This window comes from Mustela lutreola, chromosome X, assembly GCF_030435805.1.
Source record: "Mustela lutreola isolate mMusLut2 chromosome X, mMusLut2.pri, whole genome shotgun sequence".
NCBI classification, from domain to species: domain Eukaryota; kingdom Metazoa; phylum Chordata; class Mammalia; order Carnivora; family Mustelidae; genus Mustela; species Mustela lutreola.
The window spans coordinates 129,539,809-129,657,528 of NC_081308.1; the positions used below are offsets into that span (position 1 = coordinate 129,539,809).

At 41.2% G+C, this 117,720-nt stretch overlaps 1 protein-coding gene, 1 non-coding gene and 1 pseudogene across 2 annotated transcripts; 1 reads left to right on the forward strand and 2 right to left on the reverse strand.

The window, feature by feature from the left end:
* Positions 1 to 3,047: 3,047 nt before the first annotated feature.
* LOC131822371 (U6 spliceosomal RNA) lies at positions 3,048 to 3,148 on the reverse strand (annotated as a pseudogene).
* Positions 3,149 to 4,412: 1,264 nt separating this feature from the next.
* On the reverse strand, positions 4,413 to 4,519 carry LOC131822366 (U6 spliceosomal RNA). The gene has a single exon (XR_009350236.1). It is a non-coding gene; the product is annotated as a U6 spliceosomal RNA (small nuclear RNA).
* Positions 4,520 to 25,249: 20,730 nt separating this feature from the next.
* PASD1 (PAS domain containing repressor 1) lies at positions 25,250 to 86,815 on the forward strand. The gene is made up of 16 exons (XM_059156856.1): positions 25,250 to 25,272; positions 25,730 to 25,884; positions 30,099 to 30,184; positions 32,277 to 32,366; positions 39,828 to 39,936; positions 40,359 to 40,472; positions 42,853 to 42,983; positions 45,359 to 45,441; positions 72,885 to 72,963; positions 77,879 to 78,005; positions 79,452 to 79,459; positions 80,367 to 80,858; positions 83,594 to 83,839; positions 84,183 to 84,380; positions 84,730 to 85,025; positions 86,254 to 86,815. The coding sequence occupies exons 1-16, from the start codon at positions 25,250 to 25,252 to the stop codon at positions 86,504 to 86,506; spliced, it is 2,490 nt and encodes an 829-aa protein (XP_059012839.1). The 3' UTR covers positions 86,507 to 86,815.
* The last annotated feature ends 30,905 nt before the right edge of the window (positions 86,816 to 117,720 follow it).

The window sequence follows — 117,720 nt, forward strand, 5'->3', positions numbered from 1 at the left end:
TTCAAGGTTTTATCTTCTCTTTAAATAACTCCCTAGGGCACTCCGACGATTACATTTCAAATATTCTCTGTGTACGTGTCTTGTAGAATTGTGGACTCTCCCAAGATGGAGGAGATCTACAAGTCACCCGTCCAAATATCTCTTACGTCTGTGTGGACAAAGTGATCATTCATGTCAAGTAAAGATGGGTTTTTTGGCATTTTCTTTGACGTCTAAGCAAGCAAGAGAACATAAAATGGGTGAATTGTCTCTCCAAACTCTTCCATAATCCAGTTCCTTTAGTAAAAAACATCTCTGGCCTTATGACTTTCAACCACTCCAGCGCACATTGCCCACAGGCCCATTATGATTAATACTACCACATCTGCCTCTTACCTTACCCTTTATCCTTTCTTCTATCAGTCTGCCTCCTTTAGAGCATGTCTGAAATCCACCCTCTCTTGCAACTTTCCTCTCTTCTTTTTGTAACAACTACCTTCTAAACTCAAGCCTTTCCTCAGCCCATCTGCTTGAGTTCCCTGCATCATCTCTCTTAGAGCTGGTTTGATCTTAGTAGTCACTTTCTCAGAAATTTGTAGTAGTGTCCAGCTATCTTACAAATCAAATAAAAATGTTAATGTCTTCAGGTAGAAAACCCAGCCTGTCTGACCATGTTGATTTTCCTGTTTGATACTTGGGTTCTTCAACATTCTCACTACTTAATTTCTAGAGAATTCCTTTGACAATTATGTAGCTCTTCTTTGAAATAATTATTTCTTTGTAGTTCTTTTAGTTTTAATGGCTGATGGGAACAACAGCAGAAGAAGCAGTAAAACTAGCTGGCATAGTGCCTTCCCCATAGTAGATAACTATCTGGGACCCGAACAACTGAGCAAATAAATGGAAGCACTGGAAATCACTGTAGACACCCTGATCTGCCCAGAAACCAGAAATGTAGGACTCAGATTCCTGAAAACAGAATCCTTGCTTCCTTGGTAGCTTCCTATAGCAGTCAAGAAGTATGAGCCTTACTAAATATGGACAAGAGTGGCCTAAAATATTCCAATATAATCTTTAATACTTTCAGGTTCTTGACTCATCTTCAGTATTTCTGTGACTTTATGTATGTTAATCTTCCTGTTTACGAAGTTCTGCTATGAACAGTTACAGTATCATTTTCTTTGGTTTGTTTCACCAATTGGCTCTTAAAATTTTAAACTGAACTGAAGAGTGAGAAACCGTACCCATCAGATTCTTAATTAAATGATTCACTAAGACGTCTTTCAATGGTTCCCTTAAAATATACCTTTTTGTAAGGAAAGGGTTCCACATATGAAGTCATCTTCCCTACATATTTTTCTATATATCCTCAGTCATTCTTTCCTGAATTAGTGTCTCTGATGAGAAGAGCAAGCCCTTGTCACAGTCCTCACCCAACTAAATATTTTTTATTCCTCACAGTTTTATGGGTTAGGTTCAGACAATCATGAGTTGTTGAGAGAAACTAACACTGTTTCCCCACAGAGGGGAGAGACTGGCCACACATGACTTTGATACAGTACTAACAAGGGCAAGTGCCATCAGAGAGAGGATCAGAAAAGCACTTCTGGAGAAAGGGCTCTGGGGAATGTGTCTTCGAAGGATAGATGTGTTTTCAATCAGTGAAGACATGGGAAGGGCATTCCAGGCCAGGAGACTGTCATTGAGTAAAGGGCAATGGGAGGTAATGAAGAGTGTGTGTTTGGGTAATGGCAAGTACTTCCTGGCATTCAGAAGATGTGAGCAGTGGTGTGGCTTATGATCCATTCAGTGCATGCTTCTTGTGCTTCCATTCTTTGCCAGGTGCTACAGACAGGGAGGAATGAGATCGGATTCTGGCCTTATGCTCATAGTCCAGTGGACACAGGGGACCAGCAAGGGCTGGAATAGTGATCAGGCACTCTAGAAAGTGGCAAGTGCCCTGAGACAGTGGTAGATAGACAGTGAACTCCTTGGAACTCATGGAGGAAGAATATGAGGAGAGCATTCTATACAATTCTGAAAAAAACTTGAGAGAAATGATATCTTTTTGGATCCAAACTCATATATCCAATTTCTTCAAGCCTCATAAAAGCTGTAGGGGTATGTTTGCCAAACATCGGAAACAGATTTCTATTTTGGGACCATGCTCTTTGGTTGTGCAGAATTGGTACTACTCAGATGGTATAAGGATCATGTATCCCTTAGAGAAGGAGGGCATACTCCCTGTCTAACATGAAGCAAGCCCATAGCACCTGTTAGGAGAAATTCATGGACATCAGCACTTCTCTATCTAGGATTACACATAAACATTTTTCTTAATTGTACATAAAGGAGAGTTTGTATAGAGGCATATATTAATGTCATTTTTAGGGGTCGTATCACAGTCACTGGATAAGAGAGCATCAGAAAGCTCAGTCCCTTTGGTGAAACAGGATTGAAGGGGGCTGGAGTTAGGAGGAGACTAAGGAAATTTGTCTTCATGAAGAAGCTAAAAGGAGTTTAAGAACCTTCTTGAGTGAGGGGCAATCCTACTTTCTTCACCCCAAAGCATTACTGTGAGAATCACAGCATTGTATGGAAAAGTCAGTTTTAACCGAAAGTCTTGGTAGTTGAAAAGGATTCTCATCTTTATTTTAAGTGTGCATTTACATGATGATCGACTTCCTTTGTGTTGCTAGAGGGCTATTTTTTATCTAGAAACATTTCTTTCTTTGAAGGTCATCTGGATAGACTATGTACTGCCCAGAGACAACATTCATTAATTTCTTCATCTCTTATTCTTGGGTAACAAGACAGTTTTTATCTTTTAGACTTTTCTTTTATATTTTCCTAAACACGTATAATCTGATGCAAGTGAGAGTCTTATGTGCTTCGAAACTGATCAGCGAGTCATAAGTGTGGGGAAAAATCTAAGTAATGGGTTGCATTTTAAATAATAGTAAACACCAGAATTAATCAAAAATTAATACAATCAAGGCATACTCAGTCAGGCTTGAAGCACAGGTCAAGATGCAGCATCAAGTAATCACAGTCAGTTCTTTTTTTGTTTTTGTATGGAACACTTCACAGATCTGCATGTCATCCTTGTGCAGAGGCCATGCTAATCTCTGTAATTGTTCAAGGTTTAGCATATGTGGTGTGGAAGCAAGCCCTATAATCAATTCTTAACACCAGTGAATTGAATGCATGTGAAATTGTATAGCACAAATAAAAATATCTGTTTATAGATGTTCTTGATTTTCACCAGCTACAGATTTGAATTCAAATATTTTATTTTAAGAGATTATGGGGGGGCACCTGGGTGGCTCAGTGGGTTAAGCCTCTGTCTTCGGCTCAGGCTGTGATCTCAGCGTCCTGGGATCAAGCCCCACATTGGTCTCCTTGCTCAATAGGGAGCCTGCATGTCCCTCTCCCACTCCCCCTGCTTCTGCTCTCTCAAGCTCTCTTCGTGTCAAACATGAAGTTAGATCTTTAAAAAAAAGAAAAATATATATATTCTACTTGGTCATTCTAAATGTAGCATTCTACCCATATCCTGAGAGAATTGTAAAGTGAATTGAAGAAAAGAAAAGATGTTTTTGTTTTAATAAATTGTGGATTTTGGATTGAGGGGTATGTGTGTGTATGTGTGCCTGCATGCAAGGATGCTTATACACATGCACACAGGCCAACTCGGAGAATAAATGCAAACAGAACTGAACTTGAATGTTGATTATTTGCATTTAATTTTATATTTATATAGGTGTGTATATAATCATATTCTCTTATGAATGAAAACTCAACCTACATATTTCCCTTGAACTGTAATGTATAAAATAGAATGTAACATACATTTATTGCAATAAATGTTATTTGGTATTTAAGTTCTCTGGGAACTTTGATACTTCTGTACTAAAAAAGTGAACAGATATAAAAAATCTGTTTATAAATCTTAAGATGGAACCCTCATACATTCTCAACCATTACTTTCAGAAGGGACATTTTCCTAGGAATGCAGCTGGTCAGCTCCACAAATATATTTTCAAAGATTGCATGGAACTTATATGTCTCTCAGGCTAAATTGTTCATTTTCTAAAAATATCTCAATAGAAACACAAATTTGTCCCTGTGTAACCTTGACATTCCATACCAGGAGTATTTCTTTAATGTAGAAATTCCACTGTGATGGTTATACCTGGTGAATGGATTTTACCACGTTTCTGGCTTCAGAGTTATTTAGATGTTAAGTGTTAAGGGTATATTAATTTGGCTCATACTATGCAGGAAGGAGAACATTTTCTTACATAGATAATTCTGAGTGAGACATATTTGTGTCTCATGTGATCATTGTAATTGTTTTTCATTTAGAAGAAAGTCTTTTCTGTTTTCCTTTTTTAAAAATTCCAAGTTTATTGAAATATATTTAACGTATAAAAATTATGAAATGCTTCATGAAGTTGGTTGTCACCCATGCACAGGGATCATGCCAGTCCTTACTGTATCTTTCCAAGTTTACTGTATGTGCTACCCAAGCGAGCACTGCTTTCAGTTATTCTTTAAAAGAAAGGTTAGGTATGAGCCCTTTATCCCTAGAGTTGTGTCCCATGTATCTGGGCAGGCTTTGTTGGGGACTTTTTGTGGAGCATCCTGGACTGAAACTAATGAACCAGTTAAAAATGACCTCTGTACTTACCACATTCGTTTTCCCTTGGACCCTTCCTAATCTTTCAGGGAATCCTAGACTGGGGTTTGCATCCCAAAGTTCATGAAATATTTATTGTTAGGTTTACAAAGCTTCCTTTCTGTCATTCATAAGCTAAAATACTTCTTGTCATTGAATGTGCCTGTGGATGGAAGGTAAAACAAACCAAGGACTCAGTGAAGTCATCTTGAAGAGTCCCAGTGCTCCTAAACTTGTGAAAAGCCCTGAGATGTCTGTCCTGTAGTAAAAAAAAAAATCTACTTCACTATATTTAACTGAGCATTTTCCAAGTGTACCCAACCAAGGAACACTTCATTTTAATATTTGCTTCACATCTACTAATATCCCTTGGTGTTGTATTCTGTGGAAGCAATAACATTTGGGAAGGTCTGGGTTACTTGTATGAGGCCATTTTATGCATGTAAGCAATGACATATGAGCCTGGCATTCTCAGACTCCCCAGGAATAAGATTTACCAGCCATCTCTGAGCAAGAAGATTAGCAGTGGTTAATCACAACTTCAAACTTCCTAGGATAACTGGCCATGAATGTTTGCATTGATTTAGGTTCCAGCAGGTTTGAAGGTAGCAAAAACTCCTGTGGTATCTCCAGTAGGTTCAGAAACTGGCTTTCTAGGCTTAGCACTTTCTCTGCTGCAGAGACGATGGAAAACAATGGTCAGCCCCCAAAATGAAGAATGAGACTCATTGGCATAGTCCCCTCTGCTCTTAGATGCTATTGTACTGGGATGACATTCCACAGAGATCTCTCCTCCTCTCCTTATGTATTGAGTGGCTTTGAGAGGATGGACCTTGGTGACCATGTCCATGTCCTTGAAGGGGAAGTGTGGGGACCAGCATCACACCTGTGATGACAAAGGGTCTCTTCCCCTTGAAAGAAAGCTCAGAGAATGTGTTGCTTCAGAGACAAGTTAAATAAAAGAGCTTCAGAATACATTATTCGATTTTTTTTTTTCTTTCTGAAAAATCATCTGTTGAGCCATTAAGGTCACAGACCAAATTCAATTCCATGTTTCTGAGAACCCATCTTTTCCACTGTAGAAAACTGAGTTTGCATATGGTTTAACAAATTAACTTTTCTTTAAAGAAAGAGTAAAAAGTAATCTACCCATTCTGCAAAAAAAAAAAAAAAAAAAAAAAAATTGAAATCCTTGGTATCAAGTTTCAGTGGGTTTTCTTTTCAATGAATATGATTGGAATTCTATTTAATATGTGACTTTAGAAAGTCAGTTTATATAGCATATAAGGTAGAATCTAATGTGGAAAGATTAATAGCAAGTGTTTATTTTATGAGCCAGTAAAGACTCAATTAAAAATCTTGAAAGTTCAACATAAGTCTCTTACTTAGGTGTGGTGTATTTTGTCATTTTTATAAAATTTTTGAATTACTGGAGTAACTAGAGTAATTTTTAGTTTCTCTAAATTCCAATATAATGTGCAATGAAGGTTTTCCTCTGCATAAGTAACTCGAAGAGGTTATGCTGAGTGAAATAAGTCAAGTAGAGAGAGTCAATTATCATATGGTTTCACTTATTTGTGGAGCATAACAAATAGCATGCAGGACATGGGGAGTTAGATAGGAGAAGAAAAGTAGAAGAGTAAAGTGTTTCACAGATCTATAGAACCCAAGTCAAAGGTTGAGTTATTACTCAACTTTTGTGAGGAGCAAAGGAGTAACTCTGTAGGAAGCCTACAAACCTTAGATATTTTAGTGAAGGAGTTGTAGTGAAATAATTGAGAGGGACATGGGGATAATCTTGATTCAACTCTAATTTTTACATAATAATTTGTGAGTTCCAGTGTTTTAACCAATACCAAAGCATGGTTACTTCATTTACTAATTTATTTACTCATTCAGTAACAATTTTGGGGCAAAATGAGGATTGAAGTTCCAGGGGAGATGTTCAGGCAAGGAAGAACTTCTCAGCAGCTCAGTCTAAGAGCAAGAATGACTCTGGCAGTCTGACATGTCCACCCAGAAGTGCCTGCTTGTAGACTTGCCTGACTATATACTCCCGGGACCCAGAGACAGGCCCAGGGAGCCTGGGTACCGAGTCATGCAGCAAACACTGTTTCTTCCCATGTATCAGATTTCAGGCATCCAGGACCTCTAGACATGTGTCGCCATTTTCCTGGGGTCAGTGATTTCGTGCACAGGAAAAGAAGGAAAGGAAGGAAGGAAAGGAAGAGAAAGAGAAGAGCGAGCCTATCTTTTAGAATCTTGGAGGCTATACTTTGGTGCTTTGCATGATTTTTATTATTAGACAAAGTTAAACACATTGATTTCCCAGAATGGGTTGAAATTGAAGTTCTCTTGGAATATAATGGATCAAAATAATTTTTCATTGATAATGGTTTGTTCTTTCCTTCATAGCAATTTCAGGTTTACTTTCTCTGTACCTCTAAGGATGACAGCCCAAGATTTCTACTAGCTAGGGAGCTCTGGGCTTCACTGTGGCAGAGTTTAGAGAGTTACATTTAAGAAAAAGTATGATTATTTTAACCCAGAAGCTCCCCTGCAACCTTAACATCAGGTCCCAGCTTCTATAGCTCTGTTTCTATGTTCCCTCCATGCCTGCCATCTTGGTTCCTTCTTCTCAGCTTCCAAACACTTTATGTGAATTTAAATTTTGCCAGTTTCAACCTTATATTCTAGTTAGTTATCTGTTTGCAAGTCTGATCTCCCAAAGGGTAATCCATGTCAACTTTTGTCTCTTTATCCCCCGGAGTCTGCCAGAGAGTCATAACTCAGAAAATGTCTAATAAATAAATGGGATTTAAATCACATATAACTCTTCAGGAAAGGTGTATTGTCTGATGAAGGGAAGAATTTCTTTACTTCAACAGTGGAATGTCTACTTTTCACTTAGAGCTATCTGGGAAAAAGAACCAGAGTATTGGGATATAGGAGCTTCTCCTTATTGCTCTTTCCCTTTCGCATCTTCTCTGTACTCTTCCCTTAGAGATGAACTATCAGCTACACCTTTTGAGTTCCTCATTCTTCACATTTGGTAAATTCTTGAGTTGGTTCTTTTACAGATTAGACAGTATTAGAATATGGGGACTAACTGATGAAAAAGAGGAGAAGAGAAGAGTAGGATATGGGAAGAAAGTGTCCTTTGACTAAGCCTGGAAAGAGAGGCATTGCATAGCCAGCCCTATCCACTCAGTTTTGCGCAGTATCAGTGAGTAGCTGAAATAGGTAGGTCAGAGTTATGATGTGTGAAGGATAGAAGAGGAAAATTTTCTGTGTAAATATCTGAGTAATAAACTCCAGGGACAATAATCTTGACAACACATTCTTGGGTCTTGAGTGAGTCTAAGAGTGTTAGCCTTGGTTTGATTCCTTCATCTTCTTAAATAATCATAGCAGCAAACACACAAGGGGGCTTTGGTAAAGCTCTTAGGTGGGAGAGAGGTGTGACTGGGTTTTGGAACTCATAATCTCCAACCACTGGAGGGAGCCAAGGTGGGAAGGAGTAGATGGAATGCAGTTCAAGAATCTTACCCTTTACAAAGCCCAAGTGTTCTGGCACTTCAGCCTTCATTCTGTCTAGAGTCTTGAAGCACACCAGACTGTCACTCTTTGCTATAGACCAGAGATCTCAAATACTCAAATCTTGTGTCTCACAAATCACTGTCAAGGGACTGGGCTCTTACCAGGATAGAAACCAAACTTGCCTATGTTTTTTAGCAAAGGACATTGATGTGTTTAGACAGCTTGTCAGCATATTTATGATTTTTGGTGAGTTTCAAGGACATGATCAATTGCAGAAAGGTTATTGGACATAAGTGTGATTGCTACAGAACTTCAAAGTAATTGTCCATAGGCTGGGGAACCAAAATTGAGAGAAACATGAGAGGTTTGTGCTTGCTTCTAGTCTGCTGGAAGGTCATGGGTGGAGAATGGAGGCGGGGGAGGGTGGGAGGAGGGTAGGTGGGAGATGACACGTGGCGTTTGCAGATGGGCAAGGTCTTGAAAGAGGGCCAATGTCAAGTCATGGAGAAGTGGTACACTAGGGAGTGAATGCATTGCCACTGACTCTGAAGGCAGCCTTGGGAAAGTTAGCTAACCTCCCCGGACTCCATTTTCCTCATCTGTACAATGGGGATGGTAATAATAGAACCTTGGATTTAGTAAGTGTTTAATAAAGGTCTCTTAATGTTATTACTTTGTTAAACTTTTTTTTTAGACTTTATTTATTTATTTGATAGAGATCACAAGTAGGCAGAGAGGCAGGCAGAGAGAGAAGCAGGCTCTCACTGAGCAGAAAGCCAGACATGGGGGTCAATCCCAGGACCCTGAGATCATGACCTGAGCTGAAGGCAGAGACTAAACCCACTGAGCCACCTAGGCGGCCCTACTGTGTCAAACTTTTTTGAAAAATCTTCTATCTTCCTACTGCTATAAAGCTTAACCTGGTAAATGTGGTTGAATCTGGGCCCTGTCCCAAGGAAGTTTTATGGCTTAAATGTAAAAATAACATTATAATGAGGTTGTTCTCATATTCACAGAACTCTTAGAGCAAGGGGCCTTAACACAGATTCTGAGCAAACTGCACCCCAGTTTCCTTGAATTTTAAAGAAGAGATAGAAACATAGCCTTGGTGATTAAATTGAAAAGTTTGCAATATTTTCCAGTTCTGCGTGGGTTTTTCTGGAATTCGCAGACTGTTTTAACTTAGTGAAATCATATTTATTTATTTATTTATAATATTTTATTCATTTATGAGAGAGAGAGAACATGTGTGCCCTAGCATGGGGAGGGGCAGAGGGAGAAGGAGAAGCAGGCTCCCTGCTGAGCAAGGACACTGATGCTGGGCTCAATCCCAGGACCCTGGAATCATGATCTGAACCAAAGGTACACACTTAACCAACTGAGCCACCCAGGCACCCCAACGAAATCCTTTTTAATTGAGGGATTGTAACTATCGGTTTAAATGTCTCTTCCTGTATGGACTGGCATCTTCATGAGGGCACAGACTATGTGCTTTCATCTGTCCTAGTTCTAAAAGAATTCAGAGTAAGTCCAGGGAAAATCAAAAGAAAATCTAAAAAAGGTATGATAAAAACCTACTGGTGCTTCCCTATTAGTTCTCACTAGATTTTCTTAAATGTCAGTTAGGAGAATATTATACATTTCATAGATTAATAGAAAATCGAGGTTGTTTTAGAGTGACTTAGCAAGAAATATAGGGATTTTGAGCAATAGTTTTAAAACTTTCAGTTATAAGATGACTAAGTTTGGAGAGCTAACATGCAGTAATGTGACTGAAGTTAAGGATACTGCACTTTCTACTTGAAATTTGTTGAGAGTAGATGTTAAGTGTTCTCACCACAAAAAAAGATAATTATGTGAGGTGACGGGTGTGTTAATTATCTTGATCATGGTAATCATTTCACAGTGTAGATGTACATAAAATCATCACATTGTACACTTTAAATATATACAGTTTTATGTGTCAATTATACCTCAATAAAGTCAGAAAAAATAGAATTGCCCTGCAAACCCCACAGTCACTGTCTTTGCTAAGGAAAGACTAGCCCTCAAAATAGAGATTGAAGGAATCATTCAGGGAAAAATAGCACCAGACAGGACATCCTTAAGAAAACTGGTTTTGCTCTCATGAATCTTGCATCATTAAAGCTCCTTTTCTGCATCTCAGGGGTGGAGGCTTCTATAGGGATTGATTTCTGTGTTTAGTACTAGGACATGCTTTGGGATTAAGTGAAACCATGAAGTTCTACAGTTCTGACTGAAATCCTACAAATCTTTTCACCTGGATATTTATAGGGTTCATTTGTGAGATTTTATAGTCTAGCTGCCATGATTAGCAGACTTTGGATCAATTCTGCTTTTTTAGGATGTGAAGTTCTGCAGAGGGAACTTGTTCTTTCAGGGAAAATCAAACTAATGTTGAACTTCCCTTTGCCTGTTGTGAGTGGAGATAGCCCTGGACAGTTCAAGAGAGTACAAAACAGTACTTTAGCCATTAGGTATGAGAAACTTGGAAACCATTTATCTTGCTAAATGCTTCCATAGGCCATTACCATCCTCCAACTCTGAAATAGCTTAAGCCATGATAAGGTTGGTGAACAAAATTCACTTTGGACATTGAATAGGCTGGATTTCTCTGGAAGCATTTCTTCTCTAAAACCCCAAGACTCTTAAGGCCCACATCCCTTTGATCCTTGGTATTCTGAGTTCCCATTTCCTTTCTTCTATCATCTGGGTGTATAGGACTATATTCTGTCACTGTGAACTTGGCAAAGAGAAAGGAGAACTATGAAGGTGAAGTAGATGGCACCAGCTCTCTCACTAGAGGTAGCATGAATTCTCTATATCCTCTTTCATGCTTATGCACATTTTTGGATTAAACAGATACCAAGTAATTTGTACATAGGGAGAACAGTTTTAAATATGTTAGGGTATAGAAAGCAGAGTAAGACTCCTCTGCCCTGAGGATACTTACACTCTAATGTACACAGAGCACAGTTTATATAGGGGTCCTCAAAGAGAAGACTTGGGGGGAAATCTGGGAAGAATTCCTGGAAACAGTGATGGAAGACAGTGTAGTATAGTTTTTAACTCCCAATACCAGACTCCTAGGATTCAAATATCAGATGGAAAATGTACAAGCTGGGTGATCTTGGGCCATCCTTCTGTGCTCCAGTTTCCTGAGAAACTGAGATGAAAACATCAGAGCCTACCTCACACAGGTGATGTGAGAATTGAGTAAGTTACTTGTTGGAGAGATCAGGGCCTCTTTGTAAGTCTGGGATAGTGGGAGACCCAGGGGAAGACTTTGGGAGAAGATACAATATTAGGTTAGTGTACTGAATATATGAGGATAGACTGAAGTAGGGTAAGAGTGGAGATCAAGGAGGACAGGATGGTTCTAGGAATTGAGGTGAAGGGCCTGAGCCTGAGTTCTGGCATGGAGGACAGAGAGAGAAGCAGGCAAGCAAGAGCCACAGTGTAGAGGTGGGCTCCATGGATGCTGATCAGATGGGCTCAAACAAGGAGAGAGAAGGAAGAGAAGTATGGAAGGTAATTTTGCAACTTTGATTTGTAGGGATAGAGATTTGATGCTCACACTTGAGGAGTTTTGACATATAATTGGGTAAAGATGAAGAATTTGGACTTTCTAGTCCTTTTAGAGGATTGTTATACAATAAGGGGAAAATTTAATTCTGGAGAACTTTCTGTTGTTGCTGCCAAGGGAAGTAAATGTTGAGTTCTCTTGATAAATAAGGAAGGGAAAGGAACAAACATTAAATGCCACCCTGTCACTGATCAGCTGAATTCCTGCATAGCCTTGGGATTCTGGATGGGACAGGCTTGTGGAGGGGACACTCAGTTTGACCACAGATGAGGAAGCACATTACTCAGGGACTTCACGTACAACCCAGGCAAAGGTGGGAGAAAGGATGTAGGAGATTGCATCCAAGTGGGTAGTTAGAAAGCTCAAAAGTTATCCATTTATTCATATGCCATCATCCATATCAGGTGAGCTTCCAAAATGTCAGAGTAATAATCTCACTGTTTAATAACAGAGATAGTGGGTAGTGGAGCAAGACAGGGCAAGCTCATTTCCCCTGAGGTTTGAAAAGCAGCACAGAAGAGGTGATAAAGCCAATGTCTACAGACTGATTGGAATCCCAGTTCTGTCAGGTACTATCTATGAAAGCTCAGAAAATTACTTCAACTCTAACTGAAAATTTTTTTTCCAGTTTTGTTGGCTCATATGGAATTTAAGAAACAAAACAAAGAAAAATAACAAAAGCCAAACTCTTAAATACAGAGAACAAACTCGTGATTGCCAGAAGGGATTGGGGGATGGGTGAAATAGATAAAGGGAATCAAGAGCACAGTTGTCTTGATGAGCACTGAGATATGTATAAATTTGTTGAATCTTTATCTTGAACACCTGATGCTAATATAATACCATATATTAATCACACCTCAATAAAAAATGATGGAGAGAAGTTGGTCATTAGTTAAAATAAGTTTTATTGAGATGTAATTGACACATAACATTGTATAAGTTTAAGGTGTACAGCATCTTGATTTATGTATATATTGCAAAGTGATTATCACAATAAGTTAACATCCATCACATTATATGGTCACAAATCTTTTTCTTTGTAATGACAACTTTTAATATCTACTGTCATGGCAAGTTTTAAATATAAGGTACATTATTGTTAACTATAATCACCACACTGTACATTATACCTCCAGAACTTATTTATTTTGTAACTGGAAGTTTGCAACTTTTGATCACCTTCACCCATATCCTTCACCCCCATCCCCCACCCAGAGCAACCATCAACCTGCTGTTTCAATGAAATTTTTTTAACATTTACATATAAGTGAGATTATACAGTGTTTGTCTTTCACTTCTTATTATTTCTTTTAGCATAATGCCCTCAAGTTCCATCTATATTGTTACAAATGGCAGGATTTCCCTCCTTTTTATGACTGGGTAATAGTATTCCATGTGAGAAGTGGGAGTAATAGCACCTGCCACACAGTTGAGAGGTTAAAATGGTGGGTTTTGAAATACACAGAACCTAGCATGTATGTAGTAAGTTCCATAATTGTTAGTGATGATGGCCCTGTCTGTGCTGCCACTGTCCCATTGTAAGCCTTTCTGGGCTGAATTCCTTGGGTGTTCTAACCCTGTGCTTCCCAAAGCTTCAGGTAAGACCAACTCTGCTGAGAGGGGGGCCACACTAAATTTTTTTAATATATATTTTTAAAGATTTTATTCACTTATTTGACTCAGAGACAGAGAGAAGGAGGAAAGGAGAGAGTATAAGCAGGGGGAGTAGCAGAGGGGGGAAGGAGAAGCAGACTCCCCACTGAGCGGGGAGCCCTATGAGATGTGGGGGCCAATCCCAGGATCCTGGGTTCATGATCTGAGCAGAAGGCAGACACGCTTCACTGACTGAGTCCCCCAGGGAGCCCTGGGGGACTCATTTTAAATAGTAGCCTTCTTTCAGCCTCAACTTCCTTGTAATCATCTAACCCACCCCCAGGGTGATCTTGATAAAATACCAATATCCATTTTATCTTTACAGAATATCACTTCGAGTCATAGCACCTCCACGTGTTCTCATGTGACACTAGGGGGGGGGTAGATCAAATTTGATCTAACCCTCCTCCACCTGATATTCTTGATTTCAACCACATTGTGTTGCATGCAGAGCAGGCCTGGACCTTTATTTTTGGTTTTCTTTGGTTTCTTTTGGTTTCTTTTCTTTTGCCTTTTTATTGTGGTAGTAAAATACACATAACATAAAATTTACCAATTTAACCATGCTTTAAGCATATGACTGAGGGGCACTAAGTGCATTCACACTGCTGTGCGGCCATTGCCGCTCTCTGTCTCCACAACTTGTTCATCATCCTAAACTGAAACTCTGTACATGTAAACAGTATTTCTCTATTTTTCCTTCCCCCAGCCCCTGGGAATCACCGTCTTACTTTGTTTCTTCATACAGTTTGCTATCCGTCATTTCAGTGAATCTTCACAACATCCAATGAAGTGGTGCTATTATCATTCCCGTTTTTTAGGTGAGGAAACTAGGGCCCGGAAAGGTCACGTGACTTGCCCAGGTTCACATGCTAGGCAGTAGTAAAGACAATCTGATGTCGCCATACCATGCTGTTCCACGACAGTGCCTCTACTCAGGCTTTGTTTTCTGCCTGTGGTGTCCTCTCCTCCTCCATCTACTGGCTGAGGTCTTTTGGATCCATTGCATAATTACCTCAGACACCTTCTGTGAAGTTTCTAGTCCAGCAGTGATAATTCCGTTGACTTGAATCAGTGGACTTATGTAGATGTCAGTCTTTCCCATAAGCCTGTGTGCTGCCAGGGTGTAGTGGGCACAGGGATCAAATGAATGGCTGAAATTTCAGAATTGGCAGGACCATACAAAGGGTTTATAGATGATCCAGATTTTTAATTGGACTATGACTAAGATTAGGAATTTAAAGAATTGCTGCTTTCTTTCAGGGGCATGTTCAGTTTTTACTGCATCATATAGAAACTGGAAATGTCCTACCAGAATATTGAAGGATGTAAGAAACATTTTGCTTCTTAGTATATTGCCTCAGGCTAAGAGAACATACCATACAGAAGTCCCAAAACTGCAAAACCAGTAAGAGATGTATGTGTAGATGCGACTTTGTTTCTCTATCCTTTGGGTTTGCCTGCCTGTCTTCTTCCTGCCTTCTTTCCTTTTTTCCTTTCTTCCTTTTTCTTTCTCTCTCCCCTTTCCTTTCCTTTCCTTTCCTTTCCTTTCCTTTCCTTTCCTTTCCTTTCCTTTCCTTTCCTTTCCTTTCTTTTCACCTGTTTTTCTTTTAGGAACAGAACATAATTAGTAGGATAAGAGATGTTCAGCAACCTTTGGCTATTCATCAGCATTTTGCCAGGTAGGACACAGTGTTTTTTCTTTGACAGGTTCATCCACCAAACATTTATTCAGCATAGGTTTTCTGCCAAGAACAATTTGGGATGCTGGGAATATAGCAGTGGACAGAAATCACCTGACCCTGTCCTTAGAAGGAACTGTAGAAGGTGCAAAAAATGAACATCAGCATTGGTCTAGGAAAGAGTGGATATTTTACTTGTGGAGGTGTGTGTGCTCTTACATAGATAGGTTCATTTTCTTCAGTGCCTGGCTTCCCTATCACCTCACCTAGACCAAGGCCCATACCTGTGCAGTGAGAGCTAGCTACAAAAATCTCAGGTTCAAGAAAAGAAAAGCCATCCTTGGGACGCCTCGGTGGCTCAATTGATTGAGCAGCTGCCTTCGGCTCAGGTCATGATCCCAGCGTCCTGGGATCGAGTCCCACATCGGGCTCCTTGCTCAGCAAGGAAGCCTGCTTCTCGCTCTGCCTCTGCCTGCCATTCTGTCTGCCTGTGCTCGCTCTCTCCCCCTCTCTCTGATAAATAAATAAAACCTTAAAAAAAAAAAAAGCCATCCTTTGGGGATAATGTAAAGGTATCAGAAAGTCTGATCCTGTTTCTGGATCTCTTTTGGGTTATGACTTTGCCACTTGCCCTTTCCTGGTTTATGCTTCATGGTACTTGGCACACATGTTACCTAATTCAGTCTAGGTTAATTTTCATTCTTAATTTTAACCATTAGAAAAAGATGTTCCCTTAAGATGGGTGAGTAAATAGAGTCTTACGAGGTACAATTTTTGAAGAAAATTTTGATTGAAAATAAATTGGAAAATTCCCTGACTTGGTTGATATATTTATGCCATAAACATTTAACATCATTACTGTCTACATGAGAATTGTTAATATTTCATTTTCACTGTTTGAATATCTTTAATAAACCTTACAAGAGTAAGAGATGTTGATTTCATTCAAATTGATGAAGCATGCCATCATGCATTTCCCCTTATAAGCTTAAAAAAATCCCCAGAGTCATATTGAGATTGAAAGACCACTTTCCTTTATGTGAGCAATTGTTTATTTAAAAAAAAGTGTGTGCATGTACGTCTCTCTCTCCCTTTTTCTCTCTCTCTCTGTATAAAGGAAGACTTGGTCCTTGATAATGCACAGCCAGTTTTCTAACTACTAATGTATGGTATGATTATCTTCAACAATGGCATTTTAAATACTTTGAGGTTTTTATTTTAAAATAAACAAATATTGTAACCAGAGTAATAGCCAAAGATGGATTCACTGTTACATTCTGCTTTTCTTCAGATCCTATCTGGTTTTCTTTAGAATTCCATATAAACATTTTAAATGATATTTATATGAGCCAAACACTTTCTGGCCATTATTGGTCTGTGAAGGCTGCAAGGGTTTCCTTCTCTCTGTCAGTTGGGCCAGGCTGACTGACAGATTGGTTGGGGGTGGGGCAGTGGGAAAACTGATCTGGAGGAGCCCAGTAAGGGCTGCTGCTGAGCAAGGATTAAATCTGCTGACCAGCTCCTTGGGCCCCCCAGTCACTGTCTGGGATTAGGCAGCTCTACAGAGAGGGCAGTTGTTCCTTGGTTACTGAGCACTAACTAGTTAACTTCAGCCTCTTCGGATGTGGCAGGGTGAAATGTGCTATCTTTCTTGCTGTATTTTTCTTTTTATGAAACAGATATTTTTTATGATTGCATTTGGTTATTGCCAGAAACTACTGGTGATATTTTCAACTGAATCCTCCCCAGTTATGCTATAACCTCTGATTCATTTATTGCTCTATCCATGTCATTTTTAGCAGCCCTGTTCTTTGCTCTCTTCAGATTGACTTCACCCCCCTGACTGCTGTAATTTTTCTTGGTGAACCTCCCCGTCCTTGTTTCCAACTTCTTAGTCAATCTTTACATTAAGGTCCAACTTTCAAGTACTTTTTCTGGCCAATATCCTTGGTGGCCTCTTGTCTTCCTCGATGCTCAGGAAAACACCAAGCAAAGATCAATCTGAATATCTCCCTCATCCATTCCTACATGCGGGCTGTTTGTTGCTCTGGAGAAGATCTTGCTTCTGTGCAGCTGAGGACCACTCCAGAGTTACAATCTTCCACCACATGTTCATGATGAAGACATACATTAGGTGGCATAATAGCCCCACTCTGTCTTTTGCCATGTTAGATTGATCCAGCTGGTCCACTTCATGGTGATGGATCTCAGGGTTCTCTCATTCTTGTCACAAGTGGCATTAAAGGACCTCTTTATTGCCAGTTGTTTGTCCTCGATTCCTTTCCTGAGAAGAGTGCATCTTATGGTCCTTTAGACTGTATACTACTGCTAATGTGACTATCTCTAATTAAAGCTATAATGTATTGGGTGGCTACTATGTGCTAGACACAATGCTAACCACTTTTTATGTCCTTTAGCTTAATTCTCACAGAAACTTTGCATGTAGGTGTTATATAACTCAGACTTTACAGTTCAGATAATCAGGACTCAAAGACTAAGGAACTCACAAAGACTACACAACTCTGAAGGGATACAGTTGGGACTTGAATCCAGGTCCAATTGATTTGAAGCCCGACCTCTTCACTGTTCAGCACTGGCTTCTGTGTTTGAGAGGTGTTTCTTAATTTTGAATGTTACACATATAACAAACTTAAGAAATGCAAAAAAAAAACAAACACTCCTGGAAAACAATAAAATAAAATAACATATAAAAATAAAAATATGTTTAATCACATATTAAACATAATCACATATTAAACACATGCTTAATCACATATTAAATACATAGCCAGAGACACTTCTGGATGTTTTCTTTCCCTAGTCCTGTTTTCTACACAGGATTTTATTTGTTTGTGTATCATGTTGAACATGATTGGACTAATATAACATACACAATTTATGACCTTCTTTTTCACCTATATTATAGCAAGTATTTTCTTTCCTAATGTAGATTCTTCACAAACATGCTTTTCAGTGGCCTCCACACTGATTTAAAAACATATAAAAAATCCACTGGGTAATGTCACAAATGCAGAGACTTTCCATGAAATAAGAAATGTAATTTCGGGAGGAAGGATAAAGGGAGTTCGTTTCCTAGTGGCGGGACAGTAATACTTTAGTTCAAATTGAAGAATGCAACAAGTGTAGACATTTCACATGGAGCTTCATTAAAATTCAACTTTAAAAATCCTCAAGCAGAATAAGCAAAGGTAGATGAGTCTGAAATTGTGGAGAATTTGTTGGAAAGGTCATCATCAGCCCTGAGTCATGTAAGTAAATTCCTTGAATTGCAATGCTGTATGTCGTCTTTATCCTGACATTTCTATTCCTCTAGGTTTGCATCCAAAGAAAGTCATGGTTTTGCTACTCTTTTGCCCCTCAGCCTTAATTCCCTCTATGGCTGCAGGGTGCATGATGTGTTCACTTTGATTCTAATTCAGGATTAAGCCTTTAGTGTCATTTAATCCTCATCCATTTCTACTGGGAGATGATGGCACATGTTTTCTGTGTGTCACACAGGCCCCAGATGTGGCCCCTGAAAATGTTTCAGGATTAAGAATTTAATGAATTGGGGCGCCTGGGTGGCTCAGTGGGTTAAAGCTTCTGCCTTCAGCTCAGGTCATGATCCCAGTGTCCTGGGATCGAGCCCCACATCGGGCTCTCTGCTCAGCGGGGAGCCTGCTTCCTCCTCTCTCTCTGCTTACTTGTAATCTCTGTCTGTCAAATAAATAAATAAAATCTTTAAAAAAAAAAGAATTTAATGAATTGACATGACTACAGCTTTATAATAAGCTTCAGTGACTAGTAGGACACATCCTTTTACACTGTTGTTGTTCTTCAAGATTATCCTGGATATTTCTGATTCTTTGTTCTCCATAGGAATTGTGTAATTAACTTCTGAAGTCATATAGAAAAGTAAATCGCATAGAAAAGTAAGTCTTAAGTCATATAGAAAAGTAAATTTCTGGGTTTTGACCAGAATTAAGTTAATTACTAGATTAATTGGGGAGATCTGATAGATTTATGATATATGGGGACTTTCTGTCCAGGGAAATGGCATATCTTTCCATTAATTTAGATCTTCTTTTGTCTGATTTAATAAAGACATTATTTTCTGTGTAAATAGCACATTTTTGTTGGATTAACTACTGATCACTGTAGTTTCTTTTTTCTTTTTCTTTCTTTCTTTTTTTTTTTTTTGGCAGCAAAGCAAAGTTTATTAAATGATGAAGTGCAAAGCTTCTGAACAGGGAAGCAACCCAGAAGAGTTGCCACTTAGTTTTTTTTGTTTGTTTGTTTGTTTTAAGTAGGCTAGTAGTTTTAAAAAATATTTTCATTATTGAAATAGAGTTGATATACAATGTTATATTCATTTCAAGTCTACAACATAGTGATTTGACATTTATGTACATTATGAGCTGTTCACCGCAATAAGTGTGGTTCGCATCTGTCACCAGACAAGGCTATTATAGTATTGTTGACTACATTCTTTATGCTGTACTTTTCTTCTTTGTGACTTCTTCATTTTGTAGCTGGAAGTTTGTACCTCTTCATCATCTTCATCTACTTTACCCATCCCCCCACTATCTCCCCTCTGGCTACCATTAGTTTCTTTTCTATATAAAGAAACCTATAAATTTATTTAAAAACATGAAAAAGTGATTTGTGTAATTATAGATATATAACTTTTTTGGAAATACATGAGACCAAAAGTATGTATAGTGTAGTTCTAATAAATTATAATCTGATCATTGAAGTTTGTAAAATTAAAACATAATTTTCATAATCATTCAGCTATAGTTGTCTAATTTCCCTTGTTTAAACCTTTTTCAAAGGTTTCTTCTTTGATTCACAAATTATTTAGAAGTATTTTTTAAAATTTAATTTCTAAGTATTCAGGGGTTTTCCAGATATTTGGTTATTTATTTATTATTGATTTCTAATTTAATTCTCTTTGAGAAGAGAACATAATCTATATGATTTTAATGCTTTAAATTTACTGAAACTGGTTTTATTGTCCAGCATATTTTGAATCTTTATAACAGTTACACATAGAATGGAAAATATCTGTTCTATAGTTGCTAAGCATCATGTTCTGTAAACACATGGGGCTAAGTTTGTTGGCAGTGTAAGTCTTCAATACCCTTACTTATTTTCTATTTACTTACACTATTGATTACTGGTAGAAATGTGTTGAACTCACCAGGTGAAATTATGGGTTTCTTTCTTTCAGTTCTTACTCATTTTGAAGTTTTGTAATTAGGAGCATATCTATTTAGGATTGTTATGTTTTCTTGATTGACTTATCATTGTGAAACATCCCTCTTTTTCCTTAGTACTATACTATGCCTTACCTGAAGTATTCTTTGTCTGATATTAATTAGCCATTCAAGCTTTTTGTCATTAGGATATTATATATATATATGCTTCTATTCTTTTACTTGTAACCTAGCTGTGTCTTTATAATTGAGGTATTTTGTAGACACTTGAATAGTTGACCCTTGAATGACACAGGTTTGAACTGCAAAGGTCCATTTATATGTAGATTATTTTTTATGTAAATACCGGACAGTACTGTAAATGAGTGTTCTCTTCCTTATGATTTTCTTAGTAACATTTTCTTTTATCTAACTTACTTTATTGTGAGAATGCCGTAGATAATATACATAAAATCCAAAATCTGTGTTTATTGACTGTTTCCAGTAAGGCTTCCTCTCAAAGGTAGGTTATTAGTAGTTAAGTTTTAGGGAAGTCAAAAGTTAAATGTGCATTTTCAACTATGTGGGGAAGGTTCACTGCCCTAACCCCTCATATCATTCAAGGGTAGTTTGGTCTTACTTTTCTTTTTCTTTTTAAAAGATTTTATTTATTTATTTGAGAGAGAGAGAACGATAGAGAGCATGAACAAGGAGGAGAAGGAGAAGCAGACTTCTCGTGAACAGGGATCCCAAGGTGGGCCTTGATCCTAGAATCCTGGAATCACGACCTGAGCTGAAAGCAGATGCTTAACCTACTGAGCCACCCAGGCATCCCTATTTCTTTTTAAAGATTTTATTTATTTGTTTGAGAGAGAGAGCATGAGCCCAGGAGATATGGGGCAGAGGGAGACGGAGAAGCAGGCTTCCTGCTGAGCAGGGATCCCGACTTTGCGCTCCATTCCAGAACCCTGGGATCATAACCTGAGCCCAAGGCAGACCTTAACCAACTGAGCCACCCAGGCACCCCTTGGCCTTACTTTTCTATCCAGTTTTAGCAGTTCCGGACGTAACGTTTGTGTCCATTGACAGTTAATATAATTATCAGTATGCTTAAACTTAAGTCTACCATCTTGCTACATGTTTTCTGTTTGTCCCATTTGATCTTTGTCTTTTTCTTCATTTGGATTAAATGAGTAATTAGTATGCCATTTTATCTTTTTTTTATTTATAGTTCATACCACATGTGTGTTTTATTTGTTGCTCTAGAAAGTTTATAGTACACATCTTTAACTTATTACTGTGTGCTGTGAACTCCTATTGTCCCACTTTATGTATAATGTAAGAACCTGACAACAGTACATTGTTTTCTCCACCCTTCCCTCATTTGCATTGTTATTGTCATAGGTTTGACTTCCACACATATTACAAGCCCTACAGTCCTTTGTTTTTATTTCAATTCTCTTGGGCATAAAGATAAAAAAAATTATATTTATCTACATATTTATTATTGCCAGTGCTTTTCATGACTTTATGTAAATCTGAGTTTCCATCTGGTATTCTTTTCCTTTTACCTGAAATAGTTCCTTTAACATTTCTGGTAGTGCTAGGTACTGGCCTTACCTTCTTTCAGATTTTGTTCACCTGAAGGTATCTTTACTCTCAACTTCTTTGAAGGGTATATTTTAGTTGGATATAGAATTCTAGTTTGATTCTAACCACTCCCATCCAACACTTTAAAGATGTTTCATTTTCTTTTGGCTTGTGTTGTTTGATAAGAAGTCAGACAGAGGTCATTCTTTTTTCTCTTGTATTAAAAGTGTTTTTTATTTCTATTTGCTTTTAAGATTTTCTTTTTATAATTGGTTTTCAGCAGTATGTTTATTATATGCCTTAGTGAGTTTATTTTCTTGGATTCATTGAGCTGCTTGAATATATGAGTTTATATTTTTCATTCAGTATAGAAAATTTGACCAGTTTTCAAGTTATTTTGCCTCCTCTTTCTGAGAATCCAGTTACATATATTTTAGATTGCCTGATTTTATCCCACGGGCTCTGTGCATTTTCTCAGTCTTTTTTCCTCACTTAGCTGGATGAAGCTCAGATCTCTCTTCCAATCACACATAAGCTGTGATCGTTTAGTTTTGAATTTACTGGATTTGTTCTTTCCCTGATAGGTGTTCCTTGCTTGGTTTTGTAGATTGTCATCGTGCATAGGCACAGGTTAAGTATTCACCCAAAAGTTCGAGGGACTCTATTCAGATTTCTGGGGTTTGTTTGTTTTGCCATAGCTTTTTTCTTTCTGGTATTCTGCTCCACAAGTTCCAGCCACTTTGGCTTTCTTGAATTCTTATTTCTGTCTCCTAATCTCAGTGAGATCCCTGTACTCTTCTTGGGAGTCTGCTTCTTGAACCATGGTTTGAAAGTACCTTTAGGTAGAAAGTGGGATTATTCTAAGGTTCGTCTCATTTTTGCTCTTATCTCAGGGATCACAGGCATGTGCTGCCTGCTGTCCAATGCTTCCAAATAGGTATTTCCTCTGATTTGTTTAGTCTCATAGTTGTTCATAGCAAGAGGGCTATTCCATGGCCATAAACAGTAGTCCCTATAAATTTCTCTTTCCATTGTATCTTCAAAAAAATATTTTCTAGTTTCTGGTATAAAGGAACAAGATTAACTTTTATATAGTAATCTGGTATATAGCCATCTTGCTGAAGTATTTTATTATTTTAGGAAATTGAAGATCTCTTGGATTTTCTGTGTAGATAATCATAGTGTTCATGAATGAGGATTTTTACTTTTCCTTTCCAAGAGTTATTGATTTTATTTCTTTTTCTTAGCTAAATGTATTGGTTAGTACCTTTAGCACTATATATTAAATGTCTAAGTATGATCTTTGTATGCTTTTGGTTGTTTTCCTCTATCAGGTTAAGGAAGCTGCTTTATCTACCTAGTCTGTTAAAGTATTTTTTAAAAAAAATTATACATGTGTTTTGAATGATATCAAATGCATTTTCAGCATTTACTGAGATGATCACATTCTTTTTTCTTTTTGTCTGATATATTGAATTATATTTTTCTAATGTGAAATTATCTTAGTAGTTATAGAATTAGCCCCATTTTTAAAATAATGTCTTGTTTTGGGTTTGATCATTTTACTTTGGATTTTGCATCTGGATCATAAGCAAAATTGGCTTATAAAATTTTCCCTTTTGATGCTTCCTTTATCTGGTTTGGTATAAAGAATATACTAGGATTATAAAATGAGTTGGGTGAGTGACCTCTATGTTTTCTGGAATAATTTGCATGAAATATCATATACATATTATTTAAACATTTAAAAGTGTCAGTCTTTGAATGCCTTAGGACTCTTTTATTTAGATTAGGTTAGGCTTTGACCCTGAGGTGATGTGTGAGTTTCATTATACAATTCAAAACAGAGGACTTTGGTGATTTTAGGGCCATTTTTTATATGCCCAGGATTTCTGTGATAGCAGCAATAAATGCATATTTTTTTCTATTGTGGTGTGGTATTGTGTATAGATATGAAGCTTTTAACCCATGTCTGTCTTTGTTTCATTAAGTGTTCTTCAAGTTAGTGGAAGTTAAAGGAATTTTAAGGGCATGGAGTTAAACCTACAGATACTTTGGAATTAAGTTGTGTAACTTCATAGTGTTTTTGTAACTTTTTAAAATGTATTCATTTGTAATGCTACTGTGACTAACATTCATTGGGGATCAGACAACAAAACAAGTCTTCAACATCTACATAACTTATGAGAGGGTTATTGGTACTTAATGAAATTCTATCTTTAAATGGATGCATTCCTAGAAACATATAAACTACCACAACTGAACCAGGAAGAAATAGAAAGCCTGAACAGACCCATAACCAGTAAGGAGATTGAAACAGTCATTAAAAATCTCCAAACAAACAAATTCTATCTTTAAAAGAAGTAGGCATTCCTTAAGGGAAAGGTGCTATGCAATTGAGAATTTTGATTAGTTTTATTGCTTTATTGTGATTCATCATAGACTGATTTCTTTGTAAAATATTGTTCTACTTTGATTTCAGAATTCTTTGTTACATCACTGAATAATGGATGAAGCTGAGAGAGAAAAAGAGAAGAGGTATGAATTCATAACCGACTGATATTTCTGTCAAAGCCCTCTCCCCTGTCTTTTGTTTCTGTTTCACATCTTGTAAAATCCTGCTTCCTTTGGGAAGCCTGACTCAGGGAAATTTGGTCTCTCCAGTGGGTTTTCGATAACTCCTAGTTCCAACTCAGTTATAAAACTTAGTGTGTTGACTATGTACATGACAGCCTCCCTCATCAAACTGTGTCTTCCATGACTTACACAGTGGCTGCTCAGAGCTGACACTAAATAAGTGCTTTACAGTCCCTTCCCTGATAGGGTTAGAAGTCTGTTTTGGGGCCGTGGTTTGCTTAGAGCTTAAATTCATGTATGTTTGAAAAGATAAATAACCTTATTTTTCCAGTTCTAGCATCTAAAGTAAATTCCTGAATGGGAAGCAATCAGAGAGGGAGAGAAACTATGAGAAGCCATTAACTCTGGGAAATAAACTGAGGGTTGCTGAAGGGGAGGTGGGTGGGGGGGATGGGGTAACTGGCTGATGGGCCTTAAGGAGCACGTATGATATGATATGCACCAGGTGTTATACGCAACTGATGGATTATTGAACTCTACATCTGAAACTAGTGATGTACTATATGTTGCTTATTAAATCTAAATTTTAGAAAGATGTTAGTTATAAAAATAAATTCTAGTGCACTGATGGAAAAGTTTTTGTCCAGATTTTTTAGTATGATCTGTTTTTCAAAGGTAAAAAAAGCAAAAAGCTCTCAATTAGCATTTTATTCCCCAGCCTTCTCTTTCAGATGAAGCAATGGCTTTGCAAGAGCCTCTTGAGTAATTATATATAATTTAGAAAGAATTTTCTTTAATCAGAAGTACTCTTGTAAAAGCAGGTAAGAATATATGGTGGAACAAATATCCACCATTTAATTCAAATTCTTCTGGATTTAATTTATTTTATATAATTCTTAGGTTACTGTGCTAGACACTGTGCTGGGTTTTGCTATGGAAGACACTGAAACAGATGTGGTCCCTACCCTCGAGGACCTCACAGTCTAAGGGAGATGAGATTGGCTTTCATTTCCTCATTCTTTTTTCATTGCCTCATTTTAATATTGACAGCTATTTTTGTCCTGTGATAGATCAAGGATCTGGGGGGTTTTTTTTGCTCAAAGTTTGACATTACCAACTCCCTTTCTCTGTTCTTATTTCTTCTCCATGCATTGTTTCATCATCTGAATCCATCACCTACCCTTACTGTTAACAACGCTGATTGTTTTTTGTCACTTAGGGATGTACCTGATATAACTGAAAATAAGAAGAAGGACCGGTTCCATGCCTTCTTCACGGAACTACGTGCCATGATTCAAGCTCATGGTTACCCTGTAAAAGGAGACAGATCTAAGACATCACAGAGGACGACTGCTGCTTCACAGGAGAAGGAAGGTTTGATCTGGGCACCCCAACCCATCCTTTCAGGTTTTTGATTAGCCATATGGAAAATTGGTTGTGGGTGAGAAACACTTAGTCTCTCTCTCCAAAGTTTGTTTATAGTCAATGTTGAAAATATTGTTAAGGTTCATGCAAAAGTGGAACAAGGAAATGAGAATTAATAGAAGAATACTGGTTAGGGAGCCTGGGTGGCTCAGTTGGTTAAGCAACGGCCTTTGACTCAGGTCCTGATCCTGGAATCCTGGGATCAAGTCCCGTACTGGGCTCCCTGCTCAGCAGGAAGTCTGCTTCTCCTTCTGACCCTCCCCGCTCTCTGGCTCTCTCTCTCTCTCTCATTCTCTTTCAAATAAATAAATAAAATCTTTAAAAAAGAAGAATACTAGGCAATAATAATGCAGATTTCTTTATCCTAGGCGCTTGAGGCATGTGGTAAATGTTGCAAAGAGAAACATGGCCCTGAGGGTGTAAAATGGTACCTATAATACTTAAGTAGGCTTAATTCAAAACATCTGAACAGGTTATACCCATTTGCATGTAATCATGCTGTAAAAATCTGTTCCTTAAAAAAATATTTTCTTGACCCCATGATACTTCTATTACTCTGTTTCTGTGGCCTCTTCACAGCACAGTTGCTTGCAAGGCCTGTCAAGGCTCTGTCCCCACATCGTCATCCCTCATTCTTTCCTCATTCCACTTCACTGAGGTCACACTGCTTGTTGCTCCAGCATGTCAAGTAGTCGGCACTTTTCTAAGGGGAACATGAGAAAGTTTAAAGCAGGAGAGGGTATGTGTTCTGTAAAGAATACCAGTGACCTTCACATCCCTGAATTATTTGGTCCTTAACTCTCCACATCTTTCTTGGCCCTTTAAAAACATCGGACGGGTGACCACTCCTTTCTTCTTGAAGTATTTTTCTCTTGGATTCCAGAATAACACACTCACCTGGTTTCTCTCTTAGCTCATTGGCCGTTCCTTTGCTTTTTCCCCTTAATGTCTACCTTTCCACTTTCCCTTTCAACCTCTGGACACTGGTGCGCCCCAGAGCTCAGTTGTTGGACCTTTTTTCTCCTCTAGATACACTCATTTCCTGGGTGATCTCATCCAGTCACTTAACTTGATGTGCTACCTGGATGTCAGTGACCCCTGCTTATTAAGTCCATCTTTACCCTTGACCTACATGAGCTGCATACTTGAGAACTGTACTCATTATTAAATCAGCAAGAGTTTCCTATGTGACTTCTTCTCTTGGATATCTAATAGAAAAATTAACATGGCAATAAAGGAACTCTTGGTCCCTCTCCACTCCATTGCCTGTCACCTCCACCCCCCACCTAGTTTTCCTTATTCCAGTAACTGATACCACCAGTCATTCTTCCAGCTTCCCAGGCTAAAAATATATAAATTATCCTTGTGTTCTCCATTTCTTTCACCTCCTCATCCAGTTCATGGCAAGCCCTTTTGGTTTGGCCTCTAAAATAGATCTCAAATCCATTCACTTCTCCCCATTTCTATAACTTTGGTATACCAACTGAAACCAGGCCACCAGCATCTGTTACTTTTGTAGACGCCTCCTAGGTATATTCTGCTTTCATTCTTTCTCCCCAATTTGATCTATTTTGCATAAGCAGCCATAGTGGTCTTTTATTTTTTATTTTATTCTTTCTTTATTTTTTAAAAGATTTTGTTTATTTATTTGAGAGAGAGAGAAAAAGAGAATGAGAGAGAGAGTATGAGAGAGGGTAGGGTCAGAGGGAGAAGCAGACTCCCTGCTGAGCAGGGAGTCCAGTATGGGACCTAAGTTAGGATCATGACCTAAGTTGAAGGCAGTTGCTTAACCAACTGAGCCACCCAGGTGCCCCTATTTAATTTTTTAAAAAGATTTTATTTATTTATTTGACAGAGTAAGAGGGAGGGGTAGCACAAGCAGGGGGAGTGGCAGGCAGAGGTATAGGGGAGCCTGATGAGGGACTGGATCCCAGGACCCTGGGATCATGATCTGAGCCCAAGGCAGATGCTTAACTGACGGAACCACCCATAGTGTGCCCCCATAGTGATCTTTTAAAAAACATGTCATTCTAAAGGCACCAGGGTGGCTCAGTTGGTTAAGTGTCTGACTCTTGATTTTGGCTCAGATCATGATCTCAGGGTTGTGAGATCCAGCTCTGCACTGGGTATGGAGTCTGCTTAATGTTCTCTCTCTCTTTCTCTTTCCCTATGCACCTCCCCCCAAAACACATATCACTCTTCTGCTTAAAAGTATCTCATATTCCACTTAGAATAATGCTAACTCATTGACATATAACCTACATGATCTGGCCCTGCCTGTCTTTCAGATTTCATTTCCTACTACTCTATCCCTTGTTCACCCTATTGTAGCCACTCTGGCCTCTTGTTTGTAGTTTAAGCAGGCCAAATTATTTTCTGCTGTGCTTGACACTTACTGCTTTCTCTGCTCAAGATGCTTTGCTACCAGGTTTTCCTGTGACTGTCTTCCTGTCATTCTTGTCCATGTGTTCATTACCTACCTACGCCCTCCATTCTGTAAGATACAAAAGGATAGTCACGTTTCTTGTCTTGTTCATACTATAAACTGAGTCTCTAGAACAGAATAGCATATACGTAGTTGGAGCTCAGTAAATATTAGTTAAATAATGGGGCACCTGTGTTGTGCAGCTGGTTAAGGATCCATCTTTTGGTTTTGGCTCAGATTGTAGATCTCAGGGTCATGAGATCAAGCCCTGTTTCAGGCTCCGTGCTCTGTGCAGTGTTTGCTTGAGTTTCCTTCTCCTTCTCCTTCTGCTCCTACATTTGTGTTCTCTCTCTCTCTCTCTCTCTGTGTGTGTCAAATAAATCTTTTAAAAAATTAGTTACATAAATGAATGAATGAGATTTAGTTTAATAAGAATTACCAAGTCACTATTATGAGTTAAGTATTATGCTAGATACTGGGGTTTTCATGAAGAATTGGATATGGTCCCTATCCTATAAGCCAAACAAGAATAAATTTGTGAATAATAGTAATATAAAAAATTCTTTATGGTTGATTGATAAAATACATTGGTCTTATTTTCTTGGAAATATGTAGACTCTCTTTAGTCTTATCTATTTCTTTGGAGGGAGTGTAAGGGATGAAAATCACTAGGTAAAGTTGAAAGTCAGTGGGGAAATGACTTCAGCAGTCAGGTGGGGGGGGGCATGTCATGGATTGTTTCCTGAGCTTGAGTAGCTGTACCAGAATTGAGTTTCCAGGCTGGAACAGTGGTCAGAAACACTGGCCTTGAAGCATTTGTGCAGTTGGTGTGGTTTATTTTTGTATTCTGTCATTTCCCAGGCAGTTACACACCTGCTTTTCATTCCCTCTTTAGTGAGGGTTCTGAAACTTTTCTGCTCATGCTTGGTCTCCTTCTTATCCAAATCTACTGATAGGAAAGGATCTGAGATTTATACCCACTGAAAAAAACAAGCTCTGCTCTCGGAATTATCCTTGTCAGGGGACAGAACATTTTTTAAAGGGATCAAAGTTGTATGCCATGGGTCTCTGTTTTGTGAGGAGCAGAAACTAAGTTATTGACGTGTATTAAAATAACTGGAGATTGGAGGTCTGTGTCAGGAAAATCCCTGTGTTAGTGCAGTTAGTGGAGTGGGTGGAATTAGAGAAGGTAATGTGGGGAGATGTTGATAGCAAATGTTCTGAGTGAGCACAGTAGCAGAAACTGTTCATTGGGAAAACCAGAGGAACTTGAAGAATGAAGAAAGATGGACGAGAGATAGAACTTTGTTAACAGCTTTGAAGAGATATGAGATAGGGCTTAAAGATATTCTAGTTAGGTATCTTGAGCTGCTTAGAGCCCTTGACACAGTGTGTACTTTCTCTGACATATTATGATTACTAGCTTTGGTTGAATGCGGAAGACGTAAAGAAGTCGAGAAAAGAAAAGAACTACAGGTTGAAAATCAGTTTTTGGAGAGGTGTGTACAGTGGAAATTGAGTTGGATGATCTTCAAGGTCTTTTTAAATTTGGAACACTTCTCTGTTTATGATCATTTATAAGCAATTAGTTAGTCCACATCAGCTCCTTCATTAGCAGTCAGCATTTTCTCATGAGAGTCTTTTCTATAAAATTAATTAGAACTTTGAAAAATCTAATACCCATAGCTAATCATTTTAATGTGACAGTTTTCTATCTTTTCTTTGTTTTTCTAAAAAGGCAAAGTCAATCCAGAAACCTCCAGAGAGCAATCCAATTGGATTCCATTTCATAGCTATGAAGACTTCAAGTGTAAGACACTACAAGTAAGAGGGGATTTGTTCTTGGATTACCTCATATGCTAGAATATGTTCAATAGAAGATAAAGAACAGTGTTTTTCACAGTGTGGCTAAGAGACCATGCATATCAGGATTACCCAGAGAGCTTGGTAAAATTCCAGATTCCTGGGACCCACCTTAAATTGTCTGAGTCAGAATCTCAATTCTGGTAGGGCTAGGAGCCTGCATTTCTAGCAGGCTCTCCAGATGCTGCATATGCCAACTGATTTTTGAAAAACTCATCTTGAGTGACAACAAATACGAATAAGTCTTTGTTAGGGGCAAATTAAGTAATATCTAGTAGGTCCCTCAACATAGATTGTTAGCCTCTAAAAAACACCTTCAAGTCTTACCTTTTCCCCTCCAGGACCTGATGTGTTTATGGTTTCTATCTCCAAGGAAACTGGTTAGCTTCACTGAGTTCAAAACCCACAAACTAAAGCCTGAATGACCATGGTCTTTTGAGACAGACAGATACAGTTATGAATCATGTCTTTGTCATTTACTTGCTCTGTATCCTTGAGAGAGTTACTGCCTCTGAGCCTTGATCTTTTTCTCTGTAAAATGGGTAATAAAAATTTTCTTTCTCTGGGTTGTGAGAATAAAGTGGATAGGTGTAAAATGTCTAGGGTCTTCCTCACTCCCTTCTCCATGTCGTTCAGTTTCCTGTGTTTTCCATCCCTGTTTCTCTCTCTGTTGTGGTCTGAGTCATTTCTTCAGCTGTTTTCTCTCCAGCTATGTTCTAGCATAGTGAATTTTTATTTTTGATGATAATATTGTTTCTAGACATTTTATTTATTTTTCACATCTGCCTGGTCAGTTTTGAGTCTTTTGTTCCTTCATCATATTTTCAAATTTGTTATTTATTTAAGCCATTTAAGCAAATTTATTTTATATTCTATCTTCAATAATTCCATTATCTACTGTTCCTGAATCTGATTCTGCATTTTATTATTTGTACTGCCCCTTGTTTGTGATGTTTCATTTCTTCCTCTGTTTGTTATTGATATCTTATTATAAACTCATGATATTTGGAACTTTATCCACAAGAATTATTTGAGCCCTGGTTTTAGGATGATTCTCTAGAGATTTTTTCAGTTTCTTTTTACTAGATGTCTGGGGTCAGGAACACCTTAAACTGAATAATGGGCTTGGGCTGTGCAAGTCTACATAGGCAGTTCATGAATTCCAGCTCCAAATCTCTGTGAGTGTGGGTTTCTGTTTAACAATTCTCGGAAGAGACTAATTTTAGTTTTCCCTCTCTAACCAGAGCCGAAACTGAGGCATACATGTGCATTCACAGTCTTTCTTGGATGGATAAGGTCTCAGCCTGCTGAGAGTGTTACCCTTTGGGAAGCCAGGTTTTATGCAGAAGTCTCTGATTTCACTTCCCACCTTGTGTAGCCTGGGTTTGCTTTCTCTCCCCCAAACTCTATGCCATCAGTGTTGTGCAGATATTTCCAAGGCAAATACAGGCTCTAGTATCCCCCTGCCTTTTAAATCCCATGTTGTAGTCATTTCTGATACCAGATTGTTTGTTTTACTTTACAATAAGCTTGGTATCTTTTTGAAATATAACTTTTTATATACTTTATTCATCATTTATGTGTTCTCTACCAGGAGGCATTTGTTTGGATATCAAATCCATTATATAGCAGGAAAATAATGGCAATATCCATATTTATAAGTAGATGACTAAACTATTCACAAATAAAAATGCCCTGCAAAATATTCTTAGCATTTTTGAAATTAATTTTGAATTAAATGTGAAACAACCTACATACGGAAATGAGTCTTCATAGCTTGTGTTGGAGAGTTTTCTGTTAATTGGGTATACATTAAAATTTGTTTGTCTAAGTGACACATCATTTGATAAACATATCATGCTTAAGGTTAAGTAGATTCTGTGTAGGAGGCAGAATAATGGAATTTTAATTAAGTCTGTGCCTGCTTTATTGATATTTAAGGACCACAATACATTTTCAGTGTGCTATTGTAATTATTTATGCATTTTGAAATAAAACTATCATTTTATTATTGTTCCACTATTTAATTACATTATTATTCTCTCTTCATTAGTCATTAGATGGCTTTATGATAATACTGAGCACAGATGGAGTGATAATTTTTGTCGCTGAAAACATCACTTGTCTCCTTGGCCATTTACCAGTAAGTTTTTCCAGTTTGGGGGAAAGGATCATTCTGGTTTATTATTTAGAGGTTCATCATTTGTTTTCAGGAGCATACAAGTCATCAGAGATGTTATCTCAATGTTGTCAAAACATGCACTTCTTTTATTGTCATCTTCATTGGTTTCAGTTTTAAATCCATAATAAAAAATTCTAATATGTGGTAATTCAATACTCTGTGTGTGTGTGTGTGTGTGTGTGTGTGTGTGTGGTTTCTAAAGATTTTATTTATTTATTTGAGAGAGAGACAGTGAGAGAGAGCATGAGTGAAGAGAAGGTCAGATGGAGAAGCAGACTCCCTGTGGAGCTGGGAGCCCTATGTAGGACTTGATCCCGGAACTCCAGGATCATGACCTGAGCCCAAGGCAGTCGTCCAACCAACTGAGCCACCCAGGCGTCCCTGTGTGTGGTTTCTAAACTGCCCTGAAGGTAATCTCCAAAGAATGATGTGCTTTTTGAAATGGCAGTCTCCTCAGAATCAGTGGATAGCTGCCAAGGTGACTGCTTTGCAAGGCAGCCCTCACTGTGATGGATGTGTTTGATTCTGTACATTTCTTTAAAGTCCACTATATACAGATTAAACAATGAATGTCATGATTTGTTCATGCTGGCTCATGGCATCTATTCCCAGATATGATTTGCTTTTTTTCTTTATATTGGAGAACAAATTACAATCTTATTTAAAAAATATAGAAGTGATGACATAGTTTAGCTGGAGACATCTACCCATGAGTTGTAGTTATGGTCTATGGTGTCCAAAAAGGTCACTCGGTCATTATACCCCTCTTCAGGAAAGCTTTCTCTCTCTTCATAGGACTGTTGACTTAGAATATGTGATTTCCAAAAAATTTTCAGGACCTTCAGGTTGCACATCTAACAAATATGCCACTTAAATATGAAACTACTACATTCCTTCTCATTCCATTAATGTATATGTGTGAAGGGAAGATATCTAGAATACGTCCTCCTCCACTCCTGAAATCTCTGTCATCTGGCTAGTTCTGTCAGTCATATTTGGATTGTTGCTTTCATTGTATATTTCTCATTCCACAGAGTTGTCTAAAGAACTTGACAAACCTTGACCCAGAGATCTATATAGTACTTGAGTTTGAAACATGTAGATTAATAGTTTTGTTACATTATTCTTTAGTTAAGTTAGAAGTGGAAGATGAGAAGTTTATTCAACCAGTTATGCTATTCCAGCCAGCATGTTCCATGACGTGGCTAGAATCATAGACGTTTGTTTTGTTTCTACTCTTTTCTCTTTATTTACAGATAGTATGATACATAACTTTAGTTCTCATTCTTTTTCCTTTTTTTAGAAAACATTTTACATGTTCAAATTCAGCTTCTATTTGTAGGATGCCAAAAGAGCTGAATAAAATGCTAGAGATTTTCATTGAATTGGACTTATAGAAGAAGAATGGTCTTATTAAATCTATATTAAAAGAAAGAATGTATGAGTATGATATATGACAGGTTAAGTTTTGTTATAGTGAAGACCAGAAAGCTTCCCAAATTCTCGTATTAGATATTACTTAAACCAACTTGGTCATTGAGTGAGACTGGTAAATTTTTCCTATTAAATGAGGGTTTTGCACAGTGATGGTCTTAGTTGTATTATCCTTGTTTCTTCATGTAATTTGGCTCAGAGTTTCCATGCAAGGGAATCTTTTACCTTTCAGCATTTTAGGTAATACACACACAGGGCCTCACCCTAAGGTAGAGGGGTCTGGGATATGGGGTGGAATGACTAATCTTAAACCATGGAGTTGATTACCTGAAATGGGTATACTTAACAATAAAGCTATGGCTACTAGGTCTGTACATAAACATTAAATGAGAATGAAGTTATATAGCCTTGCTGAAAAAGACTAGCTGAGGCATAATTTCACACCTTCCCTCATTAAATCCTAAATCTTCTTAATTTGTAACAATACACAATCTTTTTCCAGGCTTTGATTAAAAATTTCATTTTTTATGTCACTTATCTTATATTAATATAGAGACAAAACAATTTCTAGAGTATTTTCCTGGCCCTGGGAATCTACAGTTTCATTAAATATCAAGATACCTCTGTCTCTTGAGCAACTCTAAACTGATAGCATGGTGGATGGAAAGAACTTTGTCTTTGAAGTCAGATAATCAGGAGATTAAAATTTGGCTCAGTCACTCACTAGCTACATGGATTTTAGTTTCTCATCTGTAAATGTGGAAAGAAATACTACCTAGAGAGTGACTGGAGGTGGGCTATTACAGATGTGGGGTTAGTAAAGACCTGCCTTATCAGGTGATGTTTCAACAGAAGCCTGAATGCAGTATGTGAGTCATGCAGATAACCAGAGCAAGTGTGTTCCAGGCAGAAGCAAAAGCAAGTCAGGAAGCACTAAAGCACAAATGTGCTTGATGTGGAAAAGTACAGTAGAGGAGCCACTGTGACTGGAGCACCGTGAGCAAAAGGAAAAATACTAGGAGGTGATGAGAACAGAGCAGCAACAAAGGTCCCTTGTTTAGGGTTATTGTAATGACTGTGAGTTTTCCTCTGAGATGGGAGAAAGCCATTGTGGGGATTGGAGCAGATGAGGGAAATTATCCGAAATTTTTGGGGCATCACTCTGGCTCTTATGTTAAGAATAGGTAATGGGTTGTTTGTATTGTTTCTTAAATCCCACATATGAGCAAAGGAAAAAAAAAAAGAGAGAGAGAGACAAAGCAAGAAACAGACACTTAACTAAAGAGAACAAACTGATGGTAACCAGAGGGGGGGGTGGGGGGGTGAAATGGGTGATGGGAATTAAAGAGTTCTCTTGTTGTGAGGAGCACAGGTGTTGTATGGAAGTGGTGAATCACTATATCGTACACCTGAAACTAGTATGGCCCTGTATGTTAACTTTACTGGAACTAAAAAAAAAAAAAAAAAAGAGTAGGCTATGGGAGCAGGCATGAAAGGTAGAGAGTCCATTTGGAAAGCTATCACAACAGTCCAGGCAATTAGATGGTTGGATGTTGAAGTCATCAGTGTTTTGTAGGTAAAATAAGTTTTGCTGATGGATTAGATGGGGGTGCGACAAAAAGATGTGAGGAGTCCAAGGTATGGTGTTGTAACACACACAATTATGACCAAAATGATGGCTTATTATCATCATCATGGTATTAAATTTATATCTGAAATATGCCATCATATTTTTCCAATCATTAATTTTCCTTGACAGTGTTTTCCTTTGGAAAGACTTGCAGTCACTTATAGTACTAGTACTTCCAAGCAGCCTGCCCTTCTACTCACCTTACTTCATCACTCCCCCGCCAAGAAAAAATTAAAACTGGGAATTTACATGTAGTTGTTCTTTTACAATTTTTAAACAAATGAAACTTTTCAACACACATTTCCTCATGGAAAGAGTTTCTCAGCATTGAGTTTTTAAGAAACTTTATCAGGTTTTGAATATAGGTATATGGTTAGTTCATGATAATTTTGATGAGTTTTGCTCTGTTCTCCCTGCAGAGCTTATAGTATAGTAGAGAATTATCAGTGATGAGTCTTGTTTGATTCAAAATGCAATCTGAATTTCATGCAGAGGCTCTTCTCCTTCCCTGTGCCCTATACAGTTGAACAGTTTTCTAATGCTTGTTTAATGTGAATGTCTGTGCCAACAAAAAGATATTTCTTGCCTGGATTTTCAGTAAATGTCATGAAGCGGAGTAAATTCTTTTACTTTTTTTTGACATGATTGAGGCCCACCATACTAATATTCATGGGACAACTAATGGGTATTTGCACACTTGACTTTTGAGAAACCTCCTTAACTTTTCACGGGTATTTATCCTTGCTTCATTAAGCTTTGAGTGCCTTGATCTTTCTACCTTGTGTAGTAAGAAGAGCAAATCCCAAAGATTTACAAAAATAACATGGTGTTGATAATGTTTTCAGATTTCTGCCCTTTAACTATGGAGCAGGACCACTGGAATGATTGTTACATTCACTTTTTTAGTTGGTGGTCAGTTATAAGGCATTAATTGTCACTATCACGTTCCTCAAAGAATGTGGTTAATTAATAAGAAACTAATTGCCAGTATTTCCATCCAAGGGAATGTACACTATCACAAGACTGCTCACTTTGAATTCTTTTATTCAGTGCTGTCCTTTATTCTACTAATGAAAGAACTGGTGAGCCATGGCACTTTGTACCTCTTGTTATAGTTTTGTTGTATAGTTAGTATCATCGTTTTGTGTCTGTCTCATCTGCCTTACTGAACTGTGTATTCATTAAAATTAGAATTCATGTCAGGATCATCAATTTTAACCCATGTAAGTACTCAGTAAAAAAAAAAGAAATTGATAAATTACTTCCTGGAGAATGTTCACAGGGTAGAAACTGGCCCAGTAGCAAGTCAGCTACTCCTGATATCAATTGGACTTGAGGAAGCTATGGTGTAGTGGAGGAACAATGGATATAGAATTAGCTGGGTGGACTTGGGTATGAATATTATCTCTGAACTTCTGATGTCTCATTAATTGGACAAGCCTTAGTTTCCTCTTAAACAAAATAGGGGACAATTCTTCCTCTCACAGGGCATTATGTGAGCTAGTTTGTGTGAATATACCTAGCACAGTGTCAGGCATAGAGCTGTTGTTAATTATGTGTTAGACAAACGAATGAATGAGTGGTCTCCACTGACCAGAGGTAACTTGATTTGGTTCCTGAAGTTTATTTTATAACTAAACCAATGAAGGAATTTTTACTGAAAAAGTTAGGTTTAATGAAAAATATCTCTATTCTGGGAAGTAAATTTCTTATTGGGTGACTTCCATTGTCAAAATTTATTGCCTGCTAATTCATAATGTTTTGTTTGCTAAATTAAGGTAATATTTCTGTCCTGAATTGAGCCATGCTTTTTCTTGATTGAGATAGGATCCATCTGCTAATTTGAGCATTGGCTAACTCATAGGCTGGCTTCTACAAATGGGCCATAAAAACATATTTCTGAATTTTGACTGTATATTATTAATATTAATCAGTTCAAAATTACTTGAATTTGTGGTTCATCACCCAAAATCATTATTCAGCTACAAAGAATACTTTGTTTTTTATTTTGTTCCTATCACATTAAAAACTCATTACTTAACTTAATGCCTAATATTCAATTTATCCATGTGTCACCATGTTTCAGCTACATGGTACAGCATTATTCATTCATTTAACCAACATTTATTGAGTGCTCATGTGTGTCAAGCTATGCTCTAGGTGTTGAGGATGTAACAGTGAGTAAGACAGCCAAGGTCTCTGTTCTAATGCAATTTACATTTTACTGAGGGAGGCATAATAAACACAAAAACATACACTATAATGTCAGGTAGTGATGATTATGCTATGAAAAAAAAAACAGGAAGAAAATATCAGGAAATTGGTGCCATTTAAAATAATTTTGAGTAGAGAGTTGAAGTAAGGGAAAGCATCATTATAAATATTTGGGAAAAAATGTTTCACATTGACCTAAGAGCAAGTTTAAGGGCTCCTATTTGGAGTATTTCGAAAAGAACAAGTACTTTGGCTTTTACTTTGAATAACTTGGGTAGCTGGGGAAAATGTTAAGTAGAAGAATAACTTGACCTGACTTATGTTTTAAATGAAACACTGTAGCTGCTCTGTGAAGAACAGAGTGGGAGCTGAGGTGTGGCAAAAATAGATGTAGGGAGACCAGTTAAGTCTGTTTGTGGTAATCCAATCTAGAGATAATGGCTTAGCTCATGTGATGAAAAGTGGACGGATTCTGCCTGTATTTTGCCTGTGTTACCAACAGAGTTTGCTGATAGACTGGGTTTGGGGTTTAAGAGGAAATAGGCAAGTCAAAGACAAACATGTGGGTAAATGGTGGTGCCTTTTACTGAAATGCAGATGAATGAGGGAGGATCATGTTTTGTGAGGGAAAAGATCCAGATATGGTGTTTTGGATATCTTAAAATTGAAATCCTATTAGACATCTAAGATATCTAGAAGAGTTTAGAGAGAAGTCTGGGCCAGAGGTGGGAAGATAGGTGGTATTTAATGAGCTAGAACTGGAAGAGCCCACCCAGGGAGGCAGTACAATGAAAGAGGTCCAGTGACATGGCTCTAGGCACTCTGATGCCAAGTAGTCAGAGAAATCTCCAGCAAAGAAAACTGTGAAGGTGTAACCTTTGAAGCAGAAGGATATCCATATTTATATGGCATCCTGGAAACCAAGTAAATGAAGAGTTTCCAGAAGAAGAAGGGATTTGTTGAATCAGATGCTGCGATGTCAGGCAAGATGAGAGTTGAGAATTGATCATTGGATTCGGCAGTGTGGAGCTCACTGGTGACCTTGACAAAGTTGAAGTGGTTAGGTAAAAATAGTGATTAATATGGTTTCAAGGGAGAGTGAGAGCTGAAGAAATGAGAGGCAGCAAGTATAGTTTTTTTTCAAAGATTTTTTTTTTTCTAAAGTAGACCAGAGAAGTGCTGGGGGAGAGAGTGTAAGGCCAAAGAAGGTTTTGGATTTTAGAAATTTTGTGTTGTTTTTGTTTTTAAGATGACTGATATTATAACATCTCTGATAAAGCATTTGCATGCTATGGGAAAGTCCTGGTAGAGAGGGAAAGCTTGACATTGTGGGGAACAAGGGGAAATTTCTGGAATGATGTCCTTGACTAGTTGAGAAAGGATGAGGGGCAGTGCACTAGTCTTCATTGGATGCTTAGTCATTGGAATAGGAGAAAAAGTAGGTTTCTAGCCACAGGAACAGAAAGGTTGGTAAATCTGATAGCAGGAAGATACTGATGTTTATTTTACCCTTTGCTTTTAATTACAATAAGAAATGAGATCCCCAGCTGAATATGAGGAGGATGGGGGAGGGTTGGAGGTTTGAAGAAGGAGGAAAAGGCAAGTCATGGTCACAATGAATAGTAGACAATTTCCAGGCAGATCTGAGTGACCATTTAAAATAACATACAGTATGGTTATGAACTTTTCTCCATAGATAATGCAGTTGCTTGGGTGAAGTTATAAGGTAGATGAAAAGTTGAAATAAACTAGAGTTGGGGTTTTCCCAGGCAGATATATCAGAAAGAGAGAGAACATGGAAGTCATTATAGTGATCCACCAAGGAATCTGAGCTGGGTAAGGAGGGATGTGACAATTTGCAAGAGATAATGTCCAGTGAAAATGTGATGGGAATTGCCTGGACTGGAGGTCTCAGTGTGTGGAATACTTGTTGAAGTTGTGGGGTATTTACATGAGTACACTGGAAAGGTAGGGGGTAATGGTCATGGAATGGGATAATGTGAACTGAGACAAGTATAAGTATAATAGGTACGACCACAAGATGGCTGAGAGGGAGCAGATGATAAGCTTACTGGAGGTAAGGAGGTAGAGGAAGTGACCAGTAGTAGCACATATAACAAAATGTATTTTCTTTCTTTCTCAAGAATGAGATTATAGGTAAAAAGTTATTAAGTCTCCTGCCTGATCATGAGAAAAATGAAGTCTACCGAAAGATTGCTCTCAAACTTCCTTTGTCAAACTCAGGTACAGATTGTTATTTCTCAGTTGTAAGTTCTTAGATTTTAAGAGACCAGTAACAGTCACTCAGAGGAGTAATAAAAATGAAAACATTAGGGCCAATATAGTTGCTGATTATATATTAACTTAATATGATTTCACAAATTATATTTTCAGTATTAAAAAATTTCTCCTCCATTAAATCTTGCTCTTTATCATGAGCCCTGATTATTTCAGCTTTTGTATAAGTGCATTAGTGTTATATAAATAATGTTCTAGCTGGTATTCCACTCTACGGATACAGCGTAGACAGTTATGCAAATGCTACTGCTCCTAGAAAGAAATTAATATTTTTGTAAAATCTGTTCTACGTAAGACAATAGTCCTATGAAATAATCCTGCCAAATATGGTAATGTACAATTGTAAACTTGTTTTATATTTGTTTTTTTTTCCTTAGTGGGAAAACATATTGATTTTTGCTGTCATTTAAAGAGAGGAAATGTTGAACATGATAGTGCACCTACTTATGAATATGTGAAACTCATCCTAACTGTACAAGATATTTTAAATGGTAAGCAGTTAAGTTTTTATCTGATCTAAATGAAATTAATGGGTTACCTAGCCCATCATTGCTAACATAAACACACTTCTACTGTTGATTCTTTCACATTCTCTGATATTCCTATGAGCACAGGTTTTAGTTATAGACAATCAGATTTTTAAAAAAAGAAGCCCATGATTTAAAAAAAAAAAAGGCAGAGTAGACAATAACGGTGCAGACATTAATAGATTACTAAGAAAAGGACCAAAGGAAAGCTCTGATTAAAAAGAAAGAGTAAGGTGATTATTCCAAAGGATCTCATTGTTTTAAAAATGGACCTGATAATATGAGCACCTTGCTTTTAACTGTCTCTGATCTTTATCTCTGAGACCAGAATTTGGGATAGATAGCTTAGATACTTACCTGACACTAATCAGAAAATACACGATATTATATTTAAAATATGTTTAGTTATATTTAATGATTTCCTTAGTTCCTTGTTCATTAAAATAACTTTCATTTTTGCTATTGCAGTTATGAATAGATAGAAAATTTGTGCCAGAAGACACTGCTACTAAATCAGTACCCCAAAATCCTTGGGCTTTTAGTGTTAATTGTTCAGGCTCTTTGAATCTGAGCAGAGTGCAGTGTTACTGTGAAACAGTGCAGTGAACTGTGCAGTGAAAGGAAAGGGGGTTTTAGGAGATGATGAGGACTTGAAACAGAAATATATAATACTGTCCAGTACAATGGAGCAGCTTACTTATGAGAGTTGTAATTACTGTTTTATTTCTCTGAGGAAAGTAGAAAAGAGAGGGAAATAGGGGAAATTCTTGAAAATGGAAAACTTTTTTAACAGAAATATCTAATGTATATTATAAAATTCTAATCCTTGTTGAATTCCTTATATTCTTAAAAAGTATATTACGTATTCAATTAAAAAGTATATTACTTTTTTTTAATGTTTTAATTAATTTTTTATCTTTTATAAACATATATTTTTATCCCCAGGGGTACAGGTCTGTGAATCATCAGGTTTACATATTCAATTCAATTAATAGTGAAATTTACAAGGTAGGACCACATGGTAACATTGTGGACTGAGGTAACAAGAATGACTCTTTCCTTCTATAAAAACAAGGAAACCGTTTTTAAAACATAACCAAAGAAGTTTGATGCATAGCTAAGCTTAAAGAAAGGGAGGTTCATGGGTGCTAGAAATTATAGGATAAAGTACAAGACTCTCATGGTAACAGGAGGCCTAGGTGATGGCCTAGGTGGGCTGTAAATCATATGTGGGCTCCATTGGCTGGGGTCTACAGTTCTAATAGTCATTCAAGGACCAACACATAAAACCTCGAGACTTTGAATGGTCAGAAAATTGTGTCCACTGGTCAAAAGGAAGAAAATGTTTGCCATCTCCCTCAGAATTTGAATGAAAAAAAATGTGTCATTTATAAGAAATCAAAACCCAAATCTGTGTTGCATGGATATGGGATGTAAATTTACAAATTTTAAGGTTTCGGGAACTGTAGGTGAAGAAATGAATATAAATACTGATTTTGGGCCACTAAAAACATCTAGGTCTTGAACCAGAGGTAAATGGCCCAACAAATATGTAAAAAGGTGCTTAAATTCACTAGTAAGTAAAGAATGAAAAATTTAAAAACCAGTGAGATAGCACTGTACACCCATCAGAATGACCACAATCAGGAAGTGTGAATAATAAGCAAATATTGCTGAGGAGGTAAGAATTAAAACACTAATACAGCATTGAGAAAAATGTAAACTCATGGTACATTCCTGAAACACAGGGTGAACTTAAATTGTTAATTATCCAATGACTCGGCAATCCCCATCACTGGACGGAAATATACCAGAGGCGAACTTGCAGAGATCTGTGTCGAAGGGGACATATACAATGAATGTCATATAGTTGTTTGTGGTAAGGAGGGAGTTGGAGATAGCATAATTAGGGAAATAGACAAGTAAAATATGGGAGATATAAAATATGGAAAATTTTGAAAGCAATGACCTGTAGATATACATACTACAACATGGTTGAATCTTAAAACCATATTTTTTTGAAACCATATTGAAAAATGTAAGAAACTGAATGAGCTAAATTTCTTTTGGAGACTACAACATCCAACCACAGAATAAGAACACAAGGCTGAATATCACCCTGAAGTCAACAGCAGTCATTTCTCAGTAGTGACTTCATGTTTTGGTGGAGACCTGGGTGAGGAGGGTAGCTGGTACAGAAGGACGGTGGGAAAAATCTGAGACTCAGAATTCTTAAAATTGTCAATGGGCTGGCACATAGCCCACTGATGTGGCAGTTGTTCATCTTGTGTAGCCAGTCGGCCTTTCCATTTGATTGTCACATGTGTGTCTCTGTCTCCCTTAGAACCTTTGATGCTCTTCAGCAGCTTCTTCCCCAGCCATGCCTATGCTGAGTCATCTCCTACATATCTTCCTCTGGAGGATCGTTTTTATCTGGTGGGGTCTATCTTTCTCTTCAGGGCTCAGACCCTACGGGTGAGTATGTTGTGTGTGTGCCTTCCCTACTGTGGCCTTGTGAGCTTCTTTTGAAAGGCCATATCCCCTTTGGTCCCTCAGCTACTGGACTGTGTTGCTGAGGAAACCCATGTGTGCAGGGGGTTGTGCTAAGTAAGATATGTGATTGAGGAAATATCAGCTTCAGAGTTTCAGAAGGTGAATGTGTCAGTGGAGATCTCAACACACCCAAAAGAGATGCATATTCAGTCATTTACAAGTGGTTTGCTGTGATATGAAAGCGTTATATGGGGACTGAGGGTGGGTCATATGAAAAGAAACTATTTTAGGAGGTGGACAAAGGAAGTTTTCTGTCACAAAGTGAATTTTGAGGCAGCTGTCCCCACTGCTGACCGCCATTACTCACTTAGTGTTGTGCTAATATAGCACTCCCAGATTCTGTCTCTAAAAACAAAAATCAGTATTTGGAATTCATTGGATAGATTGAAGTTCATTGAACTTATTCACTAAGTAACATATTAAGTAAGAACCTATGATGTGTCATTTGCTATGCTAGGTCGGGGAGTAATATTAGGGGAAATAGACAATAGGCAAGTAATATTGAAAAGTCCCACAGGGATGATAAAACAGTCATATGCTAAGGACTGGGAATAGGGAGTTTGGACACAGTGGACATTGAAGGTCTTTGTCTGACGACCTGTCTTTTGAACTGAGACCCACAATGATGATGTTGACCCAGCAAAGAAAGGAAGGCAATAGAAGTATAGGGTTCAGCAGTTGTAAAAGTACTGAGGTAGTAACTAGCTTGGAGGGTTCCAAGGAAAAAATACCATTATGTGACTAGAAGCAGGTGAAAGTGGGAAGGAGTAGTAGAAGTAGTAGGAGGTAGACAGAGGCCAGGTTATGGAGAACTTTGAGAACCATGATCATGAGTTTAAGTTTTACTCAAGTGCAGTGGAAAGCAGGATGACATGATCTGATTTCATTGTTTTTGTTTTTAAAAGATTAGGCTGGCTGCTGGGTGGGAAATGGAACCTGGGGGAACAAGAGCTTAGGCAAGAGGGGTGCGATAAGGGGAGATGGGGCTTGGGCTAGGATTGGAGTGATGAGGGTTAGGGTTAGAAGTTATACAGATTAGAAGTAGACAGATTTGGGTCATCACTGGCAGACAGGGCATGAAGTCCTTGCTGATGTGATGAAAGTGGGTGGGAGAAGAGAGAAAAATGACTCCTAGCTTTATTGTCTGAGCAGCTCAGTGAATGGAAGTGCCATTAACTGACTTGAGCAATTCGGGGACACTATGAATTGGATAGGGCGATATGGGAGTGGAGGGTGCAAATCAAGAGCCACGTGAACTGTGACGTACAGCACATCCAACTGCCTTGCGAGGGAGGCCTCTGGATCCAGGCCAGCTTCAGAACCTCATCCAAGCCACTTACGTCTTGCAGCTTCAGTTTCTTTTTCTATAAATGGTGAGACTAGAACCTTCATTGAGGATTGTCTTGAAGAGTGAATAAGATGGCACCTTATGCATGGTAAGCACTTGGGAAAGAGGTTGCAGAGAGGAAAAGTAAATAATCATCTGTATCATTATTATTGTGATCATCAGTATTGAGAGAGGGCAAAAGACCTGCTTTACTTTTCCTCTCTAGTTTAGAATGCCAACTTTAGCTGACCACATTTCGGAAACCCGTTAAGGACCCCTTTACATTCAGTTGTATAGCAGTGATGTGTATCATCATTTTTCCAGATTTAAGACCATGAGAAAAGTGGCAGAGAGAAAAAGCAATTGAAGGAAATTGCTTGGTCTGATTGCCCCAGTCATTATGTATCTCTGGCAGCTTTCTGGGATTTTAGTTCTCATATCTGCCACAGAGAAGCAGGCATCCCATTTCGGGGGTCATCTCCAAATCTACTTCCTCCTCTGAGAAAAAAATCTCATTTGGCACACTTCCCTCACCCTCATCCCCCCCATGAAACAAGGATCCCTATTTGGGATCTATTGTATTTTCCTCTGGGTTTCTAGGATATTTGTTCCATATTGGTGGTCACTTTGGAGAACAAATCTTGTGAGAACAGAGGACTTTTTGAAGGAAGACTTTTCACAGTGTGATTCTGCAGTGCAGTGGGTAGAGCAGTGAACTGGGGACAAGTGTGAGATGGATCTACTTTGATCTTGAATCTACTAGCTGTGCATTTCAGGCTAGATCATTACATCTCTATAATCCTCAGTGTTCACATCTGTAAAATCAAGTGACTTTTTCACATTGCTATGCAGATTAGCTGTGATACTGGTTATGAGATTGCTTTCAAATTTACTACATGCTATATAAACGTGTTGGTATTTTTACTATATAAGTACATTTTAAGTATCTAAAATGCTAGTTTTTCTGCAGGAACTTTTCACTGTAAAGAAAGCTGAGGAAGAGGTTCTGCTGATACAAGACTCCGATGAGGAAGCTGTATCTCCAGAGCACAGGTGAGAGGCTAATGTTAAAGTAAGTGAGGGAGACCTCGGGTACACTTTTATTAAACAAAACTGAAATGAGAGAAATAGTATCTACAAATATTTTTCCCATTAAAATGAAAAAAACAAGCAATTGAATCCAGAAGAGCAATCTACTAGGCTGAATTCCTTTGTGCAGCTAATATAAATATTACTTCTCCAGGAGAAACTACATTTAAAATGTAAACTACATTTAAAAGTAGTACTTGATTACTTCTTTTCCTTGAAATACTTTTAAATGGTGGAACAGCAGGTTCACATTGTGGCAACTGCTATTAGGTGTCCCTTTTTTGGTGAATATAATGTTTCTTTTTTTTTTAAGATTTTATTTATTTGACAAAGATCACAAGTAGGCAAAGAGGCAGGTAGATAGACAGGAGGGGGAAGCAAGCTCCCCGCCAAACAGAGAGCCCGATGCGGGACTCCATCCCAGGACCCTGTGACCATGACCCAAGCTGAAAGCAGAGGCTTAACCCACTGAGCCACCCAGGTGCCCCTATAATCTGTTTATTAACATTTGTTAACCGAGTTTCAGAGAATGGAGGCAGTATTCCATGATTTTGAATGAGAAAAATAAAAACGCATTCCTAACCCACAGGAAAATACCAGTTGAGCAGGTACCACTAAACCCCCTTCTTACACCTATTTAACTATCCACCAAGGATGGCTTAAGTGGGTAGGAGAAGAATCAATGAAACAAGATGGGATTGGGAGGGAGACAAACCATAAGTGACTCTTAATCTCACAAAACAAACTGAGGGTTGCTGGGGGGAGGGGGTTTGGGAGAAGGGGGTGGGATTATGGACATTGGGGAGGGTATGTGCTTTGGTGAGTGCTGTGAAGTGTGTAAACCTGGTGATTCACAGACCTGTACCCCTGGGGATAAAAATATATGTTTATAAAAAATAGCAGCCACTCTGGAAAACAGCATGGAGGTTGCTCAAAATGTTGAACGTAGAACTGCCCTATGACCCAGCAATTGCACTATTGGGTATTTACCCTAAAGATACAAACGTAGTGATCCAAAGGGGCACGTGCACCCGAATGTTTATAGCAGCAATGTCTACAATAGCCAAACTATGGAAAGAACCTAGATGTCCATCAACAGATGAATGGATCAAGAAGATGTGGTATAGATACACAATGGAATACTATGCAGCCATCAAAAGAAATGAAATCTTGCCATTTGCGACAACATGGATGGAACTAGAGCGTATCATGCTTAGCGAAATAAGTCAAGCAGAGAAAGACAACTATCATATGATCTCCCTGATATGAGGAAGTGGTGATGCAACATGGGGGCTTAAGTGGGTAGGAGAAGAATCAATGAAACAAGATGGGATTGGGAGGGAGACAAACCATAAGTGACTCTTAATCTCACAAAACAAACTGAGGGTTGCTGGGGGGAGGGGGTTTGGGAGAAGGGGGTGGGATTATGGACACTGGGGAGGGTATGTGCTTTGGTGAGTGCTGTGAAGTGTGTAAACCTGGTGATTCACAGACCTGTACCCCTGGGGATAAAAATATATGTTTATAAAAAATAAAAAATTATAAAATATATATATATATATATATATATATATGTTTATAAAAAATAAAAAAAATAGAAATTGTTTGTGATACTATCTAGTTATTTAATACTTGATAAATTCATTAGTGGGTATGTCTGTATGCAGAAAACCATAATACTAGACACTGTCCTGTGTTGGGAGTGGATTACATTTTCCTTCTGCATCACAGTGTATATGTATATGTAAATAAATGGGAAAATAATATATTAAAGATGTGTACCACATGTCAATAATACTTAGCAAAATAAAATAAACAAGATAAATTTTCAAGAGGTTTCTTATGATTAAAGACATGCTTGTGTGAGATCTGGTGGTAAGAGGAGGGAGCTGGAGGCAGTGGTCACTGGTGCTATTTGGTGGTGGGGGATGGTAAGGAAGAAAGAGCTGGTGAAGAAATGAGTTAAACAGGAAATGTCTGATGTTCATCTGTGTCTGGATCTAAGCAATGAGGGGAGAATCTTCCCTTCCTGGCAGGAGAGTTCAGAGGTGTTTGGCTGTGAACCACTGTCTGAAGCTACACACAAAGCAGTGGGATGGAAAGCAGAGCTCCCCATGGCAGTCTGTTTGCATTCTATGGGCTTGGTGTCCTGCAGCTCTCACTAACATGGGACTCCATTTGTAATTTGGTGAATGTGACAAGTCTGCTCATGCCAGGATCACACTCACTTGCACCAGCAAAACTTTTTTTTTTCAGAATCTCCAATTTCTTGTGAATATTCAGCAGTGTATTTGTGGTTTGTAGGTGTTGGGGACAGACACGTGCGAGGCCAAGCCTAAGACTAATAGTCATTCCACTTTCTCAATGTGCGTTATCACTCCCGGTTTTTCTCAGAGTGCACACATTTCCTTCATTAGTGTTTTTACTTTATTACAAGACCTTTTACTGAATAATCTGGGGAAGAGGATATTTATAAAACATAACACGTTTAAACAGCATGAACTCAAGACGCTCTCCTGTTAGGAGAATATCTGAGATGCAATTGCAACAAACTACATGGGTAATGAATTTTGTATCAATCAGCAGATCATTGTAGCAAAGATTCAGATAGAGTTCAGAGAGTGAGGAAACCTGTGTTTTACTTTTAAGTAGAGTTTAATTGGGTGAAAAATATTCTGATGCAGAAGTGAACCAGCTACCACATCTATGCCACTGATCTACATAGAATATAAAATGTTTTCTTGAGGCTTCTAATAATGTAAGAAATTATCACTCCAGTGTGGATGAATGTACTCTAGTTTCTTTTTTTTTTTTAAGATTTTATTTATTTATTTGACAGACAGAGATCACAAGTAGGCAGAGAGAGAGGAGGAAGCAGGCTCCCTGCTGAGCAGAGAGCCCGATGCGGGACTCGATCCCAGGACCCTGAGATCATGATATGAACCCAAGGCAGCGGCTTTAACCCACTGAGCCACCCAGGCGCCCCTGTACTCTAGTTTTATATGTTCTATACTTCTATAAAATATTACTAAATTTCCTTCAAAAATTTTGCAATGGATTATATACCATGTAGACAGTAAGAAGGAAAAATAACACTTAGGACAGAGCTGATGGGTCTGATGAAGACATTCTGTTTAATTCCAGCCTCCCTGTCCCTTTCATATCCTTCCCCTCTCCACCAACACCATGGTCACCGCTCTGCTCTCAGCCATCTCAACTCTCACATGATGGATTGTGGGTAGACCAGGCTCATCCACTATATTGAGGTCTGTAAGGGAGGAGCTGTCAGTCTTGTCCCTGTCTGGCACAGAGCCTCACGTTGAGTAAGCAGAAAACAAACATCTACTCAGGGACTGACTGATTAATTGATCCTATCAAAACAGTAATCTATTCCATGACATGAAACCTCTCAAACATAATGCAGTATTTTTATAAGTTGGTGCAAACTAGTATTGCCTTATTTTTGTCAAAGACTTGATCCTTGTCCTCAGGATATTTTTAAATAAGGAGAAGAGATTGTGGCATGTCAGGGTCATAGTTTGCAGTCATTGGTATTCTGGCTTCCATTTTATAGACAGAGGGATAGTTAAAAAGTAATCAGGCACATAAGTCATAGGGACCATAGGGACTAAAGTGCTTCTGGAATTTTTCTTGGTAATTCTACATGTTCTTTGAAAGGTAAGAAGCATCTTGCTAAGAGGCTTGAAAACTTTGTACTTATGAAAGAAACACAATGAGGGAAATGTGAGATCTTCAGAAGAGTCTGTTTCCATGGAAGATATCTTGTCTTGCATATTTCAGATTTGAGGCTAAGGAATATTTCATTTCAGGGGAGGGACTCAAGGGTTGGGTTATTTTCCATTAAAACTACATATGCACTGGAGTGGAAGGTCTTGTTTGCTTGGACCACTGAAGATAGAAAGAAGTCATGAGTACTCGAAAGTCAGTGAGGGGCAGACCAAGACTGGAATACTGTGTAGCCCTCTCCTATCTGTCTCCTGCTAGAGTCAGAAGGATGTACCTAACTACTCGTTCAGTTTGTCCAGTGGTACGTAGAGGTAAGGCCCAAATTCCCACCGTAGCATCGTCTCAGTACAATGGCCTTCACAATAGGATTAGACCTGTTGGAACATAGTCATAGAGCATATGCAATTTGCCCAAACTCACACAGTTGGTTCCACAGTAGAGCTGGAATTAGGACCCAGATTTTCTTGGGCTCATTCCTGTCAGGACATGAGTTTCAGGAGCTGTGGCTAGTATGGGATTCCAGGGAAAAAACTCAAGGAGTCTTTAAGAAGTCCTTGATTGGGATGTTATTGGGAGAAAATCTTTTTTTTTTCCTTTAATTTCACCTTAAATGTAGAGGAGAGAGCAATTAATAGATAGGACACTACAATGATTAACCCTAACACTGTTGATGAAGATAGCATCTTCTCACCCTTCGATAGAGTAAAGAACACAAGAAAATCAAATGTCAAGCATTTCTAAGGGTTCTAGTAGCTCTTATATTTGCTTGCAGTCTTCAAAAACTGCTACAGTGCTGGAATTGGTCCCTGGGGAGACTCCACCTGTCAGCAGCTGCACCAAAAAGAATGTTCCTGCTTAATTCCCCCTTTTAGCTTGTGTCAGTGAGAAGTTAGTTGTACAAAGATGGGAAGAGAATTTTATAAAGTTGTATGATGATTCTAATAAGCATACTTTTGTTGTATGGAGCCTTGGTACTATTCTATACTGACTTGATTCCTCGTGTCCACCCCATCTTGAGCAGGAAAAGATCCTGCGTATCTTTGTATCACAGGCTGTTAAATTTGGTTTCTCTACCACTAAGGAGCTAGCTTGCCAATCTCATCATTCCAGTCCCAGTGAACCTCATTCATATTTAGCACCTGCTCTGTATGAGAAGTTCTGTTCTAGGCTCTGAGGACACAGCAGTGAACAAAAATCCTTAACTGCCTGGAGTTTACATTCTAGTGGAAGAGAAAGACAAAACATAAATCAATAGAATGGAGTAGAAAAGATGGTGAGGAGGGCCAAGGGCAAACGTTAAGCAATGAAGAGGGATAGGGAAGGTTGTTGGGGGAGGTTACATTTGATTTAGATTTTGCCATATGCCGTTGACATTTTTATCAATTAAATAACAGTGCAATGTTGGCAGTTCCCGATGGTGTCATGTAATAGGGTGGCCAGCTCAGCTCTCCACAGAGACCTTTTCACAGCCTCTTAAACCTTCAGTCAAGTCTTCCTGCTCTCCCTGTGCAAGTTACTTGGCTAATTCTACTCCACGCTGCCTGCCGTCATCTTTGGTAGTATTTGGGTTTTATTTCTCAGCTTGACCATTTACAAGTTGTGTGATCTTGGAGAAGCCTCCTTGACTCTCAGGTTCTTTATCTATAAACAGTAAAGATAATTACTGCAGAAAGTGCATCTTAATCCAATAAGATAAGGAAATGAGAGCTATCTGCTTCGATAACTAAATGAGATCTATCTGCTTTGTAAAATACTATACAAAGCCAAGTTATTATCAATTAAGAAGTATTTTTAAAAATAGAGTAATTAGGAGGGAGGAGTCAAGATGGCGGAGAAGTAGCAAGCTGAGACTGCTTCAGCTAGCCGGAGATCAGCTAGATAGCTTATCTAAAGATTGCAAACACCTGAAAATCCATCGGCAGATCGAAGAGAAGAAGAACAGCAATTCTGGAAACAGAAAAACAACCACTTTCTGAAAGGTAGGACCGGCGGAGAAGTGAATCCAAAGCGACGGGAAGATAGACCCCGGGGGGAGGGGCCGGCTCCCGGCAAGCGGCGGAGCAACCGCGCACAAAATCAGGACTTTTAAAAGTCTGTTCCGCGGAGGGACATCGCTCCAGAGGCTAAACCGGGGCGAAGCCCACGCGGGGTCAGCGTGGCCTCAGGTCCCGCAGGGTCACAGAAGGATCGGGGGTGTCTGAGTGTCGCAGAGCTTGCGGGTATTGGAACGGGAAAGCCGGCTACAGAGACAGAGCCGACAGTAAGCTCGCAGCTCCGTGTTACCTTGAACCGGTCGCAGGCTCGGTGAGCTCGGAGCGCGGCCGGAGGTCAGGCAGACGGGAGTAACTGGGCGCGGTTCTCTGAGGGCGCACTGAGGAGTGGGGCCCTGGGCTCTCGGCTCCTCCGGGCCGGAGACCAGGAGGCCGCCATTTGTATTCCCGTCCTCTGGAACTCTACGGAAAGCGCTCAGGGAACAAAAGCTCCTGAAAGCAAACCCGAGCGGATTACTCACCCCGGCCCCGGGTAAGGGCGGTGTAATTCCGCCTGGGGCAAAGACACTTGAGAATCACTACAACAGGCCCCTCCCCCAGAAGATCAACAAGAAATCCAGCCGAGACCAAGTTCACCTACCAAGGAGTGCGGTTTCAATACCAAGGAGAGCAGCAGAATTCCAGAGGAGGAGAAAGCCAAGCACGGAACTCATGGCTTTTTTCCTGTGATTATTTTTAGTCTTGCAGTTAATTTAATTTTTTTCTTTTTCATTTTTTTTTTTTTCTCGCCTTCGGGTAAAATTTTTTTTTTTTTAACTGTTACCTTTTTCTTTTTTAACGATTTTTTACTAGTTTATCTAATATATATATATATATATTTTTACATTTTTCTTAGGTGTTTTCTTTTTTTAAAAAATTCTTTTCTTTTCTTTTTTTTTTTTTTTTCTTTTTTCTTTCTTCCTTTTTGAACCTCTTTTTATCCCCTTTCTCCCCACTCACGATTTTGGATCTCTTCTAATTTGGCTAAAGCATATTTTCCTGGGGTTGTTGCCACCCTTTTAGTATTTTACTTGCCCCTTCATTTACTCTTATCTGGACAAAATGACAAGACGTAAAAATTCACCACAAAAAAAAGAACAAGAGGCAGTACCGAAGGCTAGGGACCTAATCAATACAGACATCGGTAATATGTCAGATCTAGAGTTCAGAATGACAATTCTCAAGGTTCTAGCCGGGCTCGAAAAAGGCATGGAAGATATTAGAGAAACCCTCTCGAGAGATATAAAAGCCCTTTCTGGAGAAATAAAAGAACTAAAATCTAACCAAGTTGAAATCAAAAAAGCTATTAATGAGGTGCAATCAAAAATGGAGGCTCTCACTGCTAGGATAAATGAGGCAGAAGAAAGAATTAGTGATATAGAAGACCAAATGACAGAGAATAAAGAAGCTGATCAAAAGAGGGACAAACAGCTACTGGACCATGAGGGGAGAATTCGAGAGATAAGTGACACCATAAGACGAAACAACATTAGAATAATTGGGATTCCAGAAGAAGAAGAAAGTGAGAGGGGAGCAGAAGGTATACTGGAGAGAATTATTGGGGAGAATTTCCCCAATATGGCAAAGGGAACGAGCATCAAAATTCAGGAGGTTCAGAGAATGCCCCTCAAAATCAATAAGAATAGGCCCACACCCCGACACCTAATAGTAAAATTTACAAGTCTCAATGACAAAGAGAAAATCCTGAAAGCAGCCCGGGAAAAGAAGTCTGTAACATACAATGGTAAAAATATTAGATTGGCAGCTGACTTATCCACAGAGACCTGGCAGGCCAGAAAGAGCTGGCATGATATTTTCAGAGCACTAAACGAGAAAAACATGCAGCCAAGAATACTATATCCAGCTAGGCTATCATTGAAAATAGAAGGAGAGATTAAAAGCTTCCAGGACAAACAACAACTGAAAGAATTTGCAAATACCAAACCAGCTCTACAGGAAATATTGAAAGGGGTCCTCTAAGCAAAGAGAGAGCCTACAAGTGGTAGATCAGAAAGGAACAGAGACCATATACAGTAACAGTCACCTTACAGGCAATACAATGGCACTAAATTCATATCTCTCAATAGTTACCCTGAATGTGAATGGGCTAAATGCCCCTGTCAAAAGACACAGGGTATCAGAATGGATAAAAAAACAAAACCCATCTATATGTTGCCTCCAAGAAACTCATTTTAAGCCCGAAGACACCTCCAGATTTAAAGTGAGGGGGTGGAAAAGAATTTACCATGCTAATGGACATCAGAAGAAAGCAGGAGTGGCAATCCTTATATCAGATCAATTAGATTTTAAGCCAAAGACTATAATAAGAGATGAGGAAGGACATTATATCATACTCAAAGGGTCTGTCCAACAAGAAGATTTAACAATTTTAAATATCTATGCCCCCAATGTGGGAGCAGCCAACTATATAAACCAATTAATAACAAAATCAAAGAAACACATCAACAATAATACAATAATAGTAGGGGACTTTAACACTCCCCTCACTGAAATGGACAGGTCATCCAAGCAAAAGATCAGCAAGGAAATAAAGGCCTTAAATGACACACTGGACCAGATGGACATCACAGATATATTCAGAATATTTCATCCCAAAGCAACAGAATACACATTCTTCTCTAGTGCACATGGAACATTCTCCAGAATAGATCACATCCTCGGTCCTAAATCAGGACTCAACAGGTATCAAAAGATTGGGATCATTCCCTGCATATTTTCAGACCACAATGCTCTAAAGCTAGAACTCAACCACAAAAGGAAGTTTGGAAAGAACCCAAATACATGGAGACTAAACAGTACCCTTCTAAAGAATGAATGGGTCAACCGGGAAATTAAAGAAGAATTGAAAAAAATCATGGAAACAAATGATAATGAAAATACAACGGTTCAAAATCTGTGGGACACAACAAAGGCAGTCCTGAGAGGAAAATATATAGCGGTACAAGCCTTTCTCAAGAAACAAGAAAGGTCTCAGGTACAAAACCTAACCCTACACCTAAAGGAGCTGGAGAAAGAACAAGAAAGAAACCCTAAGCCCAGCAGGAGAAGAGAAATCATAAAGATCAGAGCAGAAATCAATGAAATAGAAACCAAAAAAACAATAGAACAAATCAACGAAACTAGGAGCTGGTTCTTTGAAAGAATTAATAAAATTGATAAACCCCTGGCCCGACTTATCAAAAAGAAAAGAGAAAGGACCCAAATAAATAAAATCATGAATGAAAGAGGAGAGATCACAACTAACACCAAAGAAATACAAACTATTATAAGAACATACTATGAGCAACTCTACGCCAACAAATTTGACAATCTGGAAGAAATGGATGCATTCCTAGAAACATATAAACTACCACAACTGAACCAGGAAGAAATAGAAAGCCTGAACAGACCCATAACCAGTAAGGAGATTGAAACAGTCATTAAAAATCTCCAAACAAACAAAAGCCCAGGGCCAGACGGCTTCTCGTGGGAATTCTACCAAACATTTAAAGAAGAACTAATTCCTATTCTCCTGAAACTGTTCCAAAAAATAGAAATGGAAGGAAAACTTCCAAACTCATTTTATGAGGCCAGCATCACCTTGATCCCAAAACCAGACAAGGATCCCACCAAAAAAGAGAGCTATAGACCAATATCCTTGATGAACACAGATGCGAAAATACTCAACAAAATACTAGCCAATAGGATTCAACAGTACATTAAAAAGATTATTCACCACGACCAAGTGGGATTTATTCCAGGGCTGCAAGGTTGGTTCAACATCCGCAAATCAGTCAATGTGATACAACACATCAATAAAAGTAAGAACAAGAACCATATGATACTCTCAATAGATGCTGAAAAAGCATTTGACAAAGTACAACATCCCTTCCTGATCAAAACTCTTCAAAGTGTAGGGATAGAGGGCACATACCTCAATATCATCAAAGCCATCTATGAAAAACCCACCGCAAATATCATTCTCAATGGAGAAAAACTGAAAGTTTTTCCGCTAAGGTCAGGAACACGGCAGGGATGTCCATTATCACCACTGCTATTCAACATCGTACTAGAGGTCCTAGCCTCAGCAATCAGACAACAAAAGGAAATTAAAGGCATCCAAATCGGCAAAGAAGAAGTCAAATTATCACTCTTCGCAGATGATATGATACTATATGTGGAAAACCCAAAAGACTCCACTCCAAAACTGCTAGAACTTATACAGGAATTCAGTAAAGTGTCAGGATATAAAATCAATGCACAGAAATCAGTTGCATTTCTCTACACCAACAGTAAGACAGAAGAAAGAGATATTAAGGAGTCAATCCCATTTACAATTGCATCCAAAACCATAAGATACCTAGGAATAAACCTAACCAAAGAGACACAGAATCTATACTCAGAAAACTATAAAGTACTCATGAAAGAAATTGAGGAAGACACAAAGAAATGGAAAAATGTTCCATGCTCCTGGATTGGAAGAATAAATATTGTGAAAATGTCTATGCTACCTAAAGCAATCTACACATTTAATGCAATTCCTATCAAAGTACCATCCATCTTTTTCAAAGAAATGGAACAAATAATGCTAAAATTTATATGGAACCAGAAAAGACCTCGAATAGCCAAAGGGATATTGAAAAAGAAAGCCAACGTTGGTGGCATCACAATTCCGGACTTCAAGCTCTATTACAAAGCTGTCATCATCAAGACAGCATGGTACTGGCACAAAAACAGACACATAGATCAATGGAACAGAATAGAGAGCCCAGAAATAGACCCTCAACTCTATGGTCAACTAATCTTCGACAAAGCAGGAAAGAATGTCCAATGGAAAAAAGACAGCCTTTTCAATAAATGGTGCTGGGAAAATTGGACAGCCACATGCAGAAAAATGAAATTGGACCATTTCCTTACACCACACACAAAAATAGACTCAAAATGGATGAAGGACCTCAATGTACGAAAGGAATCCATCAAAATCCTTGAGGAGAACACGGGCAGCAACCTATTCGACCTCTGCCGCAGCAACATCTTCCTAGGAACAACGCAAAAGGCAAGGGAAGCAAGGGAAAAAATGAACTACTGGGATTTCATCAAGATCAAAAGCTTTTGCACAGCAAAGGAAACAGTTAACAAAATCAAAAGACAACTGACAGAATGGGAGAAGATATTTGCAAACGACATATCAGATAAAGGACTAGTGTCCAGAATCTATAAAGAACTTAGCAAACTCAACACCCAAAGAACAAATAATCCAATCAAGAAATGGGCAGAAGACATGAACAGACATTTCTGCAAAGAAGACATCCAGATGGCGAACAGACACATGAAAAAGTGCTCCATATCACTCGGCATCAGGGAAATACAAATCAAAACCACAATGAGATATCACCTCACACCAGTCAGAATGGCTAAAATCAACAAGTCAGGAAATGACAGATGCTGGCGAGGATGCGGAGAAAGGGGAACCCTCCTACACTGTTGGTGGGAATGCAAGCTGGTGCAGCCACTCTGGAAAACAGCATGGAGGTTCCTCAAAATGTTGAAAATAGAACTGCCCTATGACCCAGCAATTGCACTATTGGGTATTTACCCTAAAGATACAAATGTAGTGATCCAAAGGGACACATGCACCCGAATGTTTATAGCAGCAATGTCCACAATAGCCAAACTATGGAAAGAACCTAGATGTCCATCAACAGATGAATGGATCAAGAAGATGTGGTATATATACACAATGGAATACTATGCAGCCATCAAAAGAAATGAAATCTTGCCATTTGCAACAACGTGGATGGAACTAGAGCGTATCATGCTTAGCGAAATAAGTCAAGCAGAGAAAGACAACTATCATATGATCTCCCTGATATGAGGAAGTGGTGATGCAACATGGAGGCTTAAGTGGGTAGAAGAATAAATGAAACAAGATGGGATTGGGAGGGAGACAAACCATAAGTGACTCTTAATCTCACAAAACAAACTGAGGGTTCCCGGGGGGAGGGGGTTGGGGAGAAGGGGGTGGGATTATGGACATTGGGGAGGGTATGTGATTTGGTGAGTGCTGTGAAGTGTGTAAACCTGGTGATTCACAGACCTGGGGATAAAAATATATGTTTATAAAAAATATATGTTTATAAAAAATAAAAAATTTAAAAAAAAATGGAAAAAAAAATAAGTAAATAAATAAAATTCCTGTTATATTTAAAAAAAAAATAGAGTAATTATAATTTAAATCTATACTAAATCTTTAACTGTGCTATGATGACATTATTAATTACAAAGGGTTACATGTCAACTTGGCTTATGGTCATGATCTGAAGTCTGTCTCTGGTAATATCTTAAATACTCTTATTTTTCTATTAATTTAAGGTTGTTGGCTTTTCCTGTTTAAATCCAGCACATTTTAAATTCTTATGAGATGGTTCTATATCCATTAACACCCAAATTGTTCTCTGTAACGTGTCCACCTCACCTGGCTGTGTGTGTCTGTCTAAACATGACAGAATTCCCAGCTTGGAGGTCATATCCACTCTAATAACTGCATGCTTTCACACTTGCCTGAGGGACTCTCACATGATGATTCCTGGTGCTAATAGATAAGGAAAGGAGTTGGGGTCCATTCCCATGCAGCTGCAGCTGTTAGATCTGGAGCCAGCCACTTGGTTTCCATTTAAATTATTGTGTTAGTATGTACAGGACCTGGTTCTTGAGCAGGGAAGCCATTAAAAAATGAAGAAGGAGAAGGAAGAAGAAAGAAGAAGGGGGAGCAGGCTCAGGATTCTGGGTTTTATGTTTCATTGTGTTTATATGAATCATAACCCACCTGTATTCCAAATTTAGCTATATGACATATTATTTTGATCATCTCAGAGCATACAGTCATTAGACTGCCTTATTAGATTTACAATTGATAAGAGTAATTTCATTGTTAATATTTTTTGAAAAGCTCAAAGTAAGACTCAAAACTCATTGAAGCAGCTCCGAAATCACTGAGGGCTTAGACAGTAATGAAAAGGAGTCTAATAAATATCATCAAAGTTTGGAAAAACTGGGAACAAATTATCGAGTATTAGCCTATTTTATGAAAAGTAGTTTTGGGCAAATACACTGACAGCTGCTAATTCTGCTCAGACAGTTAACAATGTAATATCTTCTCTCTTCCTGGTGTTCATTCGTCTTTTGTAATGAAGATGTCATGCTGGGTATTAGGATCTGAGGAAGTGGGACATGCTCTGGCTCTCTTTCAACCTAATATTTTTTGCCCTATCTTTTTGTATTCCAGAATATTCTTCTGCTTTAGTTCTGTTAAACTTTTTTGTTAATTTTTGAACTTTTATTTGAGTATTGGCAGGAACTATATGTATGTGTCCTCCTCTACTTGTACTCACAATGATTGGAATTTTGCTGCATTTGTTTTATCATTATTTATAATTATTCTCTCTCTGTCTCTTCTGCTGCACTATTTATTTATCCATTTGTTTATTCACTGGATTATAATATTATTTTTCCATTATTATTTATTTCAATGCTCAGATTGTCCCAGAGTCGAACCATGGTCGCCCCTTTAATCTGGTTCTTGTGTCTTTTGAGTGCTTCTCACCATTCTTGGAACATTCCTTACTTTCTGGCACTAATGATATTACAGGTTTGTTTTGTTCTTTCTCTGCCTCAGCCATGAAATCAGCTGGTTGTCTAAACCTTAGCCAAAGGAATCTTGGCTTCTTAAGTGCAGGTATTTAGAAGACAAGATCTGGATGCTAGTTGTGCTCCTTGTTACTGACTTGTGACTACTTCTAGTGCTTTCAGAACTAGCACACAAATCCACACACACACATAGGCATAAAGACCTATATCTATATTTGTTTCCTTGTCTATCTGTCTCTTTGTATGTGTACCGTGGTATATATGTGTATATAAAATAATACAAACCGTGAATTCATATGGATGACTCCAATTCTAAACCAGCACCACAAGGTTCATTCTGGGCCTTTCATTTCCATTTTTGCAACACTCTAATCCAATAGTCAGATTAGCTTGGCCCCATTATCCTCAATATATTTACTTATTAGCTCAAGTCTAGAATACACAGAAAGGAGTTTTCTGGTTGCCAACTCATGTCATTGAGAAAAGCAGACTTCTTCATTTGAGTTCATATTTTTGTTTTTAAGATAAAATTTATATGTAATAAAATGCACAGATCTTAATTGTTATTGCATGATATTGGACAAATGCATAAACACATGTGACCCATATTCCCATCAAGACATACAGTATTTTCAACACACTAGAAAGCTTTGTTGTGCCTTTTCTGTTATTCCACTACCTAGTGGCAACCACTATTCTGATGTTTTTCAGTATAGATCTTTTCCCTTTGCAAGAACTTCGTAGAAATGACCCATATAATATATACTCTGCTTAGTCTACTCTCTTAAAACTCAGTATAATGCTTTTGAGATTCATCCTGTCATACGTATCAGTCTTTCTTTTATGTTAAGTCTTTGGATGTGACACAATTTGTCAGACATTTTCCTTTGATGGACATTTCTTTCTTTTTCTTTTTAAGATTTTATTATTTATTTGACACAGAGAGAGAAATCACAAGTAGGCAGAGAGGCAGGCAGAGAGAGAGACGGAAGGAAGCAGGCTCCCTGCAGAGCAGAGAGCCCGACATGGGGCTCAATCCCAGGATCCTGGGATCATGACCTGAGCCAAAGGCAGAGGCTTTAACCCACTGAGCCACCCAGGCGCCCCTGGACATTTATTTCTAATTTTTGGTTACTACAAATAGAGTTTCAGGAAACATCCTCTTATAGGTCTTTTTGTGGACATACATTTACATTTTTAAATTGTTAAACAATTTATTAAATTTTACAGCAAAATTGATTTGTTTTTTTTCTTGGTGTACAGTTCATGGTTTTAACAAAGGCATTGATTTGTGTAACCATGACAATAGTCAAGATAAAGAACAGTTCCATCACCCCCAAAAAACCTCCTTGTGCTGTCCATTTATAGTAATCCCTACTTCACCTCACCCTCAACCACCGTCAGCTGCTCATTTATTCTGTATCCCAGTAGTTTTGTCTTCTTGAGAATGTTCTATAAATATAGTCCTACAGTATGCAGTCTTTATCACTGAGCTGCATTTCAGTATATGGGTGTACAACAGCTTATTCATTCACCTGTTGAAGGACACCTGGGTTATTGCCATTTTGGGGGCAATTATTAATAAAGGTGCAATGAACATTTGTATACAAGTTTTTGGTGGACATAAATTTTCATTTCATTTCTCTAGGGTATTAAATTATGGTATTAATTCACATTCCCCTAATGACTAAAGATGTTGAGCATCTTTTTATCATTTGAATATTCAGACGCTTTGTCTATTTTTAAAGCAATGTTGCTTACTTTCTTACTATTGAGTTTTGAAAATATTTGTATAGTCTACATACAAGTCCTTTGTCAGATATTTGATGTGTAAGTACTTTCTCAAGTTTGTAGCTTCTTTTTTCACTCTCTTAACAGCGTCTTTTGCAAAACAAAAAATTTTTAATTTTAAAGAAAGATAGTTTTACCATTTCTTCTTCTTTTTTTTTCTTTTGGGGCCATGTCTAAGAATTTATTGCCAAACCACAGATCACAGATTTTCTGTGTTTTTCTCCCTGGAAGATTAATAGTTCTGTGTTTAAGGTTTGTAGCTATGATCCATTTTGAGTTAATATTTTTATAAGGTGTGAGGTTTAGGTTTAGGTTGAAGTTCATATTTTTTGCCATATGGATGTCCGATTGTTCCAGAACCATTTATTAATATATAATCTTGTCCCTCTCCTGCTAAAAAGCTCTCAGTGGTTTCCCCTTGTTCTTACAATGAAATCAGAAAGCACTTTGTCTGATTTGTAAGTCATAATGCTGTCATGCTTACCTATTCCTCAAACCTCATTTTGTGGCACTCTTCCTCCTGTCATACTCCATCTGCACCGTGAATTCTCACAGCTCTTTTCCAACACAGAACCTTAGCACATGCTTATGTCTTCAACCTGGAATATTCTTCCACTGTGTTGTCCCATGGTTCTCTAGATCCACTTTTGGTTCTCTCCCATGGTATCCTGCTCTTTTTTGTTTGTCACACTTTTTTACAGTTCATAAGTGTATAGTTATCTTCTATTTGTTCATTGAATTCCATATGAAATAGTAAACCTGTGAGTTCTGTGTTCTCAGTGCCCAACACTGTGCCTGCCCTCATGAAACTTATTGCCTAGTGTACACATGGACAAGTAAACAAGTAACTATAATAAAGTCACCATTCCATGTCAATGTGTCTAAGCTCTTTCACTGTACTTTTGGTCCTGTTTTCTGCACCAATGAAAATGTCTTTCTCCTCCATAGTTTTTATGTCCAGATCCTTTTCACCCCTCCAGAATTTCCTGTCAGAAGTTCCTGCTGCCTGGGCTGGAAGAGCTCTCCCTTCCCTGCTTTCCAGTTGGCACACTCCACTTTGCCTTGAGATTACACAGATGGTCTTAGCTCTTCTGTTAGAGAATCAAAAGCTCCGAGAAGGAAGTATTCAAACTGCATTCAACTTGTGCCTTCCTCCATACAGAGAATAGTTTGTCTTATTAAATTAACTCACTTTCTGGTTTCTAGGATACAAACATGTGAGTAGCCGTGTGCCACCTTGCCAGTAAAAATTAATGGGGCTGATGTGGAGAACGGAAAAAGACAAAATTTTTTTTAAAGATTTTATTTATGTATTTGACAGACAGAGATCACAAGTAGGCAGAGAGGCAGGCAGAGAGAGAGAGGATAAAGCAGGCTCCCTGCCGAGCAGAAAGCCCGATGCGGGGCTCGATCCCAGGACCCTGGGATCATGACCTGAGCCGAAGGCAGAGGCTTTAACTCACTGAGCCACCCAGGTAGCCTGGAAAAAAAAGCAAATTTAAAGTTATATCTCATGTTTACACAGCCAACTCTTGGGTTATCAGTGCTTTAATATGCAGTGAAGACATATAAAAAGGTTTTCTTTTAAAATATGCTAGAATTTGACCTCTGTAGGTTTTTTTTTCCCCAAATGGCTCAATAATAGTCCTATGAAGGTGACAGAAGAAACAAATAGAATGCCACCTTTGAGAAATTTTTAAGACAGTTGATTATAAAGTAGGAAGATTGAGATGCCAAATAAAACATGCGCTGTTTGATAAAACCTTACCATGAACATAAGTATCCAGGCCAGGCCCTCTGAAGCCACTGACTTTATTAAAAAGAAATCGGTTCAGCTGTGTTTTTTTCCGTGTAAAAATACTACGTGTGTTTTTTTTTTTTTTTTTAAAGATTTTATTTATTTATTTGACAGGCAGAGATCACAAGTAGGCAGAGAGGCAGGCAGAGAGAGAGGAGGAAGCAGGCTCCCCGCTGAGCAGAGAGCCCGATGTGGGACTCGATCCCAGGACCCTGGGATCATGACCTGAGCCGAAGGCAGAGGCTTTAACCCACTGAGCCACCCAGGCGCCCCCTACGTGTGTTTTCTTTTTCTTTTTTCTTTTTTTTTTTTTTTTCCTGAAGTGCTTTGTCAAGGGAATAACTTAGACTAAACAATGATGAACTTAAATTCATAAAACAGTTTTCAAACCATTTCAAACTGGAAGCAATATTTGATAATATACCTAAACATGAAAATAATGAAGTATGTAAGTATATACAGTAGCAGATGAATTATAAAAATGCATCTCAACTATCAGTTCCAGTCCTTCAAAGACTGTTCTCTTGGAGTAAGAGATACATCCTTATAGAACCCTGTGCTGTGCTGCAAAGCTTGGTGTTAATAGGCTTATTCGCTGGAGCGAACAGAGCCAACTCTCTTTATATCTTCCCACACAGTGCTGGTCTTAGTATAGTCTCCTGTCTGATTTATGAATTTCTCCTGGAATGAATTTTCCACAAATATATGATGGAGAACTGTGTAGCTTTGACATTCAGTCTCCCTGTGAATGTTAGCAGTGTTAGCAGCTGGCACCAAGGCTGAGGTCTAGGCACGTTCCAGGGGCTCATTAACCAACACTATATGTCACCTTTTCTATGTTTGAAAACGGCTCTTTTTTTTTGGGGGGGGGGGCAGACCACAGAACACTAATCAGATTCTAAAGGTTCCTTCTTGTTTGCTTAATATTTTCATGCTGGTCAGAAAAGCAGTGTTCTTTTCAAGATGATAAAACGTTGAAATTTTTTTCTTTTGGTTATTGATGATTGACCACATTTCATAGCAATAGGGTTTTTGTTTATAGGGGGTTTGCTTTCTTTTCATTCTTTGACAGTAGGGCATTGCTTATTATAGGTTTCTTGCCCTTTGAGGTACAGGGGACATCAGGCCATGGCTTTTACTATGTTGATGATTTGTATGTACTTTCTAAGTGGTATGAATATTGTGCATTTCTTGTTTTTCTCTTCTGGTGAGGAAATACCACTGAATGGTGTTAGATATTTTTCCTCTTTTGATGTGTTTGTGGAAAACTGGTGTAACCAAAAAGCACATTACAGAAGTTCAGACTGGCCCTTTAGAGCGTGCTGTTTTCTATGAAATGGATAGAGTAAGCCTTTGATGGAAATTTTCCCATTTGGACTCCATCCTTTGTAAAACACTGAAATATATGAGGGTCAGAGCATTTGAGTTTTGTTCCTTTTTAGTTATGTATCAGCAGTGGTTGGAAACAAGTCTGTTTACATATCACTAAAACAAGGACTGAGTTTCCTTAGCTATGTGATAAAAGTAATTACCTCCCAGATAATTTTTTTAGAGACTTTATTTATTTATTTGACAGAGAGATGGAGAGAGAGCACAAGTAGGCAGAATGGCACACAGAGGGGGAGAGAGAAGCAGGCTCTTGGCTGAGGAGGAAGCCCCCAACGTGGGGCTTGATCTCAGGATCCTGGGATCATGACCTGAGCTGAAGGCAGATGCTTCACTGACTGAGCCATCCAGGAGCCCCTCTTCCCAGATAATTTCAAAAGGGACCCCATACTTTAAACATATGAAACTTGACATTTTGTTTAAAATCTTCATATTCTCATACATTTGAACTTCCTGTATGAGATAGGTTTGGTAACATAGCAGCTTAGGGTTAGGGTTAGGGAAGATGCCATTGATACATTTGGCTTAGAGACCCTAAGTCATCTCTTAGGAGCACCAGTTCTCTTGGCACTTTGGCCAAGGAACAACGAGGGGTGAAGGGCTTAGAGTAGGAATCTGAGAGAAGAACCAAGTATTTCCCAAGCCATCTTATTTCATTTTCTGCCTACCTCCCAACCCTCACACACACTCACATACAAACACACACACCCCCCAAAACATTTCCTGTTCTATCCTTTTTGGCCCCAGAGTATTGGGTCAGAAAATATATGGGTTTTGTTTTTGTTTTGGTTTTTGGATTTTTTTTTTTTTTTTTGCCAGAAAGTGCATTTAAAAACTGCCAGGGAGGTGAACCATGAGAGACTATGGACTCTGAAAAACAATCTGAGGGTTTTGAAGTAGTTGGGGGTGGGAGGTTGGGGGAACCAGATGGTGGGTATTGGAGAGGGCACGGATTGCATGGAGCACTGGGTGTGGTGCAAAAACAATGAATACTGTTACGCTGAAAATAAATTTTAAAAAATTATTAAAAAAACCTGCCAGGTTCTTCAATATATATATCATAGTCAATAATATAAATTACTCTATAAGAGAAGACTGGATATTCAAATAGTACACTAATTTCATTCAGAGTATCTGAAATATCATACTTTGCCCCTCCCATTAAAAAAGAAAGAAAAAAAATTTGAGACTAAAAATAATTTAACCCAAAAAACATTTTTGGAAGCACTGTATTACTCAGCCATCTGAAAAGACGAATACCCACCATTTGCATTCGACAAGGTTGGAACTGGAGGGGAATATGTTAAGTGAAATAAATCAAGCAGAAAAAGACAATTATCATAGGGCTTCACTCATATGTTGAACATAAGGAATAGAGCAGAGGACTGCAGGGGAAGGGAGGGAAATCTGAATGGGATGAAATCAGAGAGGGAGATAAACCATGAGACCCTCTACTCCAGGAAACAAACTGAGGGTTACAGAAAGGAGTGTGGTGGGGTTGGGGTGACAGGGTGATGGGTATTTAAGGAGGGCACATGTAGGAATGAGCATTGGGTGTTATATGCAACTAATGAATTGTTGAACACTACAACAAAACTTATGACATACTATATGTTGGCTAACTGAACGCAATAAAAAAAGTTATCATATTCAAATGCTAAAATGTTTTTTAAAAGTGGGAGGTGGGATTTGCTGTCCCTTTGCTAGCAAGAGACTATGATCTTGAACAACTTCCAGTTCATCAAGATCTTTCCCAAGCAGTACTGAGCCCAGGCTGCTTTGGGAGAGAGTGGAGAAGCTGTTGCCCAGGGCTGGTAGTGGCAATTCCTTGGGGGTCCAGCAACTCAGGATCCCAGTCTGTGCCCCACCCCGAGTCTCAGAATGGCTCGGGAGAGTGTTTCCGAGTGAGGTAGTCATCCAAATCTGAAGACTCTTCACCTCAGTGCCTCTTCTTCACGAAAAAAACATGAAGATAGGCGTGCCTGGGTAGCTCAGTTATTAGGCCTCTGGCTTTGGCTCAGGTCTGATCCCAGGGTCCTGGGATGGAGTCCTACATCAGACTCCCTGCTCAGTGGGAAGCCTGCTTCTCCCTCTCCCACTCCCTCTCCCTGTGTTCCCTCCCTTGCTGTCTCTATCAAATTAATGAATAAAAAAAACTTAAAAAAAAAAAAAGACCAAATTTAAAAAAAAAAAAAAAAAACATGAAGATAAAGAAGTTTTTAGACCTCTCAAGCCTGTTGATTTGACCACATTGGCAGTAGAGCTTCCAGCAGTGGAAGATGTGTGACACCCACACAAAGAGGCAGATGACTACTCATCCAGTGAGTAGTCAGGGACAACAGATGAGGAAGATGATGATGTAGAACAAGAAGGGACTGAGAACCCACCTCTGGACCTGTGGACACCAGAGCAGCAGCATCTCTGAATTTGAGCAATGGTGAAACAGATTCTGTGAAAATTATGATTGTCCATGATGATGTAGCAAGTGAACCAGCCATGACCTCTTCTAAGGAGGGCACTTTTGTTGTCCACCAGCCTCAGTCTGCTAGTAACACTCTCCAGAAACACAAATCTTCCTCCTCCTTTACACCTTTTATAGACAGCAGATTACCACAGATTTCTCCATCTAGCGGGACAACAGTGACTTTTGTGGTAGGATTTTCCTGTGATGGAAAAAGACCAGAAGCCATAGGGCAAGACCTACGAAGAAGGATTCAGCAGTCAATGTGAATCTCATGAACACTAGACCACAGAGTGACACCAAAGAGATTCATAAATGTAAAATGAGATTTAATCCTGAGATTCTGTGTGCCGCCTTAAGGGGAATGAATTTGTTAAAGGGTACGGAGTGGGGCCTGATGTTGCTTGACAGAAGTGGTCAAGGGAATATAGATCCTCTAATTAACTGAAGATGATTTCAGCCGATGGATGTCCTTGAAGGCTTGAATGTCTTGCTGACAATGTCTGGCAAAAAGGATAAGTCAGTTGTCTATTACTGATCTTGGTTAAGAAATAAAATACTTCACAATGTTCCAGAAGTTGAGATGAAGCAAGGATGGACAACCATGGGGGACTTGGAAGTATGTGTACACTATAAAGTTGTAAAATATGAAAGAATCAAATTTCTGGTAATTGCAGAATTCTGTGAGGGTCTATGCATGGGCACCCAGGCTATGTCAAAAATTTATGGGCTTTAAGTCATTTGGAGAATTGGTACATAAGCCATTACTGGTGGATCTCACTGTTGAGGAAGGTCAGAGGTTGAAAGTGATCTATGGATCCTGTGCTGGATTCCATGCTGTTGATGTGGATTCAGGATTGGTCTATGACATTTATCTACCAACACACATAAGAAGGAACCCGTACTCTATGATCCAGTGTAGTATCAAACCCCATGCAATCATCGTTCTCCTGAACACAGATGGCATGGAACTTCTTGTGTGCTATGAAGAAGAAAGGGTTTAGGGGTGCCTGGGTGGCTCAGTTGTTAAGTGTCTGCCTTTTGCTTAGGTCATGGTCCCAGGGTCCTGAGAGTGAGCCCCGTATCAGGCTCTCTGTTCAGCATAGTACCTGCTTCCCCCTCTCTCTCTGCCTACTTGTGATCTCTCTCTGTGTCAAATAAATAAATAAAATTTTTTAAAAAAGAAGAAGAAAGGGTTTACATGAATGCTTAATGGAAGAGTCTCCAAGTATGTGGCTCTGAAGTGGGGAGAGTTGCTGATGTCTGTGGTATGTATTCAATCCAGTCAGATGTTGGGTTGGGGAGAAAAGGCCACAGAGCTCCGTTCTGTGGCAACTGGTCAGTTGGATGGTGTGTTTATGCACAAAAGGGCTCAAAGACTAAAATTCTTATGTGAGTGCAAGGAAAAGGTCTTCTTTGCCTCTGTTGCATCTGGTAGAAGCAGTCAGGTTTATTTCATGATGTTAGGCAGGGCTTCTCTTCTGAGCTGGTAGAAGCAGTGTAATAAGGATTGTTGGTCTCCAGATTTTTCTAAATCCTGAGAACTTGGAATTCCTTGCATATTGGAGCTTAGAGCTCCACTCTGTAATCCAGGACAGCTCTGTGTGTGTGTGTAGGCTCTACATGTGGGGGTATTTTGTTTTCATTTCCTTTATGCACCTCTTACCAGTTTATCCCTCTTCTTTTCCCTACTCAAAATTAAATCAAGGCTGCAATACAGCTGGTGCTGTTCACATTCTTAAAAAAAGAAAAAAAAGAATAATGAGCTCAAGATAATCCTTGTGATAATGAGGCATATTTCAGGATGGCAAATTGCTCCTTTCCACTCTAATGGTGATGATGTAACTATTGCCCTCACTGGTATAAGCAGTTGGCAGACGGGGTTTCTATTCAGACTTTGTCATTTATTATGACCTTATAATATTATTCACCTTGTGGAGTCTTATCTTCATCATCTATAAGGTGGGGATGATAATAGAACATATGCCATTGAGTTATTTTAGGATCCAAAGTGGCACTATGTATAAGATACTACATGGTAGAAACTCAGTAAATAATAGTGTCTCCCCTGCCAGTCAGAGGTGAGATTGGTGATGGGTATGCAGTAAGGTTAGTTAGCAGTTGTCATAGAACTGAGGGTGGTGATGGGGTACTCACTCCAAATAACTGATTTCTTGAACTGATCAAAATTATCCCCTTTGCCTATCTGCCTTTCAGTGAGTTTCCCCAAAATAAACTAATTCCATCTTCAAATAATGTAAGTCTATTAAGATGACATTCTACAGCAATTTATTTACTAAAAGGTTTTATAGTGAAAGAGAAGGAACATTTAAAAAGCAGGGTAGTTATTTTGTATTAGTAGGGATCAATTTGTACATTGATCCAGGGGCTCTTACAAGTGTGTGTTGTACACACAGCCATGTAGCTACACAATACCCCTCTTCCTCCTCCAACCCTTGTCCAAAGGAGTAACCGTCTAGGTGATCTACAGTAATAGCACTTCTTGATCCCCAGTCTGCTTATCTTAACACTGGAGAGTCTGCTTGTTGGTTCTAAAGGAATAGAATGGTAGCATACTAATGGTAGCATGTGCATAAAATGTATAGAATACATTTTCTAGGAGAGAGGATTAAAATCACAAAGAACCATTTTAGAGCAAATCACTGTCTTATACATCCCAAATCATATATTTAAGTGGAGAAGAACTTAGAGGAATGGAGCAATCAAAGAGAGAATGACTAATGAGGGCATTTGAGGTGATCACATTGGACTACACAGATTACAAAGCACTTTGTCCAAACATTATTTCATCTTTACAAGAATGTTGCAAGGTACATATTATGAACTTCACTTTAAACATTCATAAGCTGGAGCTCAGGGAAGCTAAAGGACTTGCTCTAAGGCTCACAGCTAGGTAGTATCAGGGCTGATGTTTGAGCCCACGTCTGTGTGACCTCAAATTCTGTCCACTTTCCTTTGGCAGCTCTGGAATGCTGGACACAATGGTGAAATTGGGGAAAAGGGAAAAATAGGAGGCTGTTTCAGGCATTATCACTAGGGGACCACTTAAGAGAGTAGTTACTTGGGGAGAGGTAGACTCTGGAGATGATGCTAGTACTAATCCACTTGTCAAAGATGGCTGAGATGCAGTTGGGCCTGGAGGAAAAGTGGATGCTTGCACATTGACCTAAGACTTCCCATTTCAGACAGGGAGTTTATAGTGGGTTTCTCCTGTGAGCCTATGACCTAACTTTGGTTAGAGTAATCTTGAAAATAAGTTTCTTAAACTTTGGTCACAACCTGTGACCAAGAAGGGAAACCTGGCTTTCCTTTCTGCCATCACTTCAGAGGAGAACATCTCAGCTGTTAAGATAAACATGGAGAAACATTTAAGATTATATTTACTGCCACAACTGTTAAAACAACACCTTTGTTTATACTGTATCAATGTATGAAAAGACAGTATTCATTGAACGTCTTTTTCATATTTACAGTTTCATCTACAGAGCAAGTAGAAGTATATGGTGTTTTTTGAGCCAAGAATAACCTTCCATTAAAGTAATTCAGCAGTTTTGAGTGCTTTACCAGTGAATATCAAACCTTGGGAAAAATGTAAAATAGAGAGAGTAAGAAACATTAAGGGCTCAATTTAAGAGTAACATTTTGAGGTTTTACATAATGAGACAGGTACTTTTCTTTGTAAAATTAGAAGGTGTTATTTCCATGTAAATATAGCTAGCAAAATGTTCTTTGGTGGGACGCCTGGGTGGCTCAGTTGGTTAAGCAGCTGCCTTCGGCTCGGGTCATGATCCCAGCATCCTGGGATCGAGTCCCACATCAGGCTCCTTGCTCAGCGGGGAGCCTGCTTCTCCCTCTGCCTCTGCCTGCCACTCTGTCTGCCTGTAGTCTCTCTCTCCCTCTCTCTCTCTCTCTGATAAATAAAATCTTTAAAAAAAAAATGTTCTTCACAGCACTCACCAAATCACATACCCTCCCCAATGTCCATAAATAAAAAATTAAAAAAAAAAAAATGTTCTTTGGTCATTTCCTTTCTTTTTGAAAATTAGCTGATGAGATTTAGTAAAGGAAAGTTCTGTTTCTGTCTGCTCCTAACCAAAGGGCAGCAGTGTTTTATGGCTGCAAACCCTCCACTACATCTCCTGTCCTGAGCCTGACCTCATCATTTACATGTACAGACTAGTTAGGTATGACATTCTCTTTAATGCATTTTTTTTGCAATGTATGTGCTTGTTTGTTAATTTTACATTCTGATTACAAGTCACAAATATGCCATCTATATTGATGTATAAAGAAGCATGAAATATAAATTCATGGAAGACTCTGGAAAACAATTACATTCTTGATATCTAAGCAGTGGATTTAAAGCAAATGATCATTACCTCATGGTGTTTTGTTGTCAAAGTCAGTGTCTTGTCCAGTAAAACTCACTGCATCCTTTGATACAGCACTGTCCAGTAGAACCTTTTGTGGTGACAATGATGCTCTTTATTTTTTTTAAGATTCATTATTTATTTGAGAGAGAGAAAGTGTGTGAGACAGCATGAGCAAGTGAAAGGAGCAGAAGGAGAGGGAGAAGAGCTCTTGGCTGAGTCAGGAGTCCAATGCGGGGCATGATGTGGGGCTCGATCCCAAGACCCTGGGATCATGACCTGAGATGAAGGCAAGTGATTAACCAACTGAGCCAACCAGGTGTCCCAACAGTAATGCTCTTTAATATGCTCTAATACCATAGCTGCGAGACACATGTAGCTACTGCACACTTGAAATGTGGGTGCCATGACAGAAGAAATAAATTTTAAATTTTCTTTAATTTTGGTTTTAATTTAGCCACATGTGGTGAATGGCTGCCATATTGGACAGTGCAGTAATACATTTGTTCACATACTGTTATCTCAGGTATAGAGTTATTTGCTGTTTAAAAGCCAATATAATGACATTTAAATGCTTTTAAGGAACAGATAGAAGCCTCAGTTTGTTCTTGAAAATAACTGTTCTTGAAAATAACAGTTTGTTCTTGAAAATAAGCCAAGCTGACCTGGGGTGAGGGAAGAATGTGCAAATATTTCCATTGAGCTAGCTGGTCAGATTGTTTATTCCTTTATTCACTCAGCAAATATTCATGGAATACCTAGTATGTGCTCCATTGTGGTAGGTGCTGGGGATACAAGCACATGTGCACTGCCTTCAAGAAATTCACCAAGTAGAAAAGTTGGACAGAAAGTTAGTAACAAACTCATACAGAAGCGAGTAGAGAAAGAGTGAAGAGTCAGAGATGACTCTGCAGTTTTAGTCTTGAGTGACTGCGTGAGTGACTTTTGGAAACAAAATACATTTCCATAACAGATCTTTGGGAAATTTTTAAGTCTTAATAATTAGTTTCAGTATTAAAACCAAGATTCTCATTCATTCATATTCTCTCACCCTCCCCAACTCTCCCCTAGTTCTCTCTCACCTTCCACTCATTTGGTGAAAAATAAGCTAATACTTAGACTCCAGTGCCAGGAAGCTGCATTTTCACCTTGGGCATCGAAATTCTAATTTTGATAGAAATGAATTGTTAATGAGCCAAAGAATAGAGAGTTTCTCTAATTACAGGAAACAAAATTAAATTTGGCCTGAAGGCATTTTTTGGTAATTGCAGTTGGTTTAAAGATTAAGAAGATTCACTCATATGCCTTGCCTTTTTTTTTTTTTTTTTTTTAAAGCTTGCTTTGCTCGGCACTGTTAACCAAAGGCATTGAGACCCGTAGCAAACTTCATTCTAATGAGGGTCCAGATGATTTATTTTATAGATACACTGCAGAACAACTTTCCCTGTAGGGATAGTAGCACCTCAAAGATTGATATGATGTATTAAGAAAAATAAATATTTGACTTATTTCGCTAAGCATGATACGCTCTAGTTCCATCCATGTTGTCGCAAATGGCAAGATTTAATTTCTTTTGATGGCTGCATAGTATTCCATTGTGTATATATACCACATCTTCTTGATCCATTCATCTGTTGATGGACATCTAGGTTCTTTCCATAGTTTGGCTATTGTGGACATTGCTGCTATAAACATTCGGGTTGCTGGGGGGAGGGGGTTTGGGAGAAGGGGGTGGGATTATGGACATTGGGGATGGTATGTGCTTTGGTGAGTACTGTGAAGTGTGTAAACCTGGTGATTCACAGACCTGTACCCCTGGGGATAAAAATATATGTTTATAAAAAATAAAAAAAATTAAAAAAAAGAAAAATAAATATTTGTTCTTTTTTTAAAAAAGATTTTATTTTTGGGGGAGAGAGAGAGATGGCAACAGAGAGCGTAATTGGGGAGTAGAGGGAGAAGCAGAGCCCGATGATGTGGCGCTCAATCCCAGGACCCTGGATCATGATTTGAGCAGACTCTTAACCAACTGGGCTACCCAGGCATCCCTCAGATATTTGTTCTTATTTGAACCTTATTTTTACCGTACAGTAGAAAATTTAGATTTAAATGGCAAGTGAGATGTGCTTACCATTTCTCTGTTCATCTCTTTACAGAAGCCAGGGCCAAAAGAGAAGTTCTAGAATGGAATTGCTTTGTGCTGAATCTGCTGCTGCTGCTGCTGCTGCCTCAGAGGTATGTACATAAGAGCATAAGAGAGTTATAGGGTAAATGGATGGATCCTTCTCCTTGTAGTATTGACTCCTTAGTTACTGTGTGTTCCCAATAGAAAAAAGTTTTCATTTTGAGAAGTATCCCATGTGGGCATAGCACTTGATTGGGATTCCACAGCTGCCATTTTGTAGCCATTTCTTTTCTTTTCTTTTAAAGATTTTATTCATTGATTTGACAGACAGACAGGGAGGGGAGGGAACACAAGCAAGGGAAGTGGGAAAGGGAGAAGCAGGTTTCCCACCCACCAAGCAGGGAGCATGACATGGGCCTCATTTCCAGGATCCTGGGATCATGACCTGAGCTGAAGACAGACGCTTAACCCACCAAGCCAACCAGGTGCCCCCCTGTAGCCATTTCTTATTGGGAACCGTCAACTACCATGCTCACACTGGGGAGCAAGAATATCCTGTCCCCTTCAAGCCCCTCTAACCAGACTAAGGATCACATCGACATGAGACAATCCTCTAACACCATTGGTGGGAATGCGAGTTGGTGCAGTCACTTTGGAAAACAGTGTGGAGGTTCCTCAAAAAGTTGAAAATAGAGCTACGTTAATGGGAGAAAATAAAATTTAATAGTGTACATGGAGGGAACCTACACAGGCATGGAGATTTCAAAGAAGTCATGCAGCATGAGGTATATATGTCATTCTGAACTAAGGAAAAGGGGGTAGGGGGTCTGGGATTTCAAAGAGAAGGAATGCAGTCCTCAGGAAGAATGAGAAAGACTAAATGTCTGGTAAACAATTGCTTGATGGGCCCCTCAGTAACAGTGGGACACAGAGAGGACTTTGATCAGGTAGGCACTGCTAGGTTTCTCCCTGTCCACCATTCCTAGTTCATGGTATAATGGTACATGGTGATAACTCTCTTCATGCAGCAGGGCCTCTACCTAAATTATTGTAGGCAGTTGTCTGGCAGGTAGAGTTTTTCCTGAATCTGCTGAGTTTTGATTGCTTTTTTAACTCAAAATAAACTTCATACCAAAGTGGCCCTCCTTAGAGACGCCTGTTCTTGGCCCCCAACACTTGGTATGGTCCCTGTAGTATTTTTTTTTTTAATTAAGCTAAGCTTTATGCCATTGTTCAAGGTCTTTTTTGACCTGTGAATACATTTCAAAAAGGAAGAAGTTTACTGATGTGCCTGCTGCAGTAGCCTCATGTGGGGTAGACTCATGAGCTGGCATCATCCCTTCATGGGCAGAACCCAAGCCCCAAATCGTCTAGATTGCCCCCATCATTTTCCTAAGCCACTGAACGTTTCATCCATTTATCTATTTACTGGATGTCACTAGAGAAAATCTTAGAGGGATGCACATTAATAGAAATATGAAACCTGGATCTGCGTTCAGTGATCTGAAACTCTAGTCTGAGAGAAAGGATCAAACTGCAAGAAAAAAAGGCACAGAACAGAAAAAGCCTCCCAGAAAACTGTCCCCGGGGATGGTGCTCCACCTTACCTGCCAAGCCCTGGGTGCCTGTTACACAGCTGTGGTGGTGGTGCTTCAGAGAGAAAGATGGCCTGAGACTTCAAAATATAAGGGTCAATTCCTAATTTGGCCATTTATCAGTGTTGTGACCTGGGGAAAGTCATTTGCCAGTGGAGAGCCTCTGTTTCCTGTCAGGAAAAGGGGAGTGGTCATGTGCCAGGCTCTCTCATCTGGATGTAACCTCATTTATCAGTGTATATTCTGTATTCCTGCAATAGAACAGAGCTTCTGTGAGAACAGGGGCTGTCCTGTTCATCAGCGTATCCCGAAATATCTTGAACAAGGTTTGCCACACATAGTAGGCGCTCATACCTATTAGATGCACCGATGAGTATTGTATGTCACAGCACTGTGTCATTTTTATAGCACGCTCCAAATGTAACGTAAAGGGATTCCAAGAGCAGTATAGATAGGCTGGGTGGGTGGATTTTCACTTCAGTTTTCGGGCCTGCATGTGGTTTTGTCTGAAAAGCTTTGTGTGTTTCTGGGACTGTGCAGACAGTAGGTATTTGTACTGTTTAAGCTCTTCTCTAACGTAGGAAACACACCTATGTTTTTAAATACAAAGGGCTGATTTTATATTTTTATATTGCATTTTCCAACTATTGTTCATTGTAGGAGACCAGAATTTGCCACTCCAAAATTTGTCTCTGGGATAAAGATTATTATTTTTTTTTAACTTTTTTAAAAAGATTTTATTTATTTATCAGAGGGGGGGGGGGAGAGAGCGAGCACAGGCAGACAGAATGGTAGGCAGAGGCAGAGGGAGAAGCAGACTCCCTGCCGAGCAAGGAGCCTGATGTGGGACTCGATCCCAGGACGCTGGGATCATGACCTGAGCGGAAGGCAGCCGCTTAACCAACTGAGCCACCCAGGCGTCCCTGGGATGAAGATTATTTTAAGCTGCATATTTTTAAGGAAGTGCAAACATAGGAGAAGCTCCAAAGACTGAGTAGAAGTTAACCTTTTGTAAGAGACATTTACATTTATAAGGAAAATCTCCCTTTGTTGGAGGTGGCTCTTGCTCTAGGTATCTGGGAACTCATCAGTGGAGAAGATAATGATTTAGATCTGCATAACAACCTCACCCTTATTATTCTGCTTCTCCTGGTCACCTCCCATAAATGACTTCTCCAGTCTCAACATCTTCTTTTGTCTTTAGCTGGAGATGGTATTTAAGGTGATGGCTTTGGCCACTTTGGGGAGTCAGTCAGTTTTCCTGGATCTCTCCCATGATACAGGAGGTATCCATGTTTGATTTTTTTCTATTAATCTGTCTAATGTTAATTTAATTCTTCGACCAGTCAGAAGAAACGTAAAGGGTAATAAGCTACTTGTATGTAGATGAAACTTTCTGAGGACAGCACATCTGCTAACATTCTGTTCAAGAAAGAATGAAATGGTTGAAATTAGGTAGAAAAAAGCTAATTTAACCAGAGCAGTGCTCTGTTTACGCACAAACTAATTGCTGTTATTCTAGGAAAAGAGGCCAAGACATCCATAGAACTCTGGCCATCATTCCAGTGTCTATGCTGCTGACAGCCTGACTTCATCAGTCCATAAATTCTCACCTAGGATCTGCAGTGTGTAATGTGTGAACACCCAGAATCTTTCAATTTAGTGTGTCTTGGGGAAAGTTGGCCTTAAAAATTCTCACTTCATAAACTTATAAAACCTAAGTAATTATAACATGTAATGGAATTTCTTTTAAAGAAACCCATAACCCCACCACTATGGCACAATTGCTATTTATTTTTGCTTATTCCCATTCAGTCTCAGTCTGCCAATTTTAATCATTTCAGTAACTGTATGATATTTCACGGAATTGAGAAACTTCTGCTTCTAATCAAGATGGCATGACTAAGGACCGGATTTAACTTTCCTGCCCCCATGACAAAAATGTATGAAATAATAGTTTTCAAGAAAATGGTCAGTCATTAGGCAACAAAGGACAGGGACTCCTAAGAGATGGGAAACAATTAGATAAGCCCTGCAGTTGCCACAGCAAGTTTCCAGGTGGCAAATCTGCTCCCCTTCACTGGTATCTTTTTTTTTTTTTTTCTGAAATAGTTTATTTGCTTTGTTCCCCCCCAACCCCGCCCCAGGCCAATTAACCACTGGTACACATGATTTTGTCATTTTAAGTTTATTTAAGCTTAGTGAATTTATGTGGATAGGCTAAATAAAACATATGAACACACAAAAAATGGACATCTTAATCAATACCCGAGGATACACATTTCTACTGAAACATCCAAGAAGCAAGGAACTAAAGACTAAATTGATATATGACTATGATAAAAAGCAGAAGGAAAAAGACTGGGGAAAAAGGTCATATCCCATCTTATTGAATCTTATTGAATACCATCTCACCAGAATTTCTGTCTCAATAATGAAAAGATTGTTACATCCCCAGCAACATATCGCTTCTTTTAAGGAGTACAAAACATAGTGCGCTTGAATGGGGAGGTTGCGCAGTATCCTGAAGTTCAAATGCTGGGATTTGATCCAGGCCAGTATGTTCCAACAAACAGGTTCCTTTGTAGAAAAATTGGCATGGGTCTATGTCTTAATCCAGGCTGAAAAAAAGAAACAAAAACAAAATAAAACACAGCCGAGGCACTAAAATTTTCAGCAGAAATGTAAAAGATTCCTGTGCTAAACCAGGTACTTGTATTTCATATGAGCAGTGAGCTGCAAACTGTTCAAAAAGGATCTAGTCATAAAGGATCACTAAACTCAGAATATGACGTGTACAATTTAAAGCAGCAAATGGCTTCAATTGAGGCACCAGGGTTAGGGAAGAGAGCACTGGGTTTGAAGTCCTTGGACTCTCTCTGTCTCTCTGCTGCTGCCCTGCTGTGTGACCTTGTCTTCTTTGACACTATCAAAGGGGGGAGGTTGCACTAGAAGCTCTCCAGAGCCATTTCCATCTCTGTGCAACTATAGTAAAGATGTTTTTTGGTAATAATACTTCTGACTTCAACCTACATTGAAGACGTGAAGCAGCTGTTCAGTAGCCTCCATCTGGCAGGCCCTCTGGTGGCAGTGCCCTTCTCCCATGGCCGGGTTAGCATCCTACCAACACCTGGGAAAGGTGGTTCTTTTTTTTTTCTTTTCTCCTTTTTTTTTTCCTTTTCTTCTGCCACAGCCTTTGAGTGACACACAGTTTTCTTAGGCTTGTGCTTTTAGTGCATCTGTACTGTGTTTATTTTCTCAGTTTTGTCAGAGTATAGCATGTGGCACCTATAATCACTGCTTATTCCCTTCCAGCAATATTTTTCAAGGACATGTTTCATGATGGTTTGTGTTCTGCCTGTGTTTCCTGTTGTTTATGTATCTGTATCCAAATTGAAATGTCATATTCTCCTCATTTGGAAATTCCCAGGATCAAGTTGATATTGGAACAGTTGAGCAGTATGGCCCCCAAGAGTCTGATCATGTAATTAGGATAGAATCTGATACATCTTATGATTCCAGCACATCGTCCCTGGAAAGCATACTGGCATCACCAGGTAAGTACATTTGGATGTGTGGATAGGGATTATCAGAAGAAAAACTGTGGCCCACAGGGTAGTTCTTGTTTTTTCAGAGGATGAGAATGTTCTGTTCATAATGATGCAAAAATCACAAGACTGAACTTATTTCATCTTCTGTAAGTTTTTTTGAGATGATGATTTGAGAGTGATGAAAGTGAATATCTCATCAATGGTTCAAGTGCTTGGGAATGGTATTATTCTGTCCCATTAACATTTCATCTTCTAAAGATTGGTGCTAGAGCTCAGCCCTTGGAGGAGTAGCATCTCATCTCTTTGTCCTTTCTCAATCTTCACTGCTATGCCGCAGTGGTTGCAGTCCAAAGAAACCCCCCCCCCCCTTTTTTTTAAATTTTTATATATTTTTTAAAGATTTTTATTTATTTATTTAACCGAGAGAGATCACAAGTAGGCAGGGAGGCAGGCGGGGTTGGGGGGGAAGCAGGCTCCCTGCTGAGCAGAGAGTCTGATGCGGGGCTCAATCCCAGGACCCTGAGATCAAGACCTGAGCCGAAGGAAGAGACTTAACCCACTGAGCCACCCAGGTGCCCCAGAACTTGATTTTTTAGAGAAAAAGAAGGAATAGTTATTTGTCTCGTTGATATTTAGGAAGGTAGAGTCAATCATTTTCCAAATGTCATATGCCTTCTTAGTACTTTTGGTCTCCTTGATATCACTGTAAGAATGTAAAATGGGCAAGACCAAAATGACTCCCCCACTGGGGGAGAGGGAAACCCCTTGTTTTTTTTTTTTTTTTTAAAGTACTATTAGAATTTTTAGTATAGGACAAAAAGGATAGTCTCTTAGAAACAGTGATACTTATTATGTAAGTTTCAATATTAAAGACATTTCATAAATATAATTGTATAAAAATACAAAACTTGAGGCGGTCCCAGATGCTTAATGCAGATCCTGTCCTCTAATTTGCTGACCCTAGCATGGAGTCTTTGCATTGTGGAATCTTTATATATAGAATTAATTTTTAAATAGCTAGCTAACCTAATAGCTAACTAATAACTAACCTAATATCTAACTAAACTTATAGCTAACTAACTAATACTTCTATTTTTTAATAGCTAGCTAACAACTCTTGCATTATGGCTGCCAATCTCAAATTTTGTTAAAAAAAATCTTTCCAAAACAATTGATTGGGGCGGGGGGGAAGTCCGTGAACCCATGATTGTGATTTCTGAAATGTGTAAGGAAAAATTTAGTTTTGAATTTGCACACAGTAAAGTTCACTCCTTGGGATGTATGCTCCTGTGGGCTTGACAAAGGCAAGGAGTCCTGTATCTGCCACCACAGTACCAGACAGAACAGTTCTGCCATCCCCAGATTCCTTTGTGTTGTCTTTGAACTCCAGCTCCGTCCCTCATTCTCTGGCAACCATTGGTCTGTATTTGGTCTCTGGTTTCCTTTTTCCAGAATGTCACGTAAATAACAGAATCATGCAGTCTCTCACCTTTTTGGTCTGGCTTTGTTAGTGAAATGCGTCCTAGAGTCATCCATGTTGCATGAATCAGTGGTTCATTCGTCTTTCCTTGCTTAGTAGTACTGCACCTTGTGCATGTACCACAGTTATTTGTTTACAAATCCACTCATCTGCAGAAGGACTTACAAATGTACTTACCTGGTGTTTTTCAGTGACTATATATAAAGCTACTATAACCATTTGCATAGAGGTTTTTTGGTGTGGATACAAACATTTAATTGACTTGGTTAAATTCCTGGGAGCTGGACAACTGGGTCCTATGGGAAGCATGTGTGAAAGAAACTGCCAAACTATTTTCCAAAATGACTCTGCCCTTTTGTAGTCTTTTTTTTTTTTAAAGATTATTTATTTATTTGACAGATAGAGATCACAAATAGGCAGAGAGACAGGCAGAGAGAGAGAGAGGGAAGCAGGCTCCCCGCTGAGCAGAGAGCCCGATGCGGGGCTTGATCCCAGGACCCTGAGACCATGGCCCAAGCTGAAGGCAGAGGCTTAACCCACTGAGCCACCCAGGCGCCCTGCCCTTTTGTATTCTTCAAATAATGTCCAGCTTGCTTTTTTGAAGGAGAGTCATTTCTCAACACCTCCATCAGTACTTCCAGAGCACTCCAGAGATCTCCACATTCTGGGAAACGTACATTTTGGGAAGAGATTTATGATTATGTTTGATTTGGTATTATCAGTTGGAAGGTACCAAATTTCCAGAAGCATGGCCAGAAGAATTTCATGATGAAAAGACACTCAACACGAATGGTTTGGGTACCTAGCCATTTACACTTGAGTGGGTGGAGGTAAAGTGAGACACTCCTTCCTTTTTCTTTATTTTCAAATATGAACACATTTTTAAGGAATGTTCTGAATTACTCTTGGTACCTGGCACATCTAATCCTGAACATGGAACAACGCTGGACTCTCCTGTTTTTATGACTTATAAAGGCAACAAAGAGAAATCTGTAAATCTTGCTGATAATGTTGGTACTTCTGCTTTCTTGGTCACGCGTTCCACTGGGCTTTCTTCTTCAGTTGCATCATCTTTGCAGAGCTTTGAATTCCAGCCGGCGGTGGAACAGGTGTCTGATGTGGATGAGGTACAACTGGAGGACGAGCTGGAAGAGGTGGACCTGATGGAGCAGATGGATGAGGTGGATGAGGTGGGACAAGTAGATGAAGAGGAAGAGGTGGAGCAGGTGGAGCAGATAGAGGAGCTGGAGCAGGAGGGGCAGCTGGACCAGGTGGAGGAGGACAAACAGCTGGACCGAGTGGAGCAGGAGGACCAGGCGGACCAGGCTGAGCAGGAGGCTAGCTCACCCTCCAGTGCAGCTGCTGGCATCAGTGATGAGGTACCTCTCGGAGTCTTGCTCCACATATTTGTCTGGACCACTAACCCTGCAAAGCCCTGAATCTGCACTCTTGTGTTCAAGTTTGCTTTGTCGAAAAAATCCCTTTATTATCACTCTTTCTGTCATACTGCATTTTCAGATGCAGCTGGGAGTCCAGTGGACCCTAGCAAACAGGGAGGTGGGAGGTTAAGAAAGACAAAATCTCTGTTATCCTCTTAATGTGAAATATGTGAAGACACTATGGGTTTGAGAGAAAGTTTGGGCCAAATAGGCAGCTTATCTACTAAGAAAAGGCAGTATTTTCAAGAGCTGTATTCCTTATCACCTGGAAGGGGATGCTAACCATCTAGGGAAGATGACTTTCCTGGCTACCATGCCAACACCTCCCCACCACGAGCTAGGTTTCTCCAACGGAGGTTTTTTGTTGTTGTTGTTGTCGTTTTTTGTTTGTTTGTTTGTTTGTTTGTTTAGTTTAGAAACATGCCTTCCAGAATGCTTGTTGTATCCAACCTTCAAATGTCAGCACCAGAGTAAGGTTCGAGGTCAAATCAGTGCAGTTGGGGGCGCCTGGGTGGCTCAGTGGTTAGGCCGCTGCCTTCGGCTCAGGTCATGATCTCAGGGTCCTGGGATCGAGTCCCGCATCGGGCTCTCTGCTCAGCAGGGAGCCTGCTTCCTCCTCTCTCTCTCTCTGCCTGCCTCTCTGCCTACTTGTGATTTCTCTCTGTCAAATAAATAAATAAATAAATCTTTAAAAAAAAAAAAAAAAAAAATCAGTGCAGTTGGATTTACTACTCTGTTGCTCTTCTATCTACAAATTTGTGTACATAATCACAGATTTGGAAAATCATCTTTTATAATAGCAGGATTATTAAAATCAGGATTAGAAGGCAAGATAATGAATTTATGGTCTGTTATGTGCAATTGTGTACATTAATTACAAAGCCTAAGATGAGTCCCTCCCTCTTTTTTTTTTTTTTTTTTGAGTCCCTCCCTCTTTTATAATCAAAAGAACTGAGGGCTAGAAGACAGTTGTTTGAATCTGGCCCCAGCCTTGACCTTGCTACATCCCTGAGCCTCAGTTTCTTGACCTCGAAATGGTCTGCTTGCCTTGCAGGGATTTCTAGACTGCTGTGAAAATTTTTTGAACAATTTAAAAAACATTTCCATAGCAACCCATATTGTCTTTATTTATGTCTTTATTTGCCAAAAAGCTGTGGTTCCCCTTTCCCATTGACAAGTTTCTCTTCTGCTTTGAATAAAGTCATAACTAAACTTTAAATGTGACTTTTGTTTACAATAGTCAGAATAAGCAGCAATGAGTGTGGGTAGTACAGCCCTGCATGTGGTAGCGTATTGGACTTATGTGGGGTACCATGGATTGACAGACTGGAGTATATCCAGAAGCTAGAGCCCAGGATGGAGAGAGGCTGTAAAATGTCATGTTGTCAGTAGTGGAAGTTAGTCACCGTGGAAGGCACTGGAGAAGGGAGATGGGCAAGGGACAGGAAAGCCTGCTCCAAGTAGCTGCACAGCTGTCGTGCTCCTGAAGCAGAAGCGAGTCTCCGGTGCATTAAACTAGGATGGAGATCTAGCAGCTCAGGGCAGGCAGCTTTCCACTCCCCTCAAGAAAGCCATTCTCAGATGCGTTAGGTGCCTTCCCCAGGTGGTGTCCTCCCTTCCCTTCAGTGGAGAGGTGTGAGACAAGCTTGGTAGCTCATCTGCCAGGGACAGCAGAGAGAAGTTCCTGCTTGGAGAATGGGGATTTGAATGTGATAACCTGTAGGGTCTGTGGCTGCTAATCCCTAGTTTAGAGTATTTTATTTATTCATTTATTTATTTGCTTAATGAATACCTCCTTTTTTTATATGAATATCTACATAGTTTACAACAAAAGAAGGACAATCGGGCAATTTTCACTGGCTTAAAAATTCACAGAATTTTTTATTACAAGCGAGAAAAGCAGCTTGCGTGTTTTTTGCTCTGTTTTTAATAACTCAGCTATGCTCTTCCATTAGCCACAGTATACGATAGAATAGACTCTTGTTTTTGTTCTCTAGCGGTTGCATGTATGTGTGCCTCCTCATCATTAATATTGGGACTGTGGCTCTCTCATCTTGTTTATGCACACGGTACCAACCCAGATCAAGGCAAATAATAGCTTCCCCAGATAGTTCTTTCCCAAGAACCCTGCCTCTTCCTTCCACCCTCAGCCAGTCACTTCAGAAGCTGTGTCCACTTAATTTCTTTCACATGTGTCCCTTCCTCTCTATGTCTCCTGCCTCTGGTCTGTTTCAGGCCCCTGTTATCTCTACTGTAACTGTGTGTGGAAGATCTGTACTTTCTAGGATGTTGTGAAGGTCAGATCCATGAATTTCTTTGCAAGTGCTTAGAGGAGTGCCTGGAACAAAGGAAGCGCCATTTGAACTTCTTCTTCTCACCCATTGCTAATGGGGTATCTGATAGACGTTTCCCACGTGCCTTGTCTGTGATATGATGGCCCACTGAGTCTGACTCTCTCACTAAGGATATTGGCAGGTCTTTGCTTCACACTTTGGGGCCAATTCCATGGTTTTATATTTTGAGGGAAAAAATCAGACTGCATGATTCCCATGATCCATTTCTGATCTTGAATTCTTGGATTCTTTAGCCATTTCTTCAGACTTTCTAGTCATGAAGGAAATTGGGGGTGCAGGAATCATTCTCATTCTCAGTCTTTGCAGACTTGGCAATAAAAGTCTGGTAGGATTTGGAGACCCCGGTGTCCCTATCTGGGAGCCACAAGCAATTCCTCCCCACAGTCAATACAACTACCGCCATCAATTATGTCATATATCAACAAGCGGGAGCTGGAGCTGATGAAAAAGTTCACGGAGCAGCTGGAAGAGCGGACACGGATGCTGCAGGCTGACATCCGAAGCCAGTGGGATGCACTGGAAATGATGAAGGAACAGCTTCAGAGAATACAGGATTCTACCTTTCAGGTCAGAGGCCAGTTCCAAGTAAGTAAGTGGCAGAAGGGAGAGGTAAAAAGAGACCTTGACAGTTGTCAAGCAGTCAGTCACCGGGGTCTGCTAGGAGGGAGAGCAGCTGCTCCAGGGTGGCAGTGGGGCATTTGGAGTGGTCCTCAGCAGGGACTTTTGCCTGTGCTATCTTTTGGCTGTACTGGCTGAGATCAGCCCAGTCAGGCTCTGGTGGTGGCAGACACAGATCCTATATAGCCAAGGTTTCCCGGGGGCCCTGTCCCACTCTGTCCCAGGCATGTCCTGTTCCCTGAGGAAAGGTGTGGCCTCTGAATAAGACCTCCATGATACTGTGTCCTTCCAGATGCAGCCAACCATCTCACACCACCTTGACCATCCTGAGTTCCAGTCTTTGGAGCCAGTGCTCAAGAAACAACGCACTGAGCAAATGAAGGAGTCCCTCCCAGACCTCGAGGAGATCAGCCTTTCCTGTGGTTCATGTTCACCCTGCTCTTTCAAATTCTCGGAGGAGCTGGAGGAGACTTGTGATGACTCCAACCAGGTACAGAAAGCCTGTTTCAACTGGGGAGATGAAAGGAGATTTTATTGTCATAAACACCGGGGCTCACCTGATTCTCCTGAGGGGTTGATGCCTAATCAGTTGGCTGTGGTTCACTTGCCTGAGATAAAAATTCTTGGCGAGGTAGACCCAGACACTCGTTCCCAGGCACACATATGTGCATCCCGGATGGCAGCGCCTTGTGCCCGGATAAACACATAGACATCACCCTGACCACACCCGCAGGCACCGGGCTGCTGTCATCTGCTCTAGGAGAATGGAGGAGGGCTGTTCAGTTGGCTTCTGGGGGACTCTTGGGGGCACTGAGGTTCTTTCGTCTCTCCTTCTGAAGCCACTGCTGGAGGGGCAGGACCCATTCCTGCAGCAGCCGTTGCAACAGGCACAGGACCAGCTTCTGTCAGAGCAGCAGATGCAGGAGCAGCCCCAGCCGCCGAGCACCGTGGTGGGAAGGCAGAATCTGCAGATATACCTGCCAGGCCGGGCCAGCGTAGCTGTGCCCCTCTGTGAGGACCACATGACGTTCATGCACACCCAGCCCATCGTTCCTGTCCAGTTAGCAGCTGGACAACAGCCCTCTGGCTGCTATCAAGGCGATACTCTGCGGGACGAGGAAGATGACAGCCCTAGGTAAGAAGTGCATGGAACAGTGGTAAGTGCAGAAGTCCCTGCTTTCCCCTTATGGCCAGACACTGTGCCTGAACCCATGAGTGACTTACCCACAGGGCACCCAACCCCCCTCATCAAAAGCAGTGTGCTCCCACTCACCTTGCTCTGTGGCTTCCAGACCCCTGCCTCTACATGCGCAGTGTGTGGCCAAGCATGTGCTGGTAGAACGGAGGAGACTGTGAAAATAGGAGGCCTAGATAAGCTAGGGAACTGGCAGATCTTGAAATCGCTTGGCTCCACCCACCCAAGCGCAGTCTTACCGCACGGGATGTCTAGAGCAAAGTCTTATGTGCCCATAGCTGAGTGACTCCAGAGCTCCCAGCTTTCTTCTCCCACTCCACTGTAATCTGGTGATCATAGCAGACCAGAAGAAGGGGTCTCCAGAGAAGTGATAATCTATGTGAGGGAAGTGGGTGTGAAACAGTTGCTACATGTCCATTGGATACCAAGGGGCTAAGCTCCCAGAAGAACTAAGTTCTCGGAGGCTGTATGAGGACATGAACACATTTTCTGCTCAGTAATAAGTCTGTGGTCCCAAATGCCAGAAAGAGAAGGCTCTGCTCAGCAGTGAAGGGGTTGTAGAGCACATGCTTGGTGCCTAGTAAATAATTTTGAGCGAATGCCAGCTCTCTGAGCAGGCTTCCCAGAGCTCTCCAGATTTCCTTCTGGGCCTCCCCTGTAGAGTCAGTGACCCTGATATGTCTGGTGGGTGGGTTAGTGCCACGTTCCCCACAGGCCTGATCATCAGAATCCACTTGAGGAGGCTGTAGGAAGTACAGATTCAGAAGTCCCTATTTACCCAAGATAAAGGGGGCTCTTGTAGAGACAGCACTGGATTTGCAGGGAGGAACTAGCCCGGCAGCCCCAAACAGAAACAAAGGGCATGTCCCTGACTTTGGATGGGTAAAGTGACAGGCCCAAGGCCACAGAGATCACCATTGTGGGATATTCAGGACTGTCCAAGTAATACAAATAAAACCACTGGAGCCAAAAGACTAATTCACCTCAGTCTTTACATTCACCTGACTTTGGCAAATGGAATCTTCGTTGGGCAAGGTGAGGATACAAACCCATGAATCCTGATTTAGCCACCAAAACCAGTTGTGCCATAAGCACCTACCAAAGAACAAGGCAATGGCTCCTGGGTCATGGGTCCCAGACCCATGTCACTATAACATGTTTTTTTCAGTTTTGTTCCTGAGGAGCAGCAGAAGGTGTCCATGGTATATAACCCGGGCTCTGACACAGTTGCTTCTACCAGCTTTCCTCAGTCTCCCATACATTCTGACTCCAGCTTAGTCACTCTGGAGACCCCGCAGGATTATATCCAGCTTTGGCGACAGCCACCAGATTCACAGCATCACCTTTACCTCCAAGTGAATACTTGGACTTCCAGTGAGCAGAACAGCCTGCAGGACCAAGCTACCTGGCCCCAGGTATAAACCTTTCCTTTCCCCTATGCTTCCCAGCCTAGGTCAGGGCATTTGGCATGGAGGCCAGGCCCCTTCCCCAAAAAGCACACACCACAGCAGTACGCTCTGGGTGTGAAATCCAGACTTCAGAGCTCAGTAAATTCGAGAGCAATTACTCGCATGGCGGCGGCACACACTGCTGAGTCAATTGATTCCCTTCAAGTTTCCATGAAAAAGTGAGCTGTCCTCATGGATCTTAAATGCGATCAGAGGTAAAAACTTCCCTAACTAACCCTAACCCAGACCCCTTTCTGAACTTGTGGATCATTCATTCTGCTGCAAAATCCTGGGCCTCGTGTGGGTGTGGTTCATTGTACTAAAAAATGAACCAAGGGTCCTACTGTGCAATGTGCTTGGTGTTTATCCACAGGGAGCTCCATACTTGCCAGGAAAGACCCCCACTTCAGGGACCATCTGCTACGGTCATATTTCCAGGGCAGTGTTGGCAGCTGATCCAGATGGAAATCATTTACTGGGTTTGGTCCCAGAAAGACTCTCAGCAGGCCCCTTGGGACCAAACACGCTCAATGTGACTAACAGTACTTATAAAGGGTGTTTTGATTCTGGCTTCAGAAATCTTGTTTTTTTTTTTTTTTTTAAGATTTTATTTATTTATTTGACAGATATCACAAGCAGATGGAGAGACAGGCAGAGAGAGAGAGAGAGAGAGAGAGAGAGAGAGAGAAGCAGGCTCCCCGCTGAGCAGAGAGCCCGATACGGGACTCGATCCCAGGACCCTGAGATCATGACCTGAGCCGAAGGCAGTGGCTTAACCCACTGAGCCACCCAGGCGCCCTGGCTTCAGAAATCTTAATGGAGCCTAACCTCTGATTTTTTAAAAACTAATGACAACAACAAGGCAAAAAGAACCCAGTAAGTTAAGGCAGAATGAGTGAGTTTGGAATTTTAAATGGCTAAATGTGTGGTTATTTTGACATATACACCTTGACCAGCTGGACTGCCAATCCTCCAGAAAGTTGACCCACAGGAGGCACTGCTCACATGAAAAGAGCACATAGATGCTCAGTGGACCCTGTGGTTCAGTTCCCAAGGCAAACTCTGGTGAAACCCTTCATCATGTCTGCTCTCAGAGCACTACCATCTGGATGGGCCCTTAGGAGCAGAGCAGCCATCCCAAGGAAGTGGAAAAGGGAAGATGCCTGGAAGGTTGTTGGGAGAATGCCATGTGATGGGAAAGGTAACAGCACCCCACACAGGTATTAACCCAACAGCCTTAGCTGGCAATCGGGCTCAGCATGGAAGTTACTTAGGTTGAGCAGAATAATAGCAGGGTCCAAGGGTAGGGCCAGGGAGAGAGCTTCCAAGCCTTTGGCTAGCCATGGCTGGCAGAGAAGCCTGGCTAGGGAGGGCCAGACACAGAACCTCATAGTCTTAGGCATGAAGAAAACTTTGGGGGAGACCAGGGCAACTCTTGCTGGTCTTTAAGACAAGATGTTGTTGGAAGACAAAAGTGGAGAGGAACCCCATTGTCCCCATCTGCACCTTCTGGCAGCGCCTTGTACGTCTGTGTCCCAAAGACATACTTCTCAGCAGCTTGCTGACTTGGACTAGAGGGAAAGTTTCACCTCGTCCACCTTTTTCTTGGCAGGTGTCAGCTCCTCAGGCAAACCCCGAGGCTTTCCAGAACCCTGAAGAATACTCACCAGACCATATCAGCTATTTTATGTCTGCCGAGCAGTCTAGCTCAGACGAGAACCAGCACCAGCAATACTTTCATACTGAACCTTGAGAGAAGAGGGACAGACAGGCCAATGAGGCCTGCATGGCCAGGGGACCTCCAAGGCTCACAGAGTCCCCTGGAGTAGGGGTTGGGGAGGGGGAGGTGGATATTTTCTTTTCTTTCCTGATAAGTTCTGTTTGGGATTGTCGAGCACAACCCATTTCTTGGAAGAGGCAGCCCGTGATCTCCAGTGTGCTGATGTGTGACAGCAGCCAGGCCCCAGCAGGAGACTGCTGTCCCTTACCTTCTTGCCTGGCCTTGCACACACCTGTTCTACTAGGGGTGAGCAGGCTGCAGAGTCTACTCAAGTTCAAATACCGTTTTTTGTTTTTGTTTTTGTTTTCTGCTGAGAAACATTTTCCAGCATGGTTTATAATCTGGTAGGAAGCTGTTTTGTCTTAAGCCACAGTCATGCTGGGGAAATCACAGGGAACAGAATTCCAATGGTGGAAAGCTGAAATCAGATGAACACAGGTGCTTTGTACTAAATCACAGCTCCAGTGCTTAATAAATATCTTTCATTGCAACTCTCTGTGAACTTATATGATTGGTCTTTTGGAACCCAGAAATGGTACTGACCTAGTTGACTGGTACTGGGGTCCTCTCATTTCCTGGACTTGAGCCCCTCATGGGCACCTCTTCTCCCTGCCACATTTGCAGAGACCGATGGCTTCTGCCACCCTGACTAGCCGTGTGCCCAGGCCCTCTGTGTGGCTGAAGCCTGCCGGCTCTTTCATTGATGCTGAGGGCAGCCACAGGCTTACTGGGCCCAAACCAGAGGGCCTAGACTAGGCTTACCCACTCTGTGGAGACCATACTCTGCCTCACATATCACCTCTGAGGTGAGCCTGGGTGCATTGCATGCATGTTCCTTCTCTCCTGCCTATAGCTTTTCCTCTAGCGGGGGTGCTCCCTGGAGGGAAAGTGATTTGTTCTCTGGCTAGATACCAAGTAGAGCATCTTTCCAACTGTCTACACAGGGGCCAAGAGGAGGGCAGCAGGAAGCACTTGAACAACCTATCAGAAGTCATCCCGAGCCTTTAATGTCTGTCTTAAGATAATGAGTCATTATCGTATTACTTACTTATTACTTATTTACTTATTACTTACTTATTTTGAATAAGTGAGAGGAAGCCCCCAGTCTCTAGGGACAAGTTAAAGGGGGCACATGAGGCCTCACACCCACAGGAAGATTTCGGCATTCTTCAGGAAATCTGATCTCTACCAGGGTGGTCTGGACTGAATGTGTCCCTCTCCAATTCATGTATGGAAACCCTACCCAACAATGTGATCATATTTGAAGGTAGGGCCCTTGGCAAGTGCTCAGCTTCAGATGAAGTCATAAGGGTGGGCCTCCCACAGTGGAATTAATGCCCCTATAAGAGGAGACACAAAGAGCCTGCTCCCTCTCACCTTGTGTGCACAAAGAAGAGGTCATGTCAGCCCAGAACAAGACGGTGGCTACATACAAGCTGAGAGAAGAGGTATCTCTGGAACCTTCAGACTGTTACGGCAGTCTGGGCTGACCAAAACACAGGGGATATTTCCTTCTTGGCATGTCCCTTTGTAGCCATTGGGAAGGAGCAGTTGAAGGCTCACCTGCCGCAGTCACTCCTTGGCCCATTGTGTTTGGCAGAGGTAGAAAATTTCCAAGAACCAGTTCTCTTTGGCTGCCGTGTAGAGATGGCAATGGAGAAGTCAGGGACACCCTTGATACCCACCATGACTGTGGACGAGCAGAGTTTGAAGTGATGGGCATTCTGGGGGTGTTGACAGGGACTCTGTGGCCTCCTGCACTGGTAGCTGCCTCTCTTGGTCAGGGGATCACCTTCCCCTCCTGCCGGACTGTACAGGGAGGACTGCATGTGTGTACAAATCATGCTGCACTTGTCAGAGTGAGGAAAGGGTGTGCACAGAAGCCCAGGCTCAGAGGTCCTGAAGCTGCTTTGTGGTCTGTGTGCAGGTAGGGGGTAGTATGTGGCTCAGCAGGCTCCTTCAGTCTACGCAGTCAGCTGGTAGTATTCTGACCATGGGGGAGGCGCAGAGGTTTACTATGGAGTAACAATGGTTCCCATGGCTGGGCCTGCTGTTCCCAATATGGACATGATTTGCTCCCGCCTCCTTTCTCCCTTGATATGGTCAAGCAGGCCCTAAGAATGACACACTCCCATCAGGATACAGCTGAGGCCCTGTTCTGCCTTGGACAAGCCACTTAAGCTCTCTGAGCCTCAGTTTCTCCATCCAAAAAAAGGAGGGAGAATGAGATGATGCCTTTCCTGCCCAGCTTTCAGAGCAGGTAAGGATAAATGGAATGGTAGAGCTGGAAGAGGTTTTGGGAAATGCACCATAAAAGCTGATGAGGCTGGAGGCATTTGGTTGTGATTATTGTTTGAATGCAATGTCTAGAGTGTGCCTTGCTGGGCCAGGACATGTCTGAACGGGCCAATTGATTCAGGCTTCACCACTCCCTGAATTCAGACAAGGACCCTAAACTGGGAAGGTCTCTGGTCACCTTGGGCTGTGCCTCAGTCAACGGCTTAGCTCCTGACTCAGCCCTGGCATGAGGTTGTCAGAGGGGAAAGAGGCCTTGGTCTGCTCTTTCTCAGAGATCCCCCATAGTAATAGCTGGAAGGACATCCTATTTTAGAGTGACACAAGGGCCCCGGATCCCAGAACCAGTGCCCACATGCAGGATGGGCCAGTTGTGAGTTTGTTCTGTGTATTGCCGAAGGCAAACCATGGTGAGAACCAGGAGGAGATTTCTGGCAGTTCCAGGCCTACTCCCTGCTCCAAAGCATTCCTGCTTTTCCTGGCCCAGACCTTGGACTGGGCTTTAACTGGGGTTGGCTGGCACTTACCTTTTGGTTCATTTTCCCGGCCCTGAGAACTGATTCCCCCAGCTCCAGAGGGTCTCTTGATGATTGTAGCCAGGGAGAAAACTGCGTGTTCTCAGGCTTTGTAGGGGGCAGGGCTGACCGGGGCGGAAGGAGGGCAGGGCAGCATGAGGATGAGGGGTGACTGGTGTTCTTTTAGCAACAACGGAATAAGAAACAGGCATGAACTGAGGAGTGGAGCCTAGACCAGCCTTGCCCAGGGCAGGATAGAAGTTTGGGCAAGAGCTGAGTCAAGAAGAGTGGTCAGAGAAGCTTCTGAGGCCACAGCTCAAACTGGAAAGAGTTATGCCTATTCTTGCGGTCTGTGCTAAACTAAACTGCTCCAGCAGGCCCTGGGGACTTCGCAGCCCACAACGCCAAGTTTCATCAGAGAAATCTTCAGATGCCACACCTGGAACTGCTCTAGCACCCTCCCTCCCGGCCCCCAGGCTGTACACACGGTGCGCGACATACCTGGGCCACCTTGTCTTCTCTCTCAGGCTGTTCTTGGGTGTGGGAGAGTTAGCCGGGGAAGAAGAGCTATTTCTCCAGCAACCCAAGGGCAGGCAGATCCCAGTGAATGGGTTGGAAGGGGTACTCCAAAGGCAAAGCAGGTCTTGCTCTTAGGATACCCACCCCAGCACCCCAGGCTCAGCTGCCTGGCTCTCCTGCCTGGGTGGCCTCCAAGAGGCAGCGGCATTCTGTCTTGGCCCACACTCTGCTTACTGGCTGGGATACAAGGGTTGTCCGTTCCCTAAATTTCCCGGCTTTGCCATGCACCTCTGCTGGGACAGCTGTGGCCTCCTCCCTCACCCCAGCTACTTACACAGGAGATCCAGGAGCCCCAGGCCCTGACTGTCCTTCATATAACACAGCCACCAGCAGTCCCAACATTCAAAAAGGGTGGCCCCTAGCAATGCTGTAAAGAAGGTGACCCCTGGCTGAGACCATTGTCACCTTACCATGACCCCACAAGACTTGATGGTGGCTCAGTGTGGATTTGTTACCTCTCCAGCATCCAGCTGCATTGGCTTCCCCTGTCTGGGAAAGCACAGGAGTCGCTTTTCTCTCTGGGTTGGTGGGGGCCGGGGAGGCTGGAAGGATGTGACTGAAGTGTCCCAGCTACCATATGTGTCAGAACTTCCAGACACCACTGCCATGACCCCCACATCAACTCATCCCTGGGTGGACTGCACAGCTTCCTCAGTGAGCAAGACTAAGTCTGGACAGAGTAGAGTACTCCACACACAGCCTTAACAACTCAATATTCATGTATTTTATGTGGCATCAGAAATTCATAAATGTCCCTGTTCCTGAATGCTGTTGATGAATAAAGAAGACCATGTACATGGACAGGGCATCACTGGCCGATGCCCTCTGCAGCATCTCCAGTGTTCCAAGCATTTTGAAGATAATGAGAGCAAAGGTAGTGAATGAGAGTGAAAGGAAGTTCTGGGTGTGAACATTGTTTGGCCAAAATCACTGGGAAGGAAAGTGTGAGGGAGAAAGACTGTGCAGAGGACAAGAGAGCAGGCAGGCATGGGAGCTTAGAACAGCAGCTTCTCTCACCAGGGTGAGACCAGAACTTGTCTCCAGCCTCAGGAGAGAGCACACCGAATCCTATCCCCAGCTCTCAAAATGGGCTACCACAATTGTAATGAAAACCCTCTGCTTTATAGCTGGGACCCAATTACCTCTTTCGTAGGGGATATTAAATAATTGAGATGTGCTGTTTTCATGGGTAAGCAAGACAATGTTGAATGGCTCTTCACTGCTTACTAAATAAAATACAAATTCTCAGCCTTGAGAATTCTCTACCAGCTTCCTATCCCTCCTCCCTTCACAGACTCTGCCTCCAGCTTCTCTGAAGCACTGGGTTTGACACAAGCCCTGGTCTTTCTGCCCTCGTAGATTTGTCCCTATTCTGTATACCTGGCATGTCCTTCCCTCCCATCTCTGCATTTCCAACCTTTGTCCGTGATGCAGAGCTCAGACGGGAAGCCCTGGTCTGTTCCATGTCCCCCTCCACCCCTGCTTGTGCCTCACTCAGAATATTTGTGTCTCTGTTTACCTCCTACTATGCATGTGGCCCCTTCTAGACTGAGCTACAGTGGGCAGAGATCAGGGCAGGTCTTAGGGGCCCCCAGGATACCATGCCTTACAGATTGAGCCTTTTGTCTACAAATGTTGCAATGAACATCTTTGTAATGGAGTCCTTAACAGTCACCTGGAAAACTTCATAAAGAAAAACCCAGCTACTTGAGGCAGGATCATCAAGTGGGAAGTCAAGCTAGTGAGGCCCTCTTCTTGGGCAACTTCCCAGCAGCTGGGAGGGGCCATGAAGCCCCTGGGGCCAAAAAGTACCCTCCTGCCCCAGCCCTGGGCCCCAGCAAAGCCTTCCTCCTCTGTTTACCTAATATTTAGCTCAGGTGTATATGCCTATAAGCTTCTCAATGTTAACCAGTAAACCTGAAGCCCTTCAACAGGCTTCTTCCTCAGGGAGAGACTCAGAACCCTGCAGGAAGATGGGGGCAGGGAGAGGAGAGCAGGGGGAATTGACAGTGACAACTAAATGCCAAGAGGCCTGAAACTTCCAGAGCCATGCACGTTTCCTGCCCAGATGGAGGCCTTGGCCCTGAGGGTCAAAGGGTAATTAACCACATGGTCACCTTGTTGATGAAACAAAACCCACAACCCTGCAGAATCAAAACATGTCAAAGGCACAGAGGCAAAAGTCAACAGACAGGACAGACAAATTGCAGTATTTAGATTTCATGCATTCAAGTGTTTGTGTAATTTATTTAGAGTTCTAGCCCACCAGCTTGTGGCGAAGACAGGTGGGAAGAAGGGCTGAAAGTTCAGCTGAGGTGGGGTGTGACTTCAGCTGAGAACCTGGCAAAGGGGAGGATTTACACTCACAACCTTGGAGCACCTGATCTGCTAGGAAAGGCAAACTTCACACATGGTGTCTGTGACAGCCAGAAACCCAGGAAGGAGCTGGGGCCACCAGCTTTAGTGCTGCTCCTGTATTCTTCCCCCTCAGTTGCCTGGGGGCAAAGCCCAGCATTTTCCATCTGGAATGTGGTGCCGAGGAAAGCAAGACATTGAAATTTTATGGAAGATTTCTACCTGCTATCTACCCTCTTGCTGTGAAACTTTGGGCAGATCATTCAACTTCCCTATGACAGCGGTGATTCTCTGGAACATAAGGGCAAAGATAAGAGACCTGCTCTAGAGCCGGGGCTAGAGCCAAGAGATTTCCTGGGTGAAGGAACAAATGAATGAATGAGCAAACAAATGTCAGTCTGGCCCCTGCCTGTCTGACTCCTCCTCAGTGCTAATGAAGACACAGAGGGGTGTCTGGTCCCTGAGAGGATTGACCTACTGCAGATACTTGCTGCCTTCACAACCCCACTCTTTGTCCATTCAGGTCCCCTTTTCTGGTCCTTTCTGCTTAACTTACAAGCATTCTCAGGACAGTGTTGCGTCCAAGCCCCCCTTCAGACCCACTTCCTCCTTTAATGGCTGAACTTTCCCCTCCGCTCAGCTCTCTGACCCCCACCTGGGAAATGATACATGATTCCCAACCTCAATAGCCCACTCCTGCTCTCCCTGCTGGCCTCCAGTCCTGTAGATCCAACTGCACACCTGGTGATGGGTATTAAGAAGGCACCTGATGTGATGAGCACTGGATGTTATATGCAACTGATGAACTGTTGAACACAACATCAAAAATTAATGATGTACAGTATGCTGGCTAATAGAACGTAATAAAAAAAAAAGAAAAAGAAAGATCCCACTGCACACTGGACATCTCCCTGTGGGTGTCCCCCAGGCACCTCAAGTCAACACAGCCAAAAACAAGCTCTTCACCAGCTCCCCTCTCAGGGGCTGGCACCTGCATCCTCTCAGTCACCCAAGCTAGTATTCAGACATTGTCCTTGACTCCTGCCTTTCCCCAAACTATCCTCTTAGGCACAATTGTCTGTTTCCTCCACTGACACACAGTTGGAGCGGGGAAACTGTGAATGAATATGGGAATGAATGAGTAAACAGAGGGTTAGATGATTTATATGGTCTCGTGAGCCCAGCACAGTCTGAGCATGTAGATATCAGGGAAGATCTGTTGGGCAATGGACTCTCTCCTCTTCACCAGAGCCTTTCCAGGCCCTTGCTTGGGCACAAACGCACCTCCAAGCTCTGGACACTTGGCTCTAGAGGTCCTTGATGTCGGGGCCAGCCTGTGAGGCTATATACCATGGTAACAGCCTCAAGAAGTAGGTTTGATGAGCTAGGACATAGGCTGAGCTTCTTGGTGCCAGCTTCCCAGACCTCAGGGTGCTCAAGAGAACACTCAGAATCTCTTCCTATGGTTTCTCAAGGCTGGGGCATTGGACAGAGCCCAGACATAGGCCAGGAGCACAGGGCTGGTACCAGTGAAGATGTTTCCCTTATCTGTGTTTTGGGGCTCATGGTTTCTTCTTTTCCAGCCTTACACACCCCACCACCAGTCATCTGGTGGTACCAACAGTAGGCTCCAGCTGGTAGGCAGCACCACTCACGCCCATGCCTTAAGGAAGCTTAGAGCAGTCAGAAGGGTCATTGGAGCTCTGGCCACAGGCCCCAAACTTTAGGCAGGGCTTGGTCAGACTCATCGCTTGTCATCTCTCGCCCCCTGGCGTACGGTTGCAGTATTGCATCCCTCTAGTGGCCTCCCTTGTGACCAAACCAACTAACATTTCCTGAGCACCTACTCCAGCCCAGACCCTATGCTGGCAAAATTCTATTCTCAAGACTTTGGTCCAGCCCTTGGTCAGCTCCCTGGTATCCCCAACTTCTCTATTCTCCAAGTGCTTTCAGAATCACCGTCCATTATGTCATCATTCCTGTTCCTTCTTTGCTTTGTCAAAATCGTTGGCAAATCCCCAACTTTGCATGAACCCAACTATTTGTCCTCTGTGTGCCTGCACTTAAGTATCTTTGTGCTGCTAGGGAGAACTACTATAGATTTATGATCTCCAGCCTCATCCAGGCACACCTTTGTGCTCAGAAGGCCTTCCATGTTTTGTGTTTGCCGGTCCCATTCTCAGAATGGTGACTTGCTCTTTCAAAGTCTTTCCCTCCTGCTTGCCTCGTCGGTGTTTGATTTAGAAATAGGAGGATGTGGGGGGAGGAGTCAAGATGGCGGAAGAGTAGCTGGCTGAGACTACTTCAGCTAGCAGGAGATCAGCTAGATAGCTTATCTAAAGATTGCAAACACCTGCAAATCCATCGGCAGATCAAAGAGAAGAAGAACAGCAATTCTGGAAACAGAAAAACAACCCCTTTCTGAAAGGTAGGACCGGCAGAGAAGTGAATCCAAAGCGACGGGAAGATAGATCCCGGGGGGAGGGGCCGGCTCCCGGCAAGTGGCGGAGCAACGGAGCACAAAATCAGGACTTTTAAAGGTCTGTTCCGCTGAGGGACATCACTCCAGAGGCTAAACCGGGGCGAAGCCCACGCGGGGTCAGTGTGGCCTCAGGTCCCGCAGGGTCACAGAAGGATCGGGAGTGACTGAGTGTCGTAGAGCTTGTGGGTATTGGAACGGGAAAGCCGGCTGCAGAGACAGAGCCGACAGTAAGCTCGCAGCTCGGGGTGACCTTGAACCGGTCGCAGGCTCGGTGAGCTCGGAGCGCGGCCGGAGGTCAGGCAGACGGGAGTAACTGTGCGCTGTTATCTGAGGGCGCACTGAGGAGTGGGGCCCCGGGCTCTCGGCCCCTCCGGGCCGGAGACCAGGAGGCCGCCATTTGTATTCCCGTCCTCCGGAACTCTACGGAAAGCGCTCAGGGAACAAAAGCCTCTGAAAGCAAACCCGAGCGGATTACTCAGCCCCTGGTAAGGGCGGTACAATTCCGCCTGGGGCAAAGACACTTGAGAATCACTACACCAAGCCTCTCCCCCAGAAGATCAACAAGAAATCCATCCAAGACCAAGTTCACCTACCAAGGAGTGCGGTTTCAATACCAAGGAGAGCAGCAGAATTCCAGAGGAGGAGAAAGCAAAGCACGGAACTCATGGCTTTCTCCCTGTGATTTTTTTAGTCTTGCAGTTAATTTAATTTTTTTCTTTTTCATTTTTTTTCTCTACTTCTGCTAAAATTTTTTTAACTTTTACCCTTTTCTTTTTTAACGTTTTTAACTAGTTTATCTAATATGTATATATATTTTCTTTTTTATATTTTTCTTTACTCGTTTTCTTTTTTAAAATTATATTCTTTTCTTTTTTTTTCTTTTTTTTCTTCTTTCTTTCTTTTTGAACCACTTTTTAATCCCCTTTCTCCCCCCTCACGATTTGGGATCTCTTCTGATTTGGTTAAAGCATATTTTCCTGGGGTTATTGCCACGCTTTTAGTAGTTTACTTGCTCCTTCATATACTCTTATCTGGACAAAATGACAAGGCGGAAAAATTCACCACAGAAAAAAGAACAAGAGGCAGTACCGAAGGCTAGGGACCTAATCAATACAGACATTGGTAATATGTCAGATCTAGAGTTCAGAATGACAATTCTCAAGGTTCTAGCCGGGCTCGAAAAAGGCATGGAAGATATTAGAGAAACCCTCTCGGGAGAGATAAAAGCCCTTTCTGGAGAAATAAAAGAACTAAAATCTAACCAAGTTGAAATCAAAAAAGCTATTAATGAGGTGCAATCAAAAATGGAGGCTCTCACTGCTAGGATAAATGAGGCAGAAGAAAGAATTAGTGATATAGAAGACCAAATGACAGAGAATAAAGAAGCTGAGCAGAAGAGGGACAAACAGCTACTGGACCACGAGGAGAGAATTCAAGAGATAAGTGACACCATAAGACGAAACAACATTAGAATAATTGGGATTCCAGAAGAAGAAGAAAGAGAGAGGGGAGCAGAAGGTATACTGGAGAGAATTATTGGGGATAATTTTCCCACTATGGCAAAGTGAACGAGCATCAAAATTCAGGAGGTTCAGAGAACACCCCTCAAAATCAATAAGAATAGGCCCACACCCCGTCACATAATAGTAAAATTTACAAGTCTTAGTGACAAAGAGAAAATCCTGAAAGCAGCCCGGGAAAAGAAGTCTGTAACATACAATGGTAAAAATATTAGATTGGCAGCTGACGTATCCACAGAGACCTGGCAGGCCAGAAAGAGCTGGCATGATATTTTCAGAGCACTAAATGAGAAAAACATGCAGCCAAGAATACTATATCCAGCTAGGCTATCATTGAAAATAGAAGGAGAGATTAAAAGCTTCCAGGACAAACAAAAACTGAAAGAATTTGCAAACACCAAACCAGCTCTACAGGAAATACTGAAAGGGGTCCTCTAAGCAAAGAGAGAGCCTACAAGTGGTAGATCAGAAAGGAACAGAGACAATATACAGTAACAGTCACCTTACAGGCAATACAATGGCACTAAATTCATACCTCTCAATAGTTACCCTGAATGTTAATGGGCTAAATGTCCCAATCAAAAGACACAGGGTATCAGAATGGATAAAAAAGCAAAACCCATCTATATGTTGCCTCCAAGAAACTCATTTTAAGCCCGAAGACACCTCCAGATTTAAAGTGAGGGGGTGGAAAAGAATTTACCATGTTAATGGACATCAGAAGAAAGCAGGAGTGGCAATCCTTATATCAGATCAATTAGATTTTAAGCCAAAGACTATAAAAAGAGATGAGGAAGGACACTATATCATACTCAAAGGGTCTGTCCAACAAGAAGATCTAACAATTTTACATATCTATGCCCCCAACGTGGGAGCAGCCAAATATATAAACCAATCAATAACAAAATCAAAGAAACACATCAACAATAATACAATAATAGTAGGGGACTTTAACACTCCCCTCACTGAAATGGACAGATCATCCAAGCAAAAGATCAACAAGGAAATAGAGGCCTTAAATGACACTCTGGACCAGATGGACATTGCAGATATATTCAGAACATTTCATCCCAAAGCAACAGAATACACATTCTTCTCTAGTGCACATGGAACATTCTCCAGAATAGATCACATCCTCGGTCCTAAATCAGGGGTCAACTGGTATCAAAAGATTGGGATAATTCCCTGCATATTTTCAGACCACAGTGCTCAGAGGCTAGAACTCAACCACAAGAGGAAGTTTGGAAAAAACCCAAATACATGGAGACTAAACAGCATTCTTCTAAAGAATGAATGGGTCGGGCGCCTGGGTGGCTCAGTGGGTTAGGCCGCTGCCTTCGGCTCAGGTCATGATCTCAGGGTTCTGGGATCGAGTCCCGCATCGAGCTCTCTGCTCGGCAGGGAGCCTGCTTCCTCCTCTCTCTCTCTCTGCCTGCCTCTCTGCCTACTTGTGATCTGTCTCTGTCAAATAAATAAATAAAATCTTTAAAAAAAATAAAGAATGAGTGGGTCAACCGGGAAATTAAAGAAGAATTGAAAAAATCATGGAAACAAATGATAATGAAAATACAACGGTTCAAAATCTGTGGGACACAACAAAGGCAGTTCTGAGAGGAAAATATATAGTGGTACAAGCCTTCCTCAAGAAACAAGAAAGGTCTCAGGTACACAACCTGACCCTACACCTCAAGGAGCTGGAGAAAGAACAAGAAAGAAACCCTAAGCCCAGCAGGAGAAGAGAAATCATAAAGATCAGAGCAGAAATCAATGAAATAGAAACCAAAAAAGCAATAGAACAAATCAACGAAACTAGGAGCTGGTTCTTTGAAAGAATTAATAAAATTGATAAACCCCTGGCCAGACTTATCAAAAAGAAAAGAGAAAGGACCCCAATACATAAAATCATGAATGAAAGAGGAGAGATCACAACTAACACCAAAGAAATACAAACTATTATAAGAACATACTATGAGCAACTCTACGCCAACAAATTTGACAATCTGGAAGAAATGGATGCATTCCTAGAAACATATAAACTACCACAACTGAACCAAGAAGAAATAGAAAGCCTGAACAGACCCACAACCAGTAAGGAGATTGAAGCAGTCATTAAAAATCTCCAAACAAACAAATAAAAGCCCAGGGCAGGACTGCTTCCTGGGGGAATTCTACCAAACATTTAAAGAAGAACTAATTCCTATTCTCCTGAAACTGTTCCAAAAAATAGAAATGGAAGGAAAACTTCCAAACTCATTTTATGAGGCCAGCATCACCTTGATCCCAAAACCAGACAAGGATCCCATCAAAAAAGAGAGCTATAGACCAATATCCTTGATGAACACAGATGAGAAAATTCTCACCAAAATACTAGCCAATAGGATTCAACAGTACATTAAAAGGATTATTCACCATGACCAAGTGGGATTTATTCCAGGGCTGCAAGTTTGGTTCAACATCCGCAAATCAGTCAGTGTGATACAACACATCAATAAAAGAAAGAACAAGAACCATATGATACTCTCAATAGATGCTGAAAACGCATTTGACAAAGTACAGCATCCCTTCCTGATCAAAACTCTTCAAAGTGTAGGGATAGAGGGCACATACCTCAATATCATCAAAGCCATCTATGAAAAACCCACTGCAAATATCATTCTCAATGGAGAAAAACTGAAAGCTCTTCCACTAAGGCCAGGAACACGGCAGGGGTGTCCATTATCACCACTGCTATTCCACATAGTACTAGAAGTCCTAGCCTCAGCAATCAGACAACAAAAGGAAATTGAAGGCATCCAAATCGGCAAAGAAGAAGTAAAATTATTACTCTTCGCAGATGACATGATACTATATGTGGAAAATCCAAAAGACTCCACTCCAAAACTGCTAGAACTTGTACAGGAATTCAGTAAAGTGTCAGGATATAAAATCAATGCACAGAAATCAGTTGCATTTCTCTACACCAACAACAAGACAGAAGAAAGAGAAATTAAGGAGTCAATCCCATTTACAATTGCACCCAAAACCATAAGATACTTAGGAATAAACCTAACCAAAGAGGCACAGAATCTTTATTCAGAAAACTATAAAGTACTCATTAAAGAAATTGAGGAAGACACAAAGAAATGGAAAAATGTTCCATGCTCCTGGATTGGAAGAATAAATATTGTGAAAATGTCTACGCTACTTAAAGCAATCTACACATTTAATGCAATTCCTATCAAAGTACTATCCATCTTTTTCAAAGAAATGGAACAAATAATTCTGAAATGTATATGGAACCAGAAAAGACCTCGAATAGCCAAAGGGATATTGAAAAAGAAAGCCAACGTTGGTGGCATCACAATTCCGGACTTCAAGCTCTATTACAAAGCTGTCATCATCAAGACAGCATGGTACTGGCACAAAAACAGACACATAGATCAATGGAACAGAATAGAGAGCCCAGAAATAGACCCTCAACTCTATGGTCAACTAATCTTTGACAAAGCAGGAAAGAATGTCCAATGGAAAAAAGACAGCCTCTTCAATAAATAGTGCTGGGAAAATTGGACAGCCACATGCAGAAAAATGAAATTGGACCATTTCCTTACACCACACATGAAAATAGACTCAAAATGGATGAAGGACCTCAATGTGCGAAAGGAATCCATCAAAATCCTTGAGGAGAACACAGGCAGCAACCTCTTTGACCTTAGCCACAGCAACATCTTCCTAGGAACATCGCCAAAGGCAAGGGAAGCAAGGGAAAAAATGAACTATTGGGATTTCATCAAGATCAAAAGCTTTTGCACAGCAAAGGAAACAGTTAACAAAATCAAAAGACAACTGACAGAATGGGAGAAGATATTTGCAAACGACATATCAGATAAAGGACTACTGTCCAAAATCTATAAAGAGCTTAGCAAACTCAACACCCAAAGAACAAATAATCCAATCAAGAAATGGGCAGAGGACATGAACAGACATTTCTGCAAAGAAGACATCCAGATGGCCAACAGACACATGGAAAAGTGCTCCATATCACTCGGCATCAGGGAAATACAAATCAAAACCACAATGAGATACCACCTCACACCAGTCAGAATGGCTAAAATCAACAAGTCAGGAAATGACAGATGCTGGTGAAGATGCGGAGAAAGGGGAACCCCCTACCTACACTGTTGGTGGGAATGCAAGCTGGTGCAGCCACTCTGGAAAACAGCATGGAGGTTCCTCAAAATGTTGAAAATAGAACTGCCCTATGACCCAGCAATTGCACTATTGTGTATTTACCCTAAAGATACAAAAGTAGTGATCCAGAGGGGCACGTGCACCCGAATGTTTATAGCAGCAATGTCCACAATAGCCAAACTATGGAAAGAACCTAGATGTCCATCAACATATATTTAAAAAAAAAAAAATAGGAGGATGTGGAATGGAAATTCCCTTGTCATCCCACCACCAAGCTTCGCAGCCTATCTTCCTCTGTACTCCTTTCCTGAAGCTAAAATGGCAGAAGTATCCTTTCTTCTTTCTAGGCCAATGCCTTCTCTACATTCTAAATGTCATCCCCTTCCACGGGCCCCCCTCTCTCTCACATCACCTGATTCCCCCTCTCTACTTGACCAGTTTCATCACCATGCAGACATGCTGTAATATTTCCTGTCTTGAACAAAACTCCTTCCTCAACTCCCACATCCCTCCTCAGCAAACACATTTTTCTCTTCCCCTATCTGCAAGTACTGTCTCTACATGTCTCTCCCCAGTGTTGTCATCAACAGCTCAGATCCAGCCTCAGTTCCTACCCCTGAAATAGCTCTTACCAGGGTTGCTGATGAACTCCATGTTGTCAAGTTCACTCTGCACTTCTCTGCTCAAGTGCTGTTATTCTGGCTGTTTGCGGTATTGATCTACTGGACAGTCCCTTCTGTTGCCCCATCTCCTACCTCACTGGATGCTCCTTCTCACTATCCTATGCTGGTTCTTCTTCCTCACTTTTTAAACCCTGGAAAATATGGAACTTGAATCTTGGGCTTTTCTTTACCTCCAGTCCCATAGCTTTAAGTCAGTCACACACACACACACACACACACACACACACAAACCTTCCTTTACTGAACCAGGCTCATAAACAACTACCCACTTTACTTCAAAACTTAAATAACTTATTGGCATTTAAATTTTAATATGTCCCAAACAAAACCTTTGAGACCCCACAAGTCTGTCTCATAGTTTTTCCTCTTTCAGTAGATCAGACCCTCATTCATCTAACTCCTTAAGCTACATATCAAGGGTATGCTTTGAATTGTATCCCCCAAACCTTTATATGCTGAAACCCTAACTCTCTAATACTTCAGAATGTGACCTTATTTGGAAATAGGGTCATTGCAAATGTTATTAGTCAAGATGAGGTCATACTGGAGTAGGGAAGGCCCCTGACCTAGTAAAATTGGTATCCTTTCAAAAAGGAGCAACTTGAACATGCAAGGTTAGGGGGATGCTTCTATACCTCAGCAAACCACAAGAATCTGGGAGAGAACATTGTCTCTCATAGCCTCAGAAGAAAACAATCTTGCCAACACCTTGATCTTGTAGTTCTAGCTTCCAGAACTGTGAGACAATACATTTCTCTTGTTTAAGCCGCTGTTGTGGACTTAATTATGTCCCCTCAAAATTCATGTGTTGAAAGCCTAAAACCCAATGTGACTATTTCCAGAGAGGGCTTTTAGTGAAGTAATTAAGGTTAAATGGAGTCAGAAGCTGGGACTTAGTCCAATAGGACTGGTGTCTTTATAAGAAGAGGAGCATCAGAGATTCCTCTCTCACTGGACACACACAGAGGAATGGCTATGTGAGGACACAGTGAAAAGGCAGCCATCTGCAAGTCAGGAAGTGGGCCCTTGCCAAGAAGCGCATTTGAAGCACCTTGATCTGGGATTGGTAGCTTCGAGAACTGTGAGAAAATAATGTCTTTAGTTGAAGCCTGCCCCATTCTCTATCCAGTTGATGTCATTCTAGACAACCAATGCACTTGGGGTCACTCTGAACTACTTCTTTCTCCCAAACACTTTGCATCCACCCGACATGCATATCTTGTTGGCTTTCCCTCCAAAATTGATCCAGAATCTATCTACTGCTCTCTGCTCCCGAAGTTCCCACCATCATTTCCCACACTACATAACACTTTAGCTTTCTAAGCAGGCAGTTATAGAACTTGCAAATGATACATTTCTGCAATGTGTCTTTTCCAATATGTATGCCTCTTGTTTCTTGTCCTAATCTTAGTACATTGTTTTAACTAAAATCGCCTCCCTTGTTAGAAACTCTAATAACAACACAAATCATATCCACTTCTACTCATATATGATTTTGTTGAATAAGTAAGTAAATAGACTTACCCATATTGAATAAATAACAATGTAGTTTCTGCCCCCACCCCTGAACTATATTGCAAAGTGGGGCAGAGATGGATTCCCCACTCTCTCCAAGTCCACGGCATAGAGTGGCCAATCATTAGGTGTATGTTGAAAAGAAGAAAGAAATAGAGACGTTTAATGAAAGCAAGCAGTGGTTTGTGGCGGAATGTCAGCACAGGCTTCTACTGGTCTTAGCTCCAAATGGATGTCACCCGTTAGAGAAGGTTCGGGGTTGGTGGGGTTAACATTATGCGAAGAGGGAATAGATACAATAAAGGCCTGGGCGCTATGAAAGTGTTATCACCCCACCTCACTCCAAGAGCTTCAACCCCTTCTAAGCTTCTGGATTTATGTTTTGCTTTAATTGCAAAGCCATAAAAAAAGTATGAAATATCTTTCTTATCCATGCATGAATGGGGCTTCTTATGTTTAAAAAAAGGTGGAAAGAATTGCAAAGGAGAAACATAACAATAGATTTATCTTCATTTGAATAATAAATGTTTGTATGCCAAGAAGATAAGCAACAGTAAAAGGCAAGCAAGAGCATAAATACGTGTACCTAATGTGCACAGAGCATATGTGAATCAGTAAGAAAAACACTAACATTGCAGCAGAGAATAAGAGCATAAACAATTCACAGAAAAGGGATATAGTGAGTATGTGAAAAAATAAACATGATAAAAATACAATCCAAAACAATGAAATATTTGAATAATTTTTACCAAAAAATTGAGTTACAGTTTCTTGCTGGAAAGGGTGAGCTGAAAACACCTTTCTGCACTGGGATTTGTTACAGTCTTGTATAACAACTCAGTTCTTCAGGGTCAAACCCTTTCAAGGTTCATATTCTTTAACAAGGAATTTTATTGCTAAGGAACCACGGTTCTACTTTTAAGAAGTTCTCACTCACATGAGGACATGGTGAATGCAGAGCTGGGTGGACTCTCTGTAATCCATATCACCCTTGATTTGCAAGAATTCAGTGGTGATTTATTGAGTTGGATTAAGCTTAGAAATGAATAGAACTCTGAAAGGACTAGACTACTCTGTATTAGCTACCTCCTACTCACTCTAAACTTCACTCAAACATAGCTGCTGGAGATGACCCCCAACTAATTCAGGGACAGGTGAACCAGAAATGCCAGCACACTTGAAACCCTAGCCCCGTCCCATATACATAAGTGCTGTTTGGTAATCTTGGTCAGTCGCTTGTCTTCCTGTTTATGTGAAGAAGGAGGAGAAGGAGGAGGAGGAGGAAGAGAGCAATAACAGCATATTTATTAAAAAAATTTTTTTTCCATACACAGCATCATTTACAATAGTGAGAAACAGAAACCTAAGCCTCCAGTTACCTGAGGAATTGTTAGGAACATTTTAAACCTCCATTCAATGGAACAGTATCTGTTAAAAAAAAGTACTGCAAATAAACAAAAGTTATTTAATCACATTCAATTCTATTCCTGGTTAAAATAACAAGAAGGGAGCTCGGAATAAAGGAGTTTTTCATCAACATGATACTTTAAAATGTATCTGAACCAACCATAGATGAAATGTTGATATGCATCCTGAGTCTGAGACATTGCCATCAAAGCCAAGGACAGGACGTTGCAGTAGGAACAGAACAAGAAACAAATGTCATGCATATTGGAAAGGAAAAGACACATTTATCATTATTTGCAAATTCTATGATTGTCTACTTCTAAAACTAAGAATGTTTTTTACAAGGCAGATGAATACAGGATAACTTTTACAAAACTCAGCACCTTTCTTATAAGCCAACAATATGCGGACAGAAAAAAAGATTCAACTTGCAACTGCAAGAAGTATACGTATGTCATATAATATATATTAATATATAATGTATGCCGGGGTGTCTGGGTTGCTCAGTGGGTTAAAGCCTCTGCCTTCGGCTCAGGTGATGATCCCAGAGTCCTGGGATCGAGCCCCGCATCAGGCTCTCTGCTCAGCGGGGAGCCTGCTTCCTCCTCTCTCTCTACCTACATGTGATCTCTGTCAAATAAATAAAATATTTAATATATATATATATATATATAATGTATGCCATGTATAATAGAATACTTATAATACATAATGTATAACATATATGCACATTTTAAATGCTTTATGTATGGTTTATATATATAAATTATAAATCATACACATATATAAATGTGTTTATATATATTATATATAGTTTATATATATATTATATATATATATATAAAATGTTGAAAAATATGCAGAACTTATAAGAAGAAATAAGAAAAAGCTAGACAAACTTACTGAGAGACATCACACAAGATTTAGGAAAATAATGAGAAATACCAAAACCTTGTTTTTTTCTGTTTGTTTTTCAGTAATCTATACCCCCAACCTTGGGCTTGAACTCCTGATCCTGAGATCGTGAGTGACATGCTCACTGGCTGAGCCAGCCACGGACCCTGAGAAATACCATACCAAGAGCTTGACTGAAAAAAATTGCATTGTAAAGGTATCAGTTTTCCCTAAATTTAATCCATAAATGTAAAGCAATTATAAGCAAGATAGCAATGGTGTTATTTTTCTTTCGTAACTTGATGAAACTATTCCTGAGTTTAGATGGCAGAGCAAATAAACAATAATGAAATTTGGGGAGAAAGAAATAGAATCAATGTTTATAGCAGCAATGGCCACGGTCGCCAAACTGTGGAAAGAACCAAGATGCCCTTCAACGGACGAATGGATAAGGAAGATGTGGTCCATATACACTATGGAGTATGATGCCTCCATCAGAAAGGACAAATACCCAACTTTTGTAGCAACATGGACGGGACTGGAAGAGATGATGCTGAGTGAAATCAGTCAAGCAGAGAGAGTCTATTATCATATGGTTTTACTTACTTGTGGAGCATAATAAATAGCATGGAGGACATGGGGAGTTAGAGAGAAGGGAGTTGGGGGAAATTGGAAGGGGAGGTGAACCATGAGAGACTATGGACTCTGAAAATCAATCTGAGTGGTTTGAAGGGGTGGGGGGTGGGAGGTTGGGGTACCAGGTGGTAGGTATTAGCGAGGCCACGGACTGCATGGAGCACTGGGTGTGGTGCAAAAATAATGAATACTGTTAGGCTGAAAAAAAAATAGAATTGACTGGGGGCAATGGGGGAGAGGGTACTTGACCCACTGCATATTGCCTGTGTGTTAGAACTATCCCAGTCACTTCGGTCTTCACTGTGTGTGATTGGAATAAGAAGATGAATGCACTAGACCAGAAACAGAGCCAAGAAGACAGAAGGACTGGTGCTTCCCTGTGTCATAGTTGAGACTTCAGAGTTGTTTACAGGTGAATCTTTGGCGGGGTTAGGAAGGTCTGTCTGGGGAGGACTCATGGAGCCTCAGGAAATAGTTCATATGAAAGAAATGCAGGGCAAGGGCCAGTTAGTGGATATGGCAGAGGCCCTAGCCCTGTAAGGCTTGTCTTCTCTCCAGCGCTGCTGGAGAGATGATGGTGTTCCACAAATATTAAACAGAACTATACAGCTAAATCCTAGTTTAAATCTTAAACCAAATTCAATTCTGAACAGATTAAAAATTTACATGTTGGGGCGCCTGGGTGGCTCAGTGGGTTAAGCCTCTGCCTTCAGCGCAGGTCATGATCCCAGGGTCCTGGGATGGAGTCCTGCATGGGGTGGGGGTGGGGGGAGGTGGGGGGGGAGGTGTCCCAGCTCAGCGGGGAGCCTGCTTCTCCCCCTCCCTCCACCCTTACCCCGCTGTGTCACGTGGCGCGCTCCCTTTCTCAAATAAAGAAATCAAATCTTTAAAAAACTTATGTTAACTAATGAAAACATAAATATGTACAGTGAAAACAATAAATGTTTTAAATGTTGGGGGCGGAGAAGGCCTTTTCAAGCATGAGATAGCAAAGGGAGAAAATAGTCCAATGCCTCAGATGTGTGTACCAGCGACAGCATTGTTTACAGTTGAAACTAGGAATAGGGAGCAGGAGAGAGAAGTCGGTGTTGCTGTGCCAGGGAGAGACGCCATGAGATGGTGAGACTTGCCGGGGGGGGGGGGAACTCACAATTCCTTTGTGTGTATGTGAGAGAAAATATGTATGTAGAAGAAAATATCAGAAGGATAGACCCCAATTACTAATTACTAACGTGATTCTCACCAGGTGGTGTGACTAGGGGTGATTTCAACCTTTTGGTTTATGTATGGATGTTTTGTCTTAATATTTTAATAATGTGCATGCTATGACTTTCATAATTTGATAAAAACAAAGGAAATAAGAAAGTCCTTACATTGTGTGAACTAAATGATGTAAAATCAGATTTGTGGAATGAAAAACAGGAAGGCAATATATACAAATTTTAATAATGGCTTTACTGGCTGGTGGGATTTCTAAAATTGCCACAATGGGAGCATATTACTTTTTTATGATCAGAATTGAAAAAAAAAATACAACTCCTGGGCTGTGTGTTGGGAAACAAGATTAGAAAAGGGGGAAGGAGTCTGGATTACAATCAGGTCTGGAAGGCAGACCAGCTGCAAGGAAACACAGATGAATCAGAAAAATGGCAGGGAGTGGCAGGTGCTCTGAAGGAAAGCACCCCAGGGCTGGGAAGTCACTAGAAGCAGGGAGCAAGGAGAGTGGTCTCTTCTGATCTTTTCTTCTGCCTCTCCTCTGCACGGAGCTCCCCGCCTCATGATCCACAAGGCTCTGGTGACAGGCAACACATAAGGCAGGTGCTCTGGCACTGACGAGCCAATTCCATACTTCAGTGAGGCACTGGTATAGTTGGCACTGTCCCCAAAAGATGGAGAGGGCCACAGGGGAAAGTCCTAGCACTCACCGGAACCAGACAAGTAGATGAGAAACTGCCTCCTGGTGGCCTCCCACCAGATAGAAAGGCAGATGAGGAAGGGTCTTGGGATGGCTCCTCACAAGATGGCCCCTCTTTCCTGGGAGGAACACTGGGCATCCCATCAGGAGATCCTACCGAGACTTGAGGCAGGCTACAGTCGAGCCTTGCATGCCTGGCCTGTGTGGAGATGTGCAAGGTCACCAGAGTATCCTGGCAGAGCCTTTCCCTGGCACTCCCCGTTTCTCAGACTTTCCAAACACACTCCTGCCTCAGGACCTTTGCATCTACTATTCCTGATTTCCAGAATACTCTCCTACCTGTACAGCTATCTCTATTACTTGCTTTAAATACTGCTCCAATGTTACTTTTCAGTGAGCTCTTCCTTAACCAGCTAGCTGAAAATAGCAATCCCTCACTCCTAGCCTTTCCCACCCCCTTTTTCTGATTCATTTTTCTCCATAAGCCTTATCACATTCTGACATGCTAAGAGGAACATCTTTTTTTCTATTTTGTTCCCACTTCAGCCTCGGAAATCAAGATGACTCTCATTTACAACGCTGCCAGGCAAGCACCAATCAAAAGTGCCAACATCAAAACTCACAGGGTGAGTGTCAGTGTTTGAGAAGAAATCCCCAAGACAATAGGGAGTTAATTCTTTAACTTCTAGGAACCAATGGCTATGGGTGCAGGGCAGAGAGTGGTACCAAGGTGGTAGATCAAATGTGATCAGCTACGTGCCCTAAGCAGGAGTCTGGAGTGAGCAAGCCTCTGGGAATTCCAAAGCCTGGTTTAGGCCCTGCAGGCTTAAAAAATACATTCTTTAAAGAAATGTCTCTTCGCCAACACTCCTGATGGCACAGAGGTTGATGCTTGGGCAGAAAATGGCTTACTTTTTAGGTCATGCAACTGATGCCATCTCAGATTTGATGAAACATCTACATTGTGCTTATTTGTTAATGTCCCTGAAGACAAGGCCTTCAGACAAGGCCTTCAGTTGACTTGGATGCTGTGCCCACCAGCCTCTAGAACATACCTGTGCATAGTAAGTGCTCAATGAACAAGTGCAAATATCCCGAGGTGGGGATGTGTTCGTGATGTTCCTGGAATAACAATGAGGCCTGTAGCTAGAACTCTGTGCCTTCTGACCACCACACTTGTCACTGGGCCCCTCCTACCTTCCATTATCATCCTCTCCCTTAAGTGTGTGCCCTCAAAGACCGAGGCTGGTGGCTGGTACCTCTGCTGCTCGGTGAGCCTTCCAGTCAGTCAATGGCTCTGGGAAGCTCAGTTCCCTTTTGAGCACCAGCATGATTCTGGCTCCCCACCCCCCAAACAGAAGAGCCAGGGAGAAGGGATGCATTTGGACTGCAGTTGGGAGCCCTCCAGCATGGTTGATGGAACTCTTGTGATAATGGGATCCAGACAAGACTGGCACAGGAAAGGAATGGCCCTGTGGGGGGGGGGGGGGGTCCTGGTGGTGGCTACAGTGTCCACTGTGTCCAGGAGGTGGCAGTAGGGAAAACAAAATGCAGGACTGAGGAGGAGGGTGTGTGTGTGTGTGTGTGTGTGTGTGCGCCTATGTTGGGACAGCAGGGATGTGTGGTTGAGATGAGCTAGATGATGGCCACCCACACCTGTCTTTGGTTCCCCAGTCCTATACAGCAAATTCTTTGAGAAATACTGGTGTAGAGGTTCCTCCACCATCCTATCAGGACAGGTGGCCAATGGGGCAATGACTGCCCAGGGAAAGGGAGAGAATTCTACTGCCAGGGCAGGCGGGCCAGGGATGCTGAAGGAATGTTCTCTTCCTCTTTAGGGAAAGTCTAGCCTCCAATCTTGGGCACTTCCTCAGCTGTCCTCAAACTGCCAGGCCTCTGAAGCCTCAGGCCCTGTCTCCCCAAAGAACATGCTGGGTCACATGAAGGGGGATTTCAAGCATGTAAGCTGACTGCTGAGAGGCAGTCCAATCCAGCCAGGAAGGAAGAAGCTGCTCTCACATAGTCAGAGCCAGAGTAGGAGCTGAAATAGGAGTAAGGGAGGAAGCATTGATGCTCAGGAATAGACCGAGAACCAGAAGGGGTCTGGGTCCAAGAGAGGGTGGGGCTGAGGGACAGACACATAGAGTTTTTGTGTAGGAGAGATGGGCAGGGCTGGGGAAGCTTTGTGGAGGAAGTAAGCCTCTGAGCAACATGAAGCTGAGGGAGCAGATAGAGGAAGCTTGATGATGAAGCTCAGTTAATGGCTGAGGAACAGATGAAAAGCAGGAATGTCATTGGGGTCAAGCCCAAGGAGAAGGTGAGGTCAGGGTCAGTGCTAGGGTTGAAGTGGGGAGACTCTGGGGGCATAAATGAAGCTACAAATTGTCACCATGAGCTGGCCTGGAGTGAGCAGCCCACACACTGGGAGGCTCCAGGAACGGGTTAGAGTCAGGATGACCTGATGTCCCCTATCCCCCTTCCCAGCTTTGGTGTCCTCCATTGTATTTCTGCCAACTGCTTTCTTAGGTATCCTCCATGTTTGCTAGTTTATTGTCTCTTTTCACTGACCAGAATAGAAGCAGAGTAGACATTGCTCTGTTTGATTTACCTTTCTATCACCAGCACCAGGCATAGCACCTGGCATATAGTAGGTGCCAAATTAAATGTTCAGGGGCAAGATTCAGGGAACTTATGGTGGGTTGAGACATGGGGTGTGGCACTTGCTAGGGTGTAAGCTCAGTGGTGGGGTGACCTTCGGAGCAAGTCAAGTTGAGAGAGGAGGGAGGTTCTGGGAACTGGTGAATCTCAGGAATGGGGTGCCCCTCAGGTTGATGCACAAGCCAAATAATGGAATAAGGAATTGGGAAGGAGATAAGGCTTCAAGCAGTCTAGTATATGAGGTGGTTAAATATGTACATTCTTGGTGATGTCAATATCCACAGAAATGGTTCAAACCTCCGTTCTCTCAGTCTCTTGACCTGCTCTTCCCTGATACTCTTTCCCTCCCCCTTACTCCTGTGGTCATATCCTAAGACCTTGCAATTATCTCTCACCACCACATCTCCACAATCTCCATTATATCCCCAAATTTGAAAGCCAGCTTCTTTTTATTTATTTTTTTTTAAAGATTTTATTTATTTATTTGACAGAGAGAGATCACAAGAGAGAGAGAGGCAGGCAGAGAGAGAGGAAGGGAAGCAGGCTCCCTGCCGAGCAGAGAGCCCGACGCGGGGCTCGATCCCAGGACCCTGAGATCATGACCTGAGCCGAAGGCAGTGGCCCAACCCACTGAGCCACCCAGGCGCCCCCAGCTTCTTTTTAGAACTACAAGAACTCCAGGAATCCTCTGACTGCCACCGGGACCCCTCAACAAACCATTCTGCTGTTTTTCTCACTGTGCTTCACCAAACACCGACTCTGTCCCTACTTCTCTCCTTACCCATTAATCCATGACCAATTGTCCTCCTTTTTCCCTAGAACCATGCAAAACTCCTGTGTCTCTCTGTCATTTCTTTGTACTCATGTAGGAAAATTCAGCGCTGATAAAATCCAACTTTCTACGTACTCTGGGTCTGCACCCCTGAGATTGAACGTGTCTGGTGAAAACCAGCAAGACATGCTGAGTAATTTCACTTTAAATTAATGGCCATTAAACCTCAAGTGGGCCCTTGATGTAGCCTAGCAATCATGCTACATTTCCATAGAGCACACAGCCTTCCCATCTCCCAGAACACTGTTCTTTTTTTATTTTTAAGATTTTTATTTATTTATTTGACAGACAGAGATCACAAGTAGGTAGAGAAGCAGGCAGAGAGACAGAGGAGGAAGCAGGCTTCCCGCTGAGCAGGGACCGTGATGTGGGGCTCGATCCCAGGACCTTGAGATCATGACCTGAGCCGAAGGCAGAGGCTTTAGCCCACTGAGCCACCCACGTGCCCCCCCTGAACACTGTTCTAAGCCTTTTCTCCTTAAACAACCAATACTCCTCTCCCACCCTCACTCCCAGCTATGGCCTGACCTCCTGTTTTGCTGAGAAAATAAAATCCACGAGAAGGAACCTGCTCCAAACTCTAACACCACCTCTCCCACCTCCCTGCATCATCACTTTTTTCATTCTTAACTGGCACACAAACATGTTACCTGCTGTAATTGCTCCCACCTTAAAAGAATACTTCTTTCTTGTTCCCTCAGATTCCTATAACCACCATTCTCCTATGTCTCCGCTCTCCTTTACAGCTGAACATTTCGAAAGAGTCCTTGGTCAGCACTCACTATTTCCAATTTCTCTTTCCTGACTCTGATCCACATGTAGCACCCCCCACCAACATCTCCATGGAAATTGCTCTGGAAGGCCACCAGTGACCTCCCCATTGTTAAACCCAGCGGTCAATTCTTTGTCCTTTTACTAGTTCAGTTGGGAGGATTTGAAGAATTGGCCAATTGCTTCTTCTTGATCCACTTTCTTCACTGTTTCCCTACACCTTGTTGCTCATTCTTTCCCAGTCTCATTTGCTGGTTCCTTTTCATCTGTTCTACCTCTAAATGTTGGGCTACCCAGGGCTCAGTTCATGGGTTGCTTTGCTTTTTCTATACTCACTCCGTAGTTGACCTCATCCAATCTCATGACTTTTTTTTTTTTTTTTTTAAGATTTTATTTATTTTATTTGACAGAGAGAGAGATCACAAGTAGGCAGAGAGGCAGGCAGAGACAGAGGGGGAAGCAGGCTCCCTGCTGAGCAGAGAGCCCGACGCGGGGCTCGATCCCAGGACTCTGAGATCATGACCTGAGCCGAAGGCAGCGGCTTAATCCACTGAGCCACCCAGGCGCCCCAATCTCATGACTTTTAATATTGCTACTCATTCTCCAGTTCTATCTCCAGTTCCTGATACTTTCCCTGAACTCCACTCTCCTCGATCCGACTGACCCATCACTGTCTTCCTCAATTCTGTGAATGTACCCCCATCCTTCCCATTCCTCTGGCTAAAACCCTGAGAGCTGTCCTTGACTTCTGTCTTTGTGCCGTAGCCCGATACCAATCTGTCATCAAAACCTACCCAGAATCTGCTTGCGTCTCAATGCTTCACTGCACCACCTGGTGTAAACCACCATTATCTCTCACCTGGGTTATTTGAAGAGTCCCCAAAATAGTCTCCCTGCTTCCACTCCTTTCTCTCTTTAATCTGTTCTCAGGAAGGCACTCCACGGATCACTTGTATAAGAATGGACATCAGATCATGGTACCCCTCAATGTGTCTCCACATCACTTTAACAGCCAAAGTCCTTGCAGTGGGATGCAAGGCCCTGCACGATCTCTCACCGCCTTGCGTTGCGGCCTTCCTGACCTCATCCCCACTGTCCTCTCTCAGTCCCTCCACTTCAGCACACCAGCCTCCTGAATGAAACAGTAATACTCTGCACCTCAAGGATCCTTCTCTGTTTCATTCTTCTCCGTAACACTAGTCATTACCCAACATCTTGTATCTTTGACTTCTTCTTCTTCTTCTTCTTTTTTGGTCTAAACTTGATGATGGTAGGTGCTTTTGTTTATTTTATTGGCTCCTGTAATCCCAAGTCCTAGAATACTCCCTGGCACATAATAGCACTGAGTAAATTCTTGATATCTTAGTTTCTCAGCCTGCCCTGACAAAGTACCACAGACTGGCTTAAGCAACAGCAATTTATTTTCACACAATTCTGGAGGCCAGAAGTCTGGGATCAAAGTGTCATCAGAATTGGTTCATCCAGAGGCCCCTCTCCTTGGCTTGTAGATGGCTACCTTCTACCTGTGTCTTCACATGCTTCACGTGCCTTTGCCTGTGTGTCTCCTCTTCTCATATGGGCATCAGACAGATTGGAGAGGGGCCCACCTTAATAACCCCATTTTAACTTAATGGCCTTTGTAAAGACCCTGTCTCCAAATACAGTCACATTCTGAAGTAAGGGGGTTAGGACTTCAGCATGTGAATTGGGGAGGCACAATGCAGCCCCTGTACTTGCTTGATTGGTTATTCCATCTGCAAAGATGCACTGAGTCTCCCTGGGGTAAGGATCAGTGTTTAGGCTCAGGGAGAGGTGAGGCTTGGTGGGGATATAAAGGGGTGGGGGGCAGTAGAGTTCATAGAAGGGTTCAATTCTGGGATGGATGAGGGTTGCGTTGGGAATGAGGTGCCAAGAATGCATGACTCTGGAAGAGAGTACTTGTCTCAGCCAATGGATGAGACATAAGGATGCAGTTGGGGAGAGGCCATGTGGCAGAAGATGATGGAATCAGTGCAGTTGAGAGGTGAGGAAAGGAAGGATTGGCCAAGGCTTGCAGAGGGGAGGGGAGGAAATCAAAAGAGCAGTGGGGTGGTCGAGACGCTGGAATAGGATTAAGAACGTTGAGAATACGTGAGATTGCCTGCATACTTTGTGGGTCTTGGTGCAAAATGAAAATACAGGTCTCTTGTTCAAAAAGTATTGAGAATTAATAATTTCAAGATGGAGATAGCAGAGCCTTAAACCAAGTGTAGAGAACACACTCATAAAGCTGGTCCTGCCTGATGGGGTAGGGCTCAGGAACGGAGATAGGTTAGAAGTTAGGACAAGGTTGGGTAAAAAAAGGTCTTTTCTCTTGCAGTGCGTGGGGAATTTTTATTAAAATATGGTCTGCCTTTTGCCATCTTTTCTTGTCATTAACAACTGTACTGTACACTCTTTTGGAGGTGGGTCCTCCCACAATCCTTAGTGTCCTACATACGTGATTTTGATGTGGGCCAGGTGTGTTTGTTGAGATAGCAAACACCTCTTGGTAGCAAGGAAGAGAAGGGTGCACGTTGCATGTGATGGAGATGGAGGAGAGTGAAGTCTCTCAGGGAGAACAGAGCATCACTCTAGGGTTTAGATAATGAGGGTCTGGACTGCACCATTAGTGGGGGGGGGGTGTAATTTGTTGGAAACTAAAGTCCTTGAGAGCACCAACCTGCCAGGTTCCTAGCCAAGGTGAATAAGCCAGTGGCCAAGCCTTTCCCATCCTGGCACAGACCAGGGGCTGTTCAGATCAAGATCTCAAAGCAGTTGTTGGGGAAAGGGAGGCCTTCAGTCTCCCGAAGCTGGCCGCTGGAAGTGTGGGAACCCTCCTGAGGGGAATTAGAAAAACTTCTGAGGAAGCTAAGGCCTGGAGGAAGCCTAGACTTGGAATCCCCATGGGGAGGAAACAGTGCCTAGAGCTTCTGGTGTATTGGGGACAACATCCTGGTGGTAAGTTGAAGACAGACCTTTACTCCAGCTCCTTACCTCAGCTCTGTGAGCATGAGGTGGGGTGCCATAGATGAGGCTCTGTTGGATGCAAGGGACACTATTATGCTCATCATTCTCCTTGGACAGATGAGGAAATCGAGATGAGATGCGGAGAGGTTAAGTCACTTGCTCAGGATCCCAACTGCTGTGTGGTCTTGTCAGGCGCCGGAGCAGGCAGAGGGGCTGCTCTTCACCCTTCCCCCCCTCGGCATCTGCAGACAGAGTGCTGAGAACGGAGCAGTCAGCGTGGGCTGGGGCGGCGAATCCTGCAAGACCTGGGGACAGATGTCATCTGAGCTATGTGGGAAGAATGAATGTGAGCGCACAGAGGCTGATAGTGGGAGGAAAGGCTGACGTGGGGGTGCTGCCAGGAGTGGGAAAGCCACAGACCCAGGCCTCACACACTGCAAGTTGTGTGAAGTTGCTTGTGGACACGGTTAAGATCCGGATGGGAACTTGGTGGTGGACTAGGAGACCCAGGAAGTAAGTTTCTGAAGAGACCCAAACTACCAGCCAGGGCCCACCCTCTCTCCCCCTGAACTGAACTGAGAGGGGCTCTAAAGCATACACAGCCCTTTGGGCCCCAAAGGACCCCCATTCTTACCTCCGGGGATCTTGACTTCTTTCTGTGAAAGCCTCAGAGAAGACTCAGAACAGGCGGCAGGGCTGGAGGGCAAAGCCCCGGGGGGGAGGGGGAGAGGGAAGGGGAGGGGGAAGAATGGGCAGAGGGGCTGCTCAGCTCTGGGAACTGGACTGGAAGAGGCCCAAAGCCATGGAGGCCTTCCCCCTCATTTTCCACGACTCTGGCGGCAGGTATTACTTTGCCCGGAATGGGGGTGGGGGTAGTTCTGGCAGGACCATCCTGCTCCAAACAGCAACATGGGAAAAGGGGTGGGAAAGGCACCCATTTCAGTTGCAAGGTGGGCTTCAGGGAACAAAAAGAGGTTCAGGGAACGAAAAGAACCCCAAAAACCCAGTAGGATGCACTCGACTCCTCTTCGGAACATTTGGCAGACCAAGACCCTGAGCTCCCCCAGAACGGCCTTGCCTTCCCTTAGCACCACCTCGTCGCGTGGTTCTGCTTGGACTAGTGTCATCGACCAGCGTCTGGTTCTGTCATGCCGAACTTCCCACAGCGGGGCCTCCCGAGCCCCCTCCCCGC

Bases quoted from the DNA above. Each gene is read 5' to 3' on its own strand.
- PASD1 (XM_059156856.1), top strand. From the start codon at position 25,250: ATGGCTTTGCAAGAGCCTCTTGA. The intron at 42,984-45,358 runs GTGAGTATGTTG...GTTTTTCTGCAG, and splicing joins TCAGGGCTCAGACCCTACGG to GAACTTTTCACTGTAAAGAA. The intron at 83,840-84,182 runs GTCAGAGGCCAG...GTGTCCTTCCAG, and splicing joins TACAGGATTCTACCTTTCAG to ATGCAGCCAACCATCTCACA.